The sequence below is a fragment of the Harpia harpyja genome, chromosome 18, assembly GCF_026419915.1.
Source record: "Harpia harpyja isolate bHarHar1 chromosome 18, bHarHar1 primary haplotype, whole genome shotgun sequence".
Taxonomy (NCBI): Eukaryota; Metazoa; Chordata; class Aves; order Accipitriformes; family Accipitridae; genus Harpia; species Harpia harpyja.
In genome coordinates this window covers 1,682,921-1,820,794 of record NC_068957.1, presented here as the reverse complement: position 1 = coordinate 1,820,794, position 137,874 = coordinate 1,682,921, and the positions used below count along the sequence as shown (strand labels likewise).

At 52.5% G+C, this 137,874-nt stretch overlaps 5 protein-coding genes, 1 long non-coding RNA gene and 1 other non-coding gene across 21 annotated transcripts in view; 6 read left to right on the top strand and 1 right to left on the bottom strand.

Annotated features, from left to right (window-relative positions):
- Positions 1-11,059, top strand: part of LOC128153949 (uncharacterized) — a 12,665-nt gene extending 1,606 nt beyond the window's left edge. The window contains exons 2-6 of one of the 8 annotated variants that reach the window (XR_008239168.1): positions 781-847; positions 1,152-4,967; positions 5,423-5,700; positions 7,402-7,510; positions 9,002-11,059. This is a non-coding gene — a long non-coding RNA (uncharacterized LOC128153949). Of the gene's footprint in view, positions 4,968-5,422; positions 5,701-7,401; positions 7,511-9,001 lie in introns of all 8 variants that reach the window. The other 7 variants (XR_008239164.1, XR_008239170.1, XR_008239166.1 and 4 more) reach the window with 7 other exon arrangements.
- Positions 11,060-24,197: 13,138 nt separating this feature from the next.
- Positions 24,198-40,301, top strand: LOC128153759 (ras-related GTP-binding protein A). 5 transcript variants are annotated; one of them, XM_052813479.1, is made up of 10 exons: positions 24,198-24,293; positions 26,772-26,805; positions 29,016-29,115; positions 30,110-30,176; positions 31,209-31,431; positions 33,529-33,624; positions 35,208-35,330; positions 37,569-37,660; positions 38,630-38,745; positions 39,767-40,301. In XM_052813479.1, the coding sequence occupies exons 2-10, from the start codon at positions 26,779-26,781 to the stop codon at positions 39,862-39,864; spliced, it is 942 nt and encodes a 313-aa protein (XP_052669439.1). In that variant the 5' UTR covers positions 24,198-24,293; positions 26,772-26,778; the 3' UTR covers positions 39,865-40,301. The 5 variants fall into 5 exon arrangements, with proteins under 5 accessions (XP_052669439.1, XP_052669438.1, XP_052669440.1 ...); XM_052813478.1 differs by lacking the exon at positions 24,198-24,293 and adding an exon at positions 25,904-25,922; XM_052813480.1 differs by lacking the exon at positions 24,198-24,293 and adding an exon at positions 25,906-25,927.
- TRNAE-UUC (transfer RNA glutamic acid (anticodon UUC)) lies at positions 25,493-25,564 on the bottom strand. Its single transcript has one exon. It is a non-coding gene; the product is annotated as a tRNA-Glu (tRNA).
- A 220-nt stretch (positions 40,302-40,521) lies between the features above and the next one.
- On the top strand, positions 40,522-43,295 carry LOC128153760 (uncharacterized). Of its 2 annotated transcripts, none has more exons than XM_052813484.1 (2): positions 40,522-41,716; positions 42,112-43,295. In XM_052813484.1, exons 1-2 carry the CDS (start codon positions 41,431-41,433, stop codon positions 42,531-42,533), a joined length of 708 nt encoding a protein of 235 aa, XP_052669444.1. In that variant the 5' UTR covers positions 40,522-41,430; the 3' UTR covers positions 42,534-43,295. The 2 variants fall into 2 exon arrangements, with proteins under 2 accessions (XP_052669444.1, XP_052669443.1); XM_052813483.1 differs by having other exon boundaries at positions 42,109-43,295.
- Positions 43,296-45,626: 2,331 nt separating this feature from the next.
- LOC128153848 (Krueppel-like factor 8) lies at positions 45,627-51,416 on the top strand. The gene is made up of 4 exons (XM_052813678.1): positions 45,627-45,718; positions 48,317-48,863; positions 49,492-49,618; positions 51,032-51,416. The coding sequence occupies exons 1-4, from the start codon at positions 45,692-45,694 to the stop codon at positions 51,150-51,152; spliced, it is 822 nt and encodes a 273-aa protein (XP_052669638.1). The 5' UTR covers positions 45,627-45,691; the 3' UTR covers positions 51,153-51,416.
- Positions 51,417-54,516: 3,100 nt separating this feature from the next.
- Positions 54,517-57,389, top strand: LOC128154038 (Krueppel-like factor 8). The gene is made up of 4 exons (XM_052814085.1): positions 54,517-55,129; positions 55,351-55,432; positions 55,545-55,782; positions 57,381-57,389. Exons 1-4 carry the CDS (start codon positions 55,000-55,002, stop codon positions 57,387-57,389), a joined length of 459 nt encoding a protein of 152 aa, XP_052670045.1. The 5' UTR covers positions 54,517-54,999.
- Positions 57,390-60,111: 2,722 nt separating this feature from the next.
- Positions 60,112-93,680, top strand: LOC128153847 (Krueppel-like factor 5). Of its 3 annotated transcripts, none has more exons than XM_052813676.1 (5): positions 60,112-60,334; positions 81,148-81,195; positions 84,295-85,198; positions 87,785-87,844; positions 91,227-93,680. In XM_052813676.1, exons 1-5 carry the CDS (start codon positions 60,311-60,313, stop codon positions 91,403-91,405), a joined length of 1,215 nt encoding a protein of 404 aa, XP_052669636.1. In that variant the 5' UTR covers positions 60,112-60,310; the 3' UTR covers positions 91,406-93,680. The 3 variants fall into 3 exon arrangements, with proteins under 3 accessions (XP_052669636.1, XP_052669635.1, XP_052669637.1); XM_052813675.1 differs by lacking the exon at positions 60,112-60,334 and adding an exon at positions 65,651-66,176; XM_052813677.1 differs by lacking the exon at positions 60,112-60,334 and adding an exon at positions 66,411-66,517.
- Positions 93,681-137,874: the final 44,194 nt, after the last annotated feature.

The following is a 137,874-nucleotide window of genomic DNA, read 5'->3' as shown; positions in this document are numbered from 1 at the left end:
AATGACTCAGACCTGCTGAGGTTTTGAGGATCCTTTCAGAAGGATTTCTAAGTGTCTGAATGAATCCAGGAAGATGAAGCATCAGAAATACACTTCTTAAATAATGAGCTTGTAATTGCAGCTTTTATGTACTAGGAGCAGGCTTTTTGGTCATTTGCTCTCCTTAGCTGAGATGGAAACTGCCTCCCCTTAATTCACTTTTACTCTACCGTGGAAGATAGTTCACACAGAGCACTGGGGCTCCGCTTGCTTAAATGGTGAGGCTATTACAGCAAACTGGATCAACAAACATTTTGGTTTTCGTTAGAGTAGTTCTGATTTCAGATGCCTAATTTGCCAAACCAGAGACCAAGATCAAAATTTATTGCTGGTGTAAGCAGATGTAAATCCATTGGTCTGAAAAGGTTAAAGATATTGGAAATTATCCCAGTACAATCTTGGAACATCAGAACTCCTTTTGCATCACATTTCTTTGAAACCCAGCCCTTCTTCTCCACCCCCTAAAAAAAAGCAGAGGTCACGCAAGCCTTCCAAATAGACAAATTCTCAGAGCTAGGTCAGGAGAGGATTTCAGGCTGATGAAGAAAAATAATGGGGCTTCCTTCTCTCCATCCAGCTTCTACCTTCGCGGAGCAGAGCCAGGGTGGCTCATTGTCCCCGGGGTGCTGGGGCTTGTGTGGCACCTTTCATCCCCTGGTTCCAAGTATTTTAAGCAGCAATGACATCTCAGAGCATGCCTGTAAGATGGTGGCACCTCTGCACAATCTTTTTTCCACAAAGGGGAAAGAGTATAGAGGACTGATGGGACTTTTGCATGATTATGTGTATTTGGTGCAGCACGAGATAGGTAAGCTAATACATACCCTTTGGCTAATTAGGACCAAATGGTTGTGCATTTGTAGTGATTGCGCATACATCTTTTGTGCGCGGTTTTGTGTCTAAAAATTCAAAAAATTATGTCTTAAGTCTCCTGTTGAAAGTAGCACTACTCACGGCTTTGCTAAAGACGTTCTGTGAGTCCTGCCCCAAACAGCAATATATCTGACTTGAATCCTGCCTGCTTTTTGAATCTCTACCCGACCTGTGATGGTTCTCATGTAACTTTTTTATCTCCTTATTTTTCTTCTCTCTGCTCCACCGCCTGTGAATAGGCTGGATCTGTTGCTATGGAGGAAGGTCCAGTCACTGTGTGCAGGTCACTTCTGCGATACCCTGCTGCTTGTTCTGGCAGAACGCTGCTTCTGTACAGGGTGAAACCCTTCACCTCACCTGTAGGTTAGAAATTATTCAAAAGTAGAGTGGTGAGAAATGTATTAGTGTGATCCTTTCCAAACCCGAAGGCTTGAATCCAGTTTTGATTAGAAGATGGTGAGCTAATTTCTTGGAAAGATAAATTTGGTTGCAGTCCTCCCTCCTAATACCCTTCTGTAGCTGCTGGCCCAGAGTGGCTCCTTAGTCGTACATCTAGCTGAATGTGACCCAGCACCTTTCTGTCTCCATCAGAAGCTGAAAACATGTTTCGATGTAGATGAAAATAGTGTTTCCATTTCATCTGCAGGCTCCAGTCTGGCATGCCTGTGACTGGAATTAAGAAGGTTTCTCAGAGCCACGAATGCTTGCCTGGCTGTTCGCGGGGGCAAACAGCTATCAGCTTATTACCTGGCCATAAAAATACATTTCCTACATAGAATGTGTCAAATCCTTTTCCTGGGGTGACAGTAACTGCTAAGAGGATTGTCAGTCTGGGATAGACAAACTTGAAACGGTGCTGGAGTAGTGTTTAGCTTAGTTTTTTCCTTTTTTTTTTGTTTTAAAAAGGGGGAAATTTAACGCTGGAAAACTGAACCAGCTTTGCAGTTTGGGATATTGCAACTCGTTAATCAATGGGCAGGTTCACCAATAGCTTGAGAAAATCAAACTTCCTTCTGTGATCTCTTCTCAGCGTAGCTCAGCCCCAAGTTGGAGAGAAACCTGATGGTGCAAAAGAATCAGAAAGTGACTTTTAAGCTGTTCAACTCCCTCAGTCCTTGACATCCCCAAAGATAATACCAAGAGCCAGTTACAGGACTGTCTCATCCTGACATGAGTACTGCTGTAAGAAATACCCGTTCTTTTCCTATTGCCCAAGGAAACATTTGGTTCTCCTGAAGCGTTGTAAGGGCTGACAGGAAAGGCTTTGCTTTTATTTCTTATTTTTGAACATAAATTCCAGTATCCTCAGCCTTAGCTGTCTTTTTCTCACTTCAGTCCTGGACAGCATAGATCATGCTTATTCTTTTCAGCTCTTGGCAGCACCAGCACTTTTCTAAAGCAGCTCCCTCCTCTTAACTAACCTGGAGTGGAGCACGGAAGAAAATTTGTGCAGTGCTCAAATTGAGGAGAGGGATAACAAGGACAGGACTGGAGGTAAGCAGCAGACTTCTGCCAGTGAGGCGGCACTTGGGCAGCATGAGCACTGCCCAGCTAAGGGCTGGGAGTGAGGAGACCTTCTCCGTCCTGTTTTCTGCAAGCAGCAGGGATGCTGCGAGGTAGGGAAGCTAACACTGCAGCTGTAAGATGGACTGGTATTTTGGAGCAGCTGCATTTAATTGGACTATGCAGAAGGCTCCCTGTAGACCTTCATTGTTCTTGCACTTCTGACAGGAATGGTCTAAATGTGGAAAGGAGGGTGGGGGGAGAAGAGGGGTGATACAGGATTGCTGCTGTACCCACTGACTGGTCAGTGCTCTATGTCCGCCCCCATTTCAGTAACAACGGGATGTTACTTTTAACTAAACATTTAGTTTAAGGCTTTAGTGGTTTTGAGGCACTGATGGATAATGATAGTGGAGAGAAAAAGGCACCTTTTTTCAGTCACAAGGTAGTTAGGAGATGTTGTGTCTTCCTCTCTACCTGCTCAGGAACAAGATCATGAGTTAGGCAGGTGGCCGGACTGAAGGAGGTCACTTTGATTGTCTCCTTGGCTCATGGTCAGTTGAGATGGTTTACCCACAACCCTGTTAAACTGCCGGAGACACAGTCCTTAAGGTTATGGTATATCTCTGCTGGGGCCTCTCTTCAACAGGTTCCAAGATGGCCCTTGTTTGAAAAACCATTAATAAATGAAAGTACTTGTCTCTTTCTGTCCTCAAAACTCTTTCTTCCCTCAGTATCTCCTGGGTCATATATGGGATGTGCTGTTCTAAGCCCAGATTCACATTTCAATATAATTAGAATGTCATCCCTATCTCTGCTGTAATTAAATAACAAGCCAAGCATGGGCAGATAGGAGACTTAATGCTGCTGGGCTGCCAGCTTTGGAGAGGAGATCCAGGTAATTTGTTTTAACAGGACAGTTTATTACCAGCTTTTCTTCTCCTTAGACAGATTAGCGCTTATTTTCTCCTGCCTGTTAATGACAACAACAACAACAAAATAATTGTGAATTAAAAGCTGTTTCCTGCAGTTTGTTTAAAAATACACTTTTGACCACAGCCAGCGTAGGCAGCAGTTGTCTTATTGGACTAGTCGAAGGGGTGGTGTCCCTCTGAAGCAGGTGCATTGCTGCTTGAGGATTTTGGGCATTGGGTCATGTAATGACTCCCCCCTTTTTTTTTAATAGCTGAGTCTGAGAGAACTGGGAAGCTTCTGCCTTTCACTGGGTTCAGTTCCTGCTGCCTCATTGCCCTGTTCTTCCCTCCCTTCCATCCCCCCAAATCTCTAGATGCCTCCTGCTTCCCTTTCTGCCAGCTGGGAGAGTGAGGCTGTGAGAACCGCTAGACCCAGCTGTGCTCGGGAGCTCCCCAACATTTCCCACTCCTCCGAGACCCTGTGGATACCTGCACCGGCCCTGCATCAGAAACGCTGAGGCTCTGCATCACGCCTGGCCTGCGACGTAGGGGACGTCTCACTGGACTGAAACGCTGCGCAGTGAGGGCTCAAACTGGCCGGGGGCCAGCGGGAGCCCGAGGGCAGGCGGCTTGGGGGTTTGACCAGCACCATGCAGCTTCTGATGGGTGCCCAGAGCGCCATAGCAAGCGGGACGGTGAATCGGGACCAGTGTGGAATAGCACCTGGGTGATGTGGATAGCAGGCAGAGCTGTGGGTCTGGAGACGAGTCCATTGGCAGAGAATAATGCAGTCATGAAGGTTTAGCACAAAGACAAAAGAAGGGACTTTGACAGCAGAGAAGATGTCTTGCCTTTAGAGATGGGGGATGGTTAGACAGGGAGAGGTGGGTGGAGGAGGAGAAAGCACAAAAAAGCCAAAAAGCTTTAGAACAGGGACAGGAGGGTGGGGTCTTTAAATAGACATTTGGAGCTAAAGAACATCATTACATACCTGTTCACTCTGCATCCAGGCAGATTCCCAATGTGTCAGCCACTACAGAGTCTGTTCAGTGCGAGAAATTTTGAGGCTGGGAAGTGCTCTAGACCGTGTTTACACCCTGAACAGTTTGGATGTGAGGCAATTTAAGACTCAGAGGTAGGGTTCTGGCCCAACTTTAACAACAATGCAAATGTAGCTGTGATTTAACTGGTGGCAGTGTAAGTTATGGAAGTGTTGAAAAGCCTATGCCATACATTAAAATACATAACAGAGCTGTTGATGTTGAAATACTTTTCTTCTTCCTTAGACCATACTTGCCTACAACCAATGAAATATTGATGAGTATTTCAGCACAGAAAAAGACTATTAACTTTTGGCTTTAGCTGACTTAGCTAAGAATTTGAGGGCTGTGGCAGCTCCGTAAAGAATTCTCTGCCATCAGTTCACTCCTCCTCACATGAACAATACCCCAAACTCATTTCTCTCTCTGGTCTCAGCTGCAGCATTTTGGCACAGGGAAAGGGCACCTACTGCTGCCAAAGAACTCGGTGCTTTACGGATGAAAACCAAACATCTTGAATTCCACCTGGAGCCTGCTGGCAGTGAATGGAGGGCCCATAGCAGTTATGTGGTGTTTTCTCACAGTGACACGTGACTTGGTAAGCGGGATCTCACATTACCTTTTGCTCCCCAGTAGTTTCAAGGTGCAATCCCACGCATTGTAGAAATCTAATCCTGAGGTGACAAAAATAGATAGATGCAGCAAGATTCCTGCATAGGCAGGGAGTCCCAATGCATGTCTGCAAGATACCTGCAGCTTGTGAAGCCTTTTGTAGTTGCTCCAGAAGGAGTTTTCAGGTGTGTGTTATTTTGCATTGCGGGTGGGTTTTGCTATGTGGCTTCCATCCTGCTGTCCCACCCAAGCAGCCTTTCTTGAACAAGAGTCTGGGCTAGCGCCCTGCGCTTAGGACGGTGTGTATATTTAGTAATTACATTAATAATTTAGTAAAAATGTGCCTGCTTTTCCCAACTTTCAAATGGCTCAGCATGCTTGCACTTCTTGTTTTCTCATAATGAGCTGTCTACAAAAGCTGTATCTTAAATTTCATTCCAGACCTTTAACAACCTGAGCTTAGTGAGAGAAACAAACTGCCAGAGGAAGCAATTAGCTGAAATTTAACTGAAACCAAAATCTCACCCAGTGACGTGAATGAATCCCGAGTGGTTCTTGCCTGGGAAGGAGTTTCAGCAAGTGGAGATCAAGCTGCTTTTCAGCCTGCATGCTCTCAGGTTTTATGTCCCTTGTCAGATGCCAGCTGTCGCCCTGTTTTCCTCAAAAAAGGCTCCACCAGCCTAAACTTGGCCCAAGGTCCTCCCTGCATTAAGAACAGGGTATGTGGATACAGAACTGGATTTGTCCAATAAAACAGGCACTTTGGGTTATGCTTTGGCTTATCCTTTGGTAACTTCACGATGCTGAAAGCTTGACTTGTTCACTGGCCTGGGCCTGATGCTCGGTGATAGACCAGAGGGGTCCCAGGGATCTTGCCCAACAAATTAACGAGTCTAGCTTTGCACCAGGCAAGAAGGAGTCAGTCTGCATGACCTGACAAGTGTTCTGTGCATCAGGATGTGATTAGCTGATGGGCCAGATAGCAAGATGCAAGTCCCGAGTGACTGGGGCTTTCCTTAGGGAGTCTATTTAACCATGTGTTTGTGTGGAGGCAGAGATTACATAAATGAGTGGGAGATGGGGTAGTGTTATTTATGTTACAGGCTCATCCTGTATGTGTGAAGTGCTGGATGCGAACGGTGCGATTTAGAAACCGGGTGCTGTTGGTGTATATGCTGCAGCATGCTGAAAGCTGAGCGAGCCGGGTGGCTGGCAGGGTTTGTGACTGGTCCTGAATGTCATGCGACACTTCGTTCCAGACGGCAGACCATGTCCGGCCGGGATTCATCAAAGGATGGAAGAAGAAAGACAATAGTGCTAGGAAAGCCAATATTCAAAATCCAAATCTGATTCTGGAAAATATTTCCCATCTTTATGATGAGCCCAGGATTTGAAAATTGCCGCACCTTAAAGCATGCAGATTGCAAGCCTGAACTGATTGTGCGTGCTGCCACTGTGTGCGAAGGAATACTGATGCTGCGTGTCCTTCCTGCCTGTTTTAATACTGCCACCCTATAAACCTGTTTACAACCAAATAATCCATGCAGAAATTGCACGGGTTTGGTTAATAATGCTTGGCAAACAGCATGGCCTGGGTATCAACGTCATGGTCTGATCTCTAGGCAACAGCTTCTCCTCCTCCTTGTACTGTTGCTCTTTCTGAAATGGGAGGGATAAAGAGTATTAATAAGAACCGAGGCAGGCTGTAAAGACAGCACACCGCTTGGGAAGAGGGTGCTGCTGTATCTTCACTAATAAATCAGGATCATTATCACACCAGGGGAGAGAAAGAGAACCCAGAGCAAAGGCATCTGGTGTGAATTATATCTCTGAGCCTGCTGGAGCTCTCCGTCTTCCCGAAGCACTTGCTTCAGCTAAGCCTTACTGCCTGCCAGCAGCCATTAATCCCATCCACTCCTGCTGGAAAGCTGATACTGGGCCGAGGCAAATATTTCTTGTGTCTTGACAGTTTGGTTTTTGGTTTTGGGGTTTTTTTTCAATACTTGCTGTAATGAGCAAGAGCCCAGAACGCTCAGAGTGCTTTCTGCAGGGTCTACAGATGTGCGTGTGTCAGCGCAAGAAAATACAAAAGCCAGAGCAGCTTTCTCTTTGTGCAAGTTCAATCGCCCCTTTTGGCTCCAAATACGTGTGCATATATAAAGGGAGGAGTGACAGCTGCTGAGCACAGGGACTTAACTACAGCACTGTGTCTCTACAGAATCCATTTCCTATATAGTACTTTTCCTTCAGGGGAATTTGGGGGGGGATGTGGGGGGAATGCCAGTAGCAAAACTCCTGAATTCATTAGTTTCTGGTTTCACCCAGACTTGTTAAGACACAAATGCCCTGAATGTGATTTTCTAAGAGTAATCCTGACTTATGCAACTAATCCTATTTGTATTTTTATTTTTTTTTTGAAGGGAGGGGAAACACCAAAGGTGCTTTTTAGTTTCAAAGCTTGCTTGGACAAAGCTGTCTTCATACACTGGTAATGTGATGCCAGAACCACAGCCTGAAGACCTGTTTCAGGTGATGCATGCTAACATAACACAGCATGTCAGAGAATATTTTACAGACATTTGCTCGGTATTTATGTCAGATTTTCCCAGGGTTTACCCTGGTACAGTACTAGCACTTACTTGAGTAAGAGCTTGCATTGTTCAGCCAGTAAAACCTTACGGATTGGTCTGATGGTCTTTTGTTCCTCAGCAAAGAAGGTGGAACGTGAACCCTCGATAACCAAGTCTGTATTTTTTTAGAAATAAATGTGAGTCACAAGAATAGATTTGACCTACTTGTTCTATAAAATGACACAACTAATGCCAGCAAGCCCTTGCTGCAGGGTTTGTCTCAATGACACCTAAGGATGTCATTAAGCAGCTGCGTTGTATGGGCGAGCGTGGTGCCGCTGCCCTCTAACAGAACATGCTATTTTATGCCCTGCACGTTTTCAGCATCCTCATTCTTACACCACTTCCCTCTGCTGCTAGTCTGGAACCAAAATACTGGATTCCTGACAGCCATCACCAGGCTGTTACAAAGGGGCTGGGTCTCCTCCAGTTGTTTCTTTGGAGGCAGCCTGATAACTTGGCATGGCAACGTGGAACAGGGGTAGATCTCAGCACTGCTTTTCTCCTCCGTGGAGACTGATTTAGACTAATCGTTTCCAAATGAACATACCCAGCAGCTGGGCAGGTTCTGAAGCCGTGGCTCTCAAGCTGCTCTGCCTTGCATGAAGCATGTTTTGATGACTGGGGGCGGGCTGAATGAATGAAATTCTCATCCCCAAAATGTTGATTTGCAGTGCCTCATGCCAGTGCTCTTGAGGAGCTAGGAAAGAGCTGTGTGCTGGATGTTTACCAAGTGCTGAATAATGCATGGTAGTGAATCACACAGATTTCCCTTTCTTCCTATTAGAATTATTGTAAGCAGTAATACAGTTGACCCAGAACAAAAATAACTCCAACAGACGATGGTATAGTGAGGTATTAGGGGACTCCCTATCTAATAACCAAAGCTTAAACACTGAATTTACTGTTTCCAAAAAGTTTTGACTGCAGTACATTACAGCAAGTGGTGTACTAAGGCCTTTCCTTTAAGGAAGACAAGAAAGAAAAACAAAGTGGTAAAAATTGATGCTTAAATGTTACAGTAGCTCATTTAAATTAAATGTAAAGTTTTTCTGTTTGCTATAGAGAGGGAACCAACGATAACAAATGGTGACAGGTAACATGAGAGAGGATGGGTGAAGAGGTTTTTCTGAATAATACCTAATGAACTGGATAAAATAATGGAGCAGCAATGGAGTTTAAGGGACCCTCGATATCACCAGAAACTCCTCCAGAAGGAGGTGTCCCAGGCTGGGTAACAATCCCGAGTTACCTGGATAACAATCGTTTGTTACTTCTCTCTCCTTAGGCTAGCACAGGGGAATAATTAAGCCATTCCAATCACGTGGACATTGCTGACTGTTCCTGGCTTAGCTTTGCTTTCACTGTTTCTGTTTTGTTTTGTTATCAGATTGCATGTGTGAAAAGGAGAAGGGACAATACTTACAAGTTCAAGAGAAGACAAAAAGATAAACTGTCTGAAGTAGTAAAATTAAATGGATCCAAGTTGCAGCTGCCTCTGTCGCTCTAAACAAGAGAAACCCTGTTTCTTGTGGTGAGGGGGGCTGGTGTTATTCATACTGCTAGTAATAGTGAGCAGGGTAACAGATCACCAATACTCCTTTTCCTGGAGCACCTTTCTCTTCTGCTGTTCTGGTCCCTCCAAACAGTTTCTGCCTCCAGTATTAATAATATTAGGCTCTAAGTCGTGCCAGAGGTTTCCTTGAAGTCAGCAGGTTCCAATATTATTTGTACTCTCGGGGCAAAGGACCGTCACAACTGATGTGTTAGGTGGTTGTTATGCTCTGGATTTTGCTCTCATGAGTTACGACTTCTCCAGCTACAAAAGCTGTGCGATAGCAGAGACTTGGGGTTATGGCTACAGCAGCAACAGTGTGGTAGCACGCAATAATACCGCAGTCTGCAGCGCTTGTAGCACAATATAATGGGACAAAACCAGTCCTACACCACCTGATCCATTACTGAAAGATGGTTGTTTTCATTAAAAATCACTAAATGCCACTTTTGATATGCTGCTGTTATGCACCTGAGTCCAGTTCTGACCAGCTCTGCAGAACAGCAAGCTCCTTTTTGTAGAGCAGGGTTTTCAACTTCAGAGCATGTTCGTTTCTGCAAAGCTGCTGCCTGTGCTTTTTCCTGACGTAGAAAAACGCTTCTCAGATCAACCGACTTCCTCGCAAGGACTGATAGCTGCTGCTGTTTTCCCCAAGACAGGAACACTGTAGTTGCACATTTTTGCCATTTACTCGACATCGCCTCAGTGGCAAAAATCTCTTTGTCATCAACTTGATGTGTGAGCGCGTATCATATACGCATGCCACTTGGCAATGCCTATAATTGAGGGACCTCTGGCTTCCACCGAGTGTAATTTTCTGCTTTCCCAAGGCAAGGATGGATGCAGGTGCCGTCCTCCCGCTCCCCATGCTGAAAGCAACACCTAGGGGAATACAGTCTGCTCAAGTACAGTGTGCTGTGGAAAGCGTTTGTAGGCTTAAGTGCTTTGCCTCAGCTTCTCCTAGATCTCAAAAATACTGTATTTTGTAGGTACATAAAGTTATTTCTCTCTCTATATATGTCTGATTTTCTATGTTATATAGCGAGATGCTGGTGATCTGTTAACCACCGTAGATGATAATAAGAGGGAGGACATTTATCCTTGGTGAGAGAAACAGGATTTCTCTCGTTTGGAGCTGGAGGCAGCTTTGAGTTAGATCCGTGCCTTGCTGCTTCTCTCTTCATTTGTTTACAATTTGCTGTTTAACTTCAGCCACGGTAGGTCATTTTAAAAGGCGTATCGTACACATGCTTATCGCACAGTTCTCTCAATCTTTCACTGCCTACAAGAGGGACAGCACTTCATTCTTCCCTCTGTTCCCAACCTATTGCTTTTTGATACCTCTCTCAGATTCCTTCTGTACTGGGACGCTTGCCTCAAAGAAAATGACTAAAATGAACCCAGCTGTACCCCTGGGTCAGGCAGCTTCTCCCCGAGCTGTCCTTCTTTGGAGACTGACCCTGCAAAACCAGCCGGCAGGAGTGCTGGGGCCGGCTATCGTGTCGGGAGAGCACGTTTCCAAACCTGAACGGTGACCGATGGTGACGCTTCGCTTTGCTCAGAGGCGCGTCACTCTCTCACTGAAGCCTGGTTTCCTTTACGTTCATTCTCAGGGCTTTTTATTGTTGCTCAGTTTTTGGCATTTTTTAACTTTACGCATGCTGCGCTACAGGGAGACACCTCCAGTCCCTTCTGCTTTTACATCAGTTTTGGTAATTAAAGGTGGTAATTAAAAGCAGCTCTTCTCCTGCAGGCTGGAGTAACGCCTTTGTCCCACAGGCCGTGCCTAAAAGCCAGGCTCTCCCTTACAGCAGAGCCCAGCGTCCTCTTCGGCTTTTCCCGATGCTTTTCTTTTTTTTCGGCCTGCAGTTTCACCTTCGTGCCCCGCTGACACAGCTGCCCCGCGGCTGAGGGGGCCGGGGGGGGGGGGGGGGCTGCCATCCCCGCCTCCCCTCACCCCTTTCTTCAGCGAAAGATGCTGAAAAACTCCCTTTTCTCTAACAAACTCCCTTTTCTCTAACAGGGGGAGGCGGCTCCCGTAAAGCGTTTCCTAAGCACCTTTCGGAAATTAATCTGCGGCTGACGGCACCGCGCTGTCGCCATGACGAGCCTGAGGGAGGGAGGGCTGAGGGAGGGCTGAGGGAGGGCCCCCCCCTCAGTGCGCATGCGTGAGGGCGGGCTGCGGGAGCGGCCGGCAGGGGGCGGTAGGGGAGCTACGCGCCGCTCACGCATGCGCCTTGCGCGCCCCCTCCATGGCGGCGGCTCTCCGGTATCCCCGGGCCCTCACGGACGGCACCGACCGCGGCGAGGCGTCGCGGGCCGCTTCGGAGACACTGCGGGGCGCCGACGGCGCGGGGGAGCGGGGAGGAGGCCGCGCTGCCCGTCCGTGAGCACCGGCGAGCGGCGGAGCGTTACCGTCTCCCGCAGAACGCGGTAAGCGGTGGGTGAGGGCAGTGCGCAGGCGCGAAGGCAGAACTGGCTGGGGCATGCGCAGTGCGGACGTCGCGCACCGGAAGCGCTGCGCCGCGATTTCCGGCTGGAGGTTCCTCCGGCTGTCAGCGGGGCGGTGAGCGGGCGGCGGGGCCCGGGGCCGGGGGGGAGCCCGGACGGCGGGAACCGCGAAGCGCCGGGCTCCGGTGAACGCCCGAAGTACCGGCCCTCGGCCTGGCGGGAGGCTGGAGCCGCGACGCTGTGCTGCGGCCTGCGGCAGCGCCGGGCGAGACTGGGGTTTGGCTGCGCTCGCTCGGGGGCGGCGAGGCGCGGAAGGGGGCGGGGGGGGGGGGATCCGCGGCCGCCACGGGAGGTTTCCGAGCGGTTTGTTGGGGTGCAGGGCGAGCTAACTCTTTCCGCTTGATGTTTTTTACTTAAAAGGTCGGATCCCCCCCCCCCCCCAAAGCGTGGATGGCGACTGACGGGTTTCTACGGGAAGAAGGCGCTGACAAGAAGGGCCGGTTGGGTGAACGTCTGCCAGTGCCGGAGTTCAGACCCGAAGCCTGGGTCGAGCTCCCGGGTTTAGGTCGGCTCACCCCGAGGGATTTCCTTTGTGCGGACGGGTCTCATCCTGATGCAGACGAGTTTCGCAGCCCCCACGTCCCGACAGGTACACGTCCTCGCGGTGCCTTGCCGCTAGGAAGGTGCGTAAATGATGTCATCTCAGGCTCCGACTGCGGCTTTTTGCGTTATATTTTGTCACGGCAGCAGTAGCCGGGATCACTGTGTTCAGCTTAAAGACTTGCAGTCACTTCTCCCATCTGCGTGTTTTATGTGTTGTTCTTCTTGCAGAAATATTTTGTATATTTACTGTCATCCTTCCCCCCCACAGCTCCCAATTTTGTATAATTTTACAACCTCCAATTGCAACAAATAGCTGAACAAAGCAGCAATTAAAATCAAACTAAGTATCTCATCATGCAGCCGCAACCCTCTAGAAGAGAAACAGACACCCTAGGCTGGTTTGTTAATCTTTCTGCAATGGCTCTGGGGAAATCCAAATGAAATCTCGCATTTTTCATGATATTCCTGCAAATTAATTACTTTGAAAGCTCAGCTTCAAACTAAGAAAAAAGTTCTCTCGCTTGTAACGAGAGCAAGCTGACAGCAGGTCCAGTGGAAAACTGGTGTACGGTTTCACATCGGTAATTTTGTTAGTTTTTCTCACAATTGTTGTAATCCTTTTCCTCGGTCGTATTTCATGTAGAAATATATATATATACACGCAGCAATGTATGGTACAAATATGAGCTGTTATCTGGTAAACGAGTAAGGTTCTTGTTATTTGTAAAGTAATTTTATTTCTTTTTTTTTGTGGTGCTGCCACTGTTCCTAGCCAAAATTTTTGCATAGGGTTATAGGACAACAGAAGAAAAGATCTGTGTGGTCACAGCTGCTGCCAAAACATGAAACAGAGTTCATGGTAAGTGGATTTTTCAGAGGCTGGGGATGCGGGGGCAGGGGGTGGGGTTACATCGCATGAAAGAAATCAGGATATAGAAAAAATGTGTTGCTTAGTCAAGAGTTTTGGGGTTTTGTCTGTTTTTGGAGGGGGTGCACTGCCTAGTGAATTACTCTTGTGACTATTTCAGTGCTAGAAAATGTACAGGTATTTCTGTAGTTGTTCCTGTACATTTTACAGTTGAATCCTGCTGACATCACGGTCATGACAGCGTTGTCCCTGTCTCTATTTTGCCTGTATTTCCCCACAAGCTTGGCACCACAACATTTCTTCAGCCCACATTTCTACCCCCGCCCAGTAGTTTCAAGATATTTGTGACAGAATAACACGATTTCTGGTTTCAGTTGCATCTTTACCTTGTTTTGTCTAATGTTTAATGTATTTGTTTTCTCTTTTCCTGTGGATTTTGTTGCAGAGTGGGGATAGGGGATACGCTGGTAGGCTCGGTCTGTAACACATGGTACGGGAGGTGTCTGGTGAGCGCAGCGAGTTCTGGCATTGCATTTTGTTAGATCCCTTACACACAGCGCAGTTTTTATTTTTGGGAACGTCTGGCTTGTGCGTCGTCTTGCTTCACTGAAGCGTTTTCTTTACAGGCCACAGCTACCCTGTGGCCTTGCAGGCTGGGTGAAAGCCAATTCTAACAGCAAAGTAAAACTGTAAGCAACAGTGAGTGGAAATGGGGAGGGACGAGTTCCACCGGTCACCGCAATGGCTGTATGACATTCCTTGGAGGAGTGGTCCTGGAGGACCATGAACTGAAAGGCTCTGCCCTGTGAATTCCTACGAAAGACTGAAAATATATTGAGCTAATCTTTTGGAAGGTGTAAATGCTTAAAGGTGTTTGGTCTCCCGAGGGGAAAGAGATTGTTAGAGCAGGCAATGTCGTCTTTTTCACTTGAAAGAAGAGCTAAAATAATCCGAAGTGAATTTGTCATCACCAGTTTAGCTTGCGGGGCTGTCTGAGGGGGAATTACACAATAGCTTTCTTGACCTTCAGGAGGGGTAAGTGAAAGCATCACCACTTCTGGGTGAAAAATCTCAGTTGAGGGAAGGCACATAAAAGAGGCTAAAGTTGTGCTGGTGCCAGTTGTGACTTTGCTGGATCAGGTTTAGCTGAGGAATGTGGAGAGGGGCAGCTGCTTAGGTGTTTCGGACTGCGATTCAGTTTGTGTTCCAGAGCTCGGGGACAGCCCTAGGAGAAGGGGAGTAACTCGAGTGGCTGTGGTGAAACCCTGACCAAAATCACCTCTAATGGGCAGAAGCTTGGTGGTGGTCTAACCTACAGGACTGTGATAATCCTGGAAAGAATCGCTCACTGGAGGAGCCTCTCTGGCTTAGCTGGGTAAATGAAAAGAGCTGCTTCAAGCTGTGGTTTACCTGTGGGGTTGCACATTAGATGAGCTTCCCTAAATCGCTGCCGTTTGTGCCCTTACTGTTTTTTGCCCGCTTTCTGGCACACGCTATTAGACTCATCAGATTTCCCAGGGCAGTTGCAGTGTGAGAAGAGGAGTAACTCCTGTTCTTGCCCGTGAGTTAAGAGTGTGAATATTGTATTGATTTAAAGCTAAATGTTCATCTGTGAGCTAAAGCAGAGAGACTCGGCATCCCCGTTTGCATTCAGAGCCCTACAAGCTCATTAACAGTTTGACCGCTTGCTCGTGTAATTCCTGACAGGTTTTAGAAAGGATTTTGTAATCGTTGTCTTCAAAGCAGAAGATAAGAAAGGAATGTTGCAGAAGACAGAAATGCGATTACAGCTGAGAATCTGAAAAGAGCAAAGCCTTAGCATGGGAGACAGACTGCATAACTTGAAAAGCCAAGGCAATGTCTAGCTTTCAAAATAAAGCTAAAAATAGAAGGGGAAATCTCAGCATGAAGCCAGAGGATCCTATCTTACAAGACTCTCTCTTGTGCAAACACATCTAATCGTTCATTGATTTTTCTCTTTTTTCCCCCCATCCACATACTGCATGATCATTTTAGGTGTTTACAGACAAAACTTAAAACAAGAAAGCTGAAAAGTGGATTACACAGAGACTACGCAGCAGTTTGACATGAAAAGCGAGAGAGGAGCTCTCAAGAGCCCTCCTTTTCTGTCAGCTTGAGTTTTATGCACAGCTATATAACATCCAAATATTCTTAGAAAATACTGAACTAAGCAGTTTGGCAGGGCATTAACTTTGCCTTTCAGGCTGACCGGTGATCAGCCCTGAGTCCAGATACAAATTGACCCTTAATGGAGGTGGATTTCAGTAACTAGCTGAACGCAGCCTCACGCTTGGTCCAAGGGACAGAATTAAGGTGCAGATGAGCTGCATTAGCGTGCCGTTGTTTGAAGCTTTCAGGACCTTCTGAAAGTATTTTGCTTCTCCTTTTTGGCTTATCATAATGTCCACGTGGCAAATCCCTTTGAGATTGTTAAGCTTCTGTGTTAGAATTTCATTCCAGTTTAACGAGCACCATATGTTACCACCCTCTCAAGACTGCATGCAGTCACAGAACTACAAGTATTTAGAGACATGCACTTCAAAAAGTGGTGGGGGTCAATGGAACTCCGTGAGACTCTCTCAAATCTGTTTCTCTCAAATTTTGTACTTTTTGCTTTATTTGCTTCCTCATAGGGTGTCTGTCACCTGCCAAATAAAGAAGATGGAACAGCCTATCCACAGCACGCCTGACAAGTACACTAGATCTCCACTACACCCCGAGCGTTTGGTTGAAGATGTGCATTCAGGCGTCTCTTCCCACGCACAGAACATGGTATTGAATTGGTACCCAGCCCCTTTGTGCTGTAGGGAAGCCATTGTGCAGCTGCCGATATCTGCAGCGGGTTATTGTGGCGAGAATGCCATATCTCGGCTCACAACTGCAAAACAGGCTCCTTTATGTCCACTTCCAGAATTATGAGCTGCTTTATCACGCTGCTCTGACGCTTTTACGTTAGCTCTGAGCAGGCCTGCTAGCACCATAACCACCGGTTGAACGCCCGTAATTCATAGGCCAAGGCAGTTGCGTGGTACTTCCCGTTGATATGTGTTGCAGCCTAGCGTCAGGCTTCTGGGAAAATAAATTTACAGAATTCTGAATCTGTGCACTTCACAGGCAGTAAATCGAGAAGAATGGCTGAGTGGCTGAATTCCAAATGGCTTCTAACTTCATATTTGTCTTCCGTGTATTTTTTTTTCCTCTCTCTTATTCCAGGCTCACCCCCTGGAGAAAAGTATTACTGCAGTGTACTGTATTTCACAAGCAGTGATATATTCAGTACGAACATGAGAATTCATGCTGTGGAAATGGGCTTCACAATCAACATGCCCTGGGCGTGACAGGTCAGTTCATCCCTTTGTGCAGGGTGTTTTTTCTAGTTACATCCTCTGTGTGATCCTCTTCTTAAATTCCTCTCTCGGTGTATTCGAAACGCTTCTGGCAGTACTGTAGTTCACTGAAGTTTTTCATTGTCTCCTGACTGACACTGGCTGCCACTGGAGCAAGGAGAGGCAGCCCGTTTACCTGCAGGCAGCACTGGCACAAAGAAATCGCCTCTTCAGCCCACCTCACCTATTTTGGAGAGTTTTACCTTTAGCCTGCAGATTGGGTCTTTCTAAAGACTGAGTGCTATGCACAATGCACTGTTTTCCCGTTCTTTTAAACAAGATTTATTGATGCCCTTTGGTTAGGTTGGGGGCAGGGGGAGGAGGGGAGGGCTGTCTTATTTCTCTTGTTTTAAAATTGCATATAGCTCCAAAGGTAATTAGGCATCTTACTTTCTTTGGCACAAATAGTTATTAATATTATTGCATACCTTTGTGCCTGGATGAGAAGGTCTGTGGTTTCTGCGCAGATCTGTTCTACTTAGAGCAGGCTGTCTTAATCGTGGCAGCTCAGGGTGGTACCAAACTTCTGCCTTTTGAATCTCACCTGTAACGTACTTGCAGGCGATGCTGGGAGGGCCCTTCCAGTAGAATGCGAAGACAGCATGTGTGACTATGTCCACTGAAGTATCTGCAGCCACAGGACGAGAGCGAATACCTGCTTGCCTGCATGTCACCTAGTGACACTCACATAGTCTTCTACAAACAACCAGACTTGAGCACAAGTGTGTATTCATTCCTTAAACATTACAAGAAGCATACGTAAACTGATGTAAGCCCACGGTGCCAGGGTAGCACATGAAGACTAAATCTTGTGTTACCTCATTTTGCTGTCTCTCTCTTACATAAAAGCATTTAAATCGGGTGAAAACATTTAGTGTGTGTCCTGGTTTCAGCTGGGATAGAGTTAACTGTCTTCCTAGTAGCTGGTACAGTGCTATGTTTTGAGTTCAGTATGTGAAGAATGTTGATAACACTGATGTCTTCAGTTGTTGCTCAGTAGTGTTTAGACTAATGTCAAGGATTTTTCAGCTTCTCATGCCCAGCCAGTGAGAAAGCTGGAGGGGCACAAGAAGTTGGCACAGGACACAGCCAGGGCACCTGACCCAAACTGGCCAACGGGGTATTCCATACCATGGGACGTCCCATCTAGTATAGGAACGGGGAAGGGGGGGCGGGGAATTGCCGCTCGGGGACTGGCTGGGTGTCGGTCGGCGGGTGGTGAGCAATTGCACTGCGCATCATTTGTACATTCCAATCCTTTTATTATTGCTGTTGTCATTTTATTAGTGTCATCATTATCATTATTAGTTTCTTCTTTTCTGTTCTATTAAACCGTTCTTATCTCAACCCACGGGTTTTGCTTTTTTTTTTTTCCCGATTTTCTCCCCCATCCCACTGGGTGGGGGGGAGTGAGTGAGCGGCTGCGTGGTGTTTAGTTGCTGGCTGGGGTTAAACCACGACAGTGTGCCAAGAAAAACCTGCAGTGAAGGCAGTATGGTAGTCGGAGCCCTTGGAAAAAAGTACCTTGTCATTTGCTTGAGCTCTCGGTACAAGTTTTATCGGACAACAGCAGTACCTTCATGGTTTTGTCTCTGTGCGAACACCCCTTACTGCTTAATACAAAACCCAGGGCAGTCTGTCAAGAAAATTGTGTAGCTAGATCTCTTTTGGCAATTTACTGTGTGTAACAGTCTTAAAAGCAAGAGGTCGAAAGTCCAAAGAAGTATGATTGCTTGTTCAGTGGTTGCACATTTTCTCAGAAGGTAGCGTTGTTACTTCTATACAGTCCCTGAGCTGCATTTTTTTATAGCTTTAGAGCCTTTTGGATTATTCAAGTGAAAGTTTTGCCAATAAAGCTTCTAGGATTAAAAACTTGAGTATACAATATACAGAATCTGTGTAGCAGAAGGCACTTTATAAATAACGATAGCTCAGAGTAGGTGCTGGCAGTAAATGAATGCTGGCATTGTGCAGTTAAATTATAAACTTACTCGGTTCCAAAACTTGACACAAGTTTCTCTCCTGTAAGAATATCAGGGAATTAGAAAGATTTTACCAGAATAATCTGACTTTGTACATTTTTCTTTGAAAATGTGCTTTAAAAACGGGAGGTGTACAGAAGGAAGGGGAATGGGGAAGAAAGAACATACTTTATTCTACTCCCCCTTCAAAAATCAACAGAGAACAGCTATCTAGTAGCAGCAGCTTGTAATAGTGATATGCGAAATAATGTATTACAACTTTCCACCAACTGCTAAAACAGCGTAGCGCTTTTCCTAAATTTGGCAAAGAGCCTTGCTTGTCTGCTGTTTCACAGCTAATCACACCTTTAATTTTTTCTGCTTAATGGGGACATCGAAGAGTTCAGCAAGAGAAACGAAGAGGTGAAATGCCTCTGAATTCCCATGGCAAAGGTGGACCTTGGCACACTGTTACAGAACGCAAAGTCATTGTCACAGCTGCTACTGAAATATATTTTGCAGTAATGTAAAATGAACGTACCACAGAGTCGGACAAAGCTACGGAGCTCTACAATTTCAGGTTCAAGGTCTGACAAGGATGTTGGACTAGAAACTTGAAATGAGCAAATATAAAACAGAGGTGGGGTGGACATTTTCTTCACATCTTTTGCAGTCTGAAAAGGAGACATGTAAAACTATTCTGTGTGTCTGTGTCGGCTCTTAAAAGCCTTAAATAATGGGGGAAAAAGAGGCTTAAAGTTTAAAAAAGCTTAAAAGCCTGAAATCCTCTGGGGCAATCACTTCCCTTCCAACACCGTTAAATAGTTAAGGGTCATTTTGCCAGAGTGAAAAACGTTGAAGTATTTTGACTGTACAATTTCTGCTTTTTAAATTAAACTAATAGTAATCTAGCTTACTTGCCTAAGGAGAAGGGAGAGGACTCTCCTAGCAGTCTACCAGCCTATTACTTACTGCGTATCATTTAAGTTTCTAAATTAAAATAACCCCATGCACCAGTACCTGCTGTGGCTGATCAGCTGGAAGGCAGTTTAGCAGAGGTCCTGGTAGACACCAGCCATGGGTCAGGAACGTGTCCTTGCAGCAAAGGCAGACAACAGGCTGCGTTAAGAAGGGTTGCCAGCATGTCCAGGGAGGTGATCAGTGCTGGTGAGATGCCTGGAGTGCTGTGTCCAGGTCTGGGCTCCCCAGTGTGAGAAAGACAGGGACAGACCAATGAAATCCAGTGAAGGGCCACTAAGATGTCAAGTGGCTGGTGCATCTGTCATACTAGCAGAGTCTGAGAGCTGGGGCTGTTTAGCCTGGAGAAGAGAAAGCTCAGGGAGGAATCTCAGTGTGTATAAATACCTGCTGTTCAGACTAAAGATGAATCCAGACTCTTCAGAGCAGTGCCTAGTAAAACAAAAAGTAGTGGACGCAAGCTGAAATACAGAAATTGCCACTTAAACAAAAAATAAAAAACCATAGTGAGGGTGATCAAGCAGTGCAACAGGATGCCCAGAAAGGTTGTGGAACATCCTTGGAGATACACCAACTGGACACAGCTGTGGACAACCTGCTGTAGGTGACCTTGCTGTGAGCAGGGTGGGTATACTGGACAGTCTCAAGGTCCCTTCCAACCTTAACAGTTCTGCAACAAGCACAGGGTAGCTGGGTGTTGTCTGTCTTAGAAACTGGTCTTTTCAGCTGTCATTTGCCATCTGTGGAAAAGATTTTCATCTGCTGCGTGGACACTTTTTATCCAGCATCCAAGAAGCTAGTCTTTGTTGACTGGCTAAACTTCTGTTATATTGCATGCACTGCATGTATGTGGAAATCCTCCTCAATTGTAAAGGGATTGTTTTCTGCCTCAGCTGCCCTAGCTGCTACATTCACTGCTTTAGAAGCCGCGTGCTTTTCTTCCCAATAATGTATCTGCTAATGTCTTCGATACAGGGTTCACTCAGCTGAAACTGGCTGCAACAACTGCTCTATCTGTTGCAGCTTTTAAACCCCTAAGGCCTGTCCTGGTTTCAGCTGGGATAGAGTTAACTGTCTTCCTAGTAGCTGGTACAGTGCTATGTTTTGAGTTCAGTATGAGAAGAATGTTGGTAACACTGATGTTTTCAGTTGTTGCCAAGTAATGTTTAGTCTCCAGTCAAGGATTTTTCAGCTTCTCATGCTCAGCCAGCGAGAAAGCTGGAGGGGCACAAGAAGTTGGCACAGGACACAGCCAGGGCACCTGACCCAAACTGGCCAACGGTGTATTCCATACCATGTGACGTCCCATCTAGTATAGGAACAGGGAAGGGGGGGCAGGGATTCGCCGCTCGGGGACTGGCTGGGTGTCGGTCGGCGGGTGGTGAGCAATTGCACTGCGCATCATTTGTACATTCCAATCCTTTCATTATTGCTGTTGTCATTTTATTAGTGTTATCATTATCATTATTAGCTTCTTCTTTTCTGTTCTATTAAACCGTTCTTATCTCAACCCACGGGTTTTGCTTCTTTTCCCGATTTTCTCCCCCATCCCACTGGGTGGGGGGGAGTGAGTGAGCAGCTGCATGGTGTTTAGTTGCTGGCTGGGGTTAAACCACGACAGGACGTATGCCTTTAACCTACCAGTGCAGATTGTCTTTCAGACAATCAGCCCTGTCTTTCCTCCCTGCACTCTTACATACTTTGTAGCTGCATATTCTTTTCTCCAGTTCCCTAGAATGGTTTTCTTTACTTACATATATGTTTCCACCAAACTTGTTGGACCAATGGCTTTGTAAGCAATGTAGGTAACAGCCTGTAGTTGTTGGGTGCTCCCAAGAGCCTTGTGTCTCGAGAAAGGCATTTCTCAAGCAGAAGGCAGTCTGTTCTTTCATCTAAGTGACTGCTTGCATTCCTTCAGTTGCTGTTACAGGGAACATGCAATTACCCCATTCTTCATAACAGGGTCTAGAAAAAACGTTCTCATTGCACGTGACAGTGTGGAGCTTCCATTCACAGACATTCTTGCCAGGAACCACCTTTCCTCTGTTTACAAAGGAAAGGAAACACCTTCCCAAGTCAATACAGAACAGCCCTGTGAATGTACCTCGAAGGCTGATGTACTGTCACAAGGAGGCACGGGAGAGCAGTAAATAGCCAAAGTGTTCCAGATATATCAGGGTGGGAGGAGGAGGACTAGCACCAACCTTCCCTAGAGAGTAGCAAGAAAGTCCTGGGAGTCTGTACGCTAAATATTCTTGATACTGTGTCCTGGTAGGCTGAAATACTTTCTTTCTCTTAAGGTATATCACACACTCACCCCTTTGGGATGTTACCTTTACTGTTTCGAGATCTTAAAAAGAATTATCTTGGTTCTGGGATTGGGTTGTTCCTTTTGCATTTGAAGCATCCTTTTCAGCCATCCTTTCTTCAGCTGGGGGAGCTTCTGCAGCCTGGCTACAGACTTCTGGTGCAAAAGGAACAGTAGAGCTACAGCGTAGCACTGGTGGAGGGCTTCATGTAGATGCGCCTGTTTGGAGAAAATTAAAATTGCAGTGCCTAGGCAGAAAAAACCAACCTATTCCATGCCTCCCCTTTCTGATACTCTCAAATATTCAGAGATCCATTCCTGCATAAATTTTAAAGACAGAAGTCAATTCTTGGCAAAGATCACAGATGCTATTTTTGATGTAAGACAACATTTTTCCCCTTCCTGTTTTTTTTTTTAGGACATCAAGCCTTGATCTAAAAGCTTCAGCTGATGAGCAATAAGCTAGGTAACTTATCAATTATTTTCAAAAAAGCACCTGATTTAAATATATAGAATTGTCTAATGCAGGCTTTTAAACAGACAGTTACTTAATCTAGCAGCAACAATCCTGCCCCTGAAGACATCTAAGACAAGAGACTGCAACAGACTGCCCCTCTTCTCTTGGTTAACCAGTCTTCTCCTGGTTAAGAGATTCATCTTTTGAGCTGCTGCAGGCATTCTTCCCTCTCAGAACTTCAGACTGGTCTGCTAGCTGTCTCCTCTGGTCTGTTTTTAGTTCTCTGTATCCTGTTTGATGGATAGACACCAAATGAGACATTTGTTACAGGTGCTGTCCTGAGTTACTCAAGGTAAATTCCAATTATCTTCATCTCCATTGTGAGAGGAGGACTCCTGCAGTGGTGAAGCTCTCACCAAGCTGTTTTCTCTCCTTACTTCTAAACCCTTTCAGTGTGGCAACATGCTGTGACCCCTCTCCTGTTGTGTGACCCACACTCTGCCCCTAGATATGTTGTAGTACCATCAAATGGAGAGCTCCAAGTTTCATTGGGCTTACAGTACCCAGAAGCCCAGCCTGATTAACTCATATATCTCTACCATTCCTAGAGTGAGCTTGCCTCTTCATCTGAAAACTTGACAGCTCTGACTTTAGAGCTCCTTTTAAATCACTTCAAAAGGCATGGAGTATTTTGGACTTGAGAGCAGATCCCATTACTGGTTATCTTTGGGACAGCAGTTCCATTCTTAAGAAGCTACCAACCAGTTGATTTTAATTCAATTTGTACAGGTCATCAGAATGGGATGTGTTGCTATTTGAATAGCACACGGGAGTAAGCCAAATGCATTACAGCAAGTGCAAGCTTGACAAGGAAACTCAAATATGATGATTACAGGACCATTCTTTAGTTTGGTAACAGGCTGTCAGCATTTACAGGGGCACAGAGTGGTTTGCACCTAGATTGTGATCAGGCTACTCAGCCTGTACTGACTTCAATCAAAATTGACACACAACTGATTTTCACTCTTCTCCATCCTGAGCCTACAGAACTACCATGTTTGTACTTGTTCTTACATAACTAAGATTGATCATTAGTAACACAGGCTACAGATTGACACTCTTCATTTCTTGGTTCTGTATTTCTTAGCAAGAGAAATACTGCCTGTGAATGTTCCCCATTCAGGCAGTGGTGGGTAACATGACAAAATTTACTTGGTAGTGCCTGAAGTCTTTACTTCTTCATAGTTTAGACATTTAGCTACTCTTTTATGTTGCTCACTGCTTAATATTGAAGACAGAGAACTGCATGTATCTAAAACCCTGTATGGTTCTTGACTGTCATTTAAGTAGCATCAAAAAACCAACAGCAGGAACTTACCACGTTTACAGACATTCCTTGGCCAGCACCTACCACCACACCCACACCTTCTCCACAGTCCTCAAGACGGGGCACAGAAACCCACTTTCACCGTGGGACTTTGGGCAGGCTGTGCTGGGACACCAGGAACGACCCCCTGCCCCATCCCTCCCCTCGGGCTGCCACAGGAGACCTCGGTCCCCCGTTCTCCTCTGACCCCCGCCCAGCTGAGGGGGGGATGTCTGGTGTCCCCCAGGGACACACCGACCTCCACGGGCTCCTCCTGTGAGGCCGCCAGCAGCCCTCAGGCAGGGACCCCTCCACAACCTGAGGGCCTGCAGCAGCTGCTTCCTCAGTACCACCACCCCGAACCGCACCATACAGCGGGGGGGGCGGCTGGAAGAGGCCCAGCACAGCCGAGAGGAGCCAGGCAGGACCCCGGGCTCCGGGCCGAGCCCCTCTCCCCCCCACAGCTCCGTCCCCTCTGAGGAAAAACCCGCCGCCCGCCGCGCTTATATAGGGGCGGCGCCCTTGCGCATGCGCACAGCGGCACCTCACCGCCCGGCGCCCGCCCTCCCGCCTACGGTCCCGCCCCGTCCCGTCCCCCCCCGCCCGTGGGGCGCGTAGCCCGGTGAGGGATCCCCGGCAGACGGCGGTGCTGGCGAGGGGCTTCCTCCGAGGCGCCGTGCCCTAAGCTCTTGCTAGGCTGGCATTTCCTTAAAGCGGCAATGTGACAGGTGCCAAGTCTCTGGGGGGAGTCGTTATGTGAGGCGACAAGGCTCTGAGGGGGGAGATACGTGAAGTGACAAGGTTCTGAGGGAGGACATGTGAGGCGACAAGGCTCTGAGGGGGGATACGTAAGGTGCTGTGGCGCTGAGGGGGCTATGCGTGAGGTGACAAGGCTCTGAGGGGGGAGATACATGAAGTGACAAGGTTCCGAGGGGGGATATATGAGGTGCCATGGCTCTGAGGGGAGATATATGAGGTGGCAAGGCTCTGAGGGGGGGATACGTAAGGTGCCATGGCTCTGAGGGGGGATACATAAGGTAACAAGGCTCTGAAGGGGGAGATATGTGAATTGACAAGGTTCTGAGGGGGGATATGTGAGGTGACAAGGCTCTGGGGGGGGGGGGAATACATGAGGTTCCATGGCCCTGAGGGGAGCGGTACGTGAGGTGACAGGGTTTGGACGGGGGGTACATGAGGTGACAAAGCTCTGGCTTTGTGGCGGCAGCAGCAGCAGCAGCTCGGGGGCTGCCCGGGGACCTGCTGAAGCCAAGACGCCCGGCAGCCCCACAAGCCACAGCAGGCGGGTGGCGACGGGCCCCTCCGAGTCCTACCGCTTCGGGGGGAGCCCGGCGTCCCCACACAGCCGGGATGACAGCCTTGCCCTCGCTGGGTGAACTTGGGGCCATTTTGGTGGCAAAGCCCCATGGGTGAGTGTGCCATTGCCCAGCCTGCAAGTCTTCTGTCAGAGCACGTACACGTTAATTAGAAAGTTGTTGGATGTACCTGGATTTGCTATGGAATTTCCCTTCATAAACGACTAGCCCTACACGCCCATTTATATGTATGTTATACATGTGCGTATTTTTATGCATGCGTATCTTTAGCAGATTTTTGCTGCTGGAGTTGCAGTACAATACTGTTTGCCTTGGGCAGTAGTCAGGGTGGTTTAAAACACGCTGTGGGACACAAGCAGCGATTTTCTTGCCTGCGTTAAAGAAAAACGCGGTTAACCCCGCGTTAGTTAGGTACTTTGTCGTCCAATTTACTTGGACGTTTTAAACTGAGGCGGGAGACAGGGTTTGCAGTGGCGGAGGGCTTCCTACAGCTTCAGGAGACTCCTGGGGTCGAGAATTTGGCCGCAAAGGTGCAAAAACGCGGCCCGACGGAATCGGGCAGGAAGAAAAAAAAAAAAAAAAAAAATTGAAGCTTCCCATACCGGGAGTCGAACCCGGGCCGCCTGGGTGAAAACCAGGAATCCTAACCGCTAGACCATATGGGAGGCGCTGAGTGCACCTCTCTCCGCCCGCCCCATAGCCCTGCCTGCCCGCACCCTCCTGCCGTTCGGGCCGGCACCAGGCTCCGGCGGGTCCCGCTCCGCCGCCCCCGACGAACCTCCGGGAACCCCCGCCCGCCCCCGCTCCACATGCCGCCTCTATAAATCCCCTCCCGCCAGAGAGGGGCTGCCCACACTTAAGATGGCGGCCGGCGCTTCCCTGCCGCCCCGCTCCGCCCCCTTCTCCCTCCTCGCCCCGCCCGCCTCGCCGTTGGCGGCGCCGCCGCATCACATGACGGGAGGGGGCGCGCGGGAGAGGGCGGGGTGAGCGCTCACGTGACCGGCGGCGGCCGCCGAGCGCTGGGTCTCGTGAGCGCCGCTGGGGGGGGGGGGGGGGCGGAGGGGTCCCGGGCGCCGCGACGGGCGCGGGCGAGACCCCGGCGGCGCGGCGGGCTCACGCGAGGCCGAGGCTTTGAGGCCTACCCCGGAGCGTTGGGAGGGGGGTGGGGACCGCTCGGTCCCGCCGAGCTCCGGCGCGCAGGCCGGCAGGCAGGCACCCCCGCCGCCGCCCGCGGGCACTGCCGAGCCGGCCCGGGAGGCGCCTATCGCGGCTAGAGGTAGCGGGGGGTGGCGGGGCCCGGCGGCGCTGGCTGAGCCGGGGGGCGAAGCCGCTGTCGGGCCCGGTGGGGCTGGGGACAGCCCGGGGGCGGAGGGGGGTCGGGGAGCGGGGGCTGTCCGGAGGCCGGTGGTGCGAGCGGGGAGCGGGGTGTGTGGACATGTGACGCCGCGGTCATGGGTTGCTTGGTGCGGGCTCCGGAGCATCCCGGGGGGAAGGGGTGGGAGTGGGGACTGCGGGTGGGGCCGGCCCTGGCTGCCGTGGGCGAGGAGCCCCGAGCGGTCCGGGAGCTGTGCGGGTGTCTCCCGCTGCCTTCCAGCGCTGGCCGCGTTTATCCTGCTTAGGCCTGTTTCGGCCGTGTAATTACGGGAACGTTGTTCGTCATGGGCGTGTTGGAGGGTTTTGCTAAAGTTTCCCCAGGCCGTCTGGAGCAGAAGCTGTCAAGTGCCTGGTGAGGTGGAGGTTGGGGGGAATTATGTCAGTATGGGAGCGCTTCCCCTTTTGCACGGTGCTTCTGTGGGTGGGATTTGGATGTTGAAGTGAAGCCTCTAAGTGAGGAAAGTAGAGCAATGTAAGAAGATGGTCTTCTCTCTGTAGGTGGGTGATGCCAAGCACAGCCATGAAGAAAAAGGTAAGAAGTGAAAGGAGAATCCTTCACAGTTGTGTTTTCCTTCCCCATCTGTGTTTGCTAATGTTGTTATGTGTTTGCATCTCTACCTCGGTGTGTTTTTTGGCAGCCAGGTACCTCTTAAGACTCTTGGAGTCAGCAGATGTGTCCTTTGCTTAAAGTGCTAGAAGTTAAAATCGGGTTTGGGTTGATTCGCTGGCATGAGCGGTAGGGCAACCTCGCTGCAGGGCCATCCTCTATAACTGCTGTATGAGTGTTTCTGGTACGTGTTGTAAAACCCTTTGCTTGCTGAGTACCTCCCGCAGCACGAGGGAAGAGGATATGCTCTAACCTGCTTCGCTGGCCCGTGGGGAGACCCTTCTGGTGTGTTACAGAAACTTGCGTGGGGAGCCTGTAATTCACTGAGGGCGCCTGGGAGGATGAAACTTAACCCATGGGGAAGGTGTAGCGCTTTTTCTGAGGATTGGGGTGGGGGGATAGGTGTATTCCAGCAGTAAGCATATTCAAAGCCATTAAAGCGGTTGCATAGAGAATATACGGCTGGTCTTTCCATGGTGTGCTGGGATTGGGTTTCCTGCCTGGCCCTATGTGCTGGTGTCTGACCCCTTTGAAAGGCCTCCACGGTCTAAAACGTGGGAATTGGGTTTGCCTGTAGACTGACTTGGGCTGTGCCTTGGAGCTGTATTGAGTTTCTGCAGGTGGTATGAAATAAGAGATGTTGATGTTCTGTCTTTCTGCTCTGTGTGTAGCTCGGGAGAAGGCAGCGTAGCTTTCCAGGGGTTTGCTCTGGAAAGGCTGGTAGATATGACCTGACCAGCCTGCCTCTCTGAGGAACAGTCCTTGTTACCAAACCATCGAGGCGTGTGGTCAGCTTCTTTTTGGAAAGGGCACTCGCCAGCCTGTGAAATGTTGCAGTTGCTCTCAGAAGGATAACTTGTGCAAACAGGATGGTGTGATTCTGCCTCTCCTGTTTTGCCCTGAGATTCTGGCAGCTCTTGCTGTGCAGTCGCAGAGCGAGGTTGGGAGTCATGCGAGCGCCTTCCCAGCTAGCGTTTGGCACTGCGGGCTGGGCAGGCAGACTCAGGCCGGTTGCACTCTCATGAAACCTATCCTTGATGATAGATTTTCAGAGCTGTTGCCAAAGGCTGAATTTGACTTTGTAACTGGAACTTGTTTAACAGCTGTTTTTGTGAGCAAGTCTGTGTTGGCTGTCACTGTTGGGGGTTTTTTAATTTTTATTTTTAGATCACAATGTAGAGCCTTGCCTTGTGTGACTGTCTCCCCTCTTCCCTCCCCCAGTCATCACCTAGCTTTTGGCTACCAAAGGTGCTACCTTTCCTTTGGCCTGATGGTCTGCAAACAGGACTCTCGAGTCAAGTGTCTCCCCTATATGATAGCCTGGTGCACTTGAACTGGGCTGTCCCGTCTGCTTTTAACTTTTTGCTGGTCTTCTGACACCTAAAACTTGAAAAGTAACTTGTATTTCACTTCTGACGGGGAAGAGAAAGCAAGTTGCATAATGAGAAGGAAAAGAGCGTGATTAGGAGAGAAGTAATGGGTGGAGAATACCAGTGTCGAGTGGGCAAGGGATTGTTTCCAGCCTGGTCTTAAAGGCTTGAGATAAAGCTGATCCTTTGTCTTGGCAAAGTCCTTTGCTGTCATCAAAAACATCAAGGCTTCACCTGTGGTGCCAGCACGTTTGGAAAGCGTGCAGGTGCAAGGGGCTGGGGACAGGGGAGGCTGTGGCAGCTTCGGGAGCAGCTCCCGCTCTTCCCCGAGTGCTGGTTATGAGTCCTCTGCCAATGTGCGTTGGAAAAAGGGGGTACGGTGGACAGTGGCTGTGGGCTGGCTGCACTTCCTTCTGGGTGGTAGGCAGCCGGTTGAAGGAACAGGAGTGTGGTGCCTGGAAGGGCAGAGATTCTTGGTGGGGTGCGGGGGACATAGTTCAAGAATGCAAACAAGATGGAAAGGTTTTCAGTCTGACCATGATTCAGTGACCATGGATAGCAAGGAGGTAAGGATGTCTGTCTCTCCCGCTTTCCCAGGCATGGTACTCTTCTTTGCCTCTCTCTTCTGATGCATTCACATCTGAAATATGTTGGTCCTGTGTTTTGGTGGCTTCGGCAATAAGATGTTAAACCCCAGGGAGCCGTGAAGGACTTAGTGCTCTGTGGTAGCTAATTCTTTCTTCTCTTTTTTTTTTTTCTTCCCAGGTGCTGCTGATGGGTAAAAGTGGGTCTGGGAAGACCAGCATGAGGTCCATTATCTTTGCGAACTACATCGCCAGGGACACACGGCGCCTGGGTGCCACAAGTAAGACTTCTCTTCTTTGAACTGCAAGTTCTCAGGGCTCAAACCCCCTTCATTAAAGGGGCGAGGCTGTTCCCTCCAGCAATCCCTGCCTCTCCTCTGGAGTGGGTGGGTGTCTGCTGATCCTCCCAGCTGCCACACCTCACAGGGAACTTCACTCCTGAGTTCAGCTGAGGGGAGGGAGGAAGCTGGAGTGAAAAGGAAGGCAGCACTAGGTTCAGTTTTGCTGCTTTATTCTTGAACTTTTATCCTTAACTCTTTTTTGATCAGGAAGCAGCCTTTGCTACAGGTACACCTGTTGTTGGAGGAGTGTTCAGAGCCTCCTCATGGTCCTTCTTGTTGGTGAAGCTTTTCTGTTGTTAGCCAGACAATCGCTAGCGCAGCTGGAGGCACAGTGATCTAGCTATGCACCTGTGGTTTTGGCAGGATGGTACACTAGGCTTAATTAGTGTCTTCTGCCTTTTTTTTTTCTCCAAAGCCACTGATCTGAAAAAGCAATAAATGATTCCTCTGAAACAGGGGTATGAATTGTCAGGATCTAATGCTCCTCACTGGGAAGCATCTGTGAGGACTTAATGTCATGGATTGGTGTACGTTTCCTCTTTGCTGTAAATTTGGCCTGTTCATAAAGTTAACGTTCTTTGTGTTACGGTTTTATTTTTTTGAGGCTTGCTTAAGGCCTTGCAGAGTGTGCTGGAACTAATGTCATTCTTAATATACCACTAAGATTAGAGAACGTGTTGTTAAAGGGGAACCACCTGCTGTGCTTCTCAGGAGAATAGTGTCCTGGACAGAGAGTAGGAAGGCTTGAATTACTCTGGGAACTGTCTCTTCCTGTAGCACCTTCAGCTACAGATTTATGTACAACAATGTTGTTTAGATGGGATTTTACAAACTGTGGGCTGTGGTGCGAAGAATGGCATTTTTGGCTGCCCGAGGAGGTAGCTCTGATCCGGGTGTGTGGTACAGTTGGTAAACTCTTGTTGTCTCTTTCCAGTTGATGTGGAGCACTCCCATGTTAGATTTCTAGGAAACCTGGTATTAAATCTCTGGGACTGCGGAGGGTAGGTACTGTTTGTTCTTTTGCTTTTGAAACCGTTGGGGGTTAGCTCTGGGGAATAAGGCTGGGGATGTAACAAAACAGAGGTCCTCCTGCCCCAGAGGGACGAGTATGCTGCTTGTGTATGAAGGGAGTAGAACAAGCTTCATGCGTGCACTGTAAGACTGGCGAGACAGCTCTGGAAAGAATGGATGCCACATCTTAGGCTTGTGTGTGGAGGCGGGTGGAAGAGGTTGGCATGATTACGCTGTCTCTTGAGTTACCCCTACATAAAAGGTGCAGTGTGGAGGTCCACCCTTCCCTTGCTGCCTGCTTTGTTCTGCTGGCAAAAAGGCTGAGCCCTTCACCTGGACTTTCTCCTGAGGTGGTGGGAGGTTACATGGGTGTCAGAATTGCTCGTCACCAGCTTGATCCAAATGGGATGTGCGCTGAGAAGCGATGCTGAAGGTTGACAGTGATCCTGTGGCTCCTGAAAGCAGCTTTTCGAAGAATGCTCTCCCACTGACAGAGCCTCAGCAGAGCTATCCAACTTTGCTAAGCTTCATCAGCTCTCATGTCCTCATGTGTTGTCTGAGCCACATTCAAAAAAAGTTAAAGAGGTTCAAATCCTGTAATAGCAGGCTATACTGATGGTTTTGGTTATGTTTTAGCTTCTGCTGCCCTGGCTTTTTTATATGTAACTTTCTAAAAGCCAGTCTGTGTCCAGAAGCAATGTAGCTCTGTTTGCAGAGGACACTGAGCAGCCAGCTGTGATGTGAGGGAAGCTTCAGCTTCCTGTGAGACTGGTGAGCAGATGCTCTTCAGGAGCATCCAACTTGGCTTGGTTGGAAATGCTTAGGGACCCATACGTCATGGGGAATATTGCCACCCATGGAGTTCTTGTCTAGACTCCTGTGATAGGGTCTGTAGCTCAAAATACAAACCTTGCCTTTCTAGCAGGAGGTACTTTACACGTAGCAACTTCCCTGACAATGCTAAGCAAGACCTGGATGCTCTGATGGGAGTCTCCTTGCTTTGTTGCTTTGCTCCTTCTCAGACAGGACACCTTTATGGAGAACTACTTCACCAGTCAGCGGGACAACATCTTCCGCAACGTAGAAGTCCTCATCTATGTCTTTGATGTAGAGAGCCGTGAACTGGAGAAGGACATGCACTACTACCAGTCATGCTTGGAGGCAATTCTTCAGAACTCTCCTGATGCAAAGATCTTCTGTCTAGTGCACAAGATGGACTTGGTGCAGGAGGATCAGCGAGATTTGGTGAGAAGCTGATAGTTGCCATAGAAATGCCTTCAAACAGAGCATCTTTTGACTGTGCTAATGTGTTACTGTTTCATACTTCAAATACAGCCCCATCAGCACTGTTCCTAGAAGGGTTTCTCAGATGTTAAGAATTGTCAAAGCCCTCTAAGCTTTTTCTGCGTTTTCTAAATTGTATGTCATTGCTATCTCTTGCATATAATCTAGTGGAGAGCAGAACCAATGTTTTTTAGTGACAAGTACTGTAAGCCTTTTCTTTTATAGCACTGATTCTAGTGCTTTCACCAGACCTTGGCTCCAGAAGGAAGGTAGAACTGAAAGAAATCCAGCACTCTTAAACTCGCAGGTCATCATGTGGATGGCTTTGTGGATGGTGGTGGTGACAGTGACGGTTGGTTTCTCTTTAGCTGTTGCTTTCAGTCCAGTACAGGCTCTGTTCTAAAGCGTAACCACCAAAAAAAAAAAAAAAAAAAAAAAAAAGAGTTGAAACTTTGCCAGTTAACTAGAAGGTGGTTTCTATCGGTTGATTCTGTCAGTTTGGCCTATGCCTGCCCAGAGATCACCTCTTAAGCACTCCTCTGTCCCAAGAGGCATCCTGCAAAGGCTGGGGATCAACCTTTCAGAGATGTTTGGTGTTTTCTGTTCTTTTCAGGGCTTTTGAAAGGTTGCAGGGAGATTGGAAGATGTTGAGTTCCTACCAACCTTGCTTTTTCAGCTTGGACTGAAAAGCAACCAACTCCTGATACCAAAAGAAGAATTAGCTTTGTGGGTTAGACAAGCACATCCCTGGCTGCTTGGCCGCTCCCTGGCTTGCAGCAAGTTTGGAGGCCCCTTTAGGCTGTTGGCTTTTGTCTGAAGTAAGAGGTCTTATTAAACTCTCTTCTGATTCCTGGTGAGTATGTGCCTGGGCAGCTGTAAAGGAGGCCGTGTGAGGTCCTGCGGCTGAAACCACACCCTGACTTCCCTGCGTAGACAGAGTTCTTCCATGTAGCAGGTTGGCTTCAGATCACTCACGCTGTCTGAGAGTGGTGATCCTCCTCTTCCAGTTTTAGTTCTGCCCTCCAGCTCAGTGCAGAAATAGCTCAAAGTTTGTTCATAGGGTTGGTTCAAGGAGCTTTTCCTCACTTCCGTCTGCCTTCCCTCCAGACTGAAGGATGAGTCTAAAGTCTTCCTGATGCGGTCCTGTCCAGATTTGTTTTGGGACTAGTGGACAAATGCTGGTTTTACGTAGTTGTGCAGGGTCTAATGAGGCCCTGAGGTTGAGGGGTAGATGGAAGAGGGGCCTTACTTCAGACACGCTTTCAATGGGTATCACTGCACACCCATCGAGATCTGTTTTAAGGTAACTGCTGCTCAGAAGAACACACAAATACTGGGCCAAATCACTGTCTCTATAAATCTTACTGAAGCCTTTGGTATCCCAGGACCCAAATGGTAAGTGTTGGCCTACGCAGCATTTCATGGGGATCGGTTAATGTTCTGTCATGGTCCTAAAAACAGTAAGCTGAGGTGAAGGTCGTCATCGTGTCTTCCCCTGCAGAGGCATGTGGCTGGCTGTCCTGCTGCTTCTTTAGCAGTTCTGTAGGAGCCTGGCACAAGGCTGTCTGGTCTTTGCTGTTCCCCCTGCCCCCTTTTTTTTGTAACCATAAATTCTAAGGGCAGAGTGTGGTGTGAGAAGAGAAGACTGTAAGTACATGCCTCAGAGCTGCTCATATTGATGAACCTTGAGTGCTGGCTTCCTATCCTGTTCTCAGTGATGGAGCTTTTTGCCTGTGACCAGGGACTTGTCAAAATGTAGGTCCTCAGAGACACTCGCGCGTGTCCGCTTCCATTCCCACTCCACAACACCCATAGTTATTTCAGCTTTGAGTCCCAGTCAGATCTATTGTGAGACAGCCAGGATCTGCTTGTCCCTGCTGCTCCAGTGGAAGGGGTTTCTGCCAGCCTGTCCTGGCCAGTGTGCTGTGCTGTTGTTTTCTCCAGTGCTGTAGGTACTTGAGGTTTGTTTGAAATGTATGCTGTAAATGCAATACAGCAACCACACCAAAGGCAGAAATATTTACACTCAACTGCTAATCATTTTTTTTTATTTCCCAGATTTTTAAAGAGCGTGAGGAAGACTTGAAGCGCCTTTCCCGTCCCTTGGAATGTGTTTGTTTTAGAACTTCCATCTGGGATGAAACACTTTACAAGGTTTGTACAGCTTCCTCTCCGTGTCTGGCTTCCCCCCTCCTGCTTGAAAACAAGAGCATGAGGAAGCCGAGTGGTTAGTTGCTACTGGTTGATTGGTGACTGGCCCTTTTTAGTTCTGCAGCAACTACTTCTGGAGGTTAGCTGTTGTAAATGGCATCTGAGCATCCTGGGTTTAATTAGAAAAAGTAAAACCCCTCCACATGTTGGAGTCCTGGTGTCAGTATCTTAATACTGCTTAAACACTTTGCCTGGCTACTTTAGAAAGAGCTGCTGCATCTTTTAGTCATGTTTATCCATGGAGTTGTTTCCTGTGTTTCTCTGCAGCACTGTTAAAACATGTGCATCTACCATCCTGGGAATTTGCTTTGCTTTTGGGAGGGGAGGGTTTTTTTGGGGTTTTTTTTTTTGCTATCAGTCAGTCTTGACTGCAGTGTCAGAGGTCTTCCAGGTGTGGGAGTAGTGAGTGGTACCTGGGCTACACTGAGAGCAAATGATTGTTATAATTGTTAGCTAATGCTAATAAGCAGCGGTGGTAGTGGAGTGGCTGGGTTGCTTGTCTGAAGGTGAGGACCATTTGGCTCTTTCTCTTGACTTTGGTGGGACTTTGCATGGCAGATTTCACCATCCTAGCAAATACATCCCAAGCCGCAGCAAATTGCCCTGCCTTCAGTGTACGATGTGTTTGGCTGAGGCTGGTACAATACCGTACGCCAGACATCACTCTTCATAAAGCATGTACCCAGCTCCCTGTAGAAATCAGCCTTCCCAAGCATTGGTGTACCCTGTCCTCCTGCAGGCAACCCTGACGTTTGTCAGTTACGGTGGTTACTTTATTGGAGCAGGTTATACAGCGGCAGACCTGTGCTGTTCTAGACACAGCCCTGCTGGAGCTCTTCAGAGCTTGTGCCCTTGGCTTGGGCTTTTAACTTTGCATTTGGCAAGTGGGATGGTCAGAGTGTTTGGTAAATATCAGGTACTTGGTAAGTAGGAGACCCCCTGACTCCTGGGATGGAGCATGTGGTCAGGCACTGATGTGAACCTGGGTCAGTAGGTAGGCAGTGAGGTAAAGCTGAGCGTGGAGGACCTGAGTCTGAATGAAGACAGACGCCTGTTACGGCATCCCCAGTCCCTTCTGGGCTTGTTCCTGGCTTATTGGGTTAGATTAGAGCTTTCTGTTTGGATCAGTGATGAGCTGCCAAGTATCCATCTGCATGTTGACCTTGCTCAAGATTAAAAAAAACCTCTGAAAACTTGAGCAAGTTTATCTGGGAGCAGTAGATAGAAGCATTGCAGGCTTAAAATGAGGATGACTGAAGTCTGTTTAATAGTATTCTAGTTTCTCTGTGACTGATGTGGAGAAGAACTTGACGTAGTGAAGACGTTACTCAGGTCTGGGGTACCACTGGTAGTCTCCACTGTAGTAGAGATACCTGGACGCAGAGGTGGGAGAAGCTTCTCAGTCTTGCCTAGGCTATCAACACCCAGAACTGCAAATAATCTGTTTTTGAGCACGTTGCTTAACAAAGGGATGAGGCAGAGGAGTGCTAATGCAGCCCTTATATTGTGTCTTTCTTCATTGACAGGCATGGTCCAGTATAGTCTATCAGCTGATCCCCAATGTCCAGCAGCTGGAAATGAACCTGAGGAACTTTGCTCAGATCATCGAGGCAGATGAAGTGCTTCTGTTTGAGAGAGCCACTTTCCTGGTGAATACAGCAGTTCTGCCCTTCGGGTTCCTCTGCCCAGCCTAGGATGGAGTTCCCTGGATGGAAAGTGCTGTTGTGGCAGTAGCCCAAAGAGAGGTGCCAGCGCCAGATGGCAGAATGCATTGATCCAGGCCTTGTGATATTGAAAGTAGCTGACGTGACTCCATGGCTCATGGGACCTTCCCAAAATTTCCACTTCTAGCAGCTGAGCTGAGGGCTTGATCGTTATTTCCCTCTTCCAGGCTGTGAGGGGGTTTCATATCCCCATTCTGTTGTCGGCTGTGGGATGTTTTTGAGAATTCCTTTCTGCACAGGGCAAGAACCTTCTTTAGCTTGAAATAAGCCTTTTCAGTTCCTCCTGGCCTGGCATTTCAACCGGTCTTGATTTCTGCTTTTATTTTTTTCGTCTGATGCTCTACAAACCCGGAGTATGGATAGAGGGTCACAAGCAATTGGATTGCAATGGCTTTCGAAGTTACCAGCTACACGGTAGCTTTGCTTCCAATCTGTTATCTCTGCAAGGTAAAATGTGTTGGTTAAAACCACCGTTGCTGCTTGTCCATCCATACTCTTGGTTTCTGGATTGGTCTCTTCAGACTTTGCACCAAAACCCTTGCTGACCTGAAGGAATGGGTTTGAATTTTTTTGAGTGTTTTCCCTGATGGCCAAATGTCTGATTTTGAAATGATGGAGGGAATGTGGAAAAGGAACCGTTACTTTTCTCACTTTTTAAACTATCAGAAGTAAACACCCGCCATTTTTGGCAAGTTCTGCTTTTTGACCTTTTGTAGATAACAAATAGTTCCACCTTGGTGGTATGTAACAGTACTTTTGTTATAGGAACCTTTTTTACTGAAAAAGAATAACTTTTGCTACAAAAATTCTATGCTTATTTTCAGCGTAATGGTGAATTTTTACAAGACTCTTGCTTCTCACTTTTTTCATATATTTAAACTTCCCCTCAGGACTCTTTTCTCCTGAAGTGAAATCTTACTCTGAAATTGTATTCAAATCACAGTAACAGAAAAACCTATCTGGAAAGTTAAGGAATGGACTTGCATACAATGAAGGCTTTGCTATGAATGCAATCCTTGAATCTGGCTAAACCTGTACTTGTGTGAATAATTGGGCAGGTTTAAAAAGTAGGATGTACATGATTGTTTTAAGGTGCTCAAGGGGAAAAAAAAAACCCCAAAACCTTAGTTCTCGCAAGCCTGTTAAATGTGATTCCATAGGTAGAAAAGAGTTTAACATCCTTCCGCAAGGGTGTCTGACACTTCCAGTAGCAGTTGGTTTCATGATTCTTAAGAGCTTAAAGCACACAGCGTAAGGTTTTTAAAACACTCCTTTTTGGTTTGCTGTGGGAGCAAAGGTGATGCAACTGATTGATTGTGTGCCATTCCCCTTATGCAGTAAATGCAGTTCTTGGTCCGTTAGCTAATTTGGCTGAGGAGTAAAGGTCTGTAGGCTACCAGCCTTGTGAAAATGGTTGGGGAGAGATAGCTGTGGATCACGCTGCAAGGATTTCTAAAAACTTTTGATCCTCTGAATCTTTGCAGCCAGGCACTAAGGTCTGCATGTTGCTGCTGGATCACTGTGTGGGAGGAAGAGGAGGGGAACCGATCTGAATGCAGGCAGCTTAGCACAGTCTTGGTCTGACTTGGTGAACTGGTGGAGAAAGAACTCCCTAGGAAACCAGCTGCCTTTGTTCTGCTTTTCTTAGGGAGGAATGGCTTGCTTTGGCTTTGAGAGCAGTGCTTGTGCATCCTACCTGTTGCAGAACGGGAAATTTCTCAGGTTCAGTCCTTGAGAATCTGCAGCATGATAGGCTTAGGAGGGAAAAGCTATTCCAGCCTTTGTCAAGTGTCTGTTTCCCCTACCTGAAGTGATGGTCTTGCATTTTTTTTTTCCTCTCCTTGCACTTTTTCTTTCTTTGAATCAAGGTTTAAATTCCTGCTAAGTTGGAGTATTCACACCTCAAATGGAGGTCTCTTGCATATCTTACATACTTGTATCTGCGCTTGTGAAAGGCTTCCTGGTGATTGTATTGCTGAGTCTTGTTTTACCATGAAAGCACCACAAGTATTGTTGCAAATAGTTGCCAAGATTCAATCTGCAAAAGGCAAAGGGGAATCCCTGTGCTGGTCACCACCCATTTCCCACGATTGCTGTCCAGTCTGAGAAACCTGTGCTGAAATAAATTGCTAACTCTGCAGTCTGTCTCTTTCTGCCTTCCAGGTCATTTCTCACTATCAGTGCAAAGAACAGCGGGATGTCCACAGATTTGAGAAAATCAGCAACATTATTAAACAATTCAAGCTAAGTTGCAGGTGAGCTGGTTTAATCATTAGGTGGGGAAGATACCTCAGCAGGTATTTTGGCTTCATCCAGAAGCACGAAGGCTCTCCAAATTAATACTAGTTCTATGACTCCTCAGCAAGCCGAGATGCCATAGTTAAATTGCACCACGCTTAAACACAACTGAGTTAATTGTTATCTTTTGTAACTTCCTCCTTTGCTGATGGTTGAAAGAGGTTTGTTTTGAAATGGCCGTTTTCTTCTAGGCCTCATTCTCCTGGGCAAGGTAGGGAAGTTCCAGGACTGAACTGATAAATGAGTGACAGTCAACAGTGCTGCAGGAAGTCAGGTGGAGAGCTTTGCTTCAGACCCTGTACCACAGTGCTGGTTTGGGAGGAAGAGGCTTGCAGACCCTATTTATCAATATTTTGAACAGAAAAGCAGAAAGCTTGCTTTGGAGTAGCTTGGCTTTTGAACAGCCTCCAGGTTCCACAGTGAGTTGGTAGTATCTGCAAGTGTTTGGAGCCTGAATAGGATGGAGAAGTGGCTGCATGGTTTACAAAGCCATCTCCAGATGTTTCAGTTTTATACTTCTGCTGGTTATCCACAGAGGGTTCAACTGGCCTTCTAAATGGCTGAGCTGTTACATCTGTGGGGCAATTGATGTTGACTGCCTGGGTGTAGCAGACTCAGTCAGTGGGGTTGCATATCTTGAGTTACCTTCACCATTCAATGCACAAATCACTTTATATTGTTCTCGTTTAGCTTCAAACTGAAGAGTTTTTTCTTTTGTAAAACAAAACAACAAAAACAACCAAACTTGTAGTTGCACCTGGTGTTGCTCGCCAAGTGGGGACTCAAACACTTCTTTGTTACCAAGAACTCAAATAATGGGATGTTGGCTATGTGGGCGCAAAAGCTGTTTGAGCAATGTTACAGTAAATAGTTCATTTACTCTTACTTTTTTTTTCTTTCTTTCTCTTTTTTTCCTCCCCTCTTAGTAAGCTGGCAGCTTCTTTCCAGAGCATGGAGGTCAGGAACTCTAACTTTGCTGCTTTCATTGACATCTTTACATCAAATACATATGTGATGGTGGTGATGTCAGACCCCTCAATACGTAAGTTGAAGCAAAGATAAGCCTCTGGCCTTTTTTGTTTGTTTGTTTGCAGGGACAAAAAGCCGAATGAGTCTAGTTTAAACTGTGTTTCCCTTGTAAAAATGACAAAACACCAGGCAAAGCAGTAAAACTGATTGTAATTAAAAGACAGAGAGGGATCTGCTGTCCTGCTGGTTTGCCCTGTCTGAGCAGAGGGTGGCGGAAGGTGGTTAAAAAGTGACTTACCTTGCAGAAGGCAAGAGACGTGTGCCTTTGACAGCCGAGCTATTTGTTGCTGTCGAGTGGAGGATCGTAGCAGTGGTGGGGAACCGCTGTAACAGATGTGACCTGATTTAGTAGGTCATGTCTAATAACCTATTTTGGGCTGTTCTGATCTGGCAGCCCCAGTAATTTTTGGAGAGGAAGCAGAGATGGATCATATTTGAGTTTTTGCTCTTGCTGCCTGAACTGTCTTAGTGGGCAAGGACTCTAATTATAGTAGCATCTATTTATCTTAAAGAAGAAACTGCAGCCAGCAGTGCCAGCCCTTACAGGCACAGCGTGACTGTTTAACTGTTCACACCAACTCCAACTGAAACTGCTCTGTTAGGATTCGAGGTGCTTAAGAGACACTGTCCAGGACAGCCTTGTGGCTTACAGTGTTGATGCTTCATGTCCTCCTCCTTTTGAGTGGTTTACTGAATTAGGGAAAACCTGTGTAAACCCCCTGACTGGATTACCAGCTGTGATGATATTGTGATTAGAAGCAGCAAACGAGCAGCTGTGGTGACTTGTGCAGCTATCCCTGTGAGCGAACTGCTTGACCGTAGTTGACTCTGACTCTTCCTTGGTGGTGTACTGAGGTCAGCAAACAGCCCAGACCTTCCAGCGTTAAATTTTGCATGGCTAGGGAGCAGTGGGGTTGAAATAAGAGAGCTTGCTGATGGGGACGTTGCTTTTAGGCAGCGCTTAACTTCTGAGGGCTTGGTTACTTGCATCCCTTTTAATTTATTTTATCTCCCCTGTCCCTTTTCCGTCCTAGCTTCTGCGGCTACGCTGATAAACATCCGCAATGCCAGAAAACACTTTGAGAAGCTGGAGAGAGTGGATGGACCAAAGCACAGCCTGCTCATGCGCTGAACGCTGGCCAAGGCACACGGTCTTTGGGGGGAGAAAAAATGAATTGGAACTACTTATTTTTAGGAGAATCTAACAATGTTGATGTCTTTGTTGGGCTTTGAAATGAGTGTGCTGCTTTATTTTTTCTCCTTTTAACGTTGGACACTAGTCACTCGGAGGATGTCTGGATACACTGCGGACCTTCAAAAGAGACTTCCCTGGCGTATGTGGGGTTGGGAAGAAGTAAGGACAGGTGATGTGCACGTGATCTCGTACTCCTGGTTGTCATAGTGGCACATGGCAGAGCCGTTTTGGATGTTTTGCTCCCGGGTGATCGTATAAGTCACAGGAATGGAATATTTACTGTTTTATTGGTTGGTTGCTAGAATACGTTTATAAATTTCTCCTTGTCTTCAGTCATGAAAATAAATTTTTGCTACCAGGGATTTCAAATCCTAGAGCTTTGGAAAGTGGGTTTTCTTTCTTCTAAAACCTAGGGCAGCTTTGGCAAGCTGCATTTCTCCTTTCATGTTATTGGGAGGGCATTGACTGAAGGCCATTCCAGAGTTTCATTTAAGATAATGTCCCCCGCTCTGGCCCGACGTGGAGGCAAAATGCACTCAGCGGGTGAAGCAGTCAGGCTGGCATTGGCCTCTTGACACTTGCCAAAGTGATGGAAAGACCATGGTAAATAAAAGGGGCCAAAGACCCTAGTTGACCAAGCAGCGAGATGGTCCTGGCACTCCTGGTCTTCATCCTGGTGATCCAGGAGGGGCTGGCGTGGGCACAGAGGAGCCCCAGAATGTGTGGTGGGTGGTGTGTGCTTGAGCTATATTAGCTGTGTTTGCGATGAGCCAGTTGGACAGTGTTTGGCACCGATGTTACTTGACGCTACTGTCTATTTTTTAATGAATTTTTTGTGTGCATTTCCATTAAACATAGGAACAACAAAAGCACTGTGAGTTAGGGGAATCTCTGGCTTGCTGGGTGGGAGCTGATGCTTGCCAGCATCTCTCTTGCTGCATCAAATTACTATGTAAAAAAGGGTGTGGTGACTCTGAGCCTAGCTCTCCGTTTTGTATTCTCAAAATCATGCTTTTCCCCCTGTATCCCTGCCCACACACGCACTGGGGAGGGTGGGAAAAATCTGATGGGGTGAGTCCGTTACGCGAGAATGGGGAGCTAAAGGGCACCTCTCGGCTGGAGAGCTGAGGGTGGGCTCTGCACAAAGTCTTCCATCGATTCCCAATCTTTACAGCATTAAACACCCGCGTCTTGCACCGCCTGCTCAGCAGATGCGTTGGTGCTCTGTCAGGCTGGGTGTGTTTTCAGTGAGAATCCTCAAGTCAGCATCCCCGTGGGAGAGGAACTTGCCGAGATTCCTATTAACAATTTGGGTGCTGGAGTTTCTGGAGAGCTTGGGAATGGGCTGGAGATGCAGCGGAGGGTTTCCATTTGTCTTCAGTGCTTGCAGGTGTGGAATACGGTCCCAGTCCTGGAGTGGGAACAGCAAATCTCTCCCACGGTCACTTTTGTCTGACATTGGGCCGGAGCAAGCCGAAATGTGACTCCAGTTCCCTCTTGCGGATGCTGCCCCACCACTTGGACAAGGTCAGTCCCCGCTTTCACTCTGGTATGGTGGAGAAACTTCATGGCTTTCTGCACCCAAACCCTGACCTCAGTGCTGTTGAGCGGAGCAAGAGGATGAGTCGCTGCCGATCCGTATGTTGTCGGAGCCTCAGGAGCATCACCTCTGAGGGATTACCAGGAAGGGCTCTGCTTGCTGGAGATGGGCAGCTGTCGTGGCTTCAGGAGAGCAGAAGGTGGTTTATGGCCACAATTCTGGTGCAGATTGAAGCACCTTCTGCTGCGAGTATGTTTTCATAGCAGGCAGCTGTTCCTGCCGGAGACGGAGGAAGGGACAGTGGGAGATGCTGCCTTATTTCCATGGTTACAAGGAGTTGCTGTTGGGTTTCATTAAGGGATAAACTGCTTGGCGTGTGAAAGTGGGATAATGTTAAGGGGGGAAAATGTGGGGTGGGGACGCAGGGAACAAACTGCTGTGAAGGAAGAGGGGTCTGATAGCTGATGGGGAGCCAAACCCAGCGTGCAGGTACCCTGGCTGGCTGAAGCCTCTCCGGGGCCGGCGATACGACGGTGGTAGCTAAAGTTCTGCTCTTCTCTCTTAACTGCAAATCTATTTTCCTAAATTATGCGTATTTTGGGGGGCTTTTTTGAAATCAGCGTTTTCCTTTTGCTCTCTAGCAGAGATGCTGCTGGTGTCGCTTTGTGCGCATGCTGTCAGGCGACTGCCCTTGACATTGCTGAGCAGCAAGGCTTGGTGGATCAGGCTCCAGAGCCTTCGCCCTACCTTCTGGAAGACTCTTTCCCCTTACTCTGGCGGCTCTATCAAAAAAAAAACCCCCAACAAACAACTTGATGCCTGCTCCAAATGTTGCTTTTACAAACACACTCACGTGCGAGTCTGGCCCCAAAGAGCCAAACCGTACAATCTCAATGAGATGGCAGAGGTCCCTCCTTTTTCTTCAGGACTCGACTTTGGAACTAGTAGAAACTTCATGCCGCCTCTTGTGAAGATACTGGATAAACGCCCTTGCTTGGCCCTGTTCCTTTCCACAGGCTGCCTTTCGTCTTGGAGCTGCCGTGTGGCCTGGAGGCGAGTTCCCTAGGGATGGGGAGGTGGGGTGGTGGCCGTAAGCTCAGCTGTCCCTCTTTAAAGTGGTCCGGGCAGGTTCTGATTGCTGTGTGTGTCTTAGTACCGTGGCTCTCTGCTCGTAGGTTTTCCAACTGTCTCTTTCCTGCTACCTGCATTGGACCAAGCACGGATGACTCAAGTAGGGCCGACTTGAGGGTGAACAAGCAGCTGGTACCCCTGTGATGAGCTGCGTTCAGATCAGCTGAACCTTCGGAGCTCTCCTGGAATACCGCATTTTGTTTTACCTCCTTAGCGGCATGTAGTAGCGGTAGCGTCAACGTCTCCAGGAGATGAGAAGTGGCTGGGTGGGATGGATGTGGGTCTGTGGTGCCCATCGGCTGCTGGGTGCTGCTCTCCAGCTGGGAGTGAGATCCTTGAACACATCCAGCGGGTGATGTGGATACTGCAGGGTGAGCTCAAGTTCCCTGACAGTCGCTTTGCTCTGCTTAATCGTGACTTGTAGGCACCTCATGAGTAGCGTCCACACCGTCCCTCATGGTCTGGAGTTCAGAAGGTCTTGCGTCCAAGATCCACTTGTATCTCAAACGCTTGCGGCTTGGCACAGAATTACGCAGGCGAGGCCCCGTCTCCATGTCCATCGTCCTGCTGCAGGCAGGTCTGGGGGGACAGCTCAGGGACTTGAGCATCTCCAAGGATGGGGTCTCCTATCCAAGAGCTCCATTCCATTGTGTGATCGCCCTCATGATTTTAAAATTAATAATAAAAATCCGTGTATTGGAGCTTCCTATGTTGCAGCTTGAGCCCTTGCCTCTTGTCCTGTCCCCACCCCTCTCTACCAAGAGCCTGGCTTTTTCCCCGTCCCCTCCGGGTACGCCCTTGCAGGCAGCGGTGAGAGCCCCTGAGCTGACCCAGCGCCCTCGGCCTCTCCTTGTACCTCCTGGATGTGCTCCAGTATCTCTGTGCCTGCTTTTCTTGCACTAGGGAACCCCAAACCGGACACGGGGTCCAGCTTGGGGTCTCAAAAGTGCTGAAGAGCGAGGAACAGTCACCTCCTCCATAACCGTGGGGACTTCCCGATGCTCACTACAATGCCTTGAATCCACTAGTTCCTTCAATTTTCCACCTTATCGCCCGTTTTTCCATACGTTTCTCAAGAAGGACCGTGTCGATGTTTGGGGTTGCTCAGGTTGCGCTTGGTCGGGCTGGAAGGGGGTCGAGACCTGCGCTCGGAGGGGTGTTCTCCAGAGCCGAAGCGGTTTGCGTGAACAGCTCAGTACGGTTGGACCTCAAGATGCCAACGGTGGTGGATCCGGCTCATCGGGGAGGAGAGAGGCAGGGCGGTGCGTCGCCCAGATCCTGTGGGTTTTATTTCACGGAATCGATGATCCCATCTGTGGTTAATGATGGAGCTACTGCGGGGCGCTGTGTTAAAGCCTCCAGACGAGCTCAGCGGGCGGAGGGCTACGTCCATTGCCCGTAGTGGCCGTCTCCGCGGACGTGGATTCAGTCTTGATGCCAAAACCAAGGGTCCTGCTCCTTGGAGCCGAAAGGCTGGTGGGTTTGGACCTTCGCGTGCCCCCGTCGCTGCGGCAAAGCTCAAGGGACCACTCGAAGTCATCCTCGAAGAGACGCTGCTGCGGGGAGGGGGTACAACCCGGTCCCCCCCCACCCTGCTCCCCCAACCGCCGGCAGGCAGCTGCCTGCACCCCAGCCCTGCACCGGGCTCGTGTTTTCCCTACGGCTGTGTTTTGGGAGCTCCTGGGGGGGGAAAGGGGGGACTCGCCACCTTTTTTCCTTTTTTCTGTCTTTTTTGGGGGGAGTTACCTGGTATTTCAGGGCTTGCAGCTGGTTCTTCAGCTTGATGATGTCCGGGGGGGGGGTCCCTGCGGGTGCAGCGCTTGCTCTCACCACCCTGGCTCCGTCCCCAAAAAGCTTTTCCTGTCCCCCAAAGTTTCACGGCTCTGGGGAAGGTGAGACGGGGGGGTTTGGCCAAGTGGGGCCCGTACCCGTGGAGGTGGGGGGGGGCTCAGCCTGGTGCCTCCCCCCTGCACGTTTTCTAGAGAGGAGGGGGTTGCATTTTTTTTTTTTTTTTTTTTTTTCAAAAAAGGGCATTTTTTTTGCACAAAACCTCGGCTCCTGCAAGTCGTGCCAGGCAGGGTTGGGGACCCCCGGGGCTGGGGTCCACCTGGCCAGGAGCTGCGAGGTCCCTGGACAAGAAGGGGCCTGAGACCCCCAGGAAGGAGCTGGGGGACCCCCAGACACCCCCCACCCCCCCCCGGCTGAACCCCTTGGAAGGGCACCCCCAGCTCTGCCAGGGCCCCCCCGGGGGACCCAACCTGTCCCCCCTGAGCTGCACTGGTGTCCCCCCCCCCGGCTGGGGTGCTGGGGCAGAGGGGGGGTCGAGGGGGTGCTCCCAAATATTTTGGGGGGGGTTACTTGGGGAGTGGGGGCCTGGGGGGGTGGAGATCTGGCAGGTTGTGTGGGCAGGGTTGCAGGCAGAACCCCCCCCCCCCCCCGTGGGAATGTCCCCCCAGGTCCTGCCTCTGCCCCCCCGGAGCACCCCCGGGTGCTCAGCCTGGGGTTTTGGGGGACCCCTATGGGGTGTGGGGGGGGTGGGTGCAGGGGGGGATGCTCCCCCCTCCCGTCACCCGTGGGTGAGGAGACGTGGCCCCCAAACGGGGGGGGGGGGGGGGGGGCTCTGCCATCGCTGCCACAAGTTCGCCAGGTCTCAGCCCTTTCAGCAGCATGTCCCCCATCGCGGGGGGCGGGGGGGGGGGGCCCTGCGTGGGGTGCGGACGGGAGCAAGTGGGGGGGGAGACCCCCCCTCCCCAAAGCCTGCATCTGTTTCCACGGCAACGCCGGATGCGAGGGGAGCCGCCCATTGGCTGCTGATGATGTCACCGCAGGGCGGGGCACCCCTTGATTTTTTTTTTTTTTTTTTAACATCTATATTTTTGGGGGGGGTGAGGGGGGGAGGGGAGAGGAGGAAGAAGTGGGGGGGGCTGTCTGTCTATGTCTGTATACCCCCCCCAAAAAAAAAAAAAAAAGGGTGGGGGAGGGGAGCTCCGCCCAGCGCGGCCCCGCCCCTCCCCGCCCGTGGGGCGTGGGGCCCCACCCGCCCCACCCGGCACCGCCCCGGGGGCAGCGGCGGCGGCGGCGGCGGCGGCGGGGATGCACTCGGAGGAGGCGCGGGGGAAAGTGAGTGGGGCCTCGACCGGGACGAACCGGGGGGGGGGGGCGCGGGTGCTTCCATCGTGCGTGGGTTCTTAAAGGGGCAGCGCCCACGGGGGGGGGGGGTATTTTGGCAGCGCAGGGCCCGGCGGGGGGGGGGGAGGGGGAGGGAAGGGCGGGGGGGGGCGGTTCCCGCCCCCCCCGCCCTTCCCTCCCCCTCCCCCCCCCCCCGCCGGGCCCCGCGTGGGTCGTGTCCGTACCCCCCCCCCCCTCCGCGCCGTGGCCGCTTCCGGGGCGGGCGCCGCCGCGCGCTTGGGAGGTCACAGCGTGGGGGGGGGCCGGGACACCGAGGGGCGACGTCGCGGCGCGCCCCGCCCCGCCCTTCCCTCCCACGCCCTTTGCTCTTAAAGGGCCCGACCCTCCTCGCGTGTGTCCTGCGAGGGGACACACACACACACACGACACACAGACACGGCCCCCCCCCCCCCGGCCAGCATCCCGGGCGGGGAGGAAATTCCACGGGGAGGTGTGGCGCGGCGGAGGGGTGTGCCCCCCCCCCCCACGCCCACGGGTGGAGGACACGGATCCGGGGGGGGTGGGACACAGGGACCGGGCAGGGAGGGATGGAAGGCCCCCCCCCCCGCCAAGGTCACCCCATGGGGTGCCCCACATCCCTCCCTGAGATATTTTAGGGGAAAAAAAAAAAAAAAGGGAGGGGGAGGCAAATAGAGGGGGTGCATAGCGGCCCCCCCTCCCCGACCTAGGGCTTTGCGGGGGGGGGGGGGCGGCTGGTGGGTCCCCTCAGCCCCTCCCCACGCCTGGGTGGGTTTGGGGTGTGCCCGAGCTGAGGACGGAGGAATTCAGCTCACTGATGAAAGCCCGGAGGGGGTGCCGGGGGGGGGGCCAGCGAGGCCCCCTGCCCAGCCGGCTGCCACATCTCTCACCCCCCAGACCCGTGGGGCTTTGGGGGTGCAAGACCCCCCCACCCTCAAAAGTGGGGCTGGGGGGGGTCCCCGGGGGAGGGTCGAGCTGTTTGGGCCCCCTCCCCCAAATGGGCCTGGTTGTGGGGACCCCCCCCCGTGTGTGAGGGGACGGGTGTGGGTCTGGGAGTCCTGGGGGGGCTCTGGGGGGGTGTGCTGGGGTTGGGGGTCCCCAGCTGATGGGGGGGCAGTTGTGAGGCTTTCTGGGGGTGTTTGGGGGGGGGGCCTGGCCGGGGGGGGGTGTTTTGGGGGTCCCGGTGACGTGGGGGTGTGTTTGGGGCTGCGTGTGGGGGTCTTGGGGGGGGTCCCTGGGTGAGAGTAGGGGTGTTTGGGGAGGGGTGTCCCTGCTTGGGGGGGGTGGTGTGTTTTGGGGGTCCTGGTGATTGGTGAGTGGGGGGGGTTGTGTTTTGGGGGTCCCTGGCTCTGTGTGAGGCTACTGGGGGGGTTCTCAGCTGGGAGGGGGGGTGTCCCTGTCCGTGCCCGTGTGTTTTTTTGGGCCCCCCCCATCTGCGTGAGGAGGCTCTGTGTGTGTGTGTGTGTGTGTGTGTGTGTGTGTGCGCGCTGGGTGTGTGCGCTGGGTGTGCCCCGGGGAGGGGCCGGGCCGGGCCGCGCGTGTGTCTGTGTGTGAGTGTGCGTGGGGGGCTCGGTGCGCCTGTCTCGGGGGGGGGGGAAGGTCTCTGCTTGCAGGCAGGTACGTGCTGGGGGTCCCTGGCCGCGGGGGGGGGTGTGTGTGTGTGGGGGGGGGGGTGTCAGCGCTGGGGTGATGAAGTGCTTGCTGCTTTCTGGGGGGGGGGGCACCCCACGCGTGCCCCCAGCAAGGGGGGTGTGGGTGTGCTGGGGGTCCCTACCGCCGCGTGTGTGTTTGGGGGAGGGGGGGGGGCTCCTCGCGTCTTGGGGTACGCCGCGTGCCCAGCGTTTCTGGGGTGGGGGGTGTCCCGGGTGGGCCCCTGCCCGGGTGCCTCCGCGGGGGCCGGGCCCTTTTAAGGAGCCCACACCCGGGCCCGGCCAGGGTGGAGCCGCGGGGCCGTTCACACCTCAACCCCGGCCCGGCCGGCGAAGGGCGGCGGGGAGCATGATCGCACCCGCGGAGGACCCCCCCCACCCCGCGCCGTGAGTGACCCCCCCCCCAGCCACCGCCGCCTTGCCCCCTTCACCTTGGGGGGGGGGGGGGGGGCGGGTTAAGCGCAGAGGCGGCGCGGCCCCTTTAAGAGTCGGGGGAGGGGAGCGTGGCGGGGCCCGCCACTCCCCGCGGGGGCACCGCCCACTCCCCCCCTCCGCCCCGCCCGGCCCTGAGGGAGGGAGGGCAGGGGGGCGGGGCGGGTGCGGGGGGGCGGGGCCGGCCAGTGGCACAAAGGCGCGCGCCGGCGGTGGCGGGGAGGGGAGGGGGAGCGAGGGAGGGGGATCTCGCCTTCCCGCCTTCGGCTCGCGCCGCTCGGCCGTCGTGAGGAGACGGACCGTGGGCCCCGGGTCCTGCGCGGCCGTGGCGGGGGGCTCTCGGCGTCCCCTCAGCCTGCCCGGTGCCTCGGGGCCGGGCCTGAGGTAGCGCCCCTGCCCGCTGGTTAGGGGGAGGTGGGGAAAAGCCCTTCAGCTGCTTGGCCCGTGCCTCAGTTTCCCCGTCTCCTCATGGGCTGTGGGTCTCTCGTAGGGCCAGGGGAAGGCGACGCCCGCCATGAGCTCGTCGGCGCTGCTGGCTGAAGGTCCCCTCGACCCCCCGGTGCTGCTGGCCGACATCAAGACGGAGCCCCCCGAGGAGTTGCTGGCCAGCGACTGCGGCCAGCCCCAGGCCGAGCCCGTCGATCTCTCCCTCAACAAGTCCAAGGTGGCGGCGGTCTCGGCTCCCCCGCCGCCTCCCCCTGCCTCGGTCCAGTCCTCCCCCCTCCTGGTGGCTCCCCCCCTCCCCGCTCCGGCCACCGTCTCCATCTCGCCCTCCGGCCTCAGCTCCACCTCGGCCATCCCGGCCGTCCTCTCGCCCGGCTCCATCCTGGCCTCCACGCAGGGCAGCGGCGGGCAGCAGATCCTCCACGTCATCCACACCATCCCCTCCGTCAACCTGCCCAGCAAGATGGGCAACCTCCAGACCATCCCCGTGGTGGTCCAGTCCCTCCCCGTCGTCTACACCACCATGCCCACCGACGGCGTCACCGCCATCACCGTACCCCTCATCGGGGGGGACGGCAAAAACGCCGGGTCCGGTAAGGGCTCATAGAAGGGAAACCCTGACATTTGGGGGGCTGGGGGGAGTGTCCCCCACCTCGCAGAGTGGCACCCCTGATGGGGATCTGATTTTTCCACCCTAGGGTGTTCTCCCCACGTCTGCCACTTTCACCCAAAGCCCCCCCAGGGCCCTCGGCCCCCAGCCTGTGCCCCCAAGGGGACACAGGGAAGGCAGGGGACACATGGGCATGGCGCTGCTTGCCCTGCCTGCCTGCCACCCATCCCGCTGCTGGCAGCCTGCCTGCTCTTCCCACTGGCTGCCCGCTGCCAGCAGCTCTGGTTTCAGGTCAGCTGCACCCCACCCCGTGACCCCCCCCCATTCCCTTCCCCAGGACATTCACAGCTTCCCATATTATCCGGGGTGGGAGGGCTGGATCTCCCCTCCTCCAAGCAGGAGCAGGCAGCCAAAAGGGGTGCCACCCCAAGTCGTTCCCCCATTTCTCTGCAGCCCATGGTGCAGGGGGCTTCTCCATCTCCCCAGCTTGATTTTTGGGGGGGGTGGGTGGAGCAGCATTTGGGGCACTGGCAGTAGGGGTGGGTTTTTTGGGGGGGTGTCTCTGTTCTCTGCTCACAAGCCTCACCCCCTCCCTCCTTGTTTCTCAATAGCTTTTCTTTCCCGCCCCCCACCAGTGAAAATTGACCCGGGCTCCATGTACCCCATGGACATGAACAGCGACAGCGAGGACAGCGCTTCCGAGAGCGGCCCAGCCCCTTTCCAGGACCTCCAGAGAGAGTGAGTCTCCTCGGATGTCCCCCCACCCTGTCCCCCTCCCCGTGTCCCCGGGCACCCCGCGGAGTCCGTGGGTGCGGGGGCCGTGCCCTCCATCCCTCCCTCCTCCCGGCAGGCCGGCGGCGCGGGGGGCAGCGAGCCGATTCCCCCGACCTGAAGAAGCGGCGCATCCACCAGTGCGACTTCGAGGGCTGCAATAAGGTCTACACCAAAAGCTCCCACCTCAAAGCTCACCGGCGGATACACACGGGTAGGGGCCAGCGCCGCACAGCCCCCTGCCTGGGAGTGTCAGGATCAGTGCCGCCGGCTCCCGATGGGCTTGGGGGCACCTGGAATGGGCTTCACGGGGCGATGGTGGTCCATCCCTGGGCTCAGGGGTGGCCCTTTGGGGGTGCCCACACCCTGTGCCAGGGCTGGGGGGCACTTTGGGAGCTCAGGGAGGCTCTTTGGGGGTGTTGGCACGCTCTGCAAAATCCGAGATGAGGCCCCTTGGGGCCTCAAGGTGTCTTTTGGGGGTGCTGGCACTCTCTGCCGGGGACTGAGGAGTCTGTTTGGGGGCTCTGGGTGCTGGCGCCCTGTGTCAGGGCTGGGGGTGCCCTTTGGGGCTCAGGGAGCTCTTTAGTGGTGCTGGAACCCTCTGCCAGGTTTTGGGGTGGCCTCCTTTGGGGCCTTGGTGGCACTTGGGCTCTGCGCTGGCCCTTTGGGGGTGCTGGTACCCAGGGCCATGCCCCGGGGACCCTCCTGCCCCCCACTCTCCAGTCTGGTTACGGGGCGCTCCCTTGGGTGGCCCCGCTGGGGCTCCCCCCTCCTCGCCACCCCCCAGCACCCTGGGGTCCCTCTGCCGGGGTGGGCTCCCAGTGCCCCCATCGCGTGCTCGGCACCCCCGTGGGCTGGCACCCCGGGACCCCGTGGGACCCAAGGCCCTGCTGTGGGGTGCCGTTGCAGCCGGCCCCCGGTGAGGTCGGTGGGGTGCTGCCACTAGAGCCGCACGCTGCCCGTGGGAGGGTGCCACAGGCGGAGGGCACCCCCCTCCCACCCATGCACGGGGTGCCGTGATGAACCCCGTGGGGTGCCGCTGTCGTAGGTCCCCGGGGGGTGACCGGGCAATGCTGCAGGTGGAGGCGGGGGGGTGTGTGCATCCCAAAATACCGACTCGGGTCTTGCTGGCAGCATGGGCGTGGTGCCGCGTTAGGGCTAAAAGCAGCACTCGGTGCAGCCGGTGGCGCCAATGGACCGTGCTGGGCCAGCGCGGCGGTGGGTGAGGGCTGGCAGAGAGATGCTGAGGGTTTCTCGTGGCTTTGGCGACCCCGCTGCAGCCAAGAAACCCTGCCTTTTTTTTTTTTTCCTTTCTCACCTCTGCAAGGCACGTGGCGGTAATTTTTGCAGTGCTGACCCCTCTCCTCTCCCCTTGCGCAGGCGAGAAGCCCTACAAATGCACCTGGGAAGGCTGCACCTGGAAGTTCGCCCGCTCCGACGAGCTGACCCGGCACTTCCGCAAGCACACGGGCATCAAGCCCTTCCGCTGTTCGGACTGTGACCGCAGCTTCTCCCGCTCCGACCATCTGGCCCTTCACCGCCGGCGGCACATTATGATGTGAGGAGCCGAAGTCCCTGGGGCACCTGGCTGGGATGGGGGGGACGGCAGTGGAAAACGGGGGCGCATCCCCCCCCTGCTCCTCCGTGTGCGGTGGAGGGACTGTGGGAGCGGAGAGGCCGAGCTCTGCCCGGAGGCGAGCAAACCGTGGCCGCTCCAGGAGCCCCACCGGCACAAGATGTAAAAAAGATGGTTTCTGGACTGGTTCTCCTTCTCCCTTGCTCCCGTTTCTTCTTTTTCCTGGGCTTCTCCTCCCCACTCGCAACGTCCGGAGGTTCCTCCTTGACTCCTCACCCGTGATTCACCCAGCAGCGGCCTCCAGACCTGCGCATCTGCCTCATCGGCCTCTTGCCTGTCTCCATCTCGTGTGCTTGCTGTCCCCTGCCCCCCTCCCAGTCCCCGTGGGCAAAATCTGGGAGCCGTGGAAAGGACAGAGGCGAGGGGGGGGCTCTGCCATCGCCCCCGTGCAATAGCTGTCGGCCTCTTTCCTCTCCAGAAAGCTGCTGCCTCTCCATCCCCAGCCACTGCGTGTCCCTGTCCCGGCGGGAGAAGGGATCCCGGCACAGTCACCTCTCTCTGCATCCCTCAGTGTGTGCTGTGCTCCACGGGAGGTGCTGGGGGCACGCAGGAGGGCCAGCAGGAAAAGAAAAAGCAAGAAGGGGTGGGGGGAAAAATGAACAACCCAACAGCAACCCACGAACACCACCACCACCACCACCAAAAAAAAGGGAAACTTTGCGGAACGTGGAACTGTGATTTTATGGAGTTTTAAGGGGGGGCGGGATGGGGTGGGGAGGGCGGGGGCCGCCAGCTCTCGGGTTTTTTTGAAGACTATGGGACAGTTGAACCATTTCTAAGTTAAAAAGGCAGACTGTGGCCACATGCTTTTCTTTTTAATTGTAATTATTAATTTTGTGGGGTGCCCCCCAGCCAAACCACCCCCCGGTTGCTGTGGGGGCAGCCCCACGCTCATCCTGCGAGGGTGGCAGGATTCAGGGTTGGAGCCTTGGGGCTTTGGGTGGTGGGAAGGGTGATGGGGGAATGTGACACCCCCCGTCCCCCCCAACCAGTACCAGTGGGGCTGGTTGGGGGGTGCGGGGAGCTTCCCGAGAGCTCTCTGAGCCCGTGCCTTTGGCTCAGGGGATGCTGGGCTGCTTGGGGAGGGGGGATCTGGTGTGGGGAGGGCCTTGGAGCAGGGGGAGCAGAGAGCCCCGGCCCCTGAAAACGACTCTGACAGATGCTTGAGAAACTACTTTTCCTCTCTGCTTTCCATCTGCCGGCCGAGGTGTTTCATGGGGACAGGGCTTGTCCCCGGCCCTGCGGTGGCCCCCGACCCTCTTGGGGCTGGGCATGGCCGGAGGGTGAGTCTGGTTAGCGGCCGGTCACAAGTGGTGTTCCCCAGGGCTCGGTATTGGGGCAGGTTCTGTTTAATATCTTTATCAACGATCTGGAGGAGGGGATCGAGTGCACCCTCAGTGAGTTTGCAGAGGACACCAAGTTGGGTGGGAATGTTGAACTGCTTGATCCCTCTGCAGAGGGATCGATGGGCCCAGGCCAGTTGTACGGGGTTCAGCAAGGCTCAGTGCTGGGTCCTGTGCTTGGTCACAACAACCCCATGCAGCGCTACAGGCTTGGGGAAGAGAGAGCGGCTGGAAAGCTGCCCGGCGGAAAAATACCTGGGGGTGCTGGTCGACAGCTGGCTGAAGGTGAGCCAGCAGTGTGCCCAGGTGGCCAAGAAGGCCAACGGCATCCTGGCCTGTATCAGAAATCGTGTGGCCAGCAGGAGCAGGGCAGGGATTGTCCCCCTGTACTTGGCACTGGTGAGGCTGCACCTCGAGTCCTGTGTTCAGTTTTGGGCCCCTCACTACAGGAGAGACATGGAGGTGCTGGAGCGTGTCCAGAGAAGGGCAACGAAGCCGGTGGAGGGTCTGGAGCACAAGTCTTATGGGGAACGGCTGAGGGAACTGGGGTTGTTTAGTCTGGAGAAAAGGAGGCTGAGGGGAGACCTTATCGCTCTCTACGACTACCTGAAAGGAGGTTGTACCGCGGTGGGGGTCGGTCTCTTCTCCCAAGCAACAAGTGACAGGACAAGAGGAAACGGCCTCAAGTTGTGCCTGGGGTTGTTTAGATTGGATATTAGGAAAAATTTCTTCACCAAAAGGGTTGTCAAGCATTGGAACAGGCTGCCCAGGGAAGTGGTGGAGTCACCATCCCTGGAGTTATTTAAAAGATGCGGCACTTAGGGACATGGCTTAGCGGTGGACTTGGCAGCATTGGGTTTGCGGTTGGACTCGGTGATCTTACAGGTCTTTTCCAGCCGACAGGATTCTATGATTTTGGCAAGGTCTGTGTGTGTGCGTGTGCCCCCGTCCCGCCGCCTCTCCCCTCTCCCAAATCCGTGCTCGCCAGCTGATTCGGCTTCTCCCGGGGCTGCACCCCCGTGTCCTTCCTTCACCCAGCGCGGCCCCAAATCCTCCCGGGAAGCACTGGCCTCAAGAAGGTGAGAAACCCCGGAGGGGGAGGCTGTGAAAACCCTGGGAGTTTGGGGGGCTGCTCTGTTCCTCCGAGGCTTTGGGGTCAGCACTGCTGGTGGCCCTGCGGGACCCCCCCACAGCCGGGGACTCCATCTTGCCTCCCCTGCTGTTTCCCAAGCCCCGGGGGCGGGGTGGGTGGCGGGGTGCGTTTCTGTTTTCTATTTTGTTTAAAAAAGAAAAAAACCAACCAACATGCAATTTTAAACTCTTGAGCTGTGATATTTATACAAAACTGTTTGACGTTTTTTCTACACAGGAATAATATTGAAAGTAGATGAGTTTCCTCCGTGTGTGTCTTGCTTTGCCGCAGCGGTGGGGCAGGGAGAGGGACCGGGACCAGGGCAAAGCGTGGGCAGCGGGAGCTCTCCTGCCTCCTCTGTGCCAGGAGGAGAGGGGCTGAGCTGGGCAAAATGGCGTTTTTTGGTTTAATAATCTCCCCTTTCCCAGGAACTGCAAGAAATTTCAGAGCTGTGGAAAAATACGGCTTTTCCTGCCTTTTAAACATCTCCAGCGGGACACTCGCCGGCACCTCGGCCGGCCTTTGGCTTCAGCAGTGACCCGTGCGATGGAGGGCGGCTCCCCTCGAGGCGAGCCCCTCATCCACTGCTGCGGCACCCCCAGCCCGCCTCCCCGGACCCCCGCGGCGGAGAAGGGGGATGTAAACCCCCTCCGAGGTGGCAGTGGAGGGGGTTGGCGGTCCCCCACCGCACCCCGGGAGGGGAGAGGTGCTACCCCCCCCGACGTTCTCTCATCCCACTGTGGCTCCTGCTGCCATACATTGGCTCCTTGGCTTGTTAAAAATGACTTTTTAAAGGCCAGAAATGACTATTTAAAGGCCAAAAGGACTTCTAAAGCAGCTCGGCTGAACATCCCCCAAATACCTGGGAGCAGGCGAGGGTTTTCCAGGGAGACGCGTTGCTCCCGAGCCGCCGTGGAAGCGGCTGGGGCGGACGAGCTGCTTTCCTGCCGGCTGCTTCTGTTTGCTGTTGGAGGAGCAGACTGCAAACGGAGACAAGAAGAGGCGTTTTCTCAGCCAAGAAAAAACCCAAGGCGATGGTGTTGCCTGAGGTTTTGGCCCCCCTGCCGCTGCCACCCCCCCACCTCGGTCCAGTCCTTCCCCTTGCTGGTGGCTTGCCACCGTCTCCATCCCGGCCGTCCTCTCGCCCGGCTCCATCCTGGCCTCCACGCAGGGCAGCGGCGGGCAGCAGATCCTCCACGTCATCCACACCATCCCCTCCGTCAACCTGCCCAGCAAGATGGGCAACCTCCAGACCATCCCCGTGGTGGTCCAGTCCCTCCCCGTCGTCTACACCACCATGCCCACCGACGGCGTCACCGCCATCACCGTACCCCTCATCGGGGGGGACGGCAAAAACGCCGGGTCCGGTAAGGGCTCATAGAAGGGAAACCCTGACATTTTGGGTCATCTCCCCAGCTTGATTATTATTTTTGGGGGTGGGGGAGCAGCATTTGGGGCACTAGGGGGAAGGTTTTCCCTCTAGTGCAGGGGTGAGTTTTTTTGGGGGGGTGTCTCTGTTCTCTGCTCACAAGCCTCACCCCCTCCCTCCTTGTTTCTCAATAGCTTTTCTTTCCTGACCCCCCACCAGTGAAAATTGACCCGGGCTCCATGTACCCCATGGACATGAACAGCGACAGCGAGGACAGCGCTTTCCAGGACCTCCAGAGAGGGTGAGTCTCCTCGGATGTCCCCCCACCCTGTCCCCCTCCCCGTGTCCCCGGGCACCCCGCGGGGTCCGTGGGTGCGGGGGCCGTGCCCTCCATCCCTCCCTCCTCCCGGCAGGCCGGCGGCGCGGGGGCAGCGAGCCGATTCCCCCGACCTGAAGAAGCGGCGCATCCACCAGTGCGACTTCGAGGGCTGCAATAAGGTCTACACCAAAAGCTCCCACCTCAAAGCTCACCGGCGGATACACACGGGTAGGGGCCAGCGCCGCACAGCCCCCTGCCTGGGAGTGTCAGGATCAGTGCCGCCGGCTCCCGATGGGCTTGGGGGCACCTGGAATGGGCTTCACGGGGCGATGGTGGTCCATCCCTGGTCTTGGGGGTGGCCCTTTGGGGGTGCCCACACCCTGTGCCAGGGCTGGGGGTGGTTCTTTAGGGGCTTGGGGAGGCTTTTTGGGGGTTGCTGCCAGGGGAGCCTTTGGGGGGCTCAGGAGTCTAGGGGTGCTGGCAGCCTGTGTCATGGGTTTGAGGGTGTTTTGGGGCTTGGAGGGGGCCTTTGGGGGTGCCAGCACCCTCTGCCAGGGACTGGGGGGGGTCCTTTGGGGGCTCAAATAGGCCCTTTGGGCATGGTGGCACTCTTTGCCAGGGACTTGGGGGGCTCTTTGAGGGCTCAGGGTGGCCCTTTGGGGGTGCTGGCACTCTCTGCTAGGGGCTGGGGGGCACGTTGGGAGCACTGCAGGCCTTGGGGGCACTTGGGCTCTGTGCTGGCCCTTTGGGGGTGCTGGTACCCAGGGCCATGCCCCGGGGACCCTCCTGCCCCCCACCCCCCGGTCTGGTTACGGGGCGCTCCCTTGGGTGGCCCCGCTGGGGCTCCCCCCTCCTCGCCACCCCCCCAGCACCCTGGGGTCCCTCTGCCGGGGTGGGCTCCCGGTGCCCCCATCGCGTGCTCGGCACCCCCGTGGGCTGGCACCCCGGGACCCCACGGGACCCCCGGCTCTGCCGTGGGGTGCCGCCGCGGCAGGCCGCCGGTGCGGACGGTGGGGTGCTGCCGGTAGAGCTGCAGGCGGAGGGTGCCGTAATGAACCCCGTGGGGTGCCCTTCGCTGGTCCCCGGGGGGTGACCGGGCAATGCTGCAGGTGGAGGGGGGGCAGTGTGCATGCACCCCAAAATATCGTTTTGTGTCTTGCTGGCGGCGTGGGCGCGGTGCCGCGTTAGGGCTAAAAGCAGCACTCGTGCAGCCGGTGGCGCCAATGGACCGCGCTGGGCGAGGGCAATGGGCTGTCGGAGGAGCAAATTGGGAGCAGCAAGAAGAAGAGAGGTTTTCTCGGCCAAGAAAAAACTCAAGGCGATGGCGTTGCCTTGAGGTTTTGGCTTTAGCATATCAAACCCTTGGCTGTTTGCGCCCAAATTTGAACCGGACCCCGGGAGGAGGCTGCGCTGGCACCCCGCGGCGCCGGGCTTTGCGAGGGGAGATGCAGAAATGCTCGCATGCAGGTGGCGGAGCGCTGGGAAAGAACGGCCCCCCCCGGCCCGGCAGGGTTCAACGTCGGCATGCCCCGAACCCCTCTGTGAAAGCGCTTGTTTTCTCTCCCAATTTAACAAGGAAAGCAAGAGAAACGACCGTGTCCCCCTGCAGGGATGCTGGCGGTGATGGTGGCTGGGACAGAGCTGGGGTTGCACCCAGAAGGGGTGCTGAGACCTGATGGGGGAGAAACTCGCTGCACTGATGACAGAGACACCTCTGGCTGCAGTCGGGGTGGCACATGGCACCTGTGTCCCCCCATGTCACCCCTCCCAGCTGCCGACCATGGCTTTGTCGTACCCCCAGGGAGGAAAACTGTCAGCCGCTTTTCTCAGGTGCCAGCACTGGCTGAGCTCATGCTGGCTGGAACGTAGTTTTGGGGCAAAGTGCTTTTTTCCCCCCATTCTGGCCCTGTTCCCCCTGTTTTCCCGACAGCAAGTGTGATGCTGGGGGCCCTGCGGGGTGATGGATGCTCACTGGGGGCTGGCAGGAGGAGGAGGAGGCTGATGAGGGGGAGCCCAGACCTGCTACAGCTCCGCACGAACGTGCTCTGGGTTTTGCAATGTCCCCGTGCCGAGGAGCCACTGCCGGGCCCCAGCAGCCGTAAATATTTACCCTGGTGATGGGGGGGGCTGAGACGGGGAGGGGGGGTGTCTCTGCAGGCAGCGCCCTCCGACGCCACCCAGTTCATGCAGAGCTGCTTCCCCCAGCCCGTTGTGGCCTGGGGACACCCCGCAATATCTGGGGCGATGCTCTTGGAACCTGCCGAGCCAGCCCTGCCCTCGTACCACCACTGAACAAGCCGCCAGCTGCCTGTCCCTCTGTCCGTCCGTCCCACTTCGCCTCTCCCGCGTACGGCCGGGGCTGGGCGGTTGGCTGGAGCGTGATGGCCCGAGTGTTATTATCGAGGTGAGGCAAACACTCCAGCCTCTGAGCAAACATCCCTCCTGCCCGGACCCGCTCGCCTCGCCGCTGCTGATGGATGAGCTCGGGAAGCCCTCGGTCCAGCCCCCGACCCTTTGTGGGACCCCCATGTTCCATCCGGCTCCGATTTCACCCCCTTCATCCTTTCTCCTGCTTCTGGGAGACCTTTTGCGGCGCTGGACCTCAGCATCCCGCGGTCCCTTAGCAGGGCACAGCCGTATGGGTGGATGAATTGTCGGTGTAGGCTGGGGTGGGCGGTGGGAAGGTGGGGTGACGTCCCCAGGTCTTGGGAGGAGGCACAGAGTTATGTGTGTGTGTGTCACACAGGGTCCTGTGTCAAATGCATGTGGCAAAGGGACATCGGTCCTCTCTCCAGCATGGGAATTGCCCCGCAGTTGAAGAAGATGCTGAGGTCCTGCCAAAAAGGCAGCAGGGTGCTAACCCCTTCCCAGGGGTTGATATCATCATCTCATGAGGTCCAAGCTTTGCTTCCTCCCAGCCTGCTCTCCTATGTAAAGCCCTGAGGGCACTAATTGGCCTTAATTGCTCTAAGCAGCCTCACCTGAGACCTCCACCCCACACCTATGGGCCCAGGAGCCCATTTAAGCTCAGCCTGGGGCCTCCAGCTCTTCTCTGAGCTGTTGTAGCTGTTTCAGCCCCACCACAGCCATGGACCCTGCTGGCTCTCCAGCTTGACCTTGGCCCTGCCTCATCCCCGTGAACCTGGGCCTGCTGGCTGGGTTGTCGCTCCCATGGGAGCTGCTGGCCCTGACCGTGCCCCGCGCGTGGGGACGTGCATCTCATGACGTCCATGGTGAAGCTGCAGGCAGCAGTCGGCAAAGCTTCTTGACCCTGAAGCCATCCGGGACCTGTTTTGGGGACAGCAGGGCTGAATCTTGATGACTTTCCCCAGATGACTTTCCCACGTGGCCTCCAACACCTTCCTGACGTCCAACCAACGCCACCAAGAAGTCCCCATCAGCCCCTGCTTGTGCCCAGGCCAAGAGCAAGATGAACACCAGGAAAGTCTGTGCCACCCCCTTTCTTGGGGCTAGTGGTGCCTGAGCTTTGGCAAAGCCCCTCAAGTGGCCCCAGGGCCACCGGACCCTCTGGTATGAGGGGGTCACCCAGCACCACGTCCTGTGGGTGGATTCTCCAGTGGCTGGGTGGGGTTGTGCTCATAGCTTGGCTTTTCCCTTGGTGGGTGTCGGAGGGGTTTCCCTGTGGTCGGGGCAGGTCTGGGCTTTGCTATAGCTCTTGCTGTTGCTTTTATTTTTTCGGCATCGCTCTGCTGGGGGGGGTCGGGAAGGGCAGATAGTTAAAACCCCTCTGTATATATCATGTCTCCCTTGTTCTGCATTTATTTGTGCTTTGCGTGGGGCCGGTGAGACAGACCCTGTTGCAGGACCCCCAGGTCCATCCTTGCAGCCCGGGGCCGGAGCAGCCCAGGTGGGAACATGGGGAACCCCCCCGCCAGTTGTTTTCTGGGTTTGGCAAAGGTCCAAGGCTGGGTTTTTAGGGGGAGAAAGGCAGATATTTTCCCCTTCCTCCCACCCTGCCCTTTGTCCTGGAAACATACCTCAAGCCTCAGGCCCTTCTGCTTCCTCACCGCCCTCCTCCTCTCCTAGGAAAGCCTGGGGTAGCTGCCGAATTTCCCTGCCCGGGGCTGCGATACCTCCCTGTGCTCCAGCACTGCCTGGCTGGGGACACTGGGGGCCTCCCCAGCTCCTTGGGGCTCTTTCCCCATCACCCAGCTGCCCTTTTCCTTGGCCTTTCCTTATGTCACGGCCAGGCTAAAAAATTTAGCAAGCCTAAAATCGCTTCCCCGCCGTGGATAAGCAGTGCCTGCGTGGGGGATTGCAGCCTGCTGGGGGGTCCCCGCTTGGCTGGTGGCATCCCCACCTCCCTGGGGTACGCAATGGGGTGGCCGTGCCTTCGTCCCACGGGGTGCGATGCTCGTCCGTCTCCTTGCTCCGGGGTCACCCGAGGTCCCTCCGGCCGGTTTCTTGTCCCTTTCCCGGTCCCGGCTTGCACCAGGCAGGGGGGTGCTGGGGGCCTCTCCCGCCTGCCAGCCCGGCACTGCTCAGACTGGTTTAGCAAGTGGATGGGGCGGCCGCTTTTCCTTTGAAGGGCTCCCAGGAAGGATTCGATGGCTGGAAACCTCCCGAGGAGGAGAAAGGAAAAGACAAAAATAGGTGGTTTTGGGTTTCGGTGGGGGAGCGGGGGAGGCCAGGCTGCGGGTTGCTCCAGCAGCTTTGCAGACCTTTGTCTCCTGCTGATGGTGAAAGGCAAGCTGTGTGCGTGGGGGGGCTGTCCCCCTTCCCTGGTCAGCGTGTGTCTCCCACAAGGTTCCCGACCAGCACCGAGGCTGAACCAGGAGCTCCTGGCCCAAATCTGGCGTGGCCTTGCCCCGGGGAGGCAGATTCAGAGAGGACTTGGGGATGTCCACCATGGCGCGGAGAGAGGTGGGTGCTCCGGCCACCGCTTTGGGGGTGGACGGATGAGTTTGGGGACTGCAACAGGGTGAGGAAAAGCTGCTGCAGGAGGAAAGCAAGGCTCAGTGCCCCCCAGCCAGAGTCTGGTCCCCTTCTCTGGCCACCACCTCCTTGGTGGGATGTGCTGCGGGACCCCGGCCGGGGATGTGACCCCAGCCAAGGATGTGACCGGGGCTGTGATGCTGGGCTGTCACCCATGCGGGGTGGCTCCTGGGGCTCCCCTGCGACCCAACCCAGTGGTGACTGGTCCCCACCAACTGGTGAACTGGTGAGGTCTGAGGATGGGTGTGAGACCCTGGGGCTCAGCCGGTGCTGCTGGGGACTGGCTGGGGGTGCCTCTGGCTGCCGGCAGTGCCTGGGATGGTTTGGGAGGTGGGAGCTGAGATTTATTTCTCAACCTGATGCAGATTTCCTCAAAGTTCAGAGCCTTTTTTGCCTTTTAACTCAAGTCGCTGTAACTCAGCCCAGGGCTTCACCTCCTGGCTCCTGCACCCTCTGCTAGCTGGTGAGAGGAGGACTTGGGTGTCCTTCCTCACCATTCCCATGAACCCTGAGTGCTCGATCCCCATCCAGTGCCGGGAGGGGAGATCAGGGTCTGGCCTCCCCCCCTCTAACCACCAGCAAGCCCCATCCCCTCCTTTGCATTGCAAAGAGGAGACTTCAGCTACGGCCCTGGGTTTGAGAGCCCCTTTCGGCTCCGCCGTGGACCCTCCTTCACCCTCTTCACAGGGTCTCCCTTCCCCAAACCCCTGTCAGCGTCTCGGCGTCAGCTTTCCCCCGCAGAACGGGATTCCGCACCCGAGGAACGATGGGAGGAAACTGGGTTGCGTAGCCGGGTCACGGGAGAGCTGCCGTTATCGCCGTACCTCGCTCGAGCAAGACATGCTGTCCTCGGTGTTGCGTGGCACGTGGGGACAAAACAAGACCTTAGACCGACGCCGGGCTCCGCGGGTGCAGGACGGTGGGGCCTCCTTGGAGGCTGCGGCGGGGGCGTACGGAGCAAAGTGCCCGGCGCCGTTGATAGACTCAAGGTCGTTTCCCTTCCCGCGGGGCCGGCGGCAGATAAGGGTGCTGGGGATGGCTTTGGCCCATCTGTGAAACGAAAAGCTGCTCCCCCTTGGGAAATCATTGCCAGGCTGATCTCTGCTGGGCGGGCGCAGCCCGGCGTGCACCCCGCTTCCAGGAGCGGGGTTCATCCAGTCCCCCCTGCTGCGAGGCTACGCTCTGGTGATGGGATGGAGAGAAAAGTGACTCTTGATTTATAAATTTTATCATCACTAGGTAAAGTTCCAAAACTTCCCAGTTGGTAAATATAAATATTTTCCTGAAAATTTTCTTTTATCTTTATTTATACTTACTCCCAGTGACAATAAATGATGAAGAGTACGATGGACCGCTGGATGAAGATGAGTAGGGTTTTTACACCCCACCACCAAATCATCCATGTAAGCAAAAGTAAAAATGTGGACAAATTGCTTCCTGTAATACTGAACAAGTAATGTAGATGATAAACACAAGAGAAATGGGCTAAGGCTAATCGCCATAGGAATCTTCCTGAAGCCCATGATTGTGGGGTGCAACAGCAACGTGACTTGGTCCATTTGTAGTTTTGTAACAGCAACAAGATTTGCTGTTTGTACAGCTCTGGGGTTTCTTGCAGCGCTGATTTGAGATGCAGTTCTCTGGACAATCCCCATCTAGTAGAGGGGGACGTACAGGTGTATAACCCTTGTAATCCAGGTACCCCAATAGTAACAAAGCAACTAGCATTAGGATTAATATGATAAAAAGCCACAGAGACATTCAACAATGCCCAGGACAATCCCCAGGGCAGTAACTGAGACAATGCCCTGAGGTTTGGGCAAAAAAATTTAGGCCAGGATACTTTATGGGGTTTCCTTGAAAACTGAGAGAAGTCTACCACCGGTCTAGCTTCTGTAGTATTTCTAGGATTGTTGTCCACAAGAAAGCAGCCCCCAGTAACCCTTTTAACAATACAACCAGCCATGGGGACACTTCTGATTTGACTATGGTAGGCGTACGTTCTATACACGCAGACCCTCTCTGCTGTTGTGGTACTGCCAAGGATGTCCCTGCGGTACTGTGGGATGCTGTTCCAGAGGCCGGTAGGGATAAACCATTCCTGGATGTTGCAGTGGGCCTTACAGATTTGTTGTGACTGGAAACTCCTTCAGGGTGCCCGTTTTACCTTTACCCATGCCACATTTACTCTGTTGATCGCTGCAATTCTTCCTTGTTTCTTGCATCTCCCATTTCTTGCTTCAGTTTCTGGAATGCTACCAGATCCAGCACCTGTAAAGAATCTTGAGACCCCAACCCCACTTCTTGTGCCAGAGCATCCTGGTGGATTTGCATTAGCACATCCACCCTGTTTGGGGCAATTCCCTACGGATGGGGGTGGTTGCCCTGGAGGTGGTTGTGGTTGAGGTGGTGCCAGAGGAGGTTCCTTCTTCTTTAGCCCAGTAAGGACCTTTGCTGCATCTTGTATCAGTTGGGTCCTTGCCCCAGTCAAGTCCAAGTTCGTGGGATCTATCAGGTACCCATGATCCCTGAGATACCATCTTCTGTCTTGTTCCCATTCCTGAGATGGAATCTTGGGAATAGTTCCTTGGTACCCTTCTTGACGTTGATACAAATTTTTTTGCTGTTTGAAATTGAGGGGCTAATAGCCCTATTATGCCTCCCATCTATAGGCAGTAAGCAACACTCCCAGCGCTTATTACTGCCTTTTCTACAAACCATACCAGACTCAAAAAGATTACATAGGTAGTCAGCACACATGACCAGATGAAGTAATGATGCCTCATATTTATTTTTGATGGCACAAAATAATGGCAAATAAGTTGCACTTGGTACCTGTAAGTGTGCAGATAGCGGTAGGGACCACCCACTATCTAGTATGGCTAATTTACAATTTTCTTCTAGATGACAAGAAGGAAATTGAGGAATTTTCCAGTCCTTATTAAATTTTGATTCAGGATTGTGATATAGTCCTCCAAAGTCCTTAAGGATGTGTAAGGTGGGCTGATCACTTTTTGGGAGATGGAGATCTTCTTCTGTGCAAGGACTTTGAACGACTGCTTCTTCTAGGAGATCTAGATGGAGTTCTTGATCTTCTCCTTGGTCTATGCCAGTGCTCAGGTAAGGATGAAAGAATGGGTGCATTCGGTGGTCTATATGCAGCAGGAGTTCTTATCCAGGTTCCAGAGGAAATTATAAATTCAGTAACACAATTGTCCCCAAATTCTGAGCAAGATAAATGGAACCCAAATTGTCTCCTGAGGCTAATACCTAAATTTGTACCTGAATATCGAATAAGTTCAGCAGCTAGACTTTCGTCAGGTATTAATGCTAGTATTTTCTGCCCAAAGTTCTTATGTTCATAATAGCATACCAGGGCGTTCCTCAAGGCTGTATGATGAGGAATGTGATGTTGATCATCGTCTAGCTGCTTTCCAAGACACGCTTCAGTTGTTGTTACCACCTCCTCCAGAGATGGAAAGATGGCACTACAGAGCCAGCCCCACGCCTGCCTTTGCAGGGTGCAACCCCGCTGCCTGTGCCCCTCGCACCCCAGGACCCCCACCCTCAGCTGCGAGCATCGAGCTTTCGTTGCGTGGTGGGTTTCAATTTCCACACACGGTTGGTTCTGCGAGGCTTGGTGGAGATGTCCCCCATCTCCCTGGCATCACCTACGAACCCATCCTGTCCCTGGTATCTGCTCCAGCAGCAGCACGGCTTCCCTGGAAAGCAAAGCCACGCGGGGAAGATGCTCCTGGCAAGGCCCAAGCTGTTCCCCCTTGTTTGCTTTTCCAAGGGCTCAACATTTCTGAATGTCCCATCCCACTGCCGGGAGAGCTGAACTTTCCCTTGTTCAGCATGAGTGGCTCCTTGGGAGGACCTCGGTGTTGGTCCAAAGCCTCGCATTGATAGAAACCGTTTGTATTTGTTGTGTGTTTATGCTGCTGGAAGCCAGGGGTTGTTAAAACCTGACTGATCCCTATCCCACGCTGCTTTCCCCGTGTTTATTAAGGGCCTCATCCTGCTCAGGGCAAAGTTTTCTCGCAACTAGAGGATGTTTTATGCCAACTCTGTAAAGCTGGTGCCCTCGGGGAAGGTGTTTCCCAAGTGGAGTTTTGGAGCCATCACCCCTCGCCCCGCTCTCTGGGATGCTCAGCCCCCCAGCTGATGCTTTTCGGACCCTGGCTTGGATGTGGCACGGGGGAATGCCAGCTGTGAGACACCAAAACTCACCGGCCATGGCTCCTGGCACCGTTTGAATGATCGCGGGCCTGGACCACGTGTGTGGCTGGTGTGAAGTCCCCGTGGCCCCCCCGCGCTTGCCGGGGTGTCAGCGACCCCATGGGAATAGGCTTTCCCCATTTTTCTGGTCCCTGAGTCCGCTGAAGGTGCTGGGGATGTCCCGGGAGGGGGTGACAGCAGCAGCCCCCCTGCAAAGGTGCAGCTGAGGTGGGATCCTGCCCAGGAGGCAGCAGAAAGTGGGGAAGGGAGGTCTCGGGGCTGATCTGGGGTGCATGAGCCCGGAGCGGGAAAGAAAGACCCTGCGACTGGGCTCTTACTTAGCCTGACACAGTACAGCTCCTGGGGAAGCTGCTGGGGACAGTTGGGGCTGGATGTGTCCAGAGGAGAAATGTTTTGGTTTGTTTTTTTCCCCCAGAAATGTGATTTTTATTCCTGTGTTGCTCTGGCTTTTTACTCTCCTTTTTTCCCCCCTCCCTCAAAAAGAGAAACCCAAACACAGTTGTTTGGTTTCTCCGTAGGAGCTGAGCTGGAAAGCACTGTGCCCTCGTATCTGCGCCCTTTAAACTTTTCCTTTGTTGGTGTGGTGTTGTTTTTTTTTTTCCCCAAGGTTTATCCCTTTACCCCTTCGCTTAATCTATTTATTTTTGATCCTTCCCTTTTTCTCTCCTGGGAATGAGAAGTGCGAGCAAGCAGCAATCTCCTTGTCTTTAAAAATCGGTTTTTGTGCAAAATTCAACCGTTCATTGGAAAATGGCATTTTCTCATTAAAAAAAAAAAAGCTATCGCTTTTAAAAACTAAAATAAACCCCTTGTTTCAGCGCAGGGGACTCAATTTGGGAGAGCGTTTCCCTGCTGCGGGTTGTTTCGACCCTTCCCCAGCCACGCAGGTGGGCTCCAGCCCCGGTAGGGGGTCCGGAGTTGGGGTGGCACCAGCGGGACCGAGTCCCTCCGTCCCGGCAAGAGCCGATGCGCCGTGCCGGTGCTGCCCGGGCGCCGTGGTAGAGCATGGCTGACGGCGAAGCTCCCGGCCACCCGCTCGCTCCCGGCAGCCTTTTATCTGCCGGTGGCCCGGTGGAGCTGCCGGCGGGGCTATCGGCGGGAGCCTGATTGGCTCGGCACGGCCTCGCCGCCGCTTCCAGGTTGGCGTTCCTCCTCCCGCAGCCCAGGTAAAGCCTTCCCGCGACCCGGCACCTGGCCTCCCAGGATTAGCAACTCGCTCCGGCTCGCCTCTTTTTTCCCTTTCCCCTCCCCTTCCTTTTTTTTTTCCCCCCCTCTTTTTTTTTTTTTTTCTTTTATTTTTATATTATTTTTAAATAAGAATTGTTTTCCCCCCTGGGGAGCGGGCGCAAGGGGCACGGGAGGAATGAGCAGCGGGCTGGTGCTGCGCACCCTGCTCCCCGAGGACGCTTCGGCGTTTACGCCGCTGAAGCCCGTCACCATGTCGGGGGAACCCGGCGAAGACACCCCCGTCTTTGAGGACATCAAACCCCCCACCCGGTCCCTGGAAAACCCGCCCGACCTGGCGCAGGTAAGGTGGAGGCCGGCGGTTTGCCGTGGGGCAGCGGGAAGGGGCCAGCTTCGTCCGCTCAGGTGCACAGAGGCTGCTAAAGCCTCCGGCAAACGCAAGCGTGGATTTTCACTTAATTCTGCTTTGTTTTTCCGCTCTTTGCTCAAACACCTCCGTCGCTTTGTACGCTCGTGCTTCCCCTCTGCCGGATTTTCTTTTGGGCGTGTTGGGTTTCATTTTTTTTTTTTTTTTTTCCCCTCCTGCCTTTCTTCGAAACGCCCTGTCGCCTGTTTTGGAGGAGATCCTGGGTTTTGCTCGCTCCCCGCAGCCGGGGCTCGGTCCCTCTCCCCCGGGGCCGGCAGGTGAGGGGGTACCGAGGGGCTCCGTGCCGCCGCCGGCTCGCTGGGAAAGACGTGGGCAACGGGATTGCTGTGTCTGTGTGTGATGGGGGGGCGGGAAATGAGAGGTTATTTTCTCTTTTATTATATTTATCTTTTCCGCCGCCATGGCGGGGAAGGAATGCTCCTTGAAATTCCCCGTCAGCGTGTCCCCCCCCCGCGTCCGCCGGAGATAAAGACCCGGATAAGCGGCTTTGGGGCATTGCTGCATGCGCACCCCTCTTGCACGCCTGCCCCTCTTGCACGCCCACCCCGTCCTGGGCGGTGGCAGAAGCACGCTCGAGCCCTGCTGCCCGTCCCAGGCGAGGGGCCAAGGCTCCTCGTTAGTGTTTTGGGTGACGGACCCCTCGTCCCGCCACGAAGAGCCTTCAGCCGCTCTTCCTGGTGGGAAAGGGGGGGAGAGCCAGGCCTGCTCCCACCCTGCTGTCGCTGTCTCAGCCCCTTTTCCCCCCGGGAGGAATGGGGCGAGCTGGGCTGTGGGGTGCCCAGCACCACCGGCGGCTAATGATTAACCCCGTGCCCCACGTCCCCAGCGCCATTTTGATCGGGGCGGGAGGGCAGCTCCGGCCCCTCGCTCCGTGGCCGCCCCGCAGGGACCCCCCTCGTCCCCCCGTCGCCGTTCCTCTGGGGACTCCCAGGAGGGCATCCCCATGGTGGGTGGCTCTGGGTCGGCATGGGGCAGGGGTTGGGGCTGCGTATCGGCTGCCCGCTTCCCCTCTCCCAGCGGCGCTGGTGTCCCAAGGGCCAGTTTTGGGACTCTGTCCTTCAGAGGGAGGTGGCGAGACGAAGGCAGCGTCTCCATTGCCGTATTTCCATATGACGCCCTGGCGATCTGGCATCCACAGCGGCCGCGAGTGGTGGTTGCAGATGTAGGGGTCAAAATCGGGGGGAGAGGGTCATGCAGCCCACTCCTCCTTCCCCTCCGGTGGTCCCGTAACCCTGGGGCTGGCGGAGCCCCTGCCCCTCCGCACCGGGTTCGGGTGGGTTATCTGAATTCGGAGGGTCGGGTAGTACCTCTTCAGAAAGGTGTGGGTTATCTGAATTCGGAGGGTCGGGTGGTAGCTCTTCAGAAAGGTGTGGGTTATCTCTGGGGCCCGTCCCCGTTGGGAAAGGGTGGCAGCTCCGTGTTTGGTCTAGAGGGAGGGTGAGGTTTGCTTTCTCTCCACCTTTGTAGCCCCCGCTGCCGGGTGGGATTAGGCAGTGGGGCTGGTGGTCGCCCCACACCTTGGCCGTGGCCGTGGAGGGTGGACGGGCAGCGGTGCCTCCCGGTTTTGGCCAGCCCCGTGCCACCTCTCGTCCTCCTCACAGGGGACGTGGGGATGCGGAGCCCACCCATGGTTGGAAACACCTTCATCCCACACCACCATCCTTGCTGCCCTTCGAAGGGAAGAGGGGTTTCTCACCCCAGTTTGGTCCCTGGGGCAGTGCCACCCCACCACCAGTTTGCTCTGGGATGGAGGCAGCCGAGGCTGGGCCTTGGGGGTGGCCGATCAGAGAAGTCATCCCTTTGCCATAAGACCATCCTGGGTCCCTTTATGGACAACGGGGTCCCTGGGATGGAGGCTGGAAAGCTGCAGGGCTGGAGCCGAGTACCAGCTCACCCGTGCTCCGTGCACCACCCGCTCAGCCCCCAACAGCCGCATCGGGACTTCTTGGCAAACCCACCCAGGGTGAAACGTAATGCGTGGCAAAACCCTGGCAGCCCAAGGCTGGACCCCACATCTCCAGGGGAGGAGTTTTCCGTGTGTTGGCCCCTTTTCTCTCTTAACAAACGCCAAAAGCTGTGGTCGTTGTAGAAAAGATGCTGTAGAAGCTGCCGTAGCTGGAGGGTGGAAAAGCTGGATGGCTGCACGTCTGGGAAACCCTTTGCTCCGGGAGGGTGTTTATCAGAGCAGTTTGACAAGACTTATGGAAAAGGCTATGACCTGTCGGAGCTCCGGCACTGGCTATCGCCCAGGGGGCATTTCCCGCTGCTCCAGCTCTCCTGACTTCTGTCTCGCTGATCTCAGGCAAAGAAAGGAGCAAACTAACAGCTAATCCCTTTATCTCACTGGTTGCAAAGTCGCCCCCCCCAACTCCGCAAATCGCTTTTCAAACAAGAGTGGAAGGTGGGAGCTATTTGCTGTTGAAAATTTTATTCGATCCGAGTCAGGTGGAAATAGATCCTTGGTGGAGTTTACGATCAGTTTTCTCTGCCTTTCCAGCCGCCCTGCCCCAAATTAAAAAAACAAACAAAAAGAGAAAAGAGGTGAGAAAAGGGCTTGTGAGAGAAAAGAACTTTTCCTTTCTGATTTGAGTCAGATCGGCTAGAAACAGATTTTTCCCCTTTAAATCTCAAGAGGTCGATGCTAGAAGGAAGGTAAAAAATAATAATAAATGAAACCAAAAGCAAGGCATGTTCAGGGAAGCATTTCAGAAGAGGAGATGGTCCCTTTGCGTGGCTGTTGGGTACCCCCTGATGAGCAAAGGGGCTGCGGGGGCACCGGGACTCATCTGCTGCTCCCACCTTGCTGCCCTCTGCTCTCCAGGTCTGATGAGCCAAAGCAGCTCCCGGGCACCTTGTTGTTACCTGGGGCTGGGAAACCCTCCTGGGATCATCTGCTGCTTGTCCGATGGGTGACTGTGTCCCTTTGGGCTGGGCTTGACCTCACGGTAGATGAGCTACCCCATTGCCAAGTCCTCTAAGCCACCCCATCCCTCCTGAGTCTCCTGGAGACACCTGTGGCTTTATGCCATGGTCTCCCTTGGGTGTAAGCGTGGTTCTCAGCGGTGCAAGCCCCGATCCCTGCCCTCTTGTGAGAGCTGTCCCTGGGCAGACAGCCGCGCTGATGGAAAGTGAGATGGTGAGAACAGACCCAGGTTTCCACGACCCTGGAGCTGTTTCTAGAAGGAAGGTTGCCAGCGTGGTCAGAAAGGAGAAGGCACTTCCCCGGCTCCCTGCCCAACACGTGCAGGACAGGATCTGGCTCCTAATGGGCTTTCCTGCAGTTGTGAGGAGCACGAGGTGCTGGTGAGATGGAAGGGGTAGCCCGCGCTCATCTCCACCGTTGGGTCTGCTACAATTAAGGGGTGGGGAGAATGGGGGCTATCGGGGGTGTTGGCCCTGCCATCGCCTGCCGGGTGCCATTGCCTGTCCTCGAGGATTTGGGGAAGGCAGCGTCTGTCTCAGTGGGTTGTACCGGCCACGAACTCAGAGCTGCTGTCTGATGTTGGAGGGTCGCTTGGGTTTGCAGCAGGGTTGAGTGAGGTCAGGACCTGGCAAAGAAGCTGCTGGGAAGAGTGATGGACAGTCCCTTGTTTTAACCCCTTGCCTACCTGTATCAGGAGCCCCAAGGGCAGTTGTGTTGAGGCCGATGAGCACCCAGTGGGGACAGAGGCTGTCACGGGTGACAGGGAAGATCCTGGTGAACGTGGCTGGGAATAGCCCCAATCCAGCTCATCCTTCGTTGCCCCACTTTCCTTGGGTGGGCTACGCTGCTGTAAGCTGAGAAATGGGAGCAAACGGCTCCCCGTGTGTCCTCTAAGCCCAGTTCCTACCCCACAGGCAGTTTCTCACCCTTGTGCTTGGCACACCTCCCTTCTGCCCTGCCCGAGGGCTGGGTGGGGGGCTCACATAGGAAGAAAACAGCTCCAGCATCTGGGAGGTGTTTGAACAGATTAGATGGTATCAGGATGGTGCTGTTCCCCCGAGAACTCTTCCTGGCGCTTCAGATCCTCAGTGCTGCAAATGGCATTTCCCAGACCCTCTCAGCAGAGTGGATGTAGGTGCTGCGGTGTTCCTCTGACTTTATTCTGGCAGGGATTTTGCTTCTGGTATCACAGGAGAAGCTGGGCCAAGTATTTTTAGGTGTGCTGCAGCTTTCAGGACAATGCAGGAGCTGTTTCAATCCTGCTCTGTCCCCACGGGGCCCTGTGTGCTCTGTCCCACATCTCATGGGTCTAAGCCACTTTGGCCACATCCTTGTCATGAATGTGGCTGTGCTGGGGTGATGACTAGATGGTGGCTCTCTCCTGGACCAGGGATGGGCTTTCCTGCTCCCCGGTGGTCCAGCATCTTGCACAGCCCAGTTGGAACCAGGGTGATGGCTCATGCTCGTACAGATGTGGTTTGCATCAGGGCCAGGAAGGATTTCTGCTCCACTTTATTTATTAGTAGAGATGTAGCAGTCTGCAGCACAGCTGTCAAGGAGTGATTCATTTCCTTGGGCTGTCAGGAGTTGCATGCAATGAATGAATTCAGCTTTTCTGCAGGGAAAGGGGAGATGGTAGCTTTGGAGTTTTGCTCTGGGTCTGTCATGAGATGTTGACAGCTTCTTGTGGCTGGGGGTAGCAGAGCCTGGGCATTTTTCCACAGTTTAATGTCACTCCTCGCGTGCTCAGAGGGGACCGAAAATATCGGGTCCTCCTCGTGCCCGGCACGCTCAGGAGAAGGTCACGCTGCTGAACGTGGCCCCGGGTATGGGGACACCACAGACATGAGCTCAACAGGGTCGTGCCTGTTTTCAAGGCTGTGCCCATGTTTGAGGACAGGCTTTGAGCTCGCGGTGTTGCAACGCGAAGGTATTCCCCCGCCTATCTCTGCCGGATCGTGACGGTGCAAGGGCCCTACGCGGGCTTTGCACCGCCACGTGTCAGACGAGCCGGGATTCACAACACCGGCAGGAGCCTCGGTCCTCGCCCATCCTTTACTCCACCAGCTGAGCAGGGAGCTGAGCTCAGGCCCCTGCCAGGATCCCGCATTTACAACCGTGCAAACAGGCATGGAAATGGAGCAGGCTGGTGCGATCTGCCAAGGACTCGGTGGCTTGGTCCCTTCTTTTTCTTCCTCTTTCTGAGCTGCTCGGTCTGTGTGACGTGCTTTTGTGGGCAGTGTGAAGTCACAGTTCTTCACTCCCTCTTGGGCGGCCGGGATGTTCTGCCCTCTGGGATCCTCCTGGCTTTGCAGAAGGGTTCAAAAATGTCCATGCATTCCGCAGAAGTGTGCAAAATTCATTTTCAAAGGGTGCCAGCAGGCTGTGCGAGCTCGAGGGGTGTGCAGAAAGAGATTGGTGATACAGAGATGTCAAGTTAAAGGCTGGGCAAGGAAGAACGGGCTCACTCGATCCCTCTCAGCTCGTCAAGATGGTGGGTTGGCAGCTGGTGCGGCTGAGCCCTGCGTGGCCTCTGGATAGAGGGATCTCGGGATCTTTTCAGGCTGTTTTGCTTTGGGATCAGCTGGAGCCTGGTGCTTTCAGGACCAGCCCGCAGATTTGCAAGTCTGATGGGCTTTCTGTCTGGCAGGTGTCTGCAGGGCCACGGGAAATGAAGCTAGAGCCCCCAGAAAGGATGAATTTGTCCCTCTGCTCTTGCAGGAAGACCCTCAGGGACAGTCCCCAGGCAGGACGCCCGCCCGCCGCAGCCCTGTGTCAGGGGGGTGGTGGTGGTCTCATCGCAGATCAGATCCTGTCGTGGGAGAAGGTCCAAAGTCAGCGCCGAGCTTGCTACTGCGCAGCAGGCTTGGGACAAAACCAGCGTTACCAGTGAGCCAAAGACCGGGAAATTTGGGGGATCTCAGCCACCACGTTTGTTATTTTATTTTTCTTAATCCCCCAAACCCACAGACTTCCCCGTGTGTGTGTGTGGGTGCGCACGCAAGCGCTGCTGGAAGCAGACAAGGTGTAGGATGAAACGGCTTGGCCGAACTTTGAGCTCGCTGGAGCACAATGGCTTTGTCCGGGTGGTACAAAGGCTGATTGTTCTGCTTGGGGGAAGTTTGGCTCGGCAAGGTGGGGAGCGAGAGAAAGGGACAGTGCCGAGAAAGAAAAAGATTACAGGTGTGCTGTTCCTTGTCCTCCTGCGCAGCCCTCGCCGGAACCTGTTTTCCACTTGCTGACATGGGAGAGGTTGCAAATTAGCTAGAAAAGCACGTTGTGGGGTGGGTTTTGTTTTTTTTTTTGATTTTTTTTTTTTTGAACACTGAGAAGGCAGGTATTTAAGGGAGGAAATGAGCAGGGGACTCCGACTCCATAATAAATGCAACGGATTTCCCTTTATCACTCTTCCTGAACGGTGTGGGAAGCAAACGCAGTCATCTGAAATTACTCACGAAGGTCTAGGGTAATGCATTTCTGGCCGGTGCATCATCAACTGTGAATTTTCCCCTCAAACCTGTTTGGTCAGCTACCTACGCTATTTTGTTCTCTTTCTCTGGTCCAGTGAGTTCTTTTATCTAACCCATCCACTGCAAATAATCACACTTACAACCGTCTTGTTAGCTGAGCCCCTTGATTAGAATATTTGCTTTTCTTGTGCTCCATTGGTGAATTACATGAGTCACAGGGTACAGTTGGTGTTTGGGGATTGGATAACTAATGTTTACAATTCAGATGTTCTCAGAACTTGAGCTAGCATGAAAACTCTCAAAAAAACCCCATGGGCTGTTTACCACATCAAAGAGGTTCAGCCCCTTCCAAGCTCAGATTGAAACTCAAACAAAGAATCTTTCATTAAGTTCAGAAATGCTTGGAGAATTCTTTGAAAATTATTATTTTTTAATTTTTTTTTAATGTGATGGGGACCTTCAAGTTTCCACCAAGGACAGGATTTGCAAGTATTAAAATGCATTTAATGACCTTGCTCTTTGTAGTATTTCCAGTACAAGCAGGAGAAGAGAATGGCAAGAAATTGGTCCCAGTACAGCTGGTCCGAAAACACAGGTACTTATCACTTGCAGGAGAAAAGAATATTATCCATCTGTTATATCACGTCTATCATATCTAAGGCAATTTGTTTCATGAATCTCAACCCATCCTGGAGAGGGCTGAGATATGTGGGTACCTACTCACCAGCCAATTCAGCCCATCGTTTTAATGCTGCCTGTATAACATTATCATTTTCCATTTTGCTGCTCCTCAAGGACAGTTTAGGGAGCTGAACCCAGGGGTGGCTGAATATAGTTAAATGAAAATCCTTCTTGCAACAAATACAAGGTTTGATGGTGTTTTCTAAAATGTGGAAATGACACAAGTTTGTTAAATTGAATGGAAAAATAGGGGCATCTCCCCTTCCCCACTGATCATTCAAAATGCTGTCATTTTAGAACATAATGTTTCATTCTGAGCAACTTTCAATATTTGGTGGTCTTGTGGTTCTGCGTCGTGCTTTTGGGAGAACTCAAAATCAGTAGCTTGGCTGACTGTTTGACGTTACCTCTGGGACACGACGAGTGTCACAGCCCTTGTGTTTCCCAGGGGCTGGCAAACCCCAGGCTCCAAAACACTCTGGCTGGAGCTTCTCCAGGGCTCGGTGCCTTCTCCTCGGGAACTATCAACTACCTGTTACTGGCCTGTGCCGTAATCAGTCTCCCTTAATTAACAGCAATCGGCAATTCATTTCTATACAGGGAAAATATGGAAAGAGAGGGTTTAAGCTGAAGGGAATGGATCTTGAGGAAACTCTTTGAGGCTTTCCGCTCTCAGGCTAACAGAAGGGCTGTCCTAGCAGCACAGATGCTAGGAAAAACATAGGGTAGCATGCACGGCAGAAGGGGCTGCAGCAGGCGGACCCGCTCCAGCATCTGCCTCGGTCCCTGATTCTGGCAGTATCTTCCTGGCCTTGTACTGTGCTAGGTACTGTGCAAGCTTGGAAGAAAGAAGTTGGCCCAAAGACCTACTCGTTCAAACCCAGTGTTTTCACCTGCCTTGGGGTTTGTTTTGTTTTGTTTTGCTAACTGGTTTGGCAAGGAAGTTGAGGGCCACAAGGACGGTGGGATTTGCTGTCTGTACCTGAAACCTGACCTTGCTTTTCACAGACGTGCATGGGGTATTGGGTCTGCCTTGCATGTTGTACTGGGAAGAACAGGCTTTTTGGCCTGTTTTATCACTTGCTGAATGCCAGGAGGACTTCACAAGCCCCAGCAAGCAGCGGATGACTCGCTCTGCCTTTGTCAGACCCTGCCCTGGGAATGTGCTGCTTTTCTTCTCGTCAGAGGAGGCGAGGTGATGAGTGTGAGCTTTTAGATGGTTTGAGTGAGGCGGAATGAATCCCACCCAAAACCCAGTTGGGGAAGCTCCCTGTGAGCTCTAACAGCCTCTCCCATGTCACAGTCGGTTCAGGACCCGCGGCACGGATGTGTAACCAGAGGGGAGCTGGAGGTCTCAAGGACAAGCCCAGAGTCCTATGGCTACGCAGTAGTTAGAAACAGGTGGATAAATTTGTCCAGGTCATCCTGGGGAATGGTGACATCTGAGAGCCTCCATCTTCTCAGATTCAGGGGAGAGGGTGTGCTGGAGCAGAGGCTGCAGCCGAGAAGGAGAAATGGAGCTGCAGGTGAGCCTGCTTCTAGTTGATGGCACCAGCAGGGGCTGCATAGCTATCCAAATTCAACTTTTGATTGTATGCATGCATAAACTGGGGGAACGCTTGAGCTCCTGCATGTTTTGGTTGGGGCTGAAGTATCTCCAAGGCTCCTGATCTTCCAGGAATTGAAATAACATTGGATGGTTTCATCTTTCCAGAAAAACCATCCAAATGGCTGTACCAGCTCACACCAAAAGTCTACCCAGCTCGGCCTCCTGCCTCCAACAGCGGGTGCCCACTTAGCTTGACGGAAAGCCTCCAGCTGGCTTTGATGGGCTTGACCCCAGCCTTTGCTGAGCAAGAGCAGCTCAGAAATAGAAAGCTGCCTTAAGTCCTCACGTCCTCCCTTCCCACTCTTCAAGAGAGCTGCCGTCCTGCTGGGGCAGAGCAGGGAGCAATGGGCGAGGAGAGACAGCTGTCCCCGTTTCCCAACCCGCCTTCGGGCTCCATCCAGTGCCAAGGTTGTGCTTGGTAGTTCTGCAAAAGGGGAAAACCAGTGCGGAGCTGCTCTGATGTCAACCTGGGACCCCCCCACCCTCATCTAGACCTGCCTAAGGCCAGATGGGCTGAATGGCCACTGTGTTCAGTAAAGCCTAGAGATGGTGCAGCTGGGCCAGAGCCGTCTCCAAGGTCTACCCTGCTAGTTATTTTTCAGTCCATTTATGGCTTTATTTTTCGAGAAGTTTCTGCTTGCTCTCTTAAAGCCCACTGGAGCTCAGCTGCTCCAAACTGCTCCTCTTCCAGGCACTTGACCTTGGAGTTGGATGAGGGTGTTTTTCCTGGTTTCTTTGGCCTTTGGCATTGCTGATTTCTGTGGCATGATTTCTGTGATAAATAACCAAGGTAGATTGCCTTTGAGTGAGTCTTTATCAGTTGTCGGGGGAAAGGAATAGCAAACAGAGTCAGCAAGTCTGCTGGAAATGTCGCTGCCTACTGGCTCAGCCAGAGGCCAGCCAACCTCCCAGCTGCCCACACCACACTGATGGTGACTCTTGGCCTCAAGAAAATTCCTTGTTTCTGAGAGGTGATAATTACTTTGGGTAGTTCAAACACACGGGCAGAAAACAGTATCAGAATAACTCTCCAGAGCAGTGTGGCTCAGCTCCTGGGCCATCCATGAGCTCCAGGCAGAAACCTGGAGAAAGGGTATATCTTTGTCCTGCTCCAGGAGCTGCTCTTGTAGGTGGAAGGGTGTGCCAGCTTTGAGATGGAAAGCTGGTGGGATAGATCACCTCTAGCAGTCTTCTCCATGGACTCCAGAGAGAGCTTGCACAGAGACTTCAGCTTAGATGCCCACCTTCCTGGTGGCCAAAGCTAGTGAAGAGGAATCTTCCCCCACTGCATGTAATGCAGACACAGCTGAATGCTTTGAGGGCAGCACTGGTTTCTTGGAGTTGCTCCTAACCTCTTTGAGATAGAGTAAGCAGAGGAGTCCACCCGGGGCCTTCTGCAGCCCAGCACCCACCTACATAAGCACAGAGTTCGGCTCTGCTGCCCGCAACAGCGCTTTCTTATTTACAGCAGCTAAACGTTTGGCCCTGTGTGTACTTGAAAGGAAGAGTCCTGGGGGTTTCTTTGCTAATCCCATTTTGCAGAGAGTTCCAGAAGACTTGAGGAACAAACAGAAAATAACGTCGATCGAGGTCAATATCAAAACCAAATGATCAGAGAAACAAATATTTACTCAGGTCAATATTTAACTAGGAGACAATAAATGCTGATATTGAACCAAATCTGTATATAAATACAGTCTATTTATAATGTGTGCCTTTAAAGGGGTACTGCCAGGTACTTGCCATGGTTTTTGATTGATGATTATCCTCCCCATTGTTTGCTGATTCCCTTGGAGGCTGGAGTTTCATGCAGGTGCATGTATGAGAAAGAGACTGTACCGCGTAATCCCAGGGCCCGGACAACAGGCACAACCGTTGTCCCACGCGTGCCTGTGCTCGGGGAGGGTCCCTCGCCCCGAGGAGGGGCCCCCCCTTGCACCTGGAGCAAGTGCCCTGCCGTCTCCCCATCCCTTGAACCTCCACATCAGACGGTTGTGCTGCTGGCTGACGTGCACGGGCGAAGCTGGCATTTTGCTTGCACCCCTCTCCCCAAAAACTCTTTGCATCGGTGACCAGCACAGCGTTGCGGCTAGGGCTGGCTGTGAGCAAGAGCCTGAGACCCGGCTGGGAAGGGGGGAAACGGGCTTGATGCCCCCCAGCATCGCAGAGCAGGATCAGGGGGGAGGGCAAGGGCTAGCGCAGGTCTCGAAGCCGCCAAGTACTGAAGAAAGTCCCCCCCGCCGCCTGCCCCGAGCCCTTTCCCCCCCAAGCCGCTCCCTCCGCCAACTTTACAAGCTCATTGCCTGTTTAGCAAACATTGATTTCTCTCCTTGTTCTCCGCTGCTGCCCGTGTGGTGACAACATCTGATGTTTCTATGGCGGTTTGTTATTTATCAACTTCAGATTAGAAAGCGTTTAATCATGGGAAAGACACGTCCCGCCTCCTGCCTCGACAGTCTGCAGCGCCTAGTGCCCTTCTAATGATGCTTGTGGTTAATGGCTGGCAAAATGGCATGGTTGGCTCAAGCGCCGTTTTTTTCTGCATCCTCCCAAGAAATGTTTGTCTTGGACTCTGCCTGTATTGATCAATGTCCTGATGATGCCTCACCCTGCCTTTGACAGCGTCTGAACGAGGGATAGAGGTCTCCAAGGCAGGAGGTCCCTGCAGGATTTATGAAAATCGGCAGACGGTAGAGGGGGAAGACTCATGTCAGTGGCTATCAGCCACAGGAGAATCCACTCTGGAGGAAGCAGGGCTTCATTGTCTGCTTTCTTCACCGAGCAACTGGCTTGCAGGGCTGGGTTTTTACTGATTTCACAGTGCTGGGTGCTTCACAACATATATCTCTTTCAGAGGCTGCTGAGGTTATCTTGCCCTCCAGGGAATTTCGGTCGCCAGGTCCCAGGTTCGGATGTGCCAGTGCTGAGTGTAACACAGTCCTGCTGGTCCAGTGACACAAACTGGTGTCCAATGGCCTTGTCTGGAGTGAACAAAGTGCTTGTTCTAACCCCTTTCCTTTTCCTGCTTGGTTTTTTTTTTTGCTTGCTTTTCTGTGGAAAGTTGAAAAGACCCTCCTCCATGGTCAGAAATAGATACTATGACTTTGAGGGGAAAATACTACAGGAGTTCAGTGCTTTTATTGTATGAAAGGCTATTCTTACTGGCTTTCCCTTCCTGGCCCAAAGATCCCAGTTTGGACACCTCTAAACTCACAGAAGTTTTATTGATGTCTGCTTTGCCTGTATTTCCCCTTTGCTCATTTTTTGCCTGAGCTACTGACCTGTGACTCCTACGACGGCTGCTGGAGCCCTTGTCGATGCAGTTGGTGGAGTCTGGGGCATGCCTGCCTCTAGACCTCGTATCTCATCCTCGTCTCCAGTGACTGCAATGATGGCGTTGCTAGTGACTGTAGGGGAAACTGGGCCACTGAACCCGCTAAAGACCTGGTGGTTCTTCAGCTAGAAGGCCCTGGAGGCTTTCTCCATCAAGTCATGGTGGGTATTTCTTGCAGTATTGAGATGAACTGAGCTCCCTGGCTATGTGATAAGTTCAGTCCTTCTCAAAAAGGCAAGAAAACGGTTAATTCCTTGCCTCTGGCTGGCAGACAGGGAGGAAGGGATGGGCTGATCATTCCAGGTCATTGCTGTCTCATGTGAGCCCACTGCGGTGTCCTCAGCTGCCCTCTCCAGAGCTGCCCCAGGCAGGGCTGCAGCCAAGGAGTCTGCAGAGACCCAGTGACTACGGGGCTTCCTCCTGGTGGGTCCCGCTTTGCCCTCAACTGCTTCCTTTGTATTTGTGCTGCTTACCATGGCAGGTGTTGAATGCAGACGGCTGGCAGAGCAGAGGGTTTTATTGGTCTCCTGGTGTGGTTGATCCCAAAATGAGGGATCCAGCAGCTGGACCACCACTTGCAGGCTCAAGTGTTACCTGAGAAGGAACTTGGCTGAAGTATGCAGGTGCTTCTGAAGCTGTTTATTCCAGTTGATGGAATGGGACACGGCTTTCAACCCCCAAACCCTTGTAACTCTGACCTGGAACTTTCATGTTTAAGCATCTCCTCATGCTCTCAGCATCCCCAGCCTGTTTGGCACCCATTCTCTCAAGGCCATGTGGCTCTGTGGTCTATCATGGCCTCATGAGGAACGTCCTCCATTTAGATGCAATTCCCAGAATATGAACAGCTCAAAAAATGGGAAAACTGAGTCCCTTGAGTTGGTTTTGCTGGTTTTCTGTGAGAAAGAGGGAAGCCTGGGCTGGTTTCTAGCCCTTGCTGGCCTGACTGACCAGCCTAACAATGTGTGTGTGACCCCAAACTAGGAGGGCAAGAAAAGGCTTTACTACAATCTTGTTGAACTGGAGAAATAGTAGAGGTTAGGGTGGCTGTGGAGGAGAAAATGGGCACACTGGAAGCGAGCAGGCAGCAGCAGCTGCAGAAGGATGTGGAATGAGAATGGGGCACAAGCTGACACTGAACCCACAGAAGGCAGATAAATACTGTTTTGGGATTTGGAGATAACACTTCCCCTTTACTTGGTGCTGGAGGATTGGCCTTGAAAAAAGGATCCAGGTCTGGGTGAGAGATCTGAGAAGAGACCTCAGCCCTCTGTGGAAAGCTGGGGGGAACCGAGGCAGGAGAAGAGAGGCGTGCAGGACATTTGCAAGCATGCTGTAGTGCATATGGGGAATGATAAAGGAGATTTAAGTCCTGGCAAAGTCTTCCCCCTTGGAGATGGCTAAGCACAGGAATAGGCTAGCTGAAGGGGACTCCGCTGCCAGGGGTGGCTGGGGTACCTGCTCCTGTGCCTGAGGAGGTGGGATTCCCCCAAATCCTCTGTTTGTAGGAGCCTGGCGGTGGTGTGATGCTGAGAGCTTCACCTCGGAGGGGCTGGAGCTAGCTTGCGGTGCTGCCACGAAGCACGGTCCGTCCGAGCCCTGGTGGCACGGCTGAGGGTCTTCCTGGGAAACCTTCTCGTATCCTCGCTCTTGCAGATGCCATGGCCTGTGGGACGGGGCGCTTGTTAGCTGTTGGGTGGAAGAGAGGAGTTGTGCCTGAGGCCCTGAGCACGGTGTCTCCTGGCTATCACCGCACCTCGCGGTGGGTGCCCATTCCAGGGTGGGTGTGCTGGGGCTTGGCACAGCCCCAGCCCGAGGTCTGCACCAAAAAAACCCCTCATGCATGACTTGAGTGAGCGAGCGTTCCGGGCTCAGCCCTTGATGCCTGCTCCGGTGGTTTCCAGCCTGTTCCCAGGACACGGCACGAATATTTCTGCCTACCCTAAGGTAGCCTTTGTAGATGGGAGCCCCATGGGAACTGGGAAAACTTACTGGTTTGACTGGGCTGGAAATCTCTGAAGGTCTTTGCGCCGTGCCTCGAAGCCTCCTCTGGAAAGCTCTGTATTTCTCAGCTATCTTTTCTTTCCCCGTGAGAAGCCCAGAGTTCCCCAAACCTTGCAGCCAGGCCGGGCCGCTGCCCAGCTTCACCGAGCGGCCGTCCTCCTTGGGCAAGCTCCGAACGCCGCGCGCGGCAGATCCCGCTCTGCCTCTCGGCGAGGATTAAGACATAAAAGCAGGAGGGGACTGGCTGGGTGAGCTGGGAACCGAGTCCCTTGCTCATCCCCTCAGCAGGCTGCTCTGTCCCTCCTCCCACCCCGCTCTGGGATGGGAAAAACAGACCAAAAAAAAAAAAAAAAAAAAGAAAACAACCAAAACCCCCTGTTCCTGGAGGCGAAGCCCGCATTTGGGAGCCTGTGGGAGCGGGTGGTTCCCCCTGTGCTATGGCGGGGGGACCGAGGGGATCCCCCCCACCGGACCACAGGGCCGGATCAGACACGGTGCCCGCCCAGCCCTGCCTAGGGTGGGGCCGGCCCCGCCCACAACGGGGCACCGCCCCGCCCACTTCAGGGCTGGCCCCGCCCCCTTTACCGCCGGTCCTCCCGGCCAGCAGGGGGTGACGCGGCGGCAGGCGGCGCTCCGGCCTGCTGTGCTGTTGGTTTGCCTCCATGTCGGGGTGCGGCGATGGCGGCGGGGAGCTGACCGCTGACAGGGTGGGCGGCTTGAGGCCCTGGGGGGGCTGTGAGGGGCTGGGGAGCCGGGGGGGGTGGTGTGAGGTCCTTCATGGCCGGGGGTGGTTGGGGGAGGCCTGCGGGGGGTGGTCGTGGCCTAGGGCAGGCCGCCCTACTAACCCAGCCCTGTCTGCCCCACAGCTGCACCCCATGAGGATGGAACAGCGGATGCCGCCGCTCATTCTGGAGGTGAAGCGCTTTCCTCATTCCTCCCTCTTGGCACGCTTCTGCCCCCGTTGGTGAGAGGTACCGCTAAAGCCCCTAAAAGATCGAGCCGGGGCTTCCCCTCCCCAGTGCAGGCCACCCAGATCCACTGGCGAGGACATGGCAGCACCTCCGCTCCTTCCTTCTGCCCCCGCTGCCAGCTGGGGTCCGTTCCTCGCACTCCATCTGTGCAAGCCACCCGGGCGGGTGCCTGTGTAGCTATCTAACTCCTTTGTGGCTTGTGTGTCTCCATTAACTGGATCCCCACCGACCGTGAAAGGAGCTGTGAGTGACAGCCAGATAGAGACACCTGCACTCAGGACACTTGAGTTGGATGCCACCCAGACGTGTCAGCACTTAGTCATCCCAATTGTGCTGACCGTGGGCCGAGGAGGAGTTGGTTTTGGATAGAGCATTGGCTGGGAGGTGTTTAGGGAAATGGCTTGGTATTAGGTGTCAGCACCCAGCACGAGCAGTGCCAGAGCGGACTAGGGTTGCTAGGCGTTTCTGGGCCACAAACAAGCAAAGTGCCCCTTTCTCCCTCTTTGAAGAATGCTGGGGCCCTCGGGGTCGTGTGGAACCTGTGACACAATCAGCAGCATTATGTCAGTCTGGATTCCAGCAGGGTGGGGCCCTCACCCTCCAGGTCCTGCACACACCAGTGGGGCTGCAGCTCCGGACAGGGCTGGTATCCTTTCCTGTCTGGTGAAAGCCCGTTGGTTTTGCTCTGCTGACCAGCTGCCCCTTAACGCTCCCTTTCCCCAGGACCCTGGGGCAGCTCAGGATCAGAAGTGGATTTATCAGGCTTTAATGGAATGAGGAGAAGAAGACTTTGCCCTGCAGGTAGGGGTGGTTATGAGAGAAAAGGAGGCTGGGAGACACCGAAGAGGAGGGCAGGCAGTGGACAGGGGAACTCTGGCTGAGAATGCAGGTTTTGGATCTGAAATTAGGGCCCTCCATGGCTTTCTACATTTAATATACCTGCCTGGTCACCTGCCATATAAGGACCCACTGGAGCTGCAGGGGGGTGGGGAAGTGGGGGGAGGCGGTGGTAGGGGGGGGTGGTGTGTGGAGACCTTGCCTTGGGAACCGAAGGTGAGAAAGTTAAATGCCAGAGATAAGGGAAGTGTAGAAGTAAAAGGCATCCAACACCTTCCCCCTGCCCCCACTCCTGGCAAGTGGGTCATTTCATTGCTCAGGTATGTACGGCATTCGGAGCCTCTGGTACTGCCTAGAGCAAGCTGACTCCCAAGGGTAACAGTAATATGCCAGTGTGGGTGCACAGGGCAGGAGCATGAAGGGTTCAGCTTCAAATCTTTGGCGTGGTTCTCCCTCGGGCAGGAACCCAAGCTGGATGCTGCAGGGGAGGGAGCATAGGACTGAGTTGAGGGTCTCTGATTCTCTCTCCTGCCTCCCGCTGATGCCTTAGCTTTAGGGTATGCCTGAGCAAGGGTTTCCTCACTGGAGCATGGGGAGGGGGTTGTTGCTGGAGGCAGCGCTGCCTTGAGCAGAGGCAGTTAGGTGAGGATGTGGCACTAAGTGAGCTTGTAGTGCCAAGACATAGCTTCCTTTAATGAGGGCAGGGACTTTTCAGGGCCTGCACATTCGATGAGGACAGACAGGATTTACAGCACAATGTGTACACACACCAGTACAGCAACCACAGCGTAGAAAACACAGTCCCAGTGCAGTGTAGCACTTCCAAGTCCAGCTGCTCTGAGCTTCTACCTCTGTAGAGGAGAGTGTATCTGTGGCACGTACCTGTATTTGGGTGGAAGCCAGCTTACCCATGCGTTGCCAGTATGGCTTGCAGAGGTGCAAAGGTTCTTTGAATTAGCTGGAAGCAGAGGTGATAGGTTTCACTGCAAAGGGCGAGGAAATCTCTTGGGTCCCATCCAGCTTTGTTAAGAGCAGTGAAGTTGCAGCAAGGATGACTTTGGCCCATTGCACTCCAGTGACATAGTTCAGAGCTGTAAAACCCTCGGCTCAAGCGTGCAGGGTGTGGGGTGAGATCAGCTTGCTCTCCTGAAGTGCGCTGTAGGCTCTGCCAGGGAAACCTGGCGGTTTTGCCAGCTCCTCTACATATGAATGAGTCTACGAGGGCTTTGCAATGAGCTTGACACATGGATAACCACATAATTAAAGGCTGTAGCTTTATAGAAGAGCATTAGCACTGGTATCTTTAACCACAAAGAGCAGAACTTGAGTCATCAAATGCCAGGGGATGAATTTCCTAGCGGATTGCTCCATCAGGTTGCTGAATTATTGGGCCTGGATCCAGTGGGATGCTGCATCAGACATGAACCAGGAGGGGAAGAAACCTGGCAAGCGGTGATTGTCTGAGCTAGAGGTTCTGTTAGCTTGGAGAACCCAGACTTGTAAAAACAGCTCTACAAAACTAGAACTAACCCAAAGGTTAGGTGAGGGCTGAGTCACTTTACCAAGACAAGACAGTAATAGTATGCCTGGCAGCTTCCATTTTAGGCTCACAGTCCACTGAATTAGTGGCAACATTGCCTAGATTTCTAGGGCTGTAGCCCAAATTATTCTCAATTATTTAAAGATGCTGTCCTAGAATATTCTCAGTTAATCAAAGATATTGTCCTAGGATAAAATGCAATACGTCTCAGGCTGTTGAGTTTAAAGGAGACCAGACTCAGCATGTCTAAGGTGGGCTGCAGATCCAACATGCCCAAAGCGTTAGGCTGACTGGAGCAGAGTTTCTGATCTCATCCCATTTCTAGTGTTAAATTCTCCTGTTTGTGACGAAAGCTTTGTACCTAAAGCTTGTGACTTCTTTATCAGGCTCTATTTCTCTCATAACTGCATCCTCTGCCTAGCTTACCCTTTGTTATCAGTGCAAATAGGTAGGAGGGAAGTGGGACAGAGGACAGTGATTCACTCCTGGGGAGTCTGGCTGAGTCAGAGACTGAAGCTTAATCACTGCAGCCTGTGACTCCTGGGCCATTCTTGCTGCTCTCTCGATTTCCTGCTAGCTTAAGTACTTGTTGAACACTGGACTCCCACCACCAGTGTGTCAAGGTCACTCTTCACAAGTTCTCGTTTTTTTATTTTTTGCCACAGGCACGGTCCGAATTGGATAAGTACCTTTCAAACGAGGTGCCACCCGTCCCAATGATACCAGACAAGAAGTACCGTCGGGAGAGTGCCTCAGTGGTGGATGAGTTCTTCTCCACAGAGAAGCCCACTTCTACGCCGTACAGCGTGAACATCAATGTGATTCTGCCAGACACGACGCACCTGCGCACTGGACTTTACCGGCCACCCAAACCCATGACGCCATTCCCACAGATCAAAACAGAGCCTGGCACAAGCTTCGCCCAGCCCTGCTCTTCTGCCTCCGGCTCCACGCAGACCCTGCCCGACTTCACCAGTGTCTTCAGCATGCCCCAGTCAGTGGCAGTGAACAACATCTTCATCAAGCAGGAGATGCCTTCTGAGATCCCCTTATCCACCAATCCACAGCAATCCCAGCTTTACCAGATGCCTCTTGGCAACGGAAGCGCTGACATTACCACTCTGACATCCTCCTCCAACAGCACCACAGCCATCAACAGTCTCAGTGGTGTTACCATGTCCACAGGTAACACCATGTCCAGTGTGGTCCACAGACCTGTCCAGCCAGGGGGGCCAGTTAAGCAGTACCCACATGTCTCCCAGGGACAGGGAAACTTCAGCCTCTCAGGGCAGTTCTACCCTGCTCCAGGGGTGAACCTGCCCCCTTCACCCCCCAACTCACAGCCTGGCAGCCCAGAAAATCAACCTGAGCTCATCAACACCATCTCTCCCCCACCATCCTATGAAGCCACTTTTGGACTGAAGTTGGTCCAGTCGTCACAGGTCCCCCCAGTCCCCAATGGCCTTGGAACGCTCTCCCAAGGGCACATTGTCATGCAGCCCCCCAAATACAACAGACGCAACAACCCTGAGCTGGAGAAAAGGAGAATCCATCACTGCGATTACCCAGGTATGGTCATGGTTGAGGTACTGGCTCAGCTTTGGGGGCTGTCTCTTCTTGACACACTGAGGCTGGGGGCTGCCTTGGGCCTCCGCAGGAGTTTAATCTGAAATCGCCCTGCCTGCATGATGAAGGGAGCTATGGAGCTGGGTGGAGAGCCCCAGGGAAGTGGGGTTCCCACCAACACCAAGGGAGTATAAGAGGTCGATCCTGCCTGTGCTAGCTGATGCCTTTTTTTTCCTTTTCCATTTCCCCTTCACACTCTGGCAAAAGCAAGCCTGACTCTGAGAGGCAGAGAGCTCTTGCAAAGCACAGGGATGCTCCTGGAAATCTGCTGCCTTAGCTGCCTGTTTCGCTCTGGTCTTGCCTAACCCTGAGCAGCCACATGCCCTCCGCAGATGAAACCATGCTGGCTTTCTCACTGACCTTTCCTTTCCCACTCTCCCATAATAGGTGGTAAACCATCCAGTAATTTCCATAAGCAGCCTTCACAGTCTCTCTCTGCAGCCCCAATTCTCTTCTTCCAAAGATGCAATGAGCTGAACATCTCTGTGTCATATCCTTCAGTGTCTTCATGTACTGCATCAGGATGGTGTGGAAAGGCATTTCAGAGTAGCGATCAGCCCGGAGCTGAAGCTGTTGCCTGTGTGTCACCTCATTGCACGAGCATGTCCATCTAAAGACCTGTCGTGCCTTGGCAGGAGGAGATCTTGCAGTGTTTCCTGCACTATGCACAGAGGGCTTGTGGGACCCACAGCTGCAAACTGTCATTCATGCCGCATGGGAGAGCAGCAGTCATGTTCCTAGTGAGAAACCCCAGTGACAGCAGCGTGAGGGCATGAAAACCACCAGCCCTTGTGCAGGGACACACACCTCCCACTTCCTGGGCTGAGCCCCAGCCATCGAGCTGTTGGGGATTAGCAAACAGTTCTCCCATGGCGGTGCGTGAACTGAGGAAAGTCATTTCCTAACTGCCTCCTGCAAGATTTATGTGCTCTTTCCATGGCACAAGAATGCCTGTAGTAGGTCAGCCCAGAGGCCTGTCTAGCCCAGATCCTGTCTCCAGCAGTGACCCGAGGAAGTATATAAGAATAGGACATGTTTAGAGAGATCTTTCTGTGCTTAACACCTTCCCACCCTCTGGCAACCTCCAGACTAGGGACTTTCTGAGCCAGAAGCTGCACCCATGTTCTTGTGGTTAACAGCTTGTGCTGAATTTTTTTACCTTCTGCTGGTCATGGTGGGAGACAGATTAAGGTTGCAGAGAGGGCTTCTTCTAATCCTTCACACTGAGGTTCAGCTAGAGGTGAAAGCAGTCAGGACTGATGGCAGGTGCAGCAGGTCTTACTGACATCGTCTGTGTGAGGAAGCGACAGGAGGCACGCCGAATTCACACCAGTAACCTGATGAACAGGGGAGACCTGTTTGCAAAGCCCTGATCCAAGTTTCCAGGTGGCGGCCGCAGCACTTTTTCCTCTACATGGTCATGGGGAAATGAAGCTCAGCCGTGCCCTGCTCTGGCTTCTCTGTGCTGCTCCCGCTGGGTTTGGAAACTGCTCTGGGTGCTCGGCTGGCTTCGTTTCCGTGTCCAGCAGGGAGGCAGTCCTTGGTCTCATGCATACTGTGTGAGGGACCACTGAGGCTTCAGAGCATCAGAAGCAAAATTGAACTCGGTCACCAACCCTCACCCCTCCTACCATGGGGAAGGGAAAGGCAGCTAGCTGCTCCTGCACCTCCCAAGCAGGACAGGATGGAGAGGTGATGTCCTGCAAGAGGCTTCTTTAGGCTGTGTGGAAACAGTGGAATGAAAAATATGATTATGTTGCTTATGCAGGTCATAAAACTTCATATTTTAATATACTTGTCAAAACACAGTGAAGCAGGGCCATAAAGGCAGCATGAGAAGCTTTTCTAAGCTTTATCTAACTGAAATGAGGGACTAGCAATGATTCATTTTGAGATGCCTTTTGAAACTTTTGACGAAGTCCTGGTGTTTCTGTTAAGAGCCTTCCTTTGATTAAACCTGTTGTTGCTGATCTGAAAAAACTTCCTGCTGGCTTTATTCTGGATCCTGAAAGCCAGGCTGTGGCTCCACAGTGTACCTGGCGTTTCCTGGAACATTTTTACCATATCTGCTGGGGCTGGGACTATTACAAAATACATCTTCCCTCCAGCCTTGCAGTAGTGATATCAGTTACGTCTGGAATCCAGAAAGACAAACGGCAGCACAAAGCCAGCAGCTAACAGTGGTGAATTTGATGTTTTCATCCTGCCTTGAAGACCTGGTTGAAGAAAGGGGGATTTGAAAGTCTGTGCCTGATTCTTCCCCGCCCCCCTAATTCCCAGGACAATGCCCATGGGTGTCAGGGTTGTATGGCAAAAGATGGAGTGTTGTAAAGGTCTGTCTGTCTTGGAGAACAAATGCTCTTTAGTTACTGCTGAAACAAAACGGGTATAGCCAGGCTTATTTGCATACTGTTACCCAGAGTGCTTTTCAGGCCTGTTCTGTTCCTAACCTCAAATATAAATGTTCTGGATTTGTTTGAGGAAGGGCCCCTTTCTCACAGGGAAGTTGTGTCTTTTCTGTTTTTGCAGGTTGCTCAAAAGTTTATACCAAGAGCTCTCACCTGAAGGCACATCAGAGGACTCACACAGGTAAGAGCACCACATCATCAGGAAACTCCACCAGCCTACACTTCTTATACTGTGCCTGTTAATGGCAGTGATAATGTAGCCGAATAGATTACCTTAATCTAGGGTGGTTATTGAGGTAAGGAGCAGAGTTAAGTCTATTGATATTAATGTCAAAAAAAGTCCAATGGTTGCACTGGTTTAGAGCGACTGTACACTGCTGCATGCACTTGCTTGCCTTCTGGAGGGGTGGTCTAGAATTTAGGAGAACTCTCGGAGGCTCTCGAGTCAATGGATTGGGAGGAGGAGGTGCCCCCAAGACCTCTATTACTCTGAGCTCTTCCTTTGAGATCTCACAAATCCTAGCCAGGTCTGATCCTGCTTAGCCTACAGAAAGATTGCCTAAAGGTATGTGGTGCATCTATATGACCTCTGAGGAGACAAGGGCTGTCTCTTTTGTGTCAAGTGCCCCTGTGGTTCCCAAGGAGAGGAAGGAACCCCTCGTATCTCCTTGTGTACCAGCCACACAGACCACTTGCACCCAGTGCTTGTCCCCTTGGCAGCTGCCAGTGGTGTATCACTGGAGCAGCCAAATACACGTACAGAAGGGCTCCGAATACACGAACAGAAAGGCTGTGCCCTCATTCCCGAGGGCAAAGGTGCCGTGGGCCACCCTTGCTGGTGTAAACAGGGTCACTAGCACAGAGGAGCTCCCACTACAACCAGCTTCCCTGGGGTAAACCTAGCTCAGTGGCACTTGTGCATTCAAGCACAGGTCTTCTCATTAAGGCATTTATTATACCTGAAACTTTATCAGATCCTCAGGTAGTCCAGGAACCATCAGTGCCCTCATAAATCTCTTTTATAGAAGGGCTGATCTTTACTGAAAGCAATTAAGCTGGCCCAGAGTTCACTTTTCTTTTTTATTAACAACGAACAAAACCCATCCTGAGGCTGGGAATCAGTTCTTGCACTTGGCTCTGTTCCGTTTTCATCTTATCAGTCCTTCGAACAAGCCAGCAAAGAATTTTTCTTTGTGCATGAGGTACAATATTTTTTTGGCAGGGCCTGGGTAGGAGCGGGCTGGAGAACAACACGGAAGGGGTGGAAGAAAGGAACAGGAAGGACATTGTCCCGGCTCTGAGGGCTGGGTGGTGATAAGCATTTGTCACAACAGCAGCCTGTATTCAGGGCTATGGTAGGGCTCTCGCTTTAAAATGAAATATCTCTTTTCCCCTTCTGTTCGGAGCACGGGTCTTAGCTCTGTGCCCAGAGACGCGACCCATCTGAGACAGGCACCCTCTCTACGAGTCACAATATAGAGATATATCCAGGCAAACCTGGGCAGTTTTTGAACCCAATAAAATGCAGTCATTTTTCCAGGTTTCCCAGTAATTGGGCTGGAAATCCAAGTGTGTTTGCCTCCTTCCACTTCACTTGCTGTAAAAGGGAAGGGCAGAGAGGCGAAGGAGGATGTGACCTGAGTAGTCAAGAAAACTGGTAGTGTTGTGGGGCGGGTAAAAAGAAGGGAATCCAAAACAGAGCACCATACGCAGGCAGGCTCAAGGCGTCTGCATCTAATTTTTGAAGCCTTGTTTTTTGCTTTTGTGGCCTCAGCCTCGCTGAGCACAGCGCTGGAGCTGCAACGGCAGGGCCCGTCCCAACTCCTGCCAGCTAAGTACGCTTGATGCCACTTCAGCTCCATCACTTGAAGGGTTAATAACACCCTTTCTCTGGATACCTCGCCTGATGGCAGCTGGGCTGAGAAGTACATGATCTCTAAGATCTTTTCTTGTGGTTTGCCCGTTGCTATGGGCTGGGCTGTATTCATCTCCTGGAGACACCATTCATTTCCTGGGTGCCATTGTGAGATTAAATATATAACCCAGTGGCTGCTCACCCGCCTCCCAGGGGCTGGGAATGCCAGTTTGGGTCCTTTGTTTGAGCTTGCCCTGCCGTGCTGTCCTGGGAGATGGAGCCAGCTCGTGGGACAATGGAAAGCATTTTGTTTCTATCCTGGAGATCAACCTGTTATTGTTTGAAACTAAAGGGCCTTGGTAGGGTTGACCCAGCCAGGTGACCTGGCTGGGACAATGTCTGTGGCTGCACAGTGCAAATCCCGCCTTTGTCTTAGCATGCTAACGCAAACCCTGAGATCCCCAGCATGCCGTAAAACATCCAGCATGCTGCTTGTAAATTGACTCTTAAGTTCTCTACTTACCTGAGCCATAAAAATATACCTCTCTCCTCCCCATGGTGCAGAGCTCAGGGGCTTTTTGAGGAGCTGGATGTGGTCTTAGTGCCCTGTCTCCTCCAGGTTCACGTGTCTGTGCTTTCATATTTTGTCCAGTGCATGCAAGACACTGTAGATCTTGCTGTGGCTGAATGTTTTCTGTTTCCTGGCCAAAACCACCGCCTGCCTAGCACACAGGCTGCGGGGAGGAACGGCTGTTCGCCGGGAAACATGTCGGAGCACGACACACATGCCTGTGCATGCATGCTGCATGTGTACGTGCATTCATGCCGTGGTGGTGCGCTCAGCAATTGGCCGATGAAATGGTAAATATTTGAGGTCGGGAAAGTCAGCACATTCCCTGAACTCTGCCTGCTTGTTCAGGCTGTTAAGAGCGAGGGCTAATATTTGAGAGCACCACACCCATGTGCGGAGAGGGCTGCAGCCAGGGTTCAGCTCTACAACCTGGGCACACAGGCAGTTGGAAGCGGGCACAGGCTTTTCCAGCCCAGTTCCCAGCTGGCTGAGAAGTTGCACAATTTAATTGATTTCAGTTCAGGAATAGGTGTGTATGGGCGGGAGGGGGGAGAGGGCAGAGGCATTACATCACCCAGATGCTCTGAAGAAAACACAGTGTTTTGTGTACGGAGAGCTGCTGCAGGGCTGAACTTTGAGGCAAAGAGCGTTAGATGGTTTCATGCCCCCCACACCTGTATGAGCAGCAACACCTTCCACAGGAATTTTTGGCTTTTTAGTTAAAAACAAACAAACAAACAAACAAACAAAAAACTCAGAAAAATTTTTAGCCAGAAATGCTCCAAAATCCAACAGGAACTTGAACAGCACTAGAAACCAAGCCTAGAAAGCAAAGTGGGTCGGGGAGGGGGGCACATGGACAAGACCTGGTTACTGCAGCTCAACAATTTACGGTCCCTTGGTGGCTATGGACGGTGTACAGCAAGTGCACCCTGGTCGTGTAAAGCACCAGTGTGGCTACGAGCCCTGTTCTGCAGCGGGGCAGCCCTGGGTGCCCTCCAGGGCCTCCCAAGGGGGACGGGCATCTCCGAGAGGACGGGGTGGGTGTTCGGGAGGCCGGGCAGTTGCGTGTCCACGTAGGCTCTTGAGCGGCGGCGGGGCTGTACTGTGCCTGTGACCTGTGGCTCTTCCCCGCAGGCGAGAAGCCCTATAAATGCACATGGGAAGGCTGCGACTGGCGCTTTGCCCGCTCCGACGAGCTGACCCGGCACTATCGGAAGCACACGGGCGCCAAGCCCTTCAAGTGCCTAGCCTGCGGCCGGTGCTTCTCCCGCTCCGACCATCTGGCTCTCCACATGAAGCGGCACCAAAACTAGGAGCCGCCTACGTTCGCCACTTCTCCAAGAGCAGCTGAAACTCTTTTCCGAGGGGGCCTCTCCTCTTCTCCTACGTAGGAACAAACCCATGCTGTGATCAACCGGCAGGGCAAGGGTGGTGGGCAAGCCCCCTCTGCAAGCCCTGTCCCCAACTGTTTCTGGTTTTCAAAGAAATCTCATTAAAAAAGAGTTGTAATTACAGACTGATCTCATGATGAGGCTACTGGCAGTGCTGGGGCGATGGACCTTGGATTCCAAAGGGCTTTCTTCCAGCAAACCTGCTATTTATTTGTCACTCAGGAGCAACTGTCCTTCGTGTCTCAAGCTCTTTGGGATTTTTTTACCCCTTTCGGGGCAGTGCCTTTGGTGAGCCTGAGGAGGTTGTGACGGGTTGGTAGCCTGGCCGTGCGTGAGAGGTCTCACTTCAAACTGTCGGTGCAATCCTCTTGGACTGCCCCATGGTGTGGCCGTGGTACCTCTGATGTGCGAGAACAGGAGCACGTGCCCAGGGCTGTTTGGGTTGACAATCCCAGTCTCTGTGGGGGCATAGAAGAAAGGGCCTATGACATACTCACCTGACGTGCCTTCAAGCAAGGGACAGCACAAAAGCAGATGACAAAAGCCATCATCTGTGTCCCCTTAAGCCCACCTGCGGTTTCCTGGCAGCCAGCTCACTCGGGGCTGCGAATATCTGCCCTTCTTGGCCAGGTTCTTTGGTCGTGTCCTTAGCATTTCTGCTTCCAAGATGAATTTTGACTTCAGGTGTCTCTGGGAGGACCGACATGGGTCTTGAAGCCACCCAGAGGACTGCAAAAAAGCCACTGATAAAGCTCTGGTTTCCCAGAACACACTGTGCCTTTCTCCAAAAAGCACTGGGCAGGGTCTGCTCATGCCTTGAACATGCACACAAGGAATCAGTCACCGCCAATCACACCGGTCTTTTGCTGTTGCCATTTCATCACATTCAGACAGAAAAGAAAAAAAGAAAAAAGCATCTTTGAAAAAAATTCCAATAAATCCCGCTGTTCAGATTGTAATCATGTTACCTACCTCACAGGTTCACTGCCTCGGGCTCCATAAGGCACCTTCCCTCTTCTGTGGGGTGCCGTGACGCGTGGGGCACATCAGCCATTCTTCAAAGTCTACCGGGGGTTAAACTTAGGCAGAACAAGAACCAGGCCATGCCAGTTTAAACAGCAGCTGTGCAGGTAATAAATAAATCAGGAGCAAATAATGGGCCCAGTGTGTTCAACAGAATATTGATTTCCCCCACACCGTCCTCCTCTTTTATTCTTTCTCGAACAAATTTAAGTAACGCGCAGGCTGATGCGCATCTGCAGCGTGAACTGAAAGGCCACGCCAAACCGCGGCATCTTCAGGCGGTGGAAATTTGAAGGCCACCCCTCTCTGCTATTGCCAAACCGCACATTAGCCGAAAACCGTAGCTGGGTTCCTGGTTGTCCTTTGCCTTGGATAAATAAAACTGATCACACCTGCGGTGCACGTAGCTGGTCTGGTGTGACAGGAGAGGAGGGCAGGAAGGATTCGAGGGGGGTGAGGTGTGTGTGCTGTGGTGTAGGCTTTGGGATGGATGATGTGCCCGGGGCTGGCGGTGCAGCGCTGCAGTGAACCCTTCGTGTGGCTCTTTGGCAAGAAGCCTCCTCTTTTCTCCATGCCACCAGGGAGGGTGGGAATGGAGGGGTGAAGTCAGGCCACTGAATTGCTGGGAGCCGGCTTGGGTGACTTTCCCCAACAGTGTGTGGCTTTCCAGACCTCAGCACTGGGGTCTTTGCCTGGCTGGAGGGTTTGATGACGGCATCCTCTTGACACCGCGTTCAACGGAGGATTGGAGAGCCTGGCTCTTAAATCAGCTTTTGCTGACCATGTGTATGTCCTCCATGTTCTTTTTCCAACTCTTTCCTTGCTTGTCGTCACAGCTCGCTGGGGATCGGCAGGTGCTGGTGCAAATGGGCTCGTTTGCCATCTGCCTTGTTGGCTGTGGGGTCTGGCTCGTCTTCAGGGCAGAGAGCAGGACCTTGCCAATGCCACCACTGCGACCTGGGCTCCTCCTTTTTCCCACCTCACCTTGGAGGTTGGGTTGAGCTATATGAGTGAGTAGGGCATGCAGTGCCATCTTCCCCCCAAAAATGGGGGGGTAGGAATGGTGCATGGCCTGAAGCCTCCACGCAGGGGACAGTTTTACCTCTTGCTTCTGCTTTGAGATGGATCTGGAGAGCCTCAGGGAAGGTCTCTGATGATGGAAAAACCCCTCGGAGAAGGGGTGTAGGAGCGTGCGTGTCTGCCAGCACGGGCGGGTTGAGCTCACGCCAAAGGAATTTCAGGGTAGCGTGGAGATGCCTCAGCCTCGCCGGTGTCTCCAGGAAGCTCAGGCTGGCTCGGTGGGGCTGCTGGGGACCCAACGCAGCCGTGCTGGGACCTGCTGGGCTCCACCAGGCTTCGCTGGCACCCATTCAGCTCCTCAGCGGGTGAGCCCTGGCACGGCGAGCCGGCGGCACCGTGGTCCCCGCTCACCCCCCCACGGGGAGCCAGCAGCCCCCACGGCTGTAACTGCAACCTCCGCGTGGGAAGAACTTTTTTTCGGTGTATCCTTTGCGGTTGAACCTCCTAAAGGTGTGAGCCAAACTACGGGGCACAAGGTCAACCCAGCCGCCGCCTGTGCCATCAGGCTGGTCGTGGGGTTAGCCCTCACCCGTGGGTCTCTCAGAGGGGTCTCACTGACCCCCCTCTTTTTTTTGGAGCAGGAAACCTCCGCTCTGCCCTCCCCCACCCCTCCATTTCCATCTCTCCCTCCCCTGCTGTGCTGATGGGGCCCAAAACCTGTTTGCTGAAAAACAGTACGAAGCCAAAACAACCAACAGGCAGCTTTAAATCTTAGGGGAATTTTAAATAATTTTCCTGATGATCTTGTTTTTTTTCACTACAGAAAAAAAAATCTATCATCTGCTCATCCTCACATAGACTCTGTGTGTGTGTGTGTATATATATATATTTTTTTTTTTTTTTTATTTGATGGGGGTGCAGAGGAAGAAGTATCTTAACAAAAAACCACCCCAATCCAGTACTGCTTCCCAAGCAGCACCACTGGTCTGCATGCAAAACGCTGACATGCAAATGTTTTACTAGTGCAAAGGCAACACTTTAAAAAAAAAAAAAAAAGACTCTGAAGGAAAACCACAGCAAGCCTTGGCTTTTATTTCTCTATTTTTGTGTGTACAGCCTCTAACTTTGCATTTCATTGCAGCTCTCGGTGGCTGAGGGCAGCTATTTCCCAGGAGAAAGCCGGGGGAGACGGGGAGTGATGCTGACCAGAGCAAAGCCCCTCTTTTTTGCTACGGGAGGGACGGCTCGGAGCCGAGCGACATAGCTGGGGGTGTGCGAACCCCAGCTGAATGAAGGTCCCTCCATCCCCAGTCCCCTGGGACGCTTAGGTGACAGGGATATTGGAAAAGGTTTGCAAGCCCAGGAGGCTTTGCAAGCTGGGTTTGGTGCAGAACAAATGCGAGTCTGGCCGGGAGGCGGGTGCCTCATCTCTGCTGCGCGTGTATCATAGCGGAGGGGAAAAAAAAAAAATCGCTGTAAATAGGAAAAGAGCACTGTATCGCTTCGCGGGTCTGCGTGGATTGAAAGTGATTGTTTACTGTCCGAGATGAACACAATGTGAAAAAAAAATTGGGACCTGGAAAACTTGGGTGGAAGGTTTATTTTTCCGGTGATGCTTTTTGTTACATAACCCCTCTCCCCCTGAAACTCCCCTATGACTATTAATCTATCTCATATTTTGTAATAAAATTTTATCACGTGGAGACATGGTCTTTCTTCTGTTCTCTCCCATTGGAAACGCTCTTTTTGCCTTTACCTGCTGCTGCCTGTGCGTGTGCTGATTTTAGAGGCTTAAGAAAAGGAAAAAAAAGCTTTTTTGTTAGGTTGGATTAGGAAAATGGGTATCCGAGCAGGGGAAGGATCCGTGCATGTTATAAGCCTGGAGCACCAGGCAAGGCTATTAGTGTTGTTACGTGGCCTAAGCTGACGCTTTGGAGGAATGGTGAGCCCTTTCTCAAACCGATGTTGCAATGCTGTGCAAAGAAAAAGGAGGGGGCAGGACTTTTTTTTTTTTAAATCCCCTCCGCCTTTTACTACATGCTCCCAATTTTTGCCCTGTGAGGGGAGAAGGGGGCATCCGCAGGCCGAGTGGGTCAGAGGGAGCAGAAGGGCCAGGCAGAGGGGAAGAGAGAAGAGACGGGGGGGACACAAGGAAGTGCTGGGCTGGGGACACGGTGTTCAAAATCCCCGTCTGTGTACTTTTGTGTATATATATACACACATTTGTACATATGCAAACAGCCGGCAGGGGTTCAGCCGAGGGCTGTTGAGCTCATGCCTTTTGCTTGCACGCACCTGCACACACATACGCAAACACCTACAACTACACACACATCTATTTCTATAGGCTGAACTAAAAAGTTCTTTATAAGCCGTTCCTGGCAGGATCCCATCTGCTTTCTCCAGCTTCTTCTCTGTGACCACTTCCCGCAGTCGCCTCCTGGCCTGGCTATGCTTGCAGGATCATGACTCTTACTCCATGTTAAAAACAACAACTCCCTGTTGCTTTCCAAAGGTCTTGCATTTCAGCTACATTTTTCATGAAGAAAAATCCTCTTTCCCTACTGGTTTCGTTCCCTCGGCTTGAACTTGATTACGATGCTGAGATGAGTTGTTTTACATCCTTCTCAGGCTTTTAGACCCTGTTGACGGTCCCCAGGGATTGCACTGTTTTACTTTCCAAGTCTTTCTCCTCTCTTGTCTGTTTCCAGATTTCTCCATCACTTGAAAAATAACTTGGGGACAGAGATCTAATTAAGATTAAGGAGGCAGGGAGAGCAGGACATCGAGCCACACACCTTCTCTTCTTGTCACCCCCCTGCAGTTGCAAAGTTTTGCTGCAGATTGCCTGCGCAGGGAGCGCCGGGAAGGATCCGGCCACAAGCTCTCCACGGAATGTGTGATGCTGGGTGCCGCAGCAAAGCTGTGCAGCCCATAGGCAGGGGAGGCTGGGGGGGGGAAACCAGCACCCCGACCCGCTGCACAGCTGGAAAAGGGAGAGGAAACCTGTAGTTACTTGCTGAGTTCCAAGTCCTGAACAGCCTCAGTTTTACCTTTCCAAGTTCTTCTGCCTGCAAATAATGTCAGAAGTGGCGAGGAGGAGGGGAGGCTGTCCGGGACCCCCATCCTTGCGTGTGGGGATGTCAGAGCCACCTGCGGTGCAGGGAGGGAAGTTTGGGGCTGGAAAGGAGATGGGAGTTTCTGCAGAATGAAGTGTTGGGAAGACACGGGCTGGTGGCTGGAGCCTCTGGGGAGGTCTGGGGGCTGAGAAGAGCCTTGTGGAGATCACCATGGACCCAGCACGGACTGACTGCTGGGTACAGCATGCTTCCTTTGAAGCCATCTCCTGCTCTGCAAGTGTTTGTGGAAACTTGGTTTTTGATGTATGGTCTCATGCTGGCTGGTATGGACGGAGCTGGGATGCTGTTCATCTTTGCTAAATACCTTCCCATGGCAAGAGGCATCATGTACCCAAACACCTCCTTGACCCACCCCGCCTTCCACCCAGCGTGTCCTTCGGCATGCTGCTGTGCTCAGGACTTTGCCCTGGCTGTGCAGCCGAGCTGTTCCCGGCGAGATCACCAAGATAGTGAATAACGGGGAATATCTGCCGTGACGTCAGGAAAGTCCAGAGAGTGGCTATTTTATTGCATGCGAAACTCAAGTGTCCTTCCTCGATGGAGCTGCAATGGGGAAACCCTGGAGAGGGTTTTAGAGGAGAGTGTGAATGGGGCTGCCATGGCTTCTTCTTCTCAGTGGTGCTGCTGTCACGTGGGATGGGGACCATCCTGTCCCAGAACGGCTTCCCGTAGCCATGGGCCACAGCTGGAGCGGGGGGACAACTCAGAAGGTGCTCACCTTTTGGGTCACTCAAGCTAAGATGCCCCTGCAGGAAAGCCCCAGTCAGGTTTCCAAACCATCCTTTTTGGAAAACAGCCTGCCAGGCCCACCCGCAGCTGTGTCTGCTCACTCATCTCCACCTCCATTGCCAAAAGCGGTTTGTACCATCCCCAGTTTTGAGGGACACGGCTGGCTGGAGCATGTCGGTGCTGCTGAGGACAGCAGGCAGGCATCAAGGTGCCCATGGACTGTCCTTGTCGGAGCACAGGGCTGTGTAACCCCCTGTTCTGGTCCTTTCCCTGCCCAGGCACCCAACCCTGGTCCTTTGCCGCAGGGGTGGTGATGCTCTGCTTCACCCATACGGCATCATGGACCTGGGAAGGCCAGCGAGAGGACCCCCCCCCCCTTACCCACCCCATGACTTTCACTGCCTGCAGCTTCCCCCCAGCCACCGGTACCGTCTTCGCCTTGTTTGTGCTCCGGTGATGAAGCAATGCTGCTGTAAAACCCTGGTTCGATTGCATTGACTGTTTCTGCGCAGTTATGGGGCTGTTAAAGCTGCAGGAATGCCAGGATCTCAGCTGGTCAAGGACAGGGAGGGAAGGAGAAGGCGGAGGGGGGGATAAAAACCAGAGGTGAAAGCTTGGAGGAGAGGGTCCTGCCATATGGTCCCGCATGGCACGGCCAGGAGGTGAAGGCACCAACTGGAGGGGACTCAAGGGTCCTCTCGGTTTTTTGCTTGGCATCCAGAAGGAAGCAACACTGATGCCATCGTGCCGTGCCTTGCACCCGGAAAGCAATGGGAGTCACCATGCGAGGAGGGTCTGGTGGGCTTGGTGGAGATGGGCAGCTTGGTGAGGGAGTTTCAGCAAGGCTCTGGTCTCCCTCTGCCCCACTGGGGTGATTTTGGAGGGGAAGACTGGAAGGTCCCACTGCTACGGGACAGCAAAGTGCCTGCAACAGCGGCACCCTATGCCCAAAGTCTGGTGGGATGGGATGGGAGAAGACCTAACCCAGCTTCCCCTGGGATCTGGAGAAGACGCCGTGGATGCCCACCTTGCACCCCCAGCCTGGCCGAGCAGCGCTGGCATTGCAGCGAGCCCAGCGCTGACCTCTGCCCGCGGGCGCCTGCTGGACGTGGCAATGACTTTCAGGATGGTTTTATTTTTGAACTTTATTGTCCCTTCCCCCCTGCAAGTGACTAACTCAGTGCATCTCCCCTGCAGCAGATAGATAGCTGTCTCCCCAAGGTTATTCTGTTTGATGTTTTCATGGCCTGGGCTGTAAAGTTATCCATTGACTCGGGAAAACACAATTAAGAAAGAAAGAGCTGTCGGGCGGGTTATTCAGGTATCTCTGCAACTCAGCAAAGGATTGCACGTGGGCCAGAGATGCGGCTACCGGCAGGTATGGCAAAGTGGGTATGGCAAAGTGGGTATGGCAAAGCCTCCGATGACACCCCAGGGCTGGGACGATGCCTGGCAGCTGGGGGACAGGGGGACCAGCCCCCGTGGTGCTGCTGTTGGCCCCTGCCATCTGCTCGCCTGGAAAACACAAGGGCTGGGAAGGGAGTGCCAAAGGCAGGCTAAATTTTGGGGAAGGCGACAGAGAGGTGCGTGTACCAGTGGCTGCTCCCACCCCTGTGGGAACAGCCGTGCTTGCCGTGACAGCAGCCTCGAGTGCTGCCCTTCAAACCCAGACCTTATCTCCTTTATCCTGAGGACTATCAACCCCTCGAGTCTCCCCATGGTGCCCTATCATGCAGCTGAAGCCAGGACTGAGTCATTAAAGTTAACTATTACCCAAAGTGAGTGTTTATTTGGGGTAATACAGTCTCGGGGGAAAGTGAGGGAGGGGAGGAGGAAGGCTCTTGTTTCTTTTCTACAAGATATCGCCAGCCCCGCAGCGCTAAAGTGGTGCTTAAACAAGATGAATGCTTAAATAACAGACGGCAAGCAGCGCTGCCGGGAGGTGGGATGGGAGAGCTCCGGCCACCGCCGGCCGCTGAGCTGCAGCCAAGCGGCTGGGACACCTCGGTGTCCCCCCAGCCCACGGGGAGCCCCGTACAGAGGGGTTTGTCTTGCACCGGTGGGAGGAAAGGTCCCTACAAGCTTTCCCCTGGCTGTTTGTCATCGGGCAACTTTGGGGAGAAATCCTCCCTTTCCAGGTGTTTTCTCTTTCCGCCCGCACACCCACGCGGTATCTCTGACCATGTTGTATCTCCGCCCGGACGGCTGCTCGTCCCACTCCTTACCCACATCAGCCATGCAGATATCAGGCAGAAGAAGGAGCCAGGGTAGAGAACATCCACATCCAGACCTTTCCTTGGGTCGTAGAGGGCCATCACCTATCTTCAATTCTGAAGCTGAACATCCTCAAAGTAGAGGGATCTTCAGTCCCAACCCTGCCCCAGACAAGTCACTACCCTAGAATGTAAGTCCTTTTTCTCCACTCCCAAGACCATTTCTTACTCTCCTCTCTCCCTGGAGGAGACCCCCTGGGAGTTGGTGCTGTAGAGCAGGGGACCTGCTAGCTGGGACAAGAAACAGCTGCTACGGCCAGTTGGTTTGGAATAAAAATGTTCCTCGGTCCCCCTGCTGAAATTCTAATAGTGCACAGAGATGCTGTGGTCTCGGTGTCACTGTTGTGGTAGTGGCTTTATGGACCGGCGGGGATTTTGCAAGGAAACAGGGCAGTCTGCACAGCCTGAGCACTGCGGGGAGGTTTGAAGGAGAATCCCAATAGACAATCCACGGGCAGCTCTGGGAGGACCTTGGGAAAACCGTGGAGAGCAGAAGAGCAAGGATACTGTCCAGGGCCTTCAGGAAGGATGGCAAAGAGTGGTGATGGGATGCAGAAGGAGATGAAAGCAGCCCGTGAAAGCCTTGTAAAGAATGTGGATGTGGTGAAGCAGGTGGCTTTTGATGGGATGCAAGGCTCAGGCAGTGGGAAAGCAGCAACAGGACCAGCATGGAGGTATTGGGGGACAGAGGCTGACTGGGAGAGCCACGCCAGGGCAGTGGGAAGGCATCGAAGGAACTGAGCTCGGCCAGTGGGTGACCCAAGGCATGGAGTGCCCTGTCCCTGCCCAGAGACCCACAGCCCCATCTGGAGCCATTAGCCAGGCAAACCCCCACAACAGTGAGTCTGGGGGTGCAAAAACAGCTGGGGGCTACCACCCGCAGCGATGCTGATGCATCCTTGCAAGTGCTTGGCCTGGATGGGAGCAACATCTCCAATGCGGGGAAGTGCTGGGAGCACTGATTTCACACTGATTTTGGCTTGCTGCAAGCAGCCGGTGCAGTGGAAAGGGAGTGACTGAGAAGCCCCAGCCTTGGTAGTGGCTTTTGCAGCCCCACGAGGACGTCCCATCGGTCCCTGCCCTCCGCAGGGGCATGACTGGGTGCTCCTGGGTGGGAGAGATGGGCAAGGACAGAGATATCCCCATCCTTTTCAGTGCCAGCACCCGTGACCACAGCACTGGGCAGTGGGATGGATCCTTCGCCCTCCTGGTCCTTCCCTCGGCTGGTGCATGGTCCCTCCTGGGCATGTGGCTGCAGCAGGGAGGCTTCCCATAGCGTGCGAAAATGATGCTGTTCCCGGGAGTAACCGAATCTCATGCAGGAGGGCTCACCTGAACCCTCTAATCCCATAATCTGTCACCAAGGAGACCCGAGCATTACCTGGCACTGTGGGAAGCAGAGGGGCACCGGAGCAGGATCATCGGTTCCCAACACCCCTGCCAAGTCCCGTTGCTTTTTGGCTCACCCTGAAGCTCCTGCCGGACAGAGCAGGGCCGAGGGAAGGACCAGAGAGACGGCTGCTCTGCTCTGCTCTTCCAAGAAGGAGCTGCTTCAGCAAACATCTCCAGCACCCTCCTTGCAACCCATCCCATCCTCCTGCTTTGCAATCCATTCCCATACCAATTCCCCTGGCCCAGGCATCAGCAGTGTTTAATGATCCCCACTTCCCAAAACGCCTTTCTCCGGGGTGTCTTCATGGCACCACGAGGGTGGGAGGTGTCCCCCAGGGCTGGCTTTGCTTTGAAGAAAATGGGGACCTGGAACTGCTGGGGGGGGGGGGGTTATGTCTGGTCTGCCCTAGCCCCATCGTGGGTGGGTTGGAGAGAGATGCAGCTGGGTGCAATCAAACTGGGTAAGATTTTGGTGAAAAAATCCCCGCTGGCAACAGGAAGGATGTGAGGTCTCTAAGCCAGATGGAGAACTGCCCTGTTGAAGCTCAGATCTAGCTCAAGCACCAAAAAACATGGTAAAGGCAGAGAGGGGGACAAACCCTGAGCTGGAGAGCATCAGAGGGTGAAAAACACACAGGGGGTCGTTTGCTTCCCTACAGCCACCTTGGGGGGGCATAATGAACCCAGGCTTGTCACCGAGGGTCCCTGCGTGGCCAGGAGGGGACACGTGCCAGGAGAGGATGATTCAACCCCCTTGCTATACCACTCGCCTTCTGAACACACCAGGCTTTCTCCCGTGACTGCAAAGGGTGCAGGGGGAGGAGAGCAAATCTGTAGAGAGTTTATATGAGAAAGGATTAATCCCACCCTGCACGGGAACCTCCTTTCTGCTCCCATCATCTCCTCTGACTCGCTTTGGGCCCTGCAGCCCATCTTTGGCATCCGCGGGGATGTCCGCTGAAGGTCCCACCGCCTCCCACTGGACACCAGTTCAGCTGAGCCAGCGCAGAGACCTTGCAACTCATTGCACTGGTGAGTCGAATTTTTCCAGTGCTTACATTAACTTCTTTCTCTGCTGGTCCCTCCTTCTGTACTGGGGCTGTGGATCACCCGGGCTGATGTTTGGGGAAAGAACCTGCAAAAGACACGACGGCTGGGCGCGAGGGCAGGGTCACTGGCGTAGCTCCCCGGGGCTGCCCCCGCCGTGAACCGAAACGCGGAGTGCCCGGGCACAGCGGTGCTGGGGAGCTGCCACAGAAGGGGAAAGCCTATGCAAACAGGCACCATGGCAGAGCCAGCGCTCCTCGCCTTGCGGGAGGGGACGCGGAGCCAAATATGCCCTGATCAAACAAACCACGGGGCTGCACGTCCTCCAGCCGTCCCGGCGCGACGGAGCCCGGGCGCTGCGGTTTCACGATGCCGGAGGAAGGGGTGGCATCCTTGCTCGACGGCTGTGCATTTTGGGAGGGGGGCATCTTGTTCCTGGGGGTGATGCCACCCGCTTCACCCAGGACAGGTCTCCGTGCTCAGGAGGAGCCAATGCATCATCCCCGGCGTGAGAAGAGCAGAGGCAGTCTGCCTCCCTCCCACATCTCCAGCCGTCCCAGGGCAAAGATAGAGCCAGAAGCCAGATCTTCACCCCCGGCTCCTTCGCCTTCCCCAAACTCATCCGCTTCATCCATCGGCTCTCCCAGCTCACGCCGCCCATGCCGTTCGTCCGCGCAGCACTTGGGGCAGCAGAGCCTTGCTCTTGGTTGGAGCTTCGGCCATACGTCCTGGGAGCTGGGCCAGCCCAGGGTGAATTTTGGCAGTGGGGACAGCAGAGGCCATACCTGCCCGAGGAGCTCCTTTTCCTCTCCTCCCGGCTCTGAGCCAGCGTGCGGAAAGCTGCAGGAAAGCGGGCAGCGCTTTCTGCTTGGGTCCATTGGCAGCGGAGCTCTGCGGGAGGATGCTCGGACGAGCGCCGGGGCAGCGGCGTCGCAGAAAACGGCATTAAGAGTTGCAGCCTGAGCAAGAAGGAAGACCCCCAGGAAGATCAGGGACTCAGCCCCACGTTCAAAGCCCATTGCCCGGGTTCCCACGGCTGCTCCGGGTGGGAGAGCGGTCAGAAGTATAAATTGCATAAATATGCAATACTGGAAGAGGAGGAATATGAAGTGCAGAGAGGTCCTGGCTGTGGCAGGGGCTCAAATTATGGCTGAAGCTGTCATTTAAAGCATGACCTAGGAGATGGGTGGCACCAGCAGTGCACGTCCACCCCAGCAGGTTTGCTCAGGCTCCTGGCAGAGTTAAGAGCTTTACACAAACGTGTTGGGATCTTTCAATTGCTGTTTCCCAGCTAGGGAAACTGGCGGCCGGAGAAGTTGGGGGGGGTCTGGAGGCTGCCTTGGCCTTTGCACCCCCAGTGCTGCCTGGGGCTGGCAGCTGGGGAGGAGGCGGTGGCCCTGGCTGTCCTGCTGTGCCATCTAGTGGGATGCTGGCCCTGCTCCCCGGGTGGGAAAAATCCCTCTGGAGCTGGGGACACCAACACAGCCCCCTGCAATACCCCAGCAAGACCCTAGTTTTACATATCCCAGGACAGTGGCAGAATAACCCCACTTATCTTTTGGCAATTTCTACCCCACAGCCCTTTCTGGCTGGGGGAAGGGGACACCAGGTCAGGTCCCCTCTGGCAGGACGAGACAGGGCACTGCGAGTCCAGCCCTCCCCATCCTGCGCTAGCACTGGGTACGCGTATTCACCCAGGAGGGCCACGAGAACAAATTAAAAGCCTCTAATACCATTGCTTGGCTGCTTCCAGAAGCTGCCTGGAGAGCAACACTTAATAAGGGAACATCACTGCTCTCTCACTAATTGAATCTGCTTTCAGAGTCCACTCCAAAGGTCTGCATTTGCTGCGTGCACCACCAGAAGAGAGCTCGCATGCATCCCTCACCACCGAGGACCAAAGCCGAGCTCTCGCCTCCAGCCAGACACCAGCAGCGAGTGCCAGGGCCCAGCGTGCTTCTCCTCCCCTTTCCCCAGGGCAAATACATTTGAGTCTATCCAGGCAAGCAAAGCTGGGGCAAAACACAGCAGCATTTGGAGGAAAAAAGTAGCGCGGGAGGACTCTGGCTCAGGTGGGGAGCTGCGACTCCTTGCAACCCACTTAGGATTTCAGCTGGAGGGAGGTCTTGCTTTCCTAGAGCCAGCGGCGTTCCTGTGGAAGGAAAAGCTGATTTATTGGTTTTCTTATCTACAGCAGATAGAGTTTGGCTTTGAAGAGTCACTTCAAAAGCAGGAGGAAAAAGTTTGTTGTGAGATCTCATCAAAGTGAGATGCTGCCTCTCAAAATGCTTCATTTCAGTGAGATGCCACAGGGATGGATAAACTTTCTTAGACATTAGCAACTGTGTCAAGTAGCAGGCTTCTAGGCAGAAGATAAATCTCTAGCCTCTTCCACCACATTATCAGACATTTACTGCAGAGACACAGCAAACATCCCCATTTCATGTGCAGGAACAAGACATGCCTCACACTGGAATCCTCAGAGCTGCAGTACGAAACATCCCAAAGTTGCCCATCAAACAAGAGCTTGCCAAAAAGACCACACACGGCCACTGCAAGGGCAACTCTTCCTGATGCTGATGGCTTCAGCTTTTTTGGCAAGAAGCATTTATATCCTCGCTCAGTGGCTTGCTGAGTGCTCGGAGGACCCTTCCCCTGGGCTGGGCCGCGGCTCCTGTAGGGCATGCTGTAATTAACACTATCCATCAGGAGCAGTGACAGGGCTTGTCGGGAAGTGTGATTAGGTGATACCAGCTATTGCATTACTCCTAAGGAGGGGTGTGTCCCTTTTGAAAAATAGCCCTGTCATTAGATCTGGGGCCTTAATTGAACAATAAGCCCCATGGATAATCCTTTCAGAGCTGATTGATCTTCTCTCCAGAGCTTTCACACATTTGCTGGAAGAGAAACGGAGATATATTTTGCTTGGAGAAGGGCTCCCAGAGACCTCTCCAGACCACCTGCACCAGCACCCTCATCCCACAAGCAGATTCAGAGACCACCTTGATATGACGGGGGGGGTCTCAGAAACGTGTCAGCCTGGGCACGCAGAGGGTCCAGCAAAGCTCTGCTCCAAGCCAGCTGGGTGTGCAGCACTCAAAGCTGAACAGAAAAGAGATGAACCAGGTAGATTGACACGCTTGTGAGAGCTGCCTGGGTGACTCCAGCACCCGATCCTCAGCCATTCCCAAGCCAGCGCTCAATGCAGACCCAGCATGGAAAACCCAGCGAGCTCTGCACGGCAGGGGAGCTCCGCATGGGTAGGGGGTCAGCAGACGTCAGGGAGTTCTTGGCAGATCGTATCTCTTGGGTTAAGAGGTGCATTTTACTTCTCTTTTAAAACGATTAGCACTAACAGTCCTGCCAAGACCAGCACTAGGAGAAAGCAAGAGCAGCTTGCTTGAGACGTGCTAATGGGGAGACTTTGAAGATAAGCTCTCTCCACAGCATGATGGGGAAAAGGACTCCACATACACACCACCTTTCAGATGCTTTAAAGTCTCCTTTGCGCATGCAAAGCTTGCGTTCCCATCCCAGTCCAATCCTGCCACTTTAAGGTTACGCCAAGGCTATAGCAGGTTTTGCAAAACATCCTGAACTTTTCTTTGAAGCTCATTTGGTCTCGTGGTCCTCCAGGGCTTTGCCATTCCTCCTCTAAGAAGATTCATGAGCTCTGCCATGGAGTGAAGGGCGCAGCTGTCCTCACTGGATTATACCCCACAGGGAGGGCAGGCTACAATTAATAACACTCATCAGTAAGGAACAAAACAGGGGCGGGGGAAAGAATCAACTAGGCTGCATCTTATCTGGATGGCATTTAGGGGAGGACACAGACAGCTTTGAAATATGGGCAAGGAGCTGCTGGCAGCAGCTCGTTTCTGTTAACCCATTCTGCAACAAGCTGCAGTGGTGGTGGGGTGGGCACTGCCTGCAGGAGCCCCCAGTCCAAGTTTGGGAAGGTCAGTTTTGGAGCTGATGCATCCACATTCCTCTTGAACAGCTCAGGAGGAGCCAGCTAATGCATTTAGGGACAAGAGATGCAAAACCCAGACTACAACAGGATATGAAGGTGGAAGCAGCAGGAATAAGGAGTTGCTGGGGAATAGGTGGGCATCAGCCTGCAGCGAGACAGCTCGAAGGGCCAGTACACCTTGGGCAGCCTTTTACTGCAGAAATGCTGACCCAGGGTGGTCTTTCTGCCCAGAACATCAAGTTCCCACATACCAACATGATCACCAGAACCACCAGGTGCTTCAGCAGGAGGTATTTAGCATGCAACACTGCTGTGCAGGCACAGACTTCCACACAGCTCTGGTTCCAGCTTCTGTGGTGTTTACCAGAGACCAAGTCTTGCCAAGAGCTATACACAGCCCAGAGCTATGCATTAAATGAACTGTTTTACTTGCAGCAGGTGACTGCCTCCAGCAGAGGAATTAAGAGTTGCTCAGCAGAGCAGCCCTGCTGCTATGCTGCTAAAGAGAATCACTGTGGGAATTCACCGAGGACTTAACGTTCAGTATGACTAGGTACAATTAAATTAGATTAACATATGCTTTGGGAAGGAAGTGAGGATCTTTAGAGCTTCTAAAGAAGGAGGAATTTTTGGAGAAGGCTGGGTTTGTAGACCTGGGTTCACAGTGCCCTTTGGTCCTCCGTCCTCAGGGAGCCAAACTGCTCGCACCAAAGGGGTTGCTGCAATTTGACCGTGCGTGTGTGGGAGCAGCGCCTGGCTTCGTAGGATGGGAAAACACTGATCCCTCAAGTGCGGGGAGGCAAGCTGCGTTAGTGCACGAGTTCACAGTGGCAAAAAGCCTCAGCTAATGGTTTTCAATGACAGAACACTGAAATATTAAAGTAATATGGTCTTTATTTCGGAGTTTTTATTACATTTGCCAGGCTCAGGAAGACACAGTGAAAAACAAAAATGACTGGCTGGTAGAATCCTATTAGACCCATTAATCACCATCAAGTACTAATATCTGTGTACTACCTCCCTGGTGATATTAATTACTGCAGCCATTGGGGAGAGAGCAATCCAGCCCTGATCCTTGAGTGGTACAGAGTGGCTGCACAGCACTCAGCCCTTCCCTGGCAGGTGGTACGACTGCTTTAAGTGCTCTTCGACTGCCAAAAAAGCTTCAGGCACCAGGCATGGCTGCTGCCACCATCTCCCTGAACCCACACTTGCTTGAGTGGGCTCCGCATTTCCCTCTCCAACATGAAACTTCTTTCACCCACCTCTCCTCTACAGCGGCTTTGCCTGCAGGAGTACGCAATGACAGTAGCAAGGAAAAACAACAGATCTTGCGAACACCAGTCTAAAATATCCTGCACCTTGGATAGCACCACCAAGACCAGTGCAGCAGAAGCAATGCCCGCCCTGGTGCCTCTCCTCACCTTTGTTTCTGCCTCTGGAGACAGTTCCAGGAGCTGGAGCAGATACTGCGTAGCCCCAGGGACCCGTCCTGCCTCCTGCAGCAGGGACAGGGTCTTCTGCAAGGAGAAGCCTCAGGCACTAAACCCTCTGGAGCCCCCCCAGGAGATCTACCCAAGGACACAGCCACCAGGGCTGGGACCTGGTCCCACCACCTCCAGGCAGGGCAGACACGGGGTTATCAGCTGGACTCAGACAAACAGATCATCAGACAAGTTCATGGTGACGAGGCAGGTCCAAGGTTGAGCTGGGAAGTCACTCTATAGGTCAAGGTCTGGATCAGGAGTATCAATGGCCAAGGACAGGCATGGCTGCAAGCGAACTAGAAACCAGCACCACCCAGGGAAGGAATGATGACCCTGAGCTGAGCTTAAATGGGCTCCTGGGACCATGGGTATGGGTAGAGGTCCCAGGTGAGGATGGTCAGGGCCATTAAGGCCAATTAGTGCCTTCAGGGCCCTAGCAGTCAGCTGTGAGGTCTGACCAGGTTGCTTAAGGCTTGATCCAGTTGGAATTCTGGAAAGCTCCCAGGGAGGAGGTGGCACAGCCCCTTTGGGGATGTGCTCCACTGCCTGACTGTTCTCGCTGTGAAAAAGCCTTTTATATCCAGCGTCTCCCACCCTTGTTTCTTTTGTGTCCATTGTCTTTTGCCCTCCTGCCATGTGCTGCTGTGATAGCCTGCCTCCATCTTCTCAAGCTCTTCTCCCAGCGGCTGGAAAGCTGCTGTCAGGTCCCCCCAAAGCCATCTCCTCTCCAGCCCAGTCCCCCAAACTGGACAAAATATTCCAGATGTGGTCAAACAAAAGGGAGATAACCTCTTTCATCCACGTTCATACCACCCAGGTATGCTTTTTCTTTAGAAGGACCATTTTCAGGGCTTTCTCTCTCTCTCCATCCATCCATCCATCCATCCGTCATTGATCCATCAATTTTTACAATGCAGACCAGAACAGCACATTTTTTAGAGTATGTCCCTGCTGTGTGGTCCCACTGAAACCAGCCTGGCAGGTTGTGGATCTGTGCATAGAGGCTGGAGTGGGAACAATCTCAGGTCGGCAAGAGGAGGCTGAAACAACACTTCTCCCAGTAGAAATAACTCCCTAAAACTCTTCAAAGTCTTCAGTGCACTCTTAGGAAAACTTGTTAGTGTTTCTATCTGAGATGCTTAGAGGCTGGCTTTAAGTGTGGTAGATGTCAAAACGTACAAAAAAGCCAAGTATTTCATGTCCTGAATGGATTTAGACTTTGGGTTTTTTGGTTTTTTTTTTTTTTGTTGGTTTTTTTTGTGGAACTGTAGTTAGCAACATCCCCAGCCCAGGCAGCTCTTCCCACAGTGTAGCAACAGACCCATCCTGCTCCCAAGAGCTGGAAGAAGCCTGGGGACTTTTTGTAAGCCCTCTTTTAGCTGTGGGTCCCCAGGGAATGGGGATGAACTGGTCTCCGTAGTGCTCCCGTCATCCCATGGCCACAACCAGCTCCCTTGCACCCTGTTGCTGCTTGGGCTTAATGGGGTCCATCATAACGAGGGGTACATGGGAGCCCTCCAGCCTTCAGCAGAGCAAGTGACCCTCCCCGCAGGCAGCGGTGGCTGGCCAAGCGACAGCAGAGACCTTTCCTACGGAAACCCGTCCTTGCAAACGTGGCTTTGCGGCAGCAGTGCCATTTGCTGCGTGTCCTCCGTGCTACAGAAATGTAAAATGAATTTATTTTTTCCCTTTTCTTTCCAGCCCCCCCCTGTCAAGGTCGTATTTATATTTATTAGATTCATCTTAATGGCTCCCGGGGAGTGCTGCGCTGACACCCAGAACAAATCACAGTGCCGGGGAAGGACAGGGAGAGTTACCGGAGAGTTATTCAGGAGAGCGGTGACCACCAGCGAGCAGGCGTGATGTCCCGCACAAGGGACATCCCGGGGCAGCTCTTTCTCCTGGAGGAGTTCACATCCCGGACGAGACACTTGAGGTTTCAGCTTGCGATGTTTAAAGATCAAAGCCTGCCTGCAAGCCTTCATCCCAGCAGGCAGGGGGAAGAGGGGTGGGCAGACAAAGCGGCAGCAGATGCGGTGACCTTTGCATCCTGGGCGAAAAGAAGCTGGAAGGAAAATGCCAGCCCCATCAGGCTGCTTTGTGTCCAAATCTGCCGCTCGCTCCCGCTGCTCTTCAGAGGTGCTGGGAACCTGCGCTGGCCTTGATCTGCTCTTGCTATTTGTTTCAATTGATTTATTTTTAGGTTTGTGGAGAGGAAGAAAGCAGTAAATAAATAAATAACCTCCCATCCCCACCCCCAGCATCTCAGATCCCGGCAAGCTCCTTGCAGACTGCCAACTCCGCAGGGTGATGGAAATCATCTCCACCCTCTGCCTCTCCCCAGCAGTGCCCAGCAAGCCATCCATCACTCGCTGCCCTCAGCCTTGAGAACAGAAAGTCCGTGGGGTCAGCGGCCGTGTCCCCCCCAGCTTCGTCCTGTCCCGCTAAACTCAGACACCCTTGGGTTTGGCAGCCGTGCCGGGTAGGGAGGCCGGTTTCATGGAGCTGCGCTGCTCTACGGACGGTGCTTCAGAAAGCAGCTAGCGTGGAGGACCTGCTGGTTGAGATGGAGAGGGCAAGGTGGGCAAGGTGTCCACGTTCCCCCCGGCTGCCCCCGTTATCCCCTGCCCTCCCCTTTCCTCCAGCCCTGAGAGCTACCTGGCAGCACTGCAGCGAGGTGGAGGGACGGGCAGCTGCTGGCGGTGGCCCCAGAAGACCTGTGCTTCGTGTGATTGCACCCCAAGGAGAAGCATTTGCCTGGGATGACCGGAGCGATGCAACCGAGCCTCGCAGGCAAGGGATATTTTTACTGTAAGCCTGTGAAAGAGATGCTACATCCCGACTGGCACCGTGTGGGTATCTCCTCCGATGCTGGCCAGCAGTCCTGCCTCTGCCTGCAGCCCGTTACTGGTGTCCTGGCCCCTCCGACAGCTAAAGCGAGGAGCGTCGGTGAAGCCGAGGCAGCGGGAGTGCACGGTTCCTTTTTGTGGTGCTGATACTGGAAATGAAAGGCCGCGTTTTCCAGGTCGCTCTGCCTGTTCTCCACATCTGCTGGTACCCCCTCCTGCCTGGCTGCAGCTGCGCAAAGCGGGAGGAGACCGGCTGATCTCCCTGCAACTGGTCTAAACTGTTGGTGTGACCTGGCAGAAGCCACCGCAAGGAAACGAAGCTAGGCTTGCTACCACAGCTTGCCTTGCGACGATGTCGGCGGCAGGGATGTGCTAGAGCTCTCCCGAGGCAGCTAAGCAGGGATGTTACTTCTCGGGTGCGTGTGCTTGTGACCCAGCATCTGCTCCCATTCTTGCACAGCCCCGTCAATGCACTGCCCCGATGCAGCCCGGCATCTTCCCACGCAGGTCTGCTGCAAGAGTCAGGGGGGTTTAATTGTATGGGAAACCTGAAGAGGTGGTCTCCTTCCTCGGCTAACTGGAGCAGGACAGAGGTGCAGGTGCTGTTTTTAAAGGAGCCTTACCGTGGGCTGATTCAAAGGTTTTCTTGTGGATTCTCCCTGTATGATGCATCTAAGACGTATCACGCTGGTGGGCAAGACCACGTGTTTCTCCTCCCATGTGCCTGGGAAGGGAGCACTACTCTGGGTCGAACGGGACTGCAGTCTTGTGAATACACTTTGCTTCTGCATCCCAATATTTCATCTGCGCCAGCTCCAGCTCCCTCCTGCCCTTGAACTGCTGACACCAGGGTGTATCGCATCTGCTGGGAGAGGCTTCTGGCATCACATCGGCACTCGAGCAGCTCCCTGTGGAGCGGTTGTGTCCCCACAGTAGTTAGAAACCTTCACTCTCTTTAAGTTGAATCAGAGTCACTGTCACTTGCCTGGTATTTATCAAGACCTAACTTGCAGACTGCATATAAAAAAAAAAAAAGAGGGGAAAAAAAATCCTTCTTTGCTTGCTGGCCTGTAGGAAATAAAGGGCAGAGTCCTCTGCACCAGCTTGCAGGTAGCAGCTCTCTGTTATCTGCACTGCAGCTCGCTGTTGCATTACTCTCTGCACTCGCTCAGAAAATGCCAGGGCAGGACAGCATTTGCAGAGCTCAGCCAGCCTATCCGGCAGGGTTACTCAGCACGAACAGCCCCGAAAGCAAGAGCGAGCCCAGGATGATTGCTATTAAACAGGGACAAATTATACGCCCCAGCAGCAGATACCATTCAGCCTCACTGAATAAACACAGCTGAGAAGATTTCCATATAAACCAGAGCTTTGCAGTGCAATCTCGATTGGCTTTTGGTCCAGAACAGAGCCGCAAGGTGTTGCTCATGCATTTTAGGATGCTACTAGTGTAATGAATAATAAATGATTTGATACGAGCAGTAATTAGGTCTCGTCCTCACTGGGGATGAGGCGGGGGGGTGGCCAGCTGCACCGGCAGCGTGCCTGAGGCTGGGAGGTGAGAGGGGTCCGTCCGGATACCCGCTGGAGCAACTCTGCCTGATCCCTGCGGCCGGACAACGCGTCTGGGACACAGCACAGAGCCAGACGTGCTGCTCGGGGACCCCGGCAGCAGCGAGGAGCAGGCAGGACCCAGCTGGGGGGGGGACGTTTCGGGCGAGTCGAGCCGGTGGGATCGGTGGCACCCAGACACTGCCTTCCCGGGCGGCCGCTTTCGTGAGCAGAAAGGAAAGTCGCTTGGAAGAAGGGAGGCGAGGTTCATAAATCAGGGACTGCGGATCACACGAGTGGCATTTACGGCTCCCCCAGCAGCGGTGCGCTGCTGGGGAATGATGCAGAGCCCTTGCCCAGCTCGGCTCTGCTCCCGGAGCATTTCGGCACCTCCCGTCTCCTAACCTGCTGCTGCTATTCATCCAAACCCTCCATTTCTCGATTGGGAAATGCCACCTTGTGCTGTGCCCTCCCCTTCTGCCTGGCACAGGGAGTCGTGCCCAGAACCCTTTCCCCGCACCTCCACTTCTGGCAGAGCTGATGGAGACGGCTCCTGCAGATGAATCTATACATGGTTGCTTTAAAGCAAAGCAGAAGCAGCTCTTGAATAGATAAGTCTATAAGCACTTGACAGTTCCCTATCTCCCCAAGAGGGCAGAGCTCTAATCACAACACGCCACCCGGCAGGTATTTTTTCAGATTTAATAACTTCAAGGAATACCAGTTAACCCCAGGGCACACCTGCGGTATCTTTCCTAGATCTTTGACAGCATTGGACGCCTTGCAAGCCTTTCCCTCGGCCAATATTTCTCTAACTTATCATGATATCACCTATGTTCTGCTAAAATAACAGTGTTCTTTCCGTCATGCAGACATTGCTGGGTGAGGGATGGTGTCAGCTCCTCTGGGAACATCTGGCCACAAAAGAGAAATTTAGGACAAGAGATATTTAGGACAAGAGATCTGGGAAAACTCTATGTATCTCTGCAGATGTCCTGGAGACTGAAATGTTCATGCAGAGAGGTCAGGGTCCTCAAGTTTAGGAGACCCTCCTCTCCCAGTATGATGCAGTTTTGCTGAGCTGGGAGGGGTGGACATGTTCTCTGAGGACCAAGAGCATCCATGTAGCATGTCCTGAAATGAGCCAGTTTTCTGTGACCCAAATCATCTAATTGAGGCAGGAGAAAAGGCTCTTCCCTGTCCTGGTCCCATAGCATCATCTAAGTATATAAAATACTTCTCCCTGCTAGCAGCTTCCATAGCATCCGTGCTTGAAACAACCGCGGGAGCTCGCGTGTGCTTTTTCCATCTGGGTGTGTGTGGCTGTGGGATGTACGTGTGTCTTTTTTGCTGTGGAGGGAGCACCTGCTTGCCACAGACACCCAACCTGCTGTGTGAAATTGCCGAGGACGTCTGTCCCCGACGTGGTTTCGCCTGTGAGATGCGTTGGCGTGCTCTGCCCGGCTGTCTGACGGCCAAGCCGTGGGTGCTTTGAGTGCAGCAGCACACGGGTGCTCTCTGCCTGGGTCGCCTGTCCTGTCCTGCACTCCTTTGTACAAAGACGTGCCGTGAAATGGAGCTTTTCACACAGACCTATCCAAGCTGGGAACGGTAAATTCGGTTAAACAGTAAACCGTGTTTTTCGCAGCAGTGTCTGCTGCACGATACCTCATCCATCCGTGCTGCAGCAACAGCAGGGCAGCCGCCCTGTGCATAATTGAGCTCTATGGAGAGCAACCAAGACAGGGAAATGTTTTGATTTCCACCGTGCTGGCATCCTGCTGGAAAAGCCTCCTTGGAAAGCTGCCGGGGCTCCTGCTGCAATTAACCCCACCGAGGGCACCTGCAGGCAGGAGGTCCCCAGGGAGCCCGAGCCCGGAGTCTGCTGGGAAGAGCGGGAGCAGCATCATTAACTTGGCGTTTCTGGAGGTCTCTGTGCACGGGGGAGGTGGGTCAGCACGCACCCGGGTGCCAACGAGGACGTCGGGGACCCTGGCAATGAGCCATCGCTGCGGATTGAAAGGCAGGATGGGGCTGCAGGAGGGAGCAAGGAGGGTAAAGTGCTTCCAGGCACGAACTCCTGCGCTTCTGAGGAGGAAGATTTGGGTCAAATTTGGTGATCTGTTTTCAGTTAAACAGGTAACAGGCAGAAAGGGAGAGCTGCCCGTGGGGAGCAACCCAGCGCCCACGGGTGGGACCGTGGGAGGGGGATGCGTCCCTTTGGTGGGGTTTCACCTTTCCTGCTTGCACCTACCCACCTCTGTCCCGGCAGGATGATGTATCCAGGGAAGAAACATTATCTGGCGTATTTCCCCTTCTCCTTATGGGAAACACTGAGATGGTTTGTGGCTTCTCCTGACCCTGCTTTCAGCAAGGAGGCTGGGATGATCCTGCTTCTCCAGGGCCCCACAGTTCACATCCCCCCTTTCCTTCCCTCTCCTTTTTTTCCTCCGGCTACACACTTCGAGCAGGCAATATTCTGCCAGAGGAGACCTGCTGCACGCACCCCAAAGGAGAGGAGCTGCCGGGTTAAGGACTCCTGGGCTCCTTCAGCCCCATGGGCCGTGCAAACAGTGACAAGCTGCTGGGACCAAACAAGCCTCCAGCTGTGCTTGGAGGCAGCACTGGGTTCATAATTAAATTCCCAGGCTTGGCAAACCAGGGCAAGGAAAAGCTGCCCGGAAAGCCCCTGCCTGCACCGTCATGGGAAGCAGCGCATCACTTCAGAGGGAAGGTGGTCCAGGTTCTCACACCACTGCCCACCCCATGGGAAGCCTTGGTTTGCAGTAGCATGACCCCTCAGCCAAGGCACAAGAAGAGAGGGAAAGTTTGGGCCCATCAGGCAGAATTTAGGGGCTGGTGTTGTTTGGAAACAGCAGAAGGAGGAAACCACTGCATCATCCCAGAGCCCTTCACATGGCCCGAAGCGAAGCATCGTGTTGACGTTGCTGGAGTTCTGCACTTTATGGGGCCCTTTAAAATGAAAAAGAAAAAAAAAAAAAAGAGCAGATGTCATTTTAAAGGAAGAAAATGTTGCCCCGAAGCCAGGAAATCCTGAAGTATCGTAAGAGAAAATCAAATGCCAACGTTTAAAGAAATGTCAACAAAAGATGTCCTGACACTTTCAAAAAGGTTCCCCTCATGTTTTGGACTAAAGCTATTTGTCAGGTTTGACCTCAGTTTGCAGTTACTGAGGTCTCTCTCCCCTCCCTTCCTTTTTGGGCAAAATTCCCAGCAGCCAGAGATGTCACCCACCCCTGAGGACCAGCAAAGCCAGCTGGGGAGCCAGCTGTGTGTCCCCAGCTCCTGGTCCTGGGGTAGGTACACGGCCCAGATTCTGGTCCCCTTCACCAGGCTCCCGTCTTCAGATGGAGCTGGCAGGGCTCGGGGAGGACTTCCAGCTCAGCCATTTCTCCTACTACTCCAAAACATTTTGTAAACTCTCCCCAAGGCTTTTTCCCTTTGTTAGTGCCTCCGCCTCTAGAAAAGACGCTTCTTTTGACAGATGAAGCAAGTGTAGAACGAACACTGCGACCCAAACATTGTTTGCTTCACAGTGCAGCAGGGGAAATTCAGGTTGCTCTAGGAAGATGTTATTTTGTTCTCTAAACCGTTCCCCGTTCTGCTGTTGTCTCTGAAAATCACACCTTGAAACACATAACGGTGAGCGTTGCTGCTGCTGGCCATCCCTTCCTGACAGCCTCCCGAGGCTGAGCTGGTTTTGTTCCCTCTAGGGCAGAGCAGAGCTGTGCTGCCTTTCTGGGGACTGGCTCCCAAAAGGATATCCCAGCAGGATACATTCCCAAAGGATAGCCCATATCCCAGCAGGATATCCAGAAGTGAGCATGGCTGAGGATGCCCTGTCTGGGGGGAAGCCAGCAGAGGGGATACGAGTGCTGTCACGGCCAACGTCCCCAGGGCTCGGGGATGAACCCTGGCTGATTTTACTTACAAGCAGAGGTGCAGACTATGAGCCCACCCTCCATGGTGGGTCCTTCCCACCTCCCACCCTGAGCTCCATCCTGGAAGACTGTTTCTCCTGTGCCTTTCCCATCTGTGGCTGCAGGTCCTCCTGGCAGAGTTTCTTGTTCCCTGGAGTTCCCAGTTTCTTGGACCCTGCTGTAAAGAGGCGGCTAGAGCAGAGAGAGAGACCAAAAAGAGCAGTCAGACGGCAATAACCTCACAGAAGAGAGCATCACATCTACGGAGCAGAAAGCACATGGGTGAAAGCTGGTGGGTGATAACACCCATGCGCTGGTGCAGGGCTAAGCCTCTAAGTAGGGAGAGCGAAAACTTGATACTCTCAGAATAACTCAATGCCAAGATCACTCAGCAATCCGTTAACTGTCCTTATCCCTGACCCGCCACTAACCTGCGCCTCCAGGGTGCTGAACCTGCAGCCACAGCAAAAATGCAATTTCCTGAGCCCTGGATGACCAGGGGCTTGATCCCAGCTGAGACAGCTGGAGGGGAAGAACATCATGCCATGCCACCTCTGGCCAGGTCCGCTGGCAACTTCCCCAGAGTACTTGGCACTTCACCCTGAACCACAGTGAATTGTAAATCTGTGAGTTTTCAGGGGAAGGAGAAACACTGCAAGACCCCAGAAGTGGCTCCCTGCAGGGAATCACGCCATCAAAACGAGCACTGCAAGATCAACATTTTGGGAACCGTTGGTTGCCTCTGCGCTTGGAGCGTGTCAATGGCAGATAACTTGCATCTGCTTCTGAAAGCAAGAGATTAGTCTAATTTAGTACGAGCTTCAATATCAGCAACAAAATCTAATTACAAGGATGTGTCAGGCTCATTGATCACTTTAAACAGCAATGCCAAAATTTGGCCCATTGCATAAGAACTGCAGCATGTCTCCACTCTGCGCTGCTTTACCAGGGGAAGTTGCTTCCCCAATTAGCTTGTATTGACAGGAGTGCAGTGCTGTGCTGATGACAGTGCATGGCTTGTGTTATATTAAAAATATAATTTGTGCTTACTGGAAATAATAAAAGGCAATTCCAGAAATACTCGGTGGAAATGCACTAGATTCCAAGGATTTTTCACAGTAAATGGGATGTCTGCACCAGCCAGACCCCAGCACTTCCAGCATGTCTGGCTAAGGGAGGATGTGAAGCAAGGACGACAGAGCCCTCCGTGCCCCTCTTCCCAGCGTTCCCTCTAGCAGAGGGAACAGGACCAGGAGCTCTTCTGCCATCAGCAAATCCATCAGCCGATTTCAAGCCTTCTGGGCTCTGTGTGGTAGGTGATGCTCGTCTAAAGGAAGCCACAGCCCTGCCCCTGCCAGGGCAGCTTTCAGACTGGCAGTAACACGCTCGCAGCTTTCTTTGTGATGGTTTAATGCTTCTGCAGACTTGGCAGCAAAAATGGGAGGAGGAGTGGAAAAAGTGACAACTGAACAGAGGCTTTCTGGACCTCAGAGCAGGGCCAGGCTTGTGCAAAACGTCTTATTTATTGCCTGTCTCTGCTCTAGCTCTGGAATATTGTCAGAGGTGCTTGGTGGGGTTTGCATGGACAGACCGTAGCTCATCCTCAGCAGCTGTGGGCTGGAGACAAAGCCAAAGCCTCCGAGGTCCAAACTCAGCTCTCAGACTGGTTCAACCTGTGACCTGGGGCAGACACCAAGTAGCCCAATGTGCCTGAGCACGAAGGATTGCTACCTCAGGGGGACAACATTCTGTTTTCTTTCATTTTTTCTGTGCTCAGACATCCCCCAAGAGCCCATTCCTTCCTGCAGGCTCAGCATACCCAGCGTGTCACCCCATGGCAGGGGCTACTAAATTAGGGATGAAGGAAGCAAGGCACAAGGTGGTACAGCTCCAGACAGCAGGACATTCAGCTGCTGGGGGATTAGAGCTGCAAATGCCTCTGGGTGCTGAGAAGGGAGAAGAACAGGGGCAAGCGAGGGCTGGACAGTCTGTCACCTTGCTGCCCTCAAGAAACTCAGGGCTTTGAGCCTTGACCAGGGGTTGCCTCAGCTGTTTGCTTGTACCTGTGCTACAGACTATGATCTGTCACCTCCAGGAGAAGGGTGCATGCAGAGGAAGGGGTGCCAGGCTCCAGGCATGGGTCTGTGTCTCTTTCTATGGGCACAGAGACCTCCTCAGGACAAAGGGAAGGGCTGTGCAGCCTCTTGGCAAGGCTTGGGCACATGGGTTTGGGTGGAAGTTGTCCTGGTCTCTCTTCCTCCTTTCCATTGCTGACCATTGCAGAGAGGTTCATGGGGAAGGAAGAACACCTGAAGAAATCTTATAGGATTGAGCCCAGCATCCCCACGGCTGCACCCAGGGAGGTGTGGAGCACCTTGCACCCCACTACACCCAGCACACGAGCCCCACTGGCTCCTGTAAGGTCTTTATCCAAAGAACCAGACTCAGCCCTTAAGGTCTCCCATCACAGCAGCACCCACGCACAGAAGAGACACAAAACCCCATCATTTGCCAAAACTCCTGCCTGTTCCCCGACACACAATGCTTAAGCAAGTCTAAAACCAGCTTGCCCGGCTGCAATGTTGTCATAACAGATTTATAACCAGGCCCTTGCCTGCTTCTCAAGTATTATTACACCCCGTTAACTCTCTCCAGGGGAGGCAGCCCCCAGCCAAGGGCATCAGGCACCTCCATGGGGACAGGGCAGGTCTGGGGTCCATCAGCACCAAGCCATTTCCTATAGAAACGCAGCCCTTCAACATATGCAAATCTACTCAGATAAGTTTACATCCTCCAAAAAGAGATCATCACAGCCAGACAGAGGAAAAAAAAGTCTGTCAACATTTACATAGCAGAAATAGGGTTTGGGGGGGGCTTTTTGCTCCTCTGGGGCAGGAAGGTTTTATTGTTTTGTGCAATGCCTCTGCACAAGGAACAGTCCCCACACACAAACCCATCGTTTCAGAGTTCCCACCGTCCTGCTTTGAGTGCAATATCTTCCAAGGGACACATTGTCACCCCACAAAAAGAAGAGAAGCAGACAGGAAAACATTTTAAAAGATAAAATAAAGCTTAGTCAGTCAGGGACCCTCCTGATACCGAGTCAAGATGCATTTTGGATGAGGAGTTCTTTTATAGATGGGCTGACGTCTGTTCAAGACAAGAGTCCTGTAGCGTGAGGGAGACAATGAGGACCGAGCAGTTCAGTAATGGGTTTTAGTGTGTATCACCACAGCTCCCGCAATGTCCAACGAAGCAAATGATTGCATCTGCGGCATCAATCATTTAGTGTCATTAGACAAGAAGCTCTGTCACAAGATGAGCATCTCCTGCTTGGAAAATAAGTGTCTCAGCTTTGTCTTGGTGCTGATGCATCAGCGGGGGACCCATTATCCTGTGACAACTCTCTCTAGCTGGTATCATTCCTGCCTGCAGAAAACCAGAAGCACAAGAACCCTCTTTGCTACCCAGATGTGCTTGTGCAACGGGTATTTAATCTTTGAATTTCAGATGTACAGGATGCCACACGGCCCAAAAGTTTATCACGAAACTGCAGGAAAAGCCAAACGTCTCCTGTGCTCCGAGTTTGCTCACAAGGCTGCTGCAGTGAGCCAGTGCCTGGGCCAAGTGGGTCTCAGGGAGACAAATCTAAGTCTAAAATGGATGTGAGGGGAAGGACAACAGCAGAACATCTCTGATTGCACCTGACATTCACCAGGCTTATCTCTGGGTAGGATCATTAAACTCCCTGTATTTGCGAACAGCAAGTGATACACATTCCTTTATTCACTAACACTTGGTTGAGTCCCCAGAAAGAAACTTCTCTAGTTATATCAGTTGCCAAATGAGGTTAGTAATTATTCACAGCCCTGAGATAATACATACCCCTGATCAGGCAGTCGCCATCCATAAAGGCATGGTCAAAGGCATGAGCTATTATCCGAACATTTGCTCTCCTTGGGAAGCTCATTTCCATACAGAACTGCACCTTGTGCAATATATCTCCAGGAGCGATCACTTAATGCCTCAGCTCCAGGGAACAGGACCAAAAAAAGTGAGTGAAAACTATTGATCTCATTTTAAGTAGAGCTGTATCTATTAATCTGAGAACACTAATCACTGGGGGTTTGACAAGAACATGAGGTTTCCAGTGCCGCATTAACACTCTCCAGCCTCTTGGGCAAAGCCTGAGGAAGACAGAGCTGCTTTCACAGCTTGGCCTAATGGCATGCACAGAATGGTCTCAGAGGCATCAACAGGCAGGAAAGCCTTGCGCGAGGTACCTCTCGCTGCACACACAAACACACATTATTCCTGGTGTCTGACAACTTCTTTGACCAGAAGGATAACATGGAAGAGATGTTCCTGGGAAGCCTCAAGGACAATCTCCATATTAGTGTTATCCCCATGAGCCTAGACTGGATGTGGCATTATGAAGGTGGGAGTACAGTGGCTTCTTGTCTCCTCAGGGGGATTTATCACTTCATTATTTTCATCTTTCAGTAAGCCAGAAATGACATAACAAAGCTCAAGACCAACCAAGTAAGGGGTTTTGCAGGAATAAAAAAAAAAAAGCAAAGAAACTCCTTGCTAGTTGAATTTATTTCTCAACTTTAGATAGGGTGGGCTGTAAAACTCTTAGCAAGCAGCAAGGGGGTATGAATGAGGACACAGGCTTAAATCTGAGCCCAAGTGAGGAGAAGGAGGACCCATCCTCCTGCTGCTGCCAGAAAGGCAGAAGGAAGCAGTGTTTACTGGAGGGTGTTTTTCACTGCTGAGACTCGGCTGTGATTTTCCAAGCCAGCACTGCTGCCCCCAGTCATAGTGGTGCCTGCATTGCTTGATTACAGAAGCACAGCTGAAATTTCAATGCTTATTTTTACCCATTTTCCTCAGCTTTCTAGGGGACAACTGCCTGAGCAGGGCAGTCAAGGGTAGGGAGAGTCAATTCCCTAAGTGAAAAGAAAATCAAACCCAACTGAGGCAGAAATAGAAGAGTCTAACACGAGCTATCGAGTGACCCTCCAAGAAGAACTCCTAGACATTTTTCCCTGCTACTCTTACCCCTGGCAGAAACCCATCTTGCAGCGCTGTGACTTGTCACCACTCTCCCACCTCTGCTGCCAGCCTGGGTCACGTCCTTCTTCTCTTATCCCCAACCTCAGGTTCCCAGTCTTCCCTCCTGAGAGCCTCATAAGCATAAAAACATCTCAGCCAGCTTCTTGTTTTATGCATGAGTGAAGCCTTTGGAAGGAAGGAGGAGACATTTCAGGATGTTGTGTAAGCTGAGGTCATTCTCAGTGACATTCTCCAGCTCAGCCCACCACTGTGGTCCTCTGCCCCTCCAGCAGCCAAGCAGCAGCTTGCACTGGGCTGGAGCAAGCTGCCTGGATGTGTGGCCATAGGAAAGCAACACTTACTAGGGGAATCTCCCAAGGAGGTCAGGGTAGAGCTGTACAAGGCACCTCTCCAGATGGAGGCATCAGGCTTTGGTTGTCCCATCACAGCTTGTGCTCAAATGCAGCCCCCTGCCTCTTTCAGCCATGTCAGGCTATCATGGAAACCAACCTCCCTCCAAAATTTCAGTTTTATTTCAGCCCTTAGAGCAGTCTGCCCTGGCAGCTCCTCTGTCTTCCCGGTCTGTGGTTCCCATTAACCCCATCTGGGTCTTTACCAACCTTTCATGGCAGGGGTAGCTGCCTGTCTCAAAGATAACACTGGAGACCTCAACTTCTACTGCTGCAGCAAGCAATATTGAGCAAGACCTGGTGGGCACCAGCAAGCTGGACTCTCCCTGCTTTGGCCTCCTTGCCTGTTGTGGCCTCAAACACCACAAGCTCTGGGACTGTCCTGTTGGCTTATATCACCAAGGATATTTATTAAGTGTTATTGGGCCTCACCAACAGCCTTTCCCCTGAGAGCTGTAACCTGCTGAAAATGGTGGTCAACAGAGGAGACCCTGGAATGAATCCTCAAGAGTTGTTGATGGCAATGCTGAGTCTTCAGATCAATTCTCATGTTCTTCAAGCTGATGTGCCCAATCTGCTGGCCCAGGATGAGCTACTGGCACTTCTAGTGGTGCTTTTGCAAATACCAAGCTAAATCCTTGCCACGCATGCTCATGTTCTGGAAAAACAGATCACTGGCTATTGGTTACAAGGGTTCAATAACAGTTTGTTTAGGTCCAATTTTTACGGTGAAATATACTGGTAGATACCACAGTCCCACCCACACCCAGAGCTGTTGATGGGAGCAGATGCCTGTTCTGCAGCAGGCTCCCAAGTCAAGTGCCCTCTACCTTCATCCTCCCTCCAAGGGCTTGTGGAAGGGATGGGTTACTCTGCCCTGACATTAAACAATTGTGATTGGAGGCTCTGGGTGACTGGATGTGAGGTTTCTTTGAAGCAAGAGAAGCCAACACCTCACCCCAAGGGTCTCTGCTCACCTATTCACTTTTTTCCTCCATATTTCCAGGGCTTTCTGGTTTCTCTTTACATCTTCTTTAGGCCCAACAAAATGTATCTCCTGTTTCTCTTTGACATACCCAGGTCCATCAGCCACATCCCAGCCCCTGTCATCCCAACTCAGATTCTTCTCCAGCCTCCCTAGGTGGTCAGGAATTGGGTGAGGACTTCCAGTGTTTTGACAATTTCATTCCACAGACTATATTGGTTTGTAACTACACATTCTGCAGGAGGGACGGTCATTTAATGCAGTGAACAGCACGTTATCACTCAACTCTTCCTCCACAGGAGAACAAAACAAATTAAAACTCCTGCAGATCTGGCCCTGGTTTGCAGCTGCTTGGCACAAGTTCCTTCAATGGACTGTAAAACAAATTAGCACTGAAGAACTCCACTGCAGAGGCCCATATGCTCAGGGGTCTGCTCCAGCCTCCCTTTTCCCTCCCTTGTTAACCCTCATCCTAATGGTGATTTTTCCAGAGCATCTTCAACTCTGGGCCCTGAGCCAGTCACATCACCAATAATCATGTTCACTCAGCACATACATTCACCAGCTTCCACTCAAAATGACTGAAATTTAGAATCCAAACTCCAGACATGCACATTTTAACCTGCATGTCCATGGAGTACCAAGAGTTATATCCCAGAACATCTACTTTTGTGGAGATGGTGAAACAGACATTAAAATTACATATATTAAAAAAAAAAAAAGCCTTTTGGTTTTGTACATTGGTCCTGCAGCTGGGGAGGGGTCTCACATAAGTGTACTCTGCCTTTGACTCCCAGGACACATGGCCTGAAAACACAAACAGGGATGCCAGCAGCAAGGTGGAGGCTCTGCACAGGCAGGGCACTCCCTTGCCTGAGCTGTGCCTCACTGCCATAGATGAAAACTGCCGGTTTTTGCAGCCCTGGTGAATTATAAACACAATCAGTGGCTGCAAAGGTTGCTCTGCACTTCAGTGGGGGGGCCTTTTCAATGCTAATGCATGCAGCAGGCAGGGAGCAGACTTCTCAACTCAAATGAGGGGCTCTCAAAAGCCTGATTTCGTAAAGTCACCTTCCAATTTCTCTGCCAGAGGTGGCTGCTGACTTACAAATAGGTGGAAGCAACCAGGCCTTTGAAGCCCGTTGATCTTTATAGCCTACCCCACAAAGATGGAGCTTTTTCTCTTCCTTATGGCTTTGCTGTAGTTTTGCTCTATTTTCCTGCCCAACAGGAAAACCATCCCACTGAAGCTGACTCCTGACACCCAGCTTTCAGCTTGGCCCTTCCCAGCTGGCTCACGCTTTGTCCAAAGACAAAGGTTGTTCTGGCAGGGTCCGAGGCAGGGTCCCTGGTTCCTGGGACTACGTGCAGGGCTGCTGCCCCCAGAAGGGTGAAGGCTGCTTTGACTGCATCATCAAGGGAAGAGTCCTTAAGCCTCAGCCAGTTTCCCCTTCTGCTAGGTTAGTACAGCCAGCCTTCAAAATATTGCACAACATTAAAAGATATCCTGTCCCAAATTCTCCGTAAGTCCTCCCTCTCTCTCCCTACACTCCAACAGAAAAAAAAAAAAAAAGAAATGAGTTAGCTCCAGGAAACGGTGCTTCCTCCCCCCAGCCCAAAAACCATTGGTGCAGTCACTGTGCACAACAATCCTGTGCACGATGCACAAAGAGCTTGTTCCACAATTCTGTTGGCTGAAATAATCCCTATCAGCCTGGAATTTAACATAATCCACCTTGACAACTGTGAGGGATGGATGGATGGATGAAAATGTCAGCTGAGAGTTGTATTTCCTCAGCAGCCAGTTCTTCTTGAGACGGATCCCTCGACCCCATCTCCTCTCACAGCTGTGAAAGTGGAAAATGGTGACGTGGCACAAAAGCTCCTTGGGAAAACCTCCCCTTTCAGAGCAATCTGAAATATAGCTGAAGCTGCAGAGGGTCTATGTGCAGTCCTGAGTGCCATCATAGGGCAGTAGCACTTCTGAGATGGTACTCCCTGTCCTAAGACCAGACCAGTAGCAGCGGGGCTGCCAGCCGGAGCCCTGCCATCACCTGAGAGAAGTGAAATACCAAAATCCACATCATTCCACAAGTCAGGCAGCCAAAGCCACCATGAAGGTCATGCAGAAAGACGGTGCTTTCAGCCAAGATTGTGTCACAGCATCTTGTCTTAGGTGTCTGACACAGCCTGAAGTAGATGCCATGAAGACACCCCACCCCCCTACATCTCAGGATGTAAATAGTAGTATTGCTGTTTTTGTGGCAGTAGTATTGAATTTGTGACAGAAAAGTAATAAATTCCCTTTCTGGGCTCCCAGGCTGCACAAACTGTTAGAAATTATTAAAACACCCTGCCTTATCTCTTGCACTATAGACCTGCTCCATATTTCAGAGTAAACACAGAGCCAAGAAATGGAGCAGACCCCTACAGAAGGGTCTGAATGAAACTCATCTCCCACAAAGGCAGGAACCACAGAGACAGCTTCATTCAAAGCCTCATGGCCAAAAAAAATTACCATTCTAGCTCAGGCTGGCCATGGATATGCATTAACTTTGCTGCTTTTCCATTGGAGATTATGAGATTCATTTCTCTCAGCAAGAGTGAGCAGGAAAACCCCTGAGATTTCCCAGTTATTAATAACACTTCTAGCTAAGTCTGTGGTTTTAAGTCTTTGTTATTTATTAGAGCTGGTGCAGAAAAACGAACCCAACATATGACATTTTTGGCTACAGGAAACCTTTCCCCCCGCCATAAAATCTGGAGGGGAAAAACATGCTAAGATGACAAGGTGGAAAAAGCACTCTCACCTACTGTTTTTCCTGAGGCAAGTAAGAGCTTGACTGTCCTTAAGTCATCTGCACCTCTATTCAAACCAGGTGAAAGTGGTCAGCTGGTTTGGATGCTATTTGTGGTAGGGAATAATTGACAGAGATACAGATGGCTAGTGCAGTGACGAATTTTGTTGATTTAGCCAGGCAAGCAAAACAATTAGTTAATTTTCTTGAGTTTTTCTTTAATCTTTTAAAAAGTGAGAAGTTTTTATATTTCTTTGCCAATTAAAAAAAATCAGTTCGTAGGGACTTCTGAATGACTTCCTTCTGGTGACCTAGTGCCCTGTGCAGGAGCAGCAATACACAAAGCAGTCTCAAGACCAAACAAAAGCCTAAATAAGAATATAGGAAGAGATTTGCCTGTTATCTTTCATGAGAAGCAGCAATAGGAAGCCAGGACCAATCTTGATGTCCATACCAAGCTAACAAAGGTATGTAAGCAATTGGATGTTCAAGTAATCCTTTGCAGGACACTTCTCGCTCCTAGGGGAAGTGCAAAAAGATGTGATGGGGCAAGACCAGCCTGGCTCTGAACTGGTGATGTTAGGAAGGTGTGCAGATGCTTACTGGGAAGATCCATGGGGAAAAGTCTCTTTGCAACAGATGGTCGTCAGCTGAGGCCATCTGGAATCACAGCAAGCATGACAGATTAGCTTATTGAAATTCAGGATGGAGAGAAAACCAGGAGAAATTTGTGGGATTCCCAGTAAATAATGCCTCCTACAATTCAATTAGATGCACTGTAAATCAACTCAGCTGCAGGACAGAGGTCTTAACAGCTCTCTAGTGTAGATCTAGGACAGAGGGTCTGTCAGTGCCTCGCCAACACCAGGGCAGGCAGGATGGCCTGAAGATGCTCCTGTGCCAAAAAGACAACCGTCCTCTGCACATCTAAGTGCTCCAGCCGTGAAGTGAATCAGTAGCTGACGTATGCTTATATTAAGAAATCCAGGGGAATTAAATCTCCAATGCCTCATCACTCCATCCGGGGATGGAGCGTGCAGTCAGGAGCACAGAGAGGTGACTGACCAAATGTGCCATGTAGGCTAGTCAACTGCCAGCTAGTGTTGATTGTAGGTTGATATCAACTGTGGGAACATCTAAACAATCTGCATAGAACAAGCTGCTCAAGGTTAGCCTTAAAATGGTAAGTCATCAAGACCAAGTTCAGTAGCACGAAATTCTCCAGGGGTTAAGGCAATATGTAGCTCTTGGCACAGTCAAGTAAGCAATGCAGTAGCTGCGATGTAGAGGCACCGCAGACCTCCAAGTGAGCAAGTGTCCCTTTCCCTTACTTCCCTCACTGTCAGCATCAGTACCAATTGCCCAACTTTGGTACGTGCTCTCCAGAGAGACAGGAAGGGAGGAATTACAGTGCACTGATTTGTCCCTGCCTGCTTGGCTTTGTGATTCACACCCGGTCACCAGCTTGGTCGATGGAGCAATAAGCCATTGAAAAGCACATAAGAGGGGAACTCAGCGTGATGTTTGCAGCACTGGATGTGCCATCTCCCCAGCGTGTGCTGTTGGCTTTGTTCAGCAGGTCCATGACAAAACTCCCTCCTGCTCTCCTCCCGCAGCACTGCTAGCTGGCTGGGCCACTTCTCTCCCAGAAACCCAGGACCCTGATACTTTCTGAACAATCAGAAAAGAGAAAAAAAAAGCCTACTTGTGCACACCTCAGGGTGTACACAGGTTTTTGTTATACAGTCTGTGGTCACAGGATAGGCTTTCCTGATTATTTTAATTTCCAAGGCTCAGGAACTTCCCAAGAAAGGAATAGATTGAGATGTTCAGTCACTATAATGCTGCCCTTGAGCATATTGACTGCTCCCCCCTATTTGATGTCATCTGCAAACCTTGAGCAACTGTTCCATCCTCTCCAGGTCTTTAAAGGCATTAAACAGGACAGGTCCCAGGACAGACCTCTGAAGTACTCCACTAGCTGCTGGTCTCCAGGAAGAGTCCAGTTTCTCAAGCTCATGTCCAGGAGTCCCTCCCCATAAGGGCAGAGGCTCTGTCTCCAGAAGAGACAGTAAGACTGCAGGAGTTTGACTCCACCCTTGAATGGAAGTGACTCTGCCTTTCCCACCACCATGTTTATTATAGAAGGGCTCAGATGTGCCCCTGACATTAGAGATGTTAGCAGGACAACACTATGCATTTTTACTTCTTGACTGCGTGAGCCAGATGTGGCAAAGAGCACTCGAGTCCTTAGCTGTGTGGGCAGAATAATTTCTCCATATTTACAAGGTCATTCCCATGAACTTCAGGTACTTTCCTCAAGGTTCTGGTGCATTTCCAGGCTTGAAAGAGATGTACATTTCATCTTCTGAGATGTACATTCATCATGCATCTTTCATAAAAATCTATCTATATTCATTAATTGGTTGATATGTCCTAGTTGCTGAAGAGAGCTCAAGGGATTTGTCAAGGATCCTGGAGTCTGTTGTTCCTCCCCTAGCTCAGCAATGGCTGGGAGAGAACAGTGGATAGCATGAAATGCTTTGTCTGTTGTCACCTGTTCATAAAAAATATCCTTCCTGTGAGAGAAAAAAGTCTAGATGGTCCATAAGAGGCCAACTCTTACCCATTATGAGAGAGGAGGCCCCCGCCATAGTGGGGTTGATAAATATGATAAGCCATATCCTATTTATTCTGCAACAAAAAGAGGACTTCAGCTGTCCAGAAATCAAAGCATTTTAGCATGTGGCTGAAAAACAGTAGTGTGTATAATATCCCAAAATAGATTTCCTTGGGTAGTGGCTGCAAGCTGCTACTTCCACCCAGCTAATCATACTAATGGATAAGCATCTAGCCAAGGAGGGAGAGCTGTGATGTAGCTGGAAAGTTTATGAGAAAGTAAGAGGTGTGCCTGGTTGCTTTTTTTTCCCTGCCTTACTCTGGAAAAAAACCTCATTTCACTCAACAAAACACTTTTTGTCTTTACAAAAGATGTAAAGCACTTGCAAGGAAGAACGTACTCCATGCATAAACCTACCTCTTTTTTTCCAGGTTCTTCTCATTTTATGCTCCCAGCAGAGGACTCGCGTATGCAGTAACAGCCACATGCAGCTGAAGCTTTGCAACCACCCACTTGCTCCCAGTCATCATGGAGCAGCAAAAGCAGGGCTGCTCCCTTCAGGAAGGTGAGCCAAGAGCCAAGGTGGATCACGCAGCCACCAGGGCAAGGACTTAGTCCCACATTACCCAAGCAAGGCAAGCAGGACAGACACAGAGATGGTGGCCAAGTCCAACCAAGAGCCCAAATCATAAGGCAATACCACGGTGATGATGCAGGTCCAAGGTCAAGCTGGGAAGTCAGTCCATGGGTCAGGAGCATCAGGCAGGTCCATAGCAACAAGGCAGAGATACGGTCAGTCCAGGAGGTCAGCCTGAAGATTGACGTCCGTGTCAAGGGATTCCACAGCCAGGCACAGGCTGGGGCTGAGCTGGAGACCAGTACTCCTCCAGCACAGCTCAAAAAGGGAATAAAAGCCTGGGGCCAAGCTTAAATAGCTCTCCTGGGCCTGTGGGTGTGGGTGGAGGCCCCAGGTGAGGCTGCTCAGGGCCATTAAGGCTTGTTGGTGTCCTCAGGGCTGTTATGTTTGACAGCAGTGTTTTCAGCGTGGCTTTGCTAGTTGTTTCGGTTAGCAAGGCACGAACAAACCAGCCGAGGTGAACAACTGGAATCATCTCCCAACATCTCCTTGTTTGTGTGTGTGTCGGGAAAACCCAAACCCCATCTTCGTTCCGACTTGGCATGTCCTTGATATAGTGGAAGCGTGAGAAAAAATCCAAATCGGCGAAGCAATTGGGAAGCCACGAGGCTGTGAACGGCCAAGCCTCCCGGCGCTGGGGGAGCTGCCTGCCTGGGGAAGAGCCACCTTTGAAGGTCCCTCCTGCAGCTCGTGTGGTGGGGCTGCTGCTTGGCCACAGGCTCCTTACTCATGGGAAAATAATGATTATTTACCTAATTATGGCTTTATGCCCCAGGGAGCAAGGAGATCCCAACCAGATGGGGAGAGAGGAGCGAGGGCCCCGTGGGATGGATGTACCAGTGATTTTGTGCATCCCCGCCCCAGAGCACCCCAGATGCAGTTTGCATCAGGGCCAGTCCCCACAATTAGGAAGTTAAATGGGGTGAGTGCCTTTGCCATCGTTATTAAGGATGGCTTCAAGACCACCAGTCTTCACGTGCCCTAGAGAAATGGTGTGACCCAGCGGAGCGGGGAGGACCTGTGCCCTAACCTCAGTGACTGGGGCTGGTCTGCAGCCCCACCGCAGCCCAGGCAATGCCCATTTTGGGTGGTCCCAGCAGCTCCTGGCTCCTTTTAGAGGCTTAGTCCCCAAAGCAGCTGAATTGGGACAGCAGAGCGTGTAGACCGATGGTAACCCCAACCCTGCCTCCCAGAAAACCCCTCCCCGGGAGCATCTTCTGGCGTGGATGGGGTCGGCCACGCAGAGCTACCCACGTGGGCAGAGTCCGAAAGGACCCAGAAGTCAGAGCCAGACACATGCCCTAGCTCATCTCAGCAAACATCTCCAGCAGAGCCCGAGAGAGTCCTGTTTCTGCTGCCGGCATTTCCCTCTGTGGCTGGCACAGAAATACCTGTGGAGGCAGGGGCTGGAATAAGAGGTTTCTGGCACAGGCTGGGGATAGCTGAGTTATTCATGAGCAAAGCCCAGAGCCTCCGTCCTGCTGACTTGAATGGGAATTTTGCCTACGGCATGACTGTCGGGGTTGGTTTGCAGGCTGGGAAGCAGGTACAGATTGCTACAGGATGTGGGATCATATCGACACTTCATTACTAACTAATGTTTATTAATAAAAGGTAGACTTCACTGGCTGCTTCTGCAAACGTTAGTCATTCAGACGTGCTCAGAGATCCTCCCCTGAGACGGCAGAGGTGTTCACACACCGACCTTCTCCCCGCACCTCCCCACCCTTTGGTCCGCTTGGACCAGTCTCCGGACCGAGATGGAGCGGAGTGAGGGATGCCTGTGTGACGCCTGCCCTCCCGTCCTCTCTGGCCACCGCAGAGCGGAGGATGCTCCTCTGCAGCAGCGCGGGGACGTGCAGCGCCTGTCCTCAGCCGCTGCTGGGGAGCCGTTTGTCTCACGCTTTTGCAAGCGTGAAATCCAAGGTGGCAGCTTGACATGCAGCAGCAGGAGGGAACAACTCCTTCCCTCCCTCCCTCCTCTCTTCCAGGAAGCCTGAAGAGCCGTCGCAGCCTCTTGTCCTTCTGCCCATGCCTGCAAGCACCCTAAGTAGGTGGCTTCTAGTGGCCCAAACCCAAATATTAGCCTTCAGGACCCCTGCACCTCTCACTGTAGCCCTTGCCGTGGGATGTCAAAGGTCTGACTTGGGTCCGGTCCAAGGAGATCTGGTCATCCGTGGCTGGAGCGCTTTCAAAACACAAACAGGGCTTGATTTTCCAAGATGTTGTTTGCCTCAAAGAGTCCTGAGGTCTTGCTGTTATTTGGCAATAATTGCTTGTTCTGTCCAGAAATGGATTTTTCCGTGAAACGTCACTGAAATTCACACATCTCTGGCACAGGGAACAACAGCAATATCGTGGCCAGAGGTGACACCACACAGGAGCTGATCACGCTGTAGGTGTGATGAGCGGCAGGAGAGGTCCTAGACCAGCTTCCTGAGGGCCTCTGGAGCAGGGTGACATTGCCCACCTCAGCCCCTGCTCGGACCAGACTTGCAGGGGAAAGCACAAGTTTGGCCGGGACCAGCAATCAAAAGACTCAGGATGGTTTTATACTGACTGCGTACGATGCCTCTGCCTGTGGGATCAGCTCCCATCCCTGCTGGGTGGGATGGAGTGGAGGAGCATGCAGGTGCTATTTATATCTTCAGGAGCGGCTGGATTAAACTGACAGAAGAAATGTGCCGTGAAAGCCTCTCTCTTCTTCATACACTATTTAGGAAGCTAGGACTGCAAAGCATCACAGCCATTTGTTGGGTTGTTTTTTTTTTTTTCCCTGACTGGTGGTGGCTTTGTTCCTGGGAGAAAATGCATAGGGAGCGGGAATTCCATGGGGAGCATGCCCAAGCACCAGCACACCATCCTGGGTCAGCACAGCCCCTATTTGTTTGGGGTCCCAGGACCCTTTGCAGCTCCCATGGAGCCCCCATGGTAAAAGTTGGAAGGGTTTGCGTCTGAGCAAGTGCACTGGTTTCTCAGGGATCCAGATGTTGTCCTGAGCCCGGGCACAGCAGCACCTGGGTGATGCACAACGGCTTTTATAAAGAGTCCTCAGCTAAGATTTTTTTTGTTCACCAGAAAGCAGGGTCTCTACATTTTCTGAAAATCAAGCACCTCTAAGTATCCCAAGTTGCATCGCTGAAAATGCAGCTCTGTAAATCCCCAGCCCATCTGAAAATCACGGTCCTGTACTTTGCCCTACTTGGGTCTTTGGGCCAGGCCCTGCTTACATCCCCACCAGCACCAAGCCCTGTATTTCCCCAGTGAAGCTTGGCTTGAGGGTGGGGTGAGAGTTTGTCTGAGCATGGTGTCTTATGGATCCTCTTGTGTTGCTCCAAGGTGGGAAACTGCTCATTTCTGTTTGCATATATTAATCTGGTGATGAGTTGCGCTGCTCTTTTTCTTTTCCTGTTCTTCCCTGCTGCTCCTGCTCATAGCTAAAGTAGGAAGCTGTCTCCTTTGATTATACACATCCTCTTTATTTGGGGCTGAGATCACGATTTGAGCAATCGTTTGCTCAAAGCCATCTATGCCTCATTTTCCTTTTGCCCACGGGTTGTGGTCAGCGTCTAAAAGGCCAGAAAGGAGAGACCTTCCACCACCCTGTGCTCTGCGCTGCAACTGCTCAGCAGGGCATCAATTAGCATGAATGCTCAAGTTCAAAAACATAATATCAACACAATTTCCCAAGTGCTGCCTTTTCCGGAGGTTTTGATTTCAAAGGCATTCCTCTGCGGTCAGAAGAAATACTACAAAAACATGAGACGCTTCTGGTTTGTGAATGCTTGTGTCTCGTTTGCTAGCATTTCTCTGTGCCTCCTTCGTCGCCAGGTCTCCAGGGAGTGGGTGGAAACATGAAAAGAGAGCAGCAAGCGACTCTGACAGACATGGCCCCAGCAACAGTGTTGTTTTTTCAGCATATTTTTGTTTTTAATGCTTCTCCTCATCAGTTTTGCTAGCGCTGCATAGGGCTTCTAGCTCTGTATTATTTTGTGCTGCGACGCTGTGCTGAGCACTGCCTGGGATTTGCTTGCTTGCTTGCATGCAGTAGGAGCTAAATCCCGCCCGAAATACTGAACTGAAAGAGTCCCAGGGGAATGCACAAGCCTTACCTCCAGTTGCCTACGTGATAAGCAGCAGGTCCCTTGCTCCCAGATGTCTCGCACGCTGGCCCACTATGCCCATCTCAGAAGTGCTGTCACCAGGGCTAGTGCCCTGCTGCTGCTGTAGCACCCTGGGGTGCCAACAAGGGGCAGATCGGGTGGTGTTTAATGTCCCAGCCTGATAAAAGCTGCTGCGCTTCTGCAGGATGCTAGCTTGAAATTATCACTCCTGCACCGTTCTCTCGTCCCCACTTGCCCTTCTCTTTGCAATACTGGTCTAATTGAGAGGAGAGGAGAGGCGAGGAGAGGAGAGGAGAGGAGAGAAGATGTTTCTGGCCCAGGACCTCAGCCCGCTGCCCACAAGAAGCTCTGTGTGTGACAGGGGCAGGCAGGAGAAGGCACTGTGTGGGGTGTGGGCTCCTGATGCCACTTGCTTGATGCTTTCCCAAGTTGAACGGCTTCATTCACTCCAGCCCATGCCCCCATAGCCTTTTCCGTATGGGAAATAGCCTGATCTCTCTCCTCAGCTGGGTCCATTTGCTACCCGTGTTCCTACCCATCCTCTTGTAAATAAGACTCTCGCATCATCTCATACCTCCCCCATGGGGAGGCTGGTCCTATCTCTTGGAGCTCTGGTATTCCCCAGTGTCTTGTGCAGGTCCTTCCACTGTCCTCGGTGTTGCAGACCTGAGCAGTTTCCAACACACACTAAAGAGACCGGTAATATTTACAGTAAATTATTTCCCATGTGTGGTTTGTGAAGATTAATGACACTGATGTTTGCCTGCTCTGCGTGAGCGTTGCTGAAGGACACCTACGGACTGAGTTGATAAAGATAGTTTAATGGGAGGAATTATATCTCTCTTGATGAAGTTTCCAGCTGGGCTGAACCTCCCCCTTGCCTGGCAGTGCATTGTTTCCTTCCCACGCTATGGCTTTGCCCAAGACCTGGTGGTGGTGGTAACCTCGGCTGCTTCAGCCCAAATTCTTGCTGCGCACTGCCTCTGCTGCCCGTATGGTCCAGACTGCCCCATTGCTGCCCCATGCCTCCGGACCCTCCGCAGCGGTGACCCGTCCTCTCCAGGTATCCCTCCCGCCCAGCTCTGCTCCCCCAGGTGCCTGTTTGCCATCGGTGGGAGTCTGCAATTGCATCTGCTGAGATCGTCTGCATCAGTCATCCTGAAGCTCAAGTTTGTCCCCAACCTGATCAGCTTTTTCTCTGTCTGGGTCACCGCAGAAAAAAACACCTCTCTTCTCCTACAACCCCCCCTCTGCGTCTTTTTCCTGTCTGCCCAAAGGTTTCTCTGTGGGGCTCCTCTTTTGTTCTTGCTTCCACCATCTGCTCTGTCCGTTTGCCATTGCATCTTCCTGCCAGAAAGCTGAAAGCAGACCCAGGGCTTTTGGCTCCCGACTGCCTCCCTGGCACGCTCGGGGTTTCTCTTAGCGCAGTCTTTGTTCAGGACTCGAGGTCAGAGATTCTCTGTTTCAACATTTTCCAGAGAGGTTCAGAGTTTTGCAAAAAGTTTTGATAATTCCTCTTTTATCTTAAAAAAAACAACAAACAATAAAAAGATCATAATTTCCCAGCAGACAGAAATTCCATCTTTCTACCCATCTTTGAGTCCAGTGGTTTCAGGGCTAATACAGAGCTTGGTGGGTTTATTTCAGGAAACACTTGACTCCTGGTCTCAGTTTTCCTGCCAAGCAGGCTGTTGTTTATCGCTTCTGTCTGTGTTTTGGTTTCTCTGGATGATGGGGCGAGCTGTCACCTTGGGAGGTTTCCACCAAGGCCTGAGTTAATTTATGGGTTCTTCTTTCATTAACATCTGTGTACAGCTGGAGACCGAAGCCAAAGGAGTGACCCCAGGCTTGTGCCCAAGTGATTGAAAACAGAAATCAGAGGTACAAACAAGAACAAATCCTGCTATTCTTAATAAATAAATAGAGTTATAATAAAGTCTAGTATCACTTTAAATGACTAAAAGCAAACACTTTGTATAGGTCTAAATTCTCAGTGTGATCTCTTCAGGACTTTTTGCAAGTCGTTCATCTCTGGAAACTAGCATCGTCCCTCACTCTCCAGCAAACACTGGGCTTCAAGCAAAACATTCTGGTCATGAAATTTCAAAAGAAATTTTCATCTGTCTTAAAAAAAAAAAAGATTCAAGAGAATATATGCGTGGATCCTGCATTTTTATAAAATTTGGATGTTAGTATTTCAGAGTGTCCTTTTAAGGCTTTCAGGAAGATTTTGAGGCTCTGTTATGACCATACAACTCACTGGAACTAACAACTTTTCCCCAAGAAAAAAGAAGGAAGTATAAATAGAAACAGAAGGTGAATGACACTGCCTTCAAGTGATTATCATGATCTACTGACCCACGAAGTAAATATTGATTGAGGTGAAGCCATAGCCAATATTTACTTGTAAGAAAAATAAATTTGTTTTCAGCAAACAAGTTGGTATACATGTGGTTTGTGACCTGCTTCCCTACCAGCACATCCTGTCCTGGCTTGAGATCTGGCACGAGGGCCAGCAGGCAGATGTGGAAGAGCCTTTCCAGATCACCAAATCCATCTCTGTTAATGCAGGCTTGAATTCTGCAGAGCTTTTCCTACCATCTGCTTCATTTATCTGTGCATCCCTCTTCCGAACAGTTGCACCATGGCTGGCTGCTGGGAGGTGAGTCCATAAACCATCTCCTGAATCTGAGGTGCTGGTGGCCAGCAGAGCTGATTTCATGGGGTCTGTTCACATCTCCAGTGCTTCAGCTGGCCACGGCCGCTTCAGGAAATCAAGGGCCACCAACAGCTCACATCAGGATGCACAGAGCCCTGGGGTGAGCAGATGCTCTCCTCACTCATCAGGTTGATGGTCAGTCTGTACATCTCAGACTCTTTTCTTTCTGCATCTCTTACTTGGTAGCGCTTTCAAAGAACAGTGTTGGAAAATATATAACAAGTACCAAGGCAGAAAATGTGCAAAGAAGATAAACCCCCAAATCCATCTGACTGCAGTAATCCTCCGCTTGGAAAATCCACTCCATGACCCCAGAGATATTTGAGTCCAAATGCGCACTTGGCACAGGAGATACTGTTGTCTCTCATCATACCCTTGTTTCCTGCAAGGTTCAAGCTGTCGTGCCCCGGCCACTCAATTCAGTGGGGCTTCTGCCCATAATAAGGTTTTGAGGTGGATCGTGTCACTCCAGCTCTGGGGCCAGGGCTGCTGCTAACATCTGGAAGAGGAGGGACTGAGAGCTCTGGTTCATTGGTCTTAGGCAGTGCTCCTTTCCCCAAAAGAAAGGTCGAAGGGGCGACCGTCTCTCCATGCTGGCAGTGACGGTCACATCACTGCAGTGGGCTGACGAGCAGACTCAAGAGCACAAGGAAGCACTGAGAGCCCCCACCTCACCACCTTTTTGCTCGTGCACTGGGTATTTCTCTGCCTGTTGACCAGGCTCAAAGCCAGGAAGGACATCTGACCATGGTCTGGGCTGCAGGACATTCAGCCTGCCCGTGTCTGACCCATCCAAACCCTGGAAACCTTGCTGACCATAAGGAGTTAAACATCCTTTGTTTTTTCTTTCTTTAGGGGGTCTGGAAGAGTACCTAGCATCAAGCTGAAGGTGTACAAGGCGGGTAATGTGAGGATGGGGGTGTCGGGTGCTCAGTGAGACCTCGTGTCCTGCTCTACGCCTCAGCTACCCAAGTCCTGCTGCAGAAACCCCCTGCAGCCCCACTCCTCTCACAGAAGAGAAGAAACTAGGGGCAGCTCCCCACCTCCCGAGACAGGTTTTCCCTACAGTCCTTGAATTGTCCCTTGATCCCAGTCATTTACTCGAGAAAATCAAGTTAACATTTCCTAAGCGAAAAAAATGGGGAAAAAGTGCTGTTCAGTGGCAACCACCCCATTGTACTCAACACCAAAATGTCAGCCGGCAATAAAAGTATTCCCGTAAATAGACTTTATTAACAGGGGAGACATTTAATGTCTCTCACACACTGTGCTTCTCTGGGCCAGTTGTTAAAACGTTAAAGGGACAATGCTCTTTGGATTGATGGGATCTCATTTTTTGTTTAACCTGCTTTCAAGGGGGATTGTTTGATTTCACAGTATTTGATGGATTCATGAAACAAGTCAGGCAAGAGGGTCTGAGTTGCCATACAACCCCTGCCAACCCCTCTGCACATACCAGCTACCTCCTCCCTCTCTCACCAGGCTCTGCCTTTTTAATCTGCTTTTACAGGCAGGCTGGTCTGCCGAGATTTACAAGATCCTGTGTTTCTCCTGGCTGCTCAGCGAAGAAAATGCCCGCACAATAAATTTTTAACAACCCTGCCCCCTCCCTTCCCCCCCTCCCTCCCTTTCAATCTCTAATGACCACTGCTAGGTCTGCACGGAGACACTTTGATGGACAAACCCCAAAGCTTTGCTACTTTTCACTGATATTTCTTCTTCTGAGAACCTGGGAGCAAGCCCATGGACCATAGTCAGGGGCAGACAGTGACCATAAGAGGGGAGCATAAAGCCCCGGCCAGAGGTTAGACCAGAACAGTGCTGGGAGGAGGAGATGTGTGTCTTTAACTGGTGTAGAGCTGCCTTAGCAAGTCACGTCTGCTCTGCAGAGGAGGGAAGGTATTTTTACTGAGATATTACAGACAGAATCCTGATAGAAAGGGGATTTTGCTCCCGTAAATCCTACAGTGGATGATTATTTATGGCACTATGTGTGGTGGGTAGGTACTGTTACGGTGTGGGTGAGGAGGGTGTCCCTGAAGGACGGCCACCCACCAGTGTGTGGGAACCTCATTGCAACACTCGTTGTGGGGTCATCTTCCCCCCCTTGGCAGGAGGCATCTGGAAGAAGCCTGGTGTCTGGAGGAGAGGGACTCAAGCACTCAAGCAGACACCCAGCCCTAAAAGGGCAGTTCCTTTTAAATCTCTTCTGTGTTGGCCCCAAACAAAATTATTGATGACTTCCCAACTTGTCTGTGGTTTTCTCAGCTTAAAGCAATTCCCCCTTATAACCTTGCAGGTTGGCCAGAAAAGCACCAAAAATACTTTTATATGTTTTGGAAGAGCTCTTGTCACCAGAGGAAAAGTACCAAATATTGCTGAGAGCCCTTCTCTACTGCGGCCCCACCTACACACATCTGCTTTTTATGTGCATTCAACTCTGCACCCGTAATACCTGCCAGCAAGATTGTGCCTGGCTTTTATAGGAACCATCATCAGCATGTGAGAAATATGCAGTAAATTTTAGCTACAAATCTTTCTCAGGGATGCTTGGAGAGTCCCTGCACTGCTGCCAGCCTTGACTTTGTGCAAGGGGTTTCATGCTGTTGCATTTC

Coding starts and splice junctions, on each gene's coding strand:
- LOC128153847 (XM_052813675.1), top strand. CDS start 66,012: ATGAGCAGCGGGCTGGTGCTGCGCACCCTGCTCCCCGAGGACGCTTCG. Junction 66,177..81,147: donor ACCCGCCCGACCTGGCGCAG/GTAAGGTGGAGG, acceptor TCTGCCCCACAG/CTGCACCCCATGAGGATGGA. Junction 85,199..87,784: donor CCATCACTGCGATTACCCAG/GTATGGTCATGG, acceptor CTGTTTTTGCAG/GTTGCTCAAAAGTTTATACC.
- LOC128154038 (XM_052814085.1), top strand. CDS start 55,000: ATGGGCAACCTCCAGACCATCCCCGTGGTGGTCCAGTCCCTCCCCGTC. Junction 55,130..55,350: donor CGGCAAAAACGCCGGGTCCG/GTAAGGGCTCAT, acceptor ACCCCCCACCAG/TGAAAATTGACCCGGGCTCC. Junction 55,433..55,544: donor TTCCAGGACCTCCAGAGAGG/GTGAGTCTCCTC, acceptor TCCTCCCGGCAG/GCCGGCGGCGCGGGGGCAGC.
- LOC128153759 (XM_052813479.1), top strand. CDS start 26,779: ATGCCAAGCACAGCCATGAAGAAAAAG. Junction 26,806..29,015: donor GCACAGCCATGAAGAAAAAG/GTAAGAAGTGAA, acceptor TTTTCTTCCCAG/GTGCTGCTGATGGGTAAAAG. Junction 33,625..35,207: donor GGGATGAAACACTTTACAAG/GTTTGTACAGCT, acceptor CTTCATTGACAG/GCATGGTCCAGTATAGTCTA.
- LOC128153760 (XM_052813483.1), top strand. CDS start 41,431: ATGCTGCCCCACCACTTGGACAAGGTCAGTCCCCGCTTTCACTCTGGT. Junction 41,717..42,108: donor TGAAGCACCTTCTGCTGCGA/GTATGTTTTCAT, acceptor TTTGCTCTCTAG/CAGAGATGCTGCTGGTGTCG.
- LOC128153848 (XM_052813678.1), top strand. CDS start 45,692: ATGCACTCGGAGGAGGCGCGGGGGAAA. Junction 45,719..48,316: donor CGGAGGAGGCGCGGGGGAAA/GTGAGTGGGGCC, acceptor GGTCTCTCGTAG/GGCCAGGGGAAGGCGACGCC. Junction 49,619..51,031: donor TTCCAGGACCTCCAGAGAGA/GTGAGTCTCCTC, acceptor CCCCTTGCGCAG/GCGAGAAGCCCTACAAATGC.